The sequence below is a fragment of the Pinus tabuliformis genome, chromosome 1_1, assembly GCF_031772625.1.
Source record: "Pinus tabuliformis cultivar Carrire ecotype Pingquan chromosome 1_1, CPIR1, whole genome shotgun sequence".
In the NCBI taxonomy this organism is placed as follows: domain Eukaryota; kingdom Viridiplantae; phylum Streptophyta; class Pinopsida; order Pinales; family Pinaceae; genus Pinus; species Pinus tabuliformis.
The window spans coordinates 217,735,940-217,880,118 of NC_142297.1; the positions used below are offsets into that span (position 1 = coordinate 217,735,940).

General features: G+C 35.3%; 1 protein-coding gene across 1 annotated transcript; it reads right to left on the minus strand.

Annotated features, from left to right (window-relative positions):
* Positions 1-116,103: 116,103 nt before the first annotated feature.
* LOC149212318 (disease resistance protein Roq1-like) lies at positions 116,104-119,911 on the minus strand. Its single transcript, XM_089390591.1, has 4 exons — positions 119,136-119,911; positions 117,901-119,017; positions 117,512-117,787; positions 116,104-117,374 (listed from the first exon to the last, which is right to left on the minus strand). Exons 1-4 carry the CDS (start codon positions 119,744-119,746, stop codon positions 116,217-116,219), a joined length of 3,162 nt encoding a protein of 1,053 aa, XP_089246717.1. The 5' UTR covers positions 119,747-119,911; the 3' UTR covers positions 116,104-116,216.
* Positions 119,912-144,179: the final 24,268 nt, after the last annotated feature.

Consider the following 144,179-nt stretch of genomic DNA (forward strand, 5'->3'; position numbering starts at 1 on the left):
ATGACATAATTCCACCATCTTAGGACTTATGCAACTTAGACTGGCTCTAGGATCGATTAAAATAGACACAACTTGGTTAATATTTTACCTTCAAATTCCACCATAGTCGGTTGATACTCTGCTTAACGATATTCCAATGCAACATTGATCTTAGGAATACTCCTTGCTACCTCCCCTATTGTATATTCCTCCTAGATGGGTGTCACACGTTCTGTCCTTTTGCGGTAGGGGAATTTTTTAATGTAGTGGGGTTCCCCACATCCCCAATGTTGCAACGGGGGTCTTGAAGACTAATAAAAATCAAGTTTATTTGATTGTTCTGTTGTTTTCCATTCATTTTGCAGCTTAGGTTTTTGTTGAGTTCTACTGATATTTTTATTTTGCTAATGTTTATAGGAGTTTTTGGAACATACAAGTTTTCCACCCTTTAAATTTTGGGAGTGTTTATGTCCTTTCCTGTATGACCACCTTTTTGTATTATCTTTTTTTGCTTCATCTCTTGATAACAAATTTTTTTCTTGCGTACCACCTCATCCATTATCTTGATTATCATATTCCAGTCGCTTTTTCATATATGTAGGTAGCTTGCTTATAAACCATTGCACTTTTGCCTTTTCCTCTTATATGTAGGGAACATACCTTAACAAAGAAATAAACAAGTGGCCACATACTCATCCATAATTAACTATCCCAATCAGAGGTCATGAAACTCCCTTGCCTTTTCATCATAGAAGTGCAAAGTCAAATATTTGTTTTTGAAATACTACTGAAATATTTCCCAACTAATTCCTTGTTCATTCACTCCTTGAACCACTTTAACTTCCTCCCACCATAGCATTTATTTGCCTTGTAATTAGTAAATTTCCAAGCGAGATTTCAAATTATTGTTATATTCATAGGCTTGGAAATATTTATTAATATTAGCTAGCTAATATTTTGCAATCTCCTCTAACTCACCATCGAATATTAGGGGTTTGATTTTCTTAAACTCCCATTGCAATTCTAACTTGTGTCATTTTGTTCCTTTTTTCATTTTGTCTTGGGATGCATTTCTTGATTCTTCATTTTCAAATTTTAATCCTCTTTGAACCTACGATTCCTAAGTGTTTCTTCCCTTAGGAGGGTTGGTTTTCTTCATCGGTGGGATTTTGACTGATTACCATTATCAATAGTTGGGGCTGGATTTCTCTAGTTTTATCTATCTGTTAAGATTTTGATAATTCTTTCCTAACTCTCATCAGTTGTTCATTATCAGTTTTCATCCTTGTCATTTATGCTTTTAACTAGTGCACAATTTCCATTAACATGGTTGTGGTAGTCCAAGATTCTTCCCCTAGGAAGACCCACATTTCTGGGTTTGGTCCCTATAGTGATATTGAGTTGGCATGCATAGGATTCTAGTAGATGTTGTAGTCACTTTGCTAGCACTTCTCCTCATTTCTCTCTCTTTGTGAAACATAAACACAATTTTGTTATCATCATGGTTACCCAACTTAGGCCACAGTGTAGTTATTGTGGCTCTGATACCACTTGTAACATACCCTTACAAATTTTTTTTAAAACACTACATTACTATACTTACTATCTCACTTACTATTTTTTTTATTCGTGGTTGAGTATGCAACACCATGCATTAAGTTTTAATGACTTTAAAATTTAAATCCTCCAAGTCCACATCATAGTATATTGGGATGAGGCTCATATGTAACATCCTTATTGCAACTGTATAGAAATCATAATAACATATCGACCATGTTTATAAGTTTATCTAGCACATGAATAAAAGGGGTTGTTATTTCAATTCATTTGATAATGGTCAGAGTCTCTTGGTTAACCTATGATTCTACCCTGAGTTGTAAATGAGGAATTCTCTTGAAGCTTCTCAAGATTACAACAATCTGGTACTCATCTTGATACTAATGAGATACCTAATCAACGACACCCATGGATTAGGGTTAGATTGACAGTCCAAAATCAGGGGGACAGTTAGAGAGTAACCACCTCTCACCCGAGTGCCACAAGAGGTTCATTCCCTCAATCTTCTGCTGTGGGAGGCTCTACAACTTTTCCTCACGAGGGTTTTTTTCATCTCAAGGCCTTGAGTCCTCTTACGTCACCAACTCTTTGTAGGTTGGTTAATCCTTTACTCTATTATATAGATCTTACTTTAACCATGGTTTTTGCATCGTTTTGGGAATTACCTTCAATTACTGTATGATAGTTAGAGGGTTCTAAGGAACTATGGTTCAATATCAAGAATGTTGAGAGCTACCCATGTCTCGGCCTCAGCACTCTGTCACTCCTTGTCCTTGATAAAGGAGTCATCAACAATTTTTTTGTTTGCAAGTAATTCACATAGAAAACTCATATGTGAAAACCCACCAAGGAACTAAGGGTCTCTTTTAGGTAAATTTGTTTGCCATTATTCCAATTGCCTTCCTTAAGGCTCTATTGAATTATAATCCAATTACTTGAGTGTTGGGTTCTTTTCCTTGCAAGTAATTTTCAAGTGTGGTTAGGGGTTTCTATTTACTTGCTAATAAAATTATCGATGGTTATTGGTTCCTATTATACTCATAATTCATTTCCCTCTTTTCCAGGTGCAAATGACTTACACACAACTCTACTAGGATTTCTCCCTTTGAGGACCCTTGTTATTCAACTCATCTTAGCTTATGGTTTGAGTGTTTAAGAATGTCAGAAGCCCTAACCTATTATTTAATAATTTGAGACCATGGGTTGTCCTCTTTGGTGAAAGATTATGGGCTTGTAGTTTAAACAACTTTCTATATAATTTAAAGCATACTTGGTAAAATTGTGGTCTTATTCTTCCTGTAATTACACATTCTGTGCTACAATGATAATTTCTATTTTTTAATGTGAAAGGGAATCATGGTACTTTGGCTTGTCAGTCAAGTAAAATCTTAAATGTTTTTATTTATGTTATGTTGCAAGGTTCGTTACTTGTTGAGGTTAATACTTTCTCATCAATGCTGATGTTTTCTGCCACAAGTATTTTCATAGTTGATTAAAAAAATTTGAGTTTCCTTCTTGAATGTATTTGCATGTGTATATAGTCATGTTTAGACTATAGACACTTGGAATGATTTTGGTTCCTTCACATGTTCTCTGCAGAAATAAATTATGTAAAGTTCCTATGTTATTCCATATTTATTTTCTAGTTAGTGCTACTGGTTATTACTCATAGTTTAGTTCTCGTACAGTTTAGTGGACAGACCATTATGGGGCTGCTGGTTGACCTACTTGGCCTCTGAGACTAACCCAAACCTCTTACAAGGTAATAAAGGAATTTCCCCATGATCATGTCCAACAACATAATAGGTTTCTAGCCATCTATTTTAAACCATGTGCATATAATGGCATTGTAGATTATAGGTTAGTGGTTGTTTCTGTTTACATTCTAGGAAAATAGAGACTGCTCCAAGCCTGTCGAATTCATCGACTTGGCCCGGGAACTAACCCTAGCCCCTTGCTGGGTAAAATCAAATATTATCAACCCTTTTCCAAATATGATCTGTAAATTCAATCATCAATAGTTAAGATTTTCATTTACCAACACACAAACTTAGCCTTTCTGTAATCTAGTTCACAAAAGAAAACTCACACAATCCTTCCAAATATTTTCCACAAATAAATAACAAATGATCCCAGTCTTGTTACAATAATCAGTATATAAAGAAGGTTAAGCAATAATTATATGTTCCTTTTCTTGTTTACTGATTTAGTGAACCACAAAGTCACAGTGAAGGGAATGTTCCTCCCAACGTATAAGGAAAGTCACGTCACCGTGTCCCCCCCTGAGCTAGCTTCATGCCCAATTAGTTTTAGAACAATGGTCTCCACAAAATTTCTCCAAAGGTTATTTAATCCCAACTAGACTTAACCTAGGATTGGAATGGAAACTGAGCACACATGCTTCAGTTAGATTCCACTAGCCAAGCAACTCTAGAATCCTCACTTGATACGGTTCTGTCATATGCTTACAATCTTCTCTCCTCTAGGTTGCGTCATTTACTCTCCACCTTATTGGCGGAATTATATGTGTGTGTATGTGTGTGTGTCAAAAAAATACAAATATATATTTATGCAAGTTTCAATAAAACTTTATATAAGAATATATATATATATATATATATATATATATATATATATATATATATATATATATATATATATATGAAAAATGAATACATATAAAATATCATTAATAACTATAAATTAATTTTATAATATAAATTAAAATAATGATGATATTTAAAATTTCATCTTTAGAGCTAATAAATATATAAAACTCAATAGTTTTAATCAATTCTTTTTATAAACTATATACATATTAAAATTTATGCTACATATATCACATTAAAAAATTATAAAACATATCAAAAAAGAATATATGTGTGTGTTTTGATAAAATTAAAAATAAGAATATTTTTATTTATAGAGATGTGAAATTTATATAAATACAACTATATTTTTTTGTAAGCTTGGCAGAACCTTTCTATTACTTTTCAAAAAGAAAATAGAGTTTACATACACATCCAACAAAGTTAGATGGCCTCAACCCACCCACTGGGAAACCGAGTTTGTTGGCCATCTAACTACATTATAAGGCATCTAAAATTTAAAATTTCTCAAATTTTCTAGTAGTGCCAAGTAAGTCTGAATATCCTTGTTTCTCCTAATTTCTATATGACTAAAACATAAGCATAACACTGTAAACCCATCATATAAGCTGCACAAAATTATAAAAAAGAAAAGACAATATCATACTAGCCAAACTATTCCCCATCAGATGAATCAATAGGCGTTAGATATTTGGTGCTAGAACCTGGCAACTCTATCTGAGGGAGAGAAGGGATATGCTTCTCATTCTAGTTGAGGCAAGCATTTTGCATATGGATCTAATGCTAGATCAATTGGAATTATCTGTGGATTTCCTGCAATTTAGACTCTTGCTTAAGTGGCCCAGTAGAGCTTCATTCTATTGATTTTGCTATTATGTTCTTTATAAGCCAGAAAAGATAAACAATCTACTGATATTGAGTGTATCTGCCACGAGAATGGCTAGGATCTAGGACTATATGTTTCCATTCCTCTAGGTCTATATCATTATTCTCTGCATGATGTTGAAGCTTTGTTTCCCATCTTGAAATTAGTTGACAAACAGGTGGAGATGTTGTGCTAAAATATACCCGAGCAACTTCCTAGGACATCTCCACTAAGCCATGATGACCTCTTCTGCTAGTTGATTGAGGCTGAGGATGGCCTCCTTCATGCCCTCATCCATTATTGCAGCTTAGGGCCTCTGCTCCCCAATCGTTATTCCCTTTCTTAGAGGAGGGACGATCCATAAGAATGGCTTGCAGTCTACCCAACAAAACACAATTTTGAAACCAAGAGTACCTAGAACCACCCTTCCTATCACCCAACCAAGTTGACAGACAGACCACAAAGAGGTTGGAAGGCACAAGAGATTTTCCATGAAAAATATGATTAAACCCTGAAAAAATGTACGAACATTATATATAGCGATCGTGACTAACTGCGAGATAAAACCCATGATCCTCCACAATAGTGAGCCAATCGTAACCCATACGACCAAAGTTGAGGGTCTTACAAGCCCTGAAACTCTTAGGACACATATCTTTTCAATGAGCACATTAATTCTTTACACAATAAACCTATATCACCTAGAGCTACTGGGTTGGCTTTAGAGAAGAGAATTGCTCAAAAATCCATGAACCCAGAACACTTAACAAGACTCCCACAATAGTAACTAAGTACATAGCCATCAAAGAAAGCAGGATTCAAAGAATACAAAAATATTGGTGGGGGAATCTGGGAAGATAACGTATATACCTAGTCTTGCCTCTAAAACAACCCATGAACCCTCAATACATGCCACATTTATCAATTTAGAAACAACCATTATGATATTCATGCAATGACAGAGAACCATGCCAGAAGGGAGGAAATTAGAAGTGACTAGGAGACCATACCCACACCAGAAGATTACTAACTGAGAGGCAAAAAAGCATAGAAGCAACAAATCTATAACCACACCTAAAACCTGGAGGAACCTCTTACCTGAAATCAACGCTCTCACATGAAAATTGAAGCTAGACCTCAATTCCAAGTTTAGGGATTGAAACCCATAGCTATCACATCTCTTAACCTCACACCTCACCACCTTTTGCATGTAGGGTGATGAATGAGGGCCGTCACCCAGCCTCCTTACCTTTATCGTCATTAATACTTTGTTTGTGGCTTGGTTCCCACTGAAACCATTACACCTACTGGTACCTCAATTGAGACCTCTGATTCAGATCTTGTGTTTGGGAGTTGCTATCACTGGAATATTTTATTAAAATTTGTTTCAATTGAGTCCAATATTCTCCATTTTCCATTGTATGTGAGGGACAATCTAGCATCCCTCTGATATTTTGGCAGCCCCAATTTTCAAAGAAATTCACTACCCTATTACTATCTCTTCCAACATGGGATGGGATAATATAATCAACCCTGGTTATGAGATTACCGGTATTCTAGAGTAGTCTACAGGTTCTCCAGTTATGACTAATATTTTCACTATTAGAGCCTTGATCTAGTTTTCTAAGGGCCTCAATCACAAGGCAAGAGTCCCCTTCTATTATCAATTTCCTCTAACCTTCTCTCACAACAATGGCTAAGCCCTTTTCTAAAATAGTGAATTATGCTTCATTAGTGTTGGCATGGGCACAATCCACGGCATAAAGAATATTGATATTGTGTTGATGACATCAGAAGATACCTACATACCCAGCTTCCCAAGATTTCCTTTTGAGGCGCCATCAAAGTTCATTTTCACAAAACCCTCAAGAGGGGACGAGTACTGAGATGGGGAAAGTATAGGAGAAACCATAAGTTTCCAAGAAGAATGAGTAATAATTTGAGGAGAAATGTTTACTTGATGGATAATTTGGGCCACTTTGGGATAGACTTGCTAGTCGTCTAGATGCCATCTATTAGCTAGGATGTTTCTCTAATGTTTGAATAATCTCTTTCCATATCCTTTCAAAGGTTTAGATACTGATCTTTGAAGATACTTCTAATGCAGTCTTTCCATATGGACCATAGGAGGAATCCTAAGGCAAAACTCCAACCTATTCAGAATTGGACTAGACAATATCCCTTTTCCCATACTTCAATAATACCAGTAATGTTATACTAATCCTTATCTTGATGACCAAAGAGAAGACCTAACTTATTCCATAGTTGCTCTGATAAACGGAAAGTATTCAACAAGTGTTCTACTTTTTCCTCCTACTCATTTCAAAATATAAAGTAGGATGTTCCCTTAACTCCTCCTTTTTTAAGTTGATCCTAGGTTAGGATTATTTTACGGCATACCATCCATAAGAACATAGTCACTTTTGGCCATAAATGCTTTATTTCCTCCAAATGGGGCTATGGATAATTGTGTGATCTTCTGTAGCTATCTTGTATGCTTCCTTTATATTGAACATTCATTTAGTTGAATATCCCCATATTAGGATGTCATATCCATCTTGATTAGCTATTTTCCTAGACTACAACTCCTTCCTTAACACCTGTCATTGGTCAGATAGTGGGGGGTTTATCTAGTCATTTTGGTCTTTCCATTACCTCCAATTCAGATCATTCTATAAAGGCTTCCAATATTGGTATACTGCTATGCAATTTTGGTTGCTCGTGAAAAGGAAGATCTCACTCAGGTCCCGTCTACTAAACAATCTTGCCTATTGCTGCGAAGAATCTTACCATAAGGATGCACTTTTTCCATCTCGGATTTCCAAGAATGTGTGATGTCAAACAAGATCTTTATTGGTGGAAGCTAGGTTCCAAGTAGGTGAGCCATTGGGGATATTCATATCTCTTAGTTTTGCTACTGTAGAGGCCAACATACTGTATTTTCTTGTCCACATGCTCTTCCAAATATCAATACCTCCTTTTACCCATTGCCACAATAATTTGGCCCCAAGAAGTTTGTTGAGAGTCTCCGGATCTTGAAACCAAGACCCCCTACTAATTTAGTATTTATAACATTGGTGCAGGTGACCAAGGCCCATTTTTTAACTTGCTAGGCTCCTTGCCAAAGAATTTTTTTAAATATTTATGTCATAGCTTGGAAAGAAACCTTTGGAGCCACTAGTCCTAAAAGTTGATAAAGCAGGATAGATTGAAGAACAACTTTCAGAAAGAAGACTCTACCTGCTAGGTTCAAGGATCTTAATGCCCAACCATTAAGTTTGTATGGGATATTTTGAAGAATCTCTCTCTAGAAGGATGAACTTAGGGAATTGATGACCAAAGGTATGCCCATATATTTAAGGGGTAGGTGCCCTACTCCGAAGCCTAAGGTTATGGCAAGAAAGGTCTGAGTTTCCTTTAGGGTATTGAAAAATTATATATTAGATTTATCATTGTTTATCAATGTATCCGATGCTTGTATAAACTCATCTAAGATATGCTTTATATTCTTGACTTCCCTTAGGGATACACTACAAAAGATAATTGTGTCATCAAAAAATTGTTGGTGAAAGATGGGCAAGTCATTACCCCAAAGGTGAAGGCCTTTAATGAGAGAAGCTTGAGAGGCACAACGAATGTATCTACCTATACTTTCTACAGTTGGGATAAACAAGAAGGGAAACAGGGGATCACCTTGGTGTAAACCACGAGAGGGGTTGAAAGATCTCGAGGGAGAGCCATTAATCAGAATTGAGAAGACTGGGGTAGATATAAGTGATGAAACCCATTGAATCCATTTTGAATCAAAACCACAGGCTCGGAGAATACTCAAGAGATATGGCTAGATGAGGCGATTTTTAAACATTAGAGAGGTCAATTTTTATCATCATTCAAGGGGCTTTGAGTTGTATCAAAGAGTGGACCACTTCTTGGGAGGTGATAATTCCATCCAGGATTTGACAACCTTCCACAAAGCCAGATTGTTCCAGGAGATAAGTTTAGGCAGAAGGGGTTTGAGCCTTTTGACCATGATAATGGCTATGATTTTGTAAATAACATTACAGAGAGTGATGGGTATGAATCCAGATGGTTCCTCATAATGAAACACTTTAGGAATTAAAGAAATAAATGTAGAATTTAGACCAGGACTTACCTTTTGGGACTGCCTTGATTCCTCCACCACATTTAGAACGTCCTAACCAATGAAGTGCCACTCTGCTTGGAAACATTCTATAGTAAATCTGTATGGACCCAGAGCTTTGTTTTTTGCCATTCCTTTTACTACGTATTCAACCTCCTCTATAGTGACTACCCTCAATAGGACCATATTTTGATCACGTGTGACTAGCTACAAGATATGCCTAGTAATCTATTGAATGGCATATGTTCTATCTACAACCGACTAAGAGGGGAGGGTTTTAAAATGATATGTTAGAAGATTATCCATTTCCTCATGCAGAGTCAGGGGAGTGATGGGTCTAAATCAAGATGGTTCCTCATAATGAGCCACTTTAGGAATTAACGAAATAAATGTAGAATTCAAACCATGACTTAACTTTTGGGACCGCCTTAATTCCTCTGCCACGTTTAGAACGTCGTGACCAATAAAATGTCACACCACTTGATAAAATTATGTAGTAAATCTGTCTCGACCTAGAGCTTTGTTTTTGGCCATTCCTTTTACTATGTATTCAACCTCCTCTATAGTGACCGCCCTCAAAAGGGCCATATTTTGATCATGTGTGACTAGTCGCGGGATGTGCCTAGTAATCCGTTGAATGAAATTTATTCTATCTACAACTAACTCTGAGAGGAGGGTTTTAAAATGCTATGTTATAAGATTCTCCATTTCCTGATGTAGGGTGAGGAGGTTCCCTATTGAGTCCTTTAAGGAGAAAATGATGTTCTATTTTCGGTGTTGTATTTGATTAAGAACCTACCCTTCTTCAATTACCAACTCTTATGATCGACCTTCTATGATCATTTGTTGTTGTATCTCCTGCGTTTTATCTTGCGACTAACATTTCTTCGTCATAATATTTCCAAACTCATATTCGTTCCATCTTTTGATTTGCCTTCCACCAGTCTTCCATTTTACCCACAAAGGTCAGATCCCTCAGCCACAAAGATTCATATCTAAAAGGGCGGTTCCAAGGGGCTAACTTAAGATCTATTTCTAGCTTTACTAGCCAATGATCCAAACCTGAACAAGGAAGGATGGGGCCCTCAAAGAAGATATCTCTACTTACCAATTGTTCAGAAATGAGAAACTTGTGATGAGAAGCCACCTGATGGATTCCTCCCTACCGATTGTTCCAAGTATATATTCCATTAATTGTTGGGATATCCATGAGTTTCAAGTCATGTATCATATCTTGAAATGGTTCTAGCTCAGGATCTAGTATTCTTACTCCACCTTTTTTCTCGTCTGATGATGAAATAATATTGAAGTCTCCACCAAGAATCCATAGATCCTCTGAGCACACTCTGTGAAGCTTTCCTATATTTTGAAGGAAAGTGACTTTTTCACCTGGAATGTGGGGGCGAAAAACAAGTAAAATTAGGCCCTGATATCAGGTTTTGATATGTCATTAATCTCCTCATGATTATTCTGTGATTGGTTAACCAATCCTCAAAGGCGATCTCCATAGGGTTCCATAGAATTTCCAACCTGCATCTAATGCCATATTAATGTCATATTGGGGCTTTAGACCTTTAACAATGTTCTTCAGCCTTTCTTCGAACACCTTTGTTTCTTTTAAAATCATGATTCTCAGTTTCTAATGTTTAATCCTTTCCCTAAGGTACCTTGTTTTCCTCGACTATTCAGGCCTCTCACATTCCAGGATACAATTATCACTTGGAACGCTTATTGATTTGGTGGAAGACCACCAAGAGTGGTACCACCCTTCCTGAGTTGACTAGTAAATCTCCCACCATTTGGATAGATTCCTATAGATTCTTTCTTCCTCTTTTATTACCCCCTTTTCCTTGTATGATATGATCATGTTCTGTCAATATTTGGGATCCCAGGCTTTCTTGTTTATGCCTAGATTCTTGGCATTGCTTCACCTGATAATTTTGAAAAGTATCTCGTGAAAACCTCTCTTGGTCCTCTGGAATGAAGGATTCATCTATATTTTTCCATTCATATAACATTCGTTTGAGGACTATTTCTTCGGTGCTCAAATCTTCACCTACTCCATTGATTTCCATGATATTTTTGGCTTTTTCCTTTTTTTCTTCCTCCTTATTGGTCAAATCGTCTTGGGATTTTTGTTTAGGTTTCTGGTTTCCTCTGGACATGGATCGATCTCTTTAATTAAATGTTGATTTCATAGGGTCCATTGGCTCCTGATTTACCTCTGTCAATGCTTCAAACCTGTTGTTGTTTCCTTAATTTTTCTTTTTTATTTTCTGATTGTCCGTCAAATTAGATTTTTGACTTTTCTTTTTATTGGTAACCACTTGAAACCCCTCATTCTCATCTCGATTCTTAGGTTTTTCCTAAAGGACATATTGGGCCATGGAACCCATTTGGTTTTGAGGGAATTCTCAGAACAAATGTCCATATTCATGGCCTTTTCGGTAGCAAAAAGGAATATGCTCATAATCCAGGGGTTGTTGCTAGATTTCATCCTGATATTCTAGCTCAATATACTCTAGCAAGTGCTTGATGATATTCATATAAATGCATATCCTTGCATATGAGGTGTAGCGCCCTCTTCGCGTGGCATCCGCTTAACAAATCATCCTATGGAATGTACTATCCCCTCAAGGATCTCCAAATCCCAAAAATTGACTAGAAGGGAAAATAGTTGGACCCAAACTAGTTCTGCCATAAAATTTTCTTGATTCGGGTTGTAACATCCCTCCTAGAAGCGCATAAATAAGCCTGTATTGCAAAAGAATTAGGGCCCGTTTTCGAAAACCCTTTCCATTTCCTCCAGACTAGTGAAGATCACTATGAAAAAACCTTTGATACTGAGCTTCAGATCTATGTGGCCTTTTGGTTGCCATTTTAATTGGATCCATTTGATGAGGCCCTTCTTTGATGGCCAAATTCCTATAAATTTACAAATTAAATCATGGTCTTTCATGTATTTGCAGTATTCCTGAAATTTATTATTCAGAATCACAAATTTTGTTTTCTTTGTTTCTCTTGGCAAGCATCATCCCCTCATTCGAGCTCGAAATTGCGCACCTAACATGGGGTTTCCAGTATTACTACCTTCATCATTCTTACCTCTAGAAATTCCACCTTTGGCACTGATTTTGCCTACGACGACTTTGTTGTAGGAGGGGGTCTCCGCCCCCTACCCCTTCCCCCACCCCCCAACTGGCCCGCCCATCAATCTACCAGCAACCAATGATTGGAGAGGAATCTTGGGACACGAATGACAAACATGTCATATTTTCAGCAATTTCATAAAAGTAAACTCAAAACCCTAACTGCCTTAGACATATTGAAAAAACTGAAAATATATAAATATAAATTTTATTATAAAGAACTAACATAAATTTATTTTAATTTTTAAATTATAACGGTCTAAAAGAAATCACATTTTCCCTAAATATAAATATGTTTTAAAATTTTATTTAAATTTTACTTGAATAAAAAAAAATTGATCTCTTTCGTTTCCTACATCTAAAATTAAATTAAATTTATACTAATATTTCTTAATATATTTCTACTAATTCAAAATAAAGACATTCGACAAATTTTTCTACCCATTATGTGAAGTCAAATCAATATTAATACTATGTTACAATATAGTTGAGTTTTGGAAGATGTTTACATTCTATTTGACATGTTTAGAGATTTGGAAAATTCCCCTACACATATTGTGAAATCAATATTAGTGCTATGTCACAAAGTGAATGTCGTTGATTTTGGAGGATGTGCATATTCATTTATGTTGATGGATTTGGCATTTCCACGAGTTTTTTTTAGTGTGAATTTTTGGACTTTTCGGTTTCGGAATCCAATGGAAAATTTTGAGGTGAAACCTTGATTCGTGTTATTTAAACTGGTTTTTTTTATTATATATATAGATTCAACACCCCAATAAATCCTTACGGAACTTCTATTGTGTAGGGGTTACCCAAAAAGCTTGTGATTTCAATAAATTCCTGTCAGACTTTAGAAAAATTAGACCAGCTTCCAAAAAGTCTCACTAAAGAAAACTCGTTTCCACAATATTAGTGTTGTGTCACAAAGAAAATGTAGTTAATTGTGGAGGATGTGCATATCCATTTTGACATGAAGATGGATTTATCATAATGCAAGAAGGATTATGTTGTTAATTTTGAAGGATTTGGGTTTTCATTTTTGTTATAAATATATTTTATAAATTTATATTCTCATAGATTTAAGTAGCTAATTTTAGAGGATGTACATTATTTCCAATTTTTCTAAGAATGTGGTATATAGATAGATTTTTTTATAGATTTTAATGTGGTAAAGATAAGTAGTAGATTTTGGAGGATGCGGAAGATGTGTTTTTCTTTTCTTATTTTAAATGTGAAATTAGTTGAATTATTTATGTGTATATATTTTAATAAATTTTGTAAAAAAAAAAGTTTATTTAAATTGTAAATAATTATTAAGATTAAATTTAATTAAATAAATATATTTTAAGATGTTGAATTTATTTATTACAAATATATTTTAAGTAGTAATACTTGCTAAGGTTTTGAAAATGGGGCAACAAGCTAAGTGGGCTTGATTGTGGGGAAAACTCCACAGTTAAGCTCACTTGAGCCAGAGGCGATCTGGGATGGGTGAGCTCCCAAGAAGTCCTGGTTATCGGGTGTAAGCCCCAGAAGTGATGATTGATGATATGCGATTCATTTCACTAGTTTCAATATCACTTCTTCACCCCTGTGAGCATCCCTTGATGCAATGAGTGCTAAGTGGACTATTAAAAAATCATGAGAAATTAGTGACTTATACTTGCTAAGGTTTTGCAAATGGGGTAGCAACCTAAGTGGGCTTGATTGTGGGGAAAACTCCACACTTAAGTGCACTTGAGCGAGTGGCAACCTGGGATGGGTGAGCTCCTGAGAAGTTCTCGTTACCGAGTGCAAGTCCCATAAGTGATGATTGACCGGGATGGGTGAGCTCCCGAGAATTCCTCGTTATTGGGTGCAAACCCGAGAAGTGATAATTGACGCTATGTGATTCATTTCACTAGTTTCAATCTCACTTCTTAGTAATCATGAAAAATTAGTGAGTTACGACTACCTCTCATGAAAATAGCCATAAATGAATGACTTACTTTAACGCGGTTGAAACCCAAAAAATGATATCTAATATAATTTAAATAGTAGAATATTCTAAATTTATCAATAATCACATAATCGAATTTCAATAATATTCAATAAAATCTAAAAATTAAAATGTTTAAAAGTATTCTTTTAAATAACTTTCATTATACTTTTTATTTTGAAAAAATTATATATTCAAGTTGAAAGAGGAATAAATTTCACTTAAATAACATTGATTTTAGATAATTCAATAATATTCAAAAAAATCTAAAAAATAAAATGTTTAAACTTGTTCTTTCAAATAAATTTCATCATACTTTTTTATTTTGAAAAAAAATATGATGATGATGATGATGATGGTTAACGTCCAATGAGACCAAAATCGGAACTAAACAAATGAATTATTTAGTTTGATTTAATATTTCATTCCTATGTTCAAAGAGCTTGGAGGGAAGCCTTCTGAGCTCACTATAATTTTGACATCGTGAAAGGCTAGGAAGGTCAGTATTGCAACAAATATTATGAAACTGAGATCTAATGTGGTTGTACATAGGGCACTATAAGAGGAAGTGATTTTCATCCTCGATGTTCATATCCTCACAGAGATGGAAAATCCTTTCCATCCATGGTATTTTAGGAACTGCCAAACGACTGATTTCACTATGGAGCTCATGAGAGTTCGTACTAATCTTGGCTATATTAATTTTATTCTTTAATCTAGTTAAAATAGAGAGATACTTTTGATCTTCTAGGGTGGGGTTGATGACCTCTTAGAGTGCCGTGCATACAACCACATTAGATCTCAATTTCACAACCTTTGTTACAATACTGACCTTCCTAGCCTTTTACAATGCCAAAATTATAGTGAACTCGGGAGGCTTCTCTCCAAGCTTTTTGAGCATAGGAATAAAATCTTAAATCAAAATAAATAATTTGTCTTTTTAGGTCCGATAGATCATTATTTGGTCTCAGCAGACGTTAACCATCATCATCATCATCATCATCATCATCATCAATATCTTAATTTTCTTTTAGCTGCTAAATCTTTCTCACACCACATTTTTTCTTTGAACATAGAAGTAACAATATTTCTAATGTTATTAATGTTTTTCAATGCAACATTCTCGTCAATCTCCCAATGGTTTAACCAGGCCCTGACGTCTTTATACCAACCTCGCTTGAGCCTTAGGTGGTTTTAGCTGGAATTTAAAGCTAGCTTAGGAATTCTATGGTCTCCTATGTTATTGAGCTTGTGCTTGTGCAACAGAAGCCTAGTCATAGCTAGGCTCTCAATAGGGAAAAGACCTGTTTCCATAAGGATAATAGGATAGGGTGTATTTCTTTTAATTTTGAGGTTATACGTTATAAAACACTTACATATTTGCTCAATCTTTCTCCTGGATTCTCTAGAGATGTTGCAACCCTAAACCTCACATCCATATAAGATAACAGGAGTGACTAAGGTTCCAAAGATGAACTTCTTTCTATCCCACATTACGAGGTTTATCGTTTTAGAATTATTTTCAAGACCAAAATAAGCTTTCCACCCCACATTAATCCTTTTCTCAATGCTATAGTTCCAGTTGAGCTTGTGATGAATATCAATTCCTAGGTACTTGTAAGAAGACACTTCCTCCAAGTTACTATTTCCATACATAAAATTATAGTAAGTTTCCTTCTTGGATTTGATAATCATAAATTTTGTTTTTTCAGTGTTAACAGTCATACCCATGGTAGAGCAGAAATCCTTAAGAAGTCTAAGTTTCTTATCAAGATCAGATGGGCACCTTGCGAGAAGAACAATATCGTCAACATAGAGAAGAAGGATGATGACTATCCCAGCTAAGATCGTGCCAGCGTAGCCTGCTTCCTCTAAACAACCTTCCAGCTTGTCGATGTAAATGCCAAATACGGTAGGGGAGAGGGGGAAAACTTGTTTAACTCTGATATTACACTTAATATCTTTCGACCACCTCTCATTGCTCTTTAACTTTGCAATTACATTCTCGTATAATCTTATAGTAGAAACTCTCAACTTGAAAGGAACCTTTAGCTCTTCTAATCTATTCCATAGGTTGTTTCTAGGAACCGTATCGAAAGCCTTTCTAAAGTACACAAAGCAACAAAAGAGAATGGATTTATCATTGTGGAATTCCTCCACAATGATCCTAAGAATAATGAGGTGGTCTGTTGTTGAGTGTTGCCTTCTAAAACCCACTTGGCCTTTAGCCCACTTACCTTCACTTTCAAGCCATATGCTCAACTTATTTTCTAAAATAATACCATATAACTTGGCTAAGAGAGGGCTAATCATAACAGTTCGATAAATAGAGGGGTTATTTGTATCCCCACTTTTAAAAATAGGGATAATGAGGCTTTGAGTCCAAGGTTTAGGGAACCCTTGCTTGACCGCTTGATTGAAAAGCTTGTGGATGTGGGGGATGAGGACAAGACCTCCAATTTTTACGATTTCTGCCTAGTAACCTTCAATGTCCATAGCTTTCCTATTTGCCAAGCGTTTAACCCCAAAATCAATGTCTTATATTGAGAAAACTTCTTTCATTGTGAGCAGGGTTTCAAAGTTATCCATGGCATTTGGAGATTCATCAAGCTTTTTAAGATTGTAATTCCAGTCGTGTAAAGAAATTTTATTATTATCTTTAGTTTTCCTAGTTAGAATCTGCCTCCAAAATTTCTTAGGAGCTACCTTAGAGAGGTGTAAGAGATTCTCTTGTCTTTTACGAATATACTGCCTTTTTTTCCTTTTCGTTAGGGCTTTGTATATTTTTATCTTGTCAATTTTAAGAGATTCATCAATAGCTTCCTTAATTGCTCTCCTCGCACTTTTACAATCCTTTTCATACCATGGGTTGGTTTTGCTATTTCTTTTATTACTCGAAACTTCAAGTGAGAACTTGTTAATAGAATATGAGAGGGTTGTAGTAAAATTATGATAGAGGTCTTCTATGTTGTCTGTACTAGATAAAGGAAGAAAGTTAGTTTTTAGTTCATTTAGAAAGAGATCGTTTTTATTTCTATCAAATATTAAGTTCTTTTGGCTATAAGGATTATCTTCTATGGGATCTCTATGCATGAAAAAATTGAGAGTTATAAGTAAAGGCCTATGATCAGAGTCAGGCTCGTGGTCATTTAAGATGTCAAAATTTATTATTTCGTTGTATAAAGGGAGAAGAAATAACATAGTCTACCATGCTACTACCAAGTCCATGGATGCAAGTCATCTGGCTAGAATTGGACCACTTCTTTAGACCGATGCAAATAATGAGATCCTGAGCACTACAGAGCTTGACTAGATTTGACCCAAAAAAATTCTCCCCAACGTCTTCAGAGCTCCATTTTTACTGGCTAGCCAGAGTAAGGTCTTCATTTAACAAAAGAGGATTAGGGTTGGAATGATTTCTAAGAAGAATAGCTTGGTTGCTTGAAGTTCGAGCATTAAAGTCACCCATTAAAAGGATATTACCTTCATTCCTTAGGCTAGAAATATCATTCTCTAAACCATTGTAAGGACTAATTTTATCTAGATTCTTTTTCTTATAGAAGTTAGAATTGATTGGGGAAAAATAATGGATTGCGGTATATGTCTTTTTATCATTAATGTCAGTAATATCTATCCAACTATATTGGTTGTAAGGGTCGTTTTTATAAATCCTAGCATGGGGGGAGATGTTCTTCTTAATGTAACAAGCTATACCCCCAATGCCTCTATTGGAGGATCACTTGTTCCAGGCAGACCATAGTGCAAAGCCATCTATGTTAGGGACCTTAGATTCTTCATGCTCCCAAGTTTCAACAAACAATATAATATCAACATCATTCAAGATCCAACTTAGCTTGGGGCCTTTGTTCCATGGAAAGCCCCGACAATTCCAAGAAAGAATATGTAGCATGTTGAATTGCTATTTATTACTATATTTTTGGTTTCTATTTCGAATAACGGCTTTTCAGATTCTGATTATTGCCCATTTTCCTTCCTTCCTAGCTTCTTTTACCTTTTGAACCTCCTTTCTTAATTCTACTTGATCTTCTGGAATGAGATTTTCATTTATAAATATTCTCATTCCTTTTAGACTTGAGGTTTTAGTATGTATGTCATACTTACGGTCAATAGAACTCACCTTTATTCAAATCAGCCTTCCTTTATTCTCATTTAATTTCCCCAACCTTGTTGCTTCCATGAGACACATTGTTTCAATTTGTAATCTATTATGTAATTCTGTCTGGGCTATGGATATAGTATCCTCATCTACCACCCCTTTGAAACCGAAAATTATAATGCTCAAGGCCCTTTTGTTACGTTCATGGTCTAATTCTATCAATTTTTTCATTTCATCTTTAATTGGTTTGATATCTAATTTACTTGCCACACTATTTAGGGTAAGGCAGATGTTAACTTTTTCTTCTAGTTCTTTAATCATGTCCTTCATTTTAAGACTCTCTAAAGTATCAGCATCTCCTTGCTGGGATGTTTGGTTTGTATCTTTGTTTTGTTTTTCTATAACTTGCAACCTAGTCTCCATTGCCTCCATTTTATTCTCCAATAGTTCTATTTTATTTTCTATTTGTTTTTGGATATTGTCTTCAAGAGATGTGAATTTATTTTCTAGCATAGCTTCTAACTCTGTTTGTAGCTTGACTTCTCTTTCTTCTCTATGTTTCTCTAAAGACGTTATATACTCATAAAGGCTCTGTAGAGTAATTGTGCTAGGTCTACCTTTGGTAATCTTTGATAGTTGTGGTGAATTATTCATAATTGAAAATATATGAGTAGATATGTATTAGAAAGGGATAAGAAATGTGTGCACCTAATATCAGCAAACCAGACCACAGACCGCACGTTCCCAAACCGCAGCTCACAGACTGAATTGCATCTGGAAAGATGAATGGCGCAAATATCTACAAATACACCCATAAATTATAACCACCGAAACCGCAGAACCACTAATACTGCAGATTATGATCAAGATTGAAACTTTCAATTGAGGAACAGGTTCAAATATACACGTGGACGATCAATATTTTCCAATCGTCTTCTGGCCACTAAGTGTTAACAGGTCACACCAAAGCATGAAATCAAAACGTTAAAATTAGATGTCAGAACCAGCAGACTGACCAGATCTACAAATGTTTACACATTAGGGTTCATCGCGGAGATCTACGAATACACCCACAGTTTATTCAACAAACCACCGAGACACTTCGATTTAGATGTCATATAACTGGGTGACATTAATAATTCTTCACAAATGTCAGAACCAGCGGACCGACCAGATCTACAAATGTTTACACATTAAACACATATTTCATTAAATTTGGAAGTATTTTATTTCAAGGCCTTCAACAACATTCATTCTTTTGTAAATTGCCATATTAACTTGATTCGACATTAAAATAATTTTAGTAATCTCAAACCAATTAGAGATCGTGAATAGGAAAAACATGGGGTTGTTATGTACAATAGTACCAATACACAATAGGAGTGTGAAATCAAAAATAAATTACATTTATAAACTTATATGAATACATATAACTAAATGAAATTCAATAAATAACTTCCCATTCATGTCTACTATTAGCAGTGATTTTGTCTTCAAGTCATATTGGATTCTAATAATGAAATTATTTAAACCACAAATAAACTATTTAAGAATTGAAAATGACAAAATGCTAATATGGATTGGAAAATCAATTTCCTATGGTGCAAAAAGTTTAAATACAACCATTTTTTAACCATCTCTTTAATGAGTCTAGATGGTCCACTTAACACATAATTTGTTAATTAATTATTCCATGTTTTTTTAAGAAGAGAATTTTGTTTTGCATAAAGTTTTGTTTCAAAACAATACAATATGAGATTAATACACTCTTAATAAATTACGTGATAGACAAATAAAAGTCAATAAATGGATTCCTTATTAAATTAAATGAGATGAGATTATTGCATATACAAATAGTTGATTTAAGAATATATGAAAAAAAATTATGGGTTAAAAATTGAATGCCCTACAATTTAACGAGTAGTATTCACTTATGAGCCATCACCCATTAGCCTAAATAGCCCACTTAATACTTATTATCGAGAAATTAAAAGACTTATTTTTCGAAAAAATGCATCATAATACATGGATATTATAAATCACATTTATATACCCATATTAATGGACATAACTAAGTACAAATTAATAATATAATTCTAGCTCAAGTGATGATTTCAATTTATTTAAAATACAAATTTACAAAAAAATGACTTTAAATAATGAAATTAGATGCCTTACAATTCAAAAAGTTCAATGACATAATTCATCCATGATTGTGTCTAATCAAACCTTGATAATCCACTTATCAATTATTATTATCATATATATGTTTTTTAAGATATGCAAAATTATTTAGAATACATTTTTATCTCAAAAATTACATATCACATTTATGCACTCATATTAGTGCATTTTATATGTAAACAATGAATAACTCACTTTGTACCTTGTTGATTTTCAATATGATATGATTGCAGTTACAATCATTAATTGATTCAAGCATATAAATTTATGAAAACTATCTATTGAGAAATCACATATCTTATGCTTCAAAAATATCAAATCATTTACCTATGACACATTTCTCATTAGCCTTACTATTGAATTATGCATTGTGAATAATGAATAATGCACATAACATTTATCAAGTAAATTATTATAATTTCTTTAGTAAGAATAGCACCTTTGTTTGCAAGTATTTTATTACAAGGCCTTCAACAACATTCATTCTTTTGTAAATCGTCATATTAACTTGATTCAACACTAAAATAATTTTAGTAATTTCAAACCAATTAGAGATCATGAATAGGTCAAACATGGCGTTGTTATGTACAATAGTATCAATACACAAAGGGAGTGTGAAATCAAACTCTTAGAAGAAATTGATTTAAGCTAAATCATATTAGTATGGCAACTCTAACCCACTTTCCCCCAACCTACAGGGGATTTGTTGATTGAATGATGGTGATGTGAAGATCTTATTATAAATGACAACGATAAGTGTCCCTTGCATTTTATTGAAACTATTCTACTAAAACCTTAGTAAAATGTTCTTGTGCTCAATTTCCTATGGTCCCTATGTGCCTTTATGAAGCACTAATGAGGGGGTCATCATTCATCTTCATAGCATGCAAACATCCACTATAAAAGGTATACATTGTTGATCTAGGTATTTCAACAAGGTTAGGCACCTCTGATCTATCTCCACTCAAATACAAGTACATCAAATGAGAGTTCTTAAATGGGTGTTCAAGTCATTCCATTATGATGGACAATGTCACAAATTGAAGTAAACAAGAAACTTTCGTGGTGACTTCTTGTAAGTAGTGGATGAAAGGGTTTTCAAATATTAGCACAGTTGATGGTAGTGTGGATATTGATCTCCTCTTGTCAACATTGTCAAAACCAATAATAGTCTCGATGTAAATTTAGTGTCAACCGACTGTATGGAAAACCATGATTGATCATTACTTTCACTAAGAAGAGAAAATGATAAGCATTTTTAATGGGGAAGAAATAAATGTGAAACATAACTCATGTATTTTAGTTGAAATTTATATAAGTCCTCGTGTTCTTTAATTATTAAATACTTAATGTAAATACAAATAAATCATCATTAAGATATTGATTTTGAAGATTAAATATGTATTAAAAGGCAGTCATCCATGACACTTGATTTTTCATGTAGTCTGAATAAACCACTTAAAGTTTATTATCAATTTATTCTAATTAGTTTTGTATAAGATATATCTTTACTTACATTAATAGCTTTATTTCAAAAGTAAATTACAATTATAAACTTATATGAATACATATAACTAAATGAAAATCAATAAATAACTTTTGAGTCTTGTTGGATTCTATGAGATTATTTTAAGTACAAATAGTTTATTTAAGAATTGAAATCTACAAAATGTTAATATTGATGGGAAAAGCATGTCATATGGTGAAAAAAGTTTAAAGGCATCCATTTATGGCCCATCTCTTGAATGAGCTTAAATAGTCTACTTAATGCTCATGGTGAAGTCATTAATCCATGTTTTATTAGAAAATTCATTTTCTTTACATGGTTTTTTATTCTAGAAATAGCAATTTCACATTTATACATTCATATTAAACCACATGATAGTTAAATAAAAATCAATTAATGGTTTCTTGACTTATATGACATGATTGCATATAGGAATAATTGATTTAATAATGCATAGTTAGAAAAAAATGTCAATTCAAAATAGAATAAACCAGTTAGAACTCATAAATAATTGATTTTAAATTATTAATTTTCTAAAAATATATATTTTTACTTACATTGAGATCTTTACTTCAAAAATAGATTCCATTTATACATACATACATACTAAATATGATTTAATACATACTCGTCTTTTTGGTTTCTATGAGATTATTTCAATTACAAATAATTTATTTAAGAATTGAAATTTACGAAATTTTAATGAAGGTGGGAAAATCAAATGCCATATGTTGCAAAAAGCTTAAATACATTTATTTATGACTTGTACCTTGAAATAACTTTAACAATCTACTTAAGATTCATTACCAATTAATTATTCCATGTGTTGTTAGGAAAAATATTTCATATTACATGGAACTTTATTTAAAAAAAAAAAAAAGTGTCACATTTACACACTTAGATATATGGCTTTATATAGACCACTTAAAACTCATTATCAATTAATTATAATTTGTTTTGTAAAATATATATATTTACTTACATTAAGAGTTACATTTAGAAAATGCATCACATTTATGAACTTCTATCAATGCATATAGCCAAATAGAATTCTTCAACTCATATTGGATTCTATGAAATTATTTAAACCACAAATAAAATATTTAAGAAATGAAAATGAAAAATGCTAATATGGATTAGAAAATCAATGTCTTATGGTGCAAAAAGTTTAAATACAACCATTTTTTACCCATCTCTTTAATGAGTCTAGATGGTCCACTTAACACATTGTTAATTAATTATTCCATGTTTTATTAAGAAGAGAAATTTATTTTCATGGAGTTTTGTTTCAAAATAGTACAATATGAGATTAATACAGTCTTAACAAATTCCATGATAGACAAATAAAAGTCAATAAATGGATTCCTTATTAAATTAAATGAGATGATATGATTGCATATACAAATAGTTGATTTAAGAATATATGAAAAAAATATGGGTTAAAATTGAATGCCCTACAATTTAATGAGTAGTATTCACTTATGAGCCATCACCCATTAAGCCTAAATAGTTCACTTAATACTTATTATCAAGAAATTAAAAGACGTATTTTTCAAAAAAATGCATCATAATATACTCATATTGATGGACATAACTAAATACAAGTCAATAATATAATTCTAGCTCAAGTGATATGATTTCAATTTATTTAAAATACAAATTTACAAAAAAATGACTTTAAATAATGAAATTAGATGCCTTACAGTTCAAAAATTTCAATGACATAATTCATCCATGATAGTGTCTAATCAAACCTTGATAATCCACTTATCAATCATTATCATCAAGTATATGTTTTTTTAAGAAATTCAAAATTATTTAGAATATATTTTTTATCTCAAAAATTACATATCACATTTTATGCACTTATATTAGTGCATTTTATATGTAAACAATGGATAACTCACTTTGTGCCTTGTTGATTTTCAATATGATATGATTGCAATTACAACCATTAGTTGATTTAAGCATATAAATTTATGAAAACTATCGATTGAGAAGTCACATATCTTATGCTTCAAAAAAATCAAATCATTTAACTATGACACATTTATCATTAGCCTTAAAAGTGAATAATGCATTGTGAATAGTGAATAATGCACATAACATTTATCAAGTAAATTATTATAATTTCTTTAGTAAGAATAGCACCTTTGTTTGCAGGGAGTTCTATTTCAAAACTTATATTTCACATTTATATATGATTATTGATACATATAAGTAAACATAAATCATTAACAATAACTTGCCTTGATGGTTCATGTAAGATAGTTTGAATGACAAATAATTCATTTAAGAATACACATGCGTGTGCACACACATCTTAGAGAAAAAAATTGATACAACAAAGTCATGAAAAAACAATTATAAATAATAAAAAATATACATATTAATATAATTGGCATCCTCCCAAATGTGGGTGTATAGACGGGCATTAAATATGATGGGACAGGGGTGGGGCGAGGTGGGGTGACACTTGCCTACCCAGGACATGGCGGATAATTAGCTTCTGATCGATAGATCTCTGCATTTAAGAAGCACAGGGTTCAATGGCATTGTATTAAGTGGTTTCGGATCTCATATCCTGTCCTTTGCTCCAGTTCATGCCTCCACATGCTCCAGCATGCTTCAGACTTTGGCTCTCTTCAATGCAATAGCAATGGCGGGTGCTTCTCGATGCATGAAAGGGGAAGATAAATTGAAGCTAGGCCATGGGCTATCTGTGGAGTCGCTTCCGTCGAACCACTCACATTTCTATCTGGCCTCTAGCCTCAGTTCTGGATTATATCTGTATGGTGTTGGCTTCGTCATCCCTGTTGCTTCTCGTTGCTTGAATGGGGAGGCTAATTTGGAGCTTCGCTCTGGTCTTTTAGTGGAGCCGCCTCTGTTGAAACTCTGGCATTTCATTCGAGCCTCTGGCCTTTGTTTTGGCTTATGTCTAAATTGCTCTAGCCCTGTCATCACTGCTGCTCGGCTTCACTTTGCTCCCGCTGCTGTTGTCTCCCCTATGCCTCGTCTGCACCATAGAATGCGGTGCCGAAGGGGCAACGCCAGGGGCAGTCCTCTGCGCGTGCCTTCCAGCCCATATTTTGATTCGCCCTCCCTCTCCAGTGATTTCTTTGCCAGACATTACGCTCACACCCGCAGTGGGAGAGGGCATTTTCATGATTCCAACCACTGTTTGGGCTCCCCTACTCCCCGTCCTCCTGCCACCATGCCTTCTCCCACGACTAGCTCCGCGCTTTTCTCCTTCAACTGTTCCCTGAACCGCCCAAGGATAACCGGTCACATTACGGTGGTCTTCCATGAGGAAGCCCAGTTGGGGGAGCCAAGCTCTCATACGGCGGGCCTCGACTCTGACAATGCTCAGACTTCGAACCTCCAGATGGGGATTGGCAGTGCATCTATGTAGGCTCCAGATGCTCAAGCTCGCAACACGCATGATGTTGAGATGGCGCCGGTTGATCCTGGTCCTTCCGAACCCGAAGCTGCTCTTACTAGGGATCTACTTGCAATAGGTTGGTGTTGTATAGTTGGAGAGCCTCCAGATGATTAGTTTTCTCACTGTTGTCTTCTTATCTTGCCTTGCGGCCCATACAATTGGGAAAGTTTATGTTCAAACTATTATGTTGAATGTTTATTTATTTTTGGAGCTTTGTAAACTCTGCAACATCAAGAAGATCATAATTTTCTCCCCTACATGGGTTTTAGTAATCTATTCAAGACTGATTTCCCTGTCATTGGGCAGTCTCCATATATGTTTATCTTGACAATTCTGCCTTTCAGCAGGGCAGTGGTTTTGACTACGGTCATGATGCAATTCTACTCCCTTTTTTAATAGATTAATATTATTTAGAAAAAAAAGTATAATTGGCATCCCATATATTTCAAAAAATATAAAATCATACAAATTGATTCAACAAAAACTATGTCCAAAATGTATTGAAAAATTGGAATGTACTTTTCAACAAATTTATAAAGGAAATTATCTCCATCAACTACAATGAAGTACATGTTCTATTGAACATTCGAATGTACTCATGTTTTCGTTTGATATGATGAAGTGTCTTAAGAAAGGGGAATAAAACTTGCAAAAGCCATATATCTTGCTCTTTTCCTATATATGATTTTATCAAGATGTGGTTTGATCGATATACGATGAATTGAGAAGTATTCTTTTTTGTATCTATTAGCAATACATTTGATTCTTCATAATTATCTCCATATTGGGACCACACGTCAATCAACTTTTTCTCATAAAATTGTCTTGTTCTCCCTGCTTCCAATTTTGTTTTCAAATGACAATGAGACCTATCCCATGCAAATTTAAAGTCCTCTATATCAATATTTGATTTTTCAAGTACTTTTCGGATGTACTTGTCAGTGACATTTAATGTCCATATTGCGACACCATAATTTATTAAGCAATATTTTAATACTTTTGACTGAAAAGGCCTTAAAAAATAGAACCTATCACCAAACTGCCAATCTGGTTCTCTTTAAATATGAAAATTTTGTTCATATTTGGTGTATGATTGGAAGAATACTCCTTCCATTTCAAATATCAACAACATCTTCTGACTTGTAGTAATGCTCATCTGCATCTGCACTGTAACCGCATGTATGATATTAGCATACCTTCACTTCAACACTTCATTGCTTAAGGACATAAAAACGTATCATATTAAAAATGATGTTAATATTTATTATGAATTATTTCCATTTGTATGCTAATGTAATTTTACAATGAGTTCATAGTATCACAAAATACAAATACAATTTCCCCATTAAAATGAACAAACAAATAATATGTTTACTTTATACATACAACCTAATACCTTTATTTAATTTGTATGGAATAAAATTCTTATAAGAATGCATTGACCCACCATTTAAATCAATGATTTTAAGACTTATAATGATTTATTTAACTACAATTGAAAAAAATAATTAGAATGGTCTAGTGCAAGTAAACAAACTAATTATATATTATTTTTCACATGCAATATAATACAATTTTTAAATTTCAAACCTAATTAATTATATGTTAATTTATAGATTTTCTACCTTAGTTTCTTTTGGTGCTTCTTTTAGTACAAATTGTATGTTTATTGTGGGTGCTACATACAACTTAATATAGTTTTTCAACTTATATGGAATAAAAAAGGTTATAAGAATGCAATGGGTCATCCTTCACATTACTAATTTATAAGAGGTATAACAATAACTTAAACCACATTTAAAGCAAATAATTGTAATGATCTAATTAAAACAAATAGACCAGTTATCTATTAATTTTACATACAATGTAATCCATTGCAACAAAAAAAATATAGCATGGGAAATTTTGATATGAAAACATTAAATGACCATTCATCTCACCAAAAATAAAGAAAATAAAAATATTTTATTTTTGGTAATGACAAACCAAATCAACAATTCTTTTATTAGTGTTGTGAAATAAAAGTAATAATTCATGATGTCATACATATAATAGCATGAAATAGACATCGGTAACCTTAAGGTACTTCTAAATGTAATTGAACATCCTTCAAAATAGCTCGCACATCCGTAGCCTTGTTGAGTTTAAGCAATATTCTCCATAGCTCATTGATCAACCAATTATCCCCTTGATTTGCTCTAATGAATGGAAGGGAAACAATCACATTTTCTTTTGGATTCTCTTTCACTCTCTCAATTAAACAATCAACTATAATAGTATTGGTTGCGTCATATTGGGTATGCATTTCCCACACTTTTTTCAATGATTTAGTGTGTATAACTTTTGTTGGATTTTCAATGACCTTATGTCCCTTTTGTGGTTTACAGTCTGAAGCAGTCAACTTAAACAAAAGTTTATCTTGTAATGTTTCTGAAACCAACATTTTTAGAAATCGTGTTGTGCTTTTTTTCAAAGCTGACGTCCAAATTTCAATGTCAAGAGATTCATTTTTGAAACACATTTCAAAAAATGATTTTGCATGTGGATGAATCCCAAAAAGAATTTTCTCTATTTTGTAATCAGCATCAACTCCCATTTTCTCAATATGACCTTTGTTTGTTGCTTCATCATCGATGCTATGATAAAAAATGTCTTTTAGTTCAAAAATAACTAGTTTCTTTTCAGTTATTTTGGCTGCAACACAATGGAAAATAATCTAGTCAAACCATTTTATTCATGTTACAAATATTACTAAAAAATATTGTCGAAATGATACACTTACCTTGAGAGGTTTTCGCACTATTTATATGTGAAACAATAATTTCTTTTATCATCTTGATAGAACCTAGAGTAAACATATTAAACCTTCAATCAAATACCAATACCAAGAAAAACATTAGTAATGCAACCTTTAAAAAGAAACACACACACACACACACACACCTTTAACATTATTTTGATTGTTAATTTTATCTTTTTTATTTTTTCCTATAATAAAAATATACAACGTTATGGTAGTTACAAGAATTAGAGTTTGAAGAATAATAAGATAAACAATAAGACAAGTTATAAGTATCTTATATGACATTATCTTCATATTTGTAACATTGCACCTCATCATCATCTTTGTTACCTTTAGTTGTCTCCAAATTAAACATATAAAATATTTTGAATTGTGAAAATGAATAGAATCATTAAATAATAAGGAAAACAAGTGGACAAATTATAAGTACCTGATTTTAAATTTTGTTCTTGATTAAAGTTTTGTTTAACTTTCATTTGACCAATGTCTTGGTTCTCCTTGCTTGTCGCTATAATACACATTAAAAAATGTTATAAATTGTGACAATGAACAAAATTCATTAAACAACTAAACAAAAAAAGAATCATCTATAATTGTCCATAGTAATGTTTTGGTCTTGATTGTAGTTTTGTGGGACAATCCCCTGGTCATTATATTCATTCTCTTTATTTCCAACTACAATCAACATATGAATTGATATGAATCACGATAATAAAAATAATAATTTAGAATAATAATAAAATAAAATGAAAAAACATAGAGTTATGTTGATTAATACCCATTTCTATCTCCATTGTTCCATGGTCATTGTCTTGATTAATTCCATTCATCTCAAAATACCCTAAAATAGTCATCCAAAAATGTTATGAATATGAAAATTAAATAAATTGAGAAATTATCATGAGCAAAAACCAAAAAAATTATGTACCTGGTATAATAACTTCTTCCTCTCCTCCTTCTCCTCCTATTTCCATCTCTATACTTTTTTCAACAACATGAGCACTATGTTGATTATTTTTTTGCTTCCCACTTTCATCATTCTCTGTTTTAGAATCTCCATCATTAATTATTTTAGTAAACACTTTGACAATTAAGAAATATGAACAAAATATTATCCAAAGTATTATAAGAAAAAAAATGAATTGTAGTACCTAAATTTTCCAAGAAGTTAATGGATCCTAGATTTGATAGTTGAAAAGATTTGTAATTATTTAACATTATTGTCCTTTGTGTCTCTATTTGCACAACACATGAAATTCTTCTTCCATATGTACAACAGGCCTTGATTAAATTTGTCCCCGCATAAAGAGAAATAACCACTTTTGCATCACTACATTGTTGGTGTTTTTCCAATAAATCCATCCAAAAATCGGAATCTCTCTCATTTTCATCGAATGTGTCTTCAAATGTGTGAGAGTATTTGATAGCCTCCAAAATTTTAAATTTTGAAGTATATAAATGTATAGTAAGAACTATATCATAACTATAATTGTTTTGGGACTTACATTCATAAATGCCACTAGTCATTTTATAGTTGAACTTGGAGTTCTTTATGGAAATTTCCAAAGACTGGCGTACATCGTTACAAAACCAAAGTTATTCTAAGAGAATTTTAGTAAAGTCATTCAACTCATTTTTCTCGATAAGAAATCAAAAAAATTCAATATAATATCTCTTGTGGAATTGTTCTTTTTTCAAAGTTAGTGTATCCAAAACAACAAGGTCAGTATGTAAAACCGGTTGCAACTGATATGGAAAAGAGTGCAAAAGTGTTGACAAAAGATCAAGGCCCCCAAAATGACAACCAAATTCAAAATTGTTGTCAACCTATTGAACACTTGTTGTTCCATTTATTATTCTGTCAAGGACTCCACATGCTTGCTAAGAAAGGGACTCTATCTTTGTATTATGCGTTCCTTTGACATAATTAGACCCCTCCACCGTGTTGCAAAAATTGGTAAATATGATATCATTAATTTCATAATGCTCAAGAATTTTGAATGTGGTAAGAATCATCTCATTCAAGTTCTGATCATGACTTTGACAATATGTAACCATTGCATCCAATATTGTTCTGTTGGTTTTCAATTTAGAACAATAATCTTTTAATTTTGTGGCATTTGATGGATCATTAAGTGGAATAGAAAACCAAATGGTTCCATCCAATAGCTTATCTGCTACTGAAGCAATTTCCTCCATGGTTAATCCCTGAAGGGGCTGAAGAGTAGCTGTTGTCAAACTGTGTAGACTACTTCTCTTGTAGTTCTCAAAATCGTGTTAGCTTGGAGAACACTTTAATGTGTCTAGTTGGTAACAGTTAAAAACAGTGTCCCATTTATCCCAAATAGGTTCCTTAAGATATAAGAGAATTTTTTTATCAGAAAAAATTGTAATTGGATAGTCGAAGAATGAGCACAATATTTCATCATCAACTTGATAATATAATAAATATAAACTAATAAGAATTCAATGTAAAAATGAAACTAAATAAGGTGTTATAAACTAATGAGAATTCATTATAAATATGAGAAAATATGACTTATATTATCAACTTTAGTCATTTATCTGCAATAAAAATAGATACAATAATAAAATGTTAAATGTAAAAATAATTAAAATTACATACCTTGTCTTCTACTAAATTACAAGTACTAAATTAAAATTACAACCACTTTTCTACTAAAGGAGTTTGAAAATATATAGCAATGCTTGAAGGCTTCATGAATCTCATCACATTGATTTGCAAGGTTTGTTGTCTCATATTCAAATTTCCTAGTTTTTTTAAATTCTGTAGTAGGCTTGAAATCACTTTCTGTTATGTTCTCCTCCAAATCAGATAAATATACCCTTCTCAAAGAAAGTAATTGAGAATCAAGTTTATCATCTGGTATTTTATCAAGAAATTTACCTTTTTGTTGTAAATGAAGAAGTACAGATGATGTTTTTTACTTCTTAAATAGCAATATCTCATAACAGTGGCAATGTATTTTAAAATATTTGCCCAACTATTTAGTCCAGATTTAGATAAGCTTTCATAGTTATCCAACTTGAACATTGAATTCTTTATCGTATTTGTTGAAGTAGTACTTGAAGCTTCAATCAAATCTGGTATAAAATCTGTATACTCCACTTGACATGAAATTAATTTTACCTCATTTTCTTTAATCATTTCCACTTGAAAGTCAATGTCATTTTTTTTTAATATCTAGCTAAATCGGCAATGATGGTGGTATCGTACTCGCGTTACACGGAATCCCACTGGCTGCCACTATAACAACTAGGAGGAACCGCCTAGCTCGCAAGGAACGACCCCTCAGGGTAATACGAGACTTGAACCTGTGACCTGCACAGTGGCACGAACGACTTAGCATACCATTAGCTGACCACGAGACCAAACCCCTGCAGGCAAAAGTCAATGCCATTTTGATTGAAAGCATAGCAATTAATTATTATTCCTAATATCTCTGGTTCTTTTTCATCTATTGATCCAAATAGATACATATCAGGAAACATATTCAGGGGAGCTTCTATTTGGATGTACCAATCTTGCACAAACTCATATTTATTAGATGTATTGTATTTTTTAATCATTTCAAAAGTAGAAGTAGAAGGTGTTATTGATACTACCATTTGAGTTGAATAACTTTTCTTTTCCTTAAGTGATAGTTGTAACATTTCATTTGCTTTAGGGCCAACCAATTCTGCAAATAACAACAAAAAAATATTTGCATGAATCAAAATGAAAATATAATTTCAAATATTGTCACATAATGTTCTTTTAAATATTGAAAAATCACCTAATCTAACCATTTCTAAGAGAGTGTACATAAAATATAAAACCACCATACTAGTTGAAGGAGGCATCGTTTGTATATCACTTATTTTTTGTTTCTTCTTCACTACTTTACTTCGAATTTCAGGCACACCAGATTCCACAGTTTCTAGAAAAACAAAATTATGGAATACATAAAATACCAAATATTATTAAACAACCTTATAATACACGATTTCCATTTACATGCACAATAATAAATGAGTACATATTTTAATGCAAGTTTACTATATGACACCAAAAGTTATCCCCTGGGTAAAATTGTTAGGAAAAGAAACCACCTAATCCAACCATTTCTAAAAAAGTACAAAAATATAAAACCACCATGCCAGTTGAAGGAGGCATCATTTGTATATCACTTGTTTTTTTTTCTCTTCACTACTTTACTTCGAATTTCACGCACACCGGTTTCCACAATTTCTAGAAAAAAAATTATGGAAGACATGAAATACCAAATATTATTAAACAACCTTATAATACACAATTTCCATTTACACGCACAATAATAAATAAGTACATATGTTATGAAAGTTTACTATATGACACCAAAAGTTATCACCTAGCTAAAATTTCTTAGAAAAAAAATACCCATGTTAGTATGGGTTGTCCTCATTAAAACACCACTCCTAAGCCTATTTCCATGGTTTCTATTAATCAACAACCATTTATTAACATAGTGTCTAACGATTGTAACAAAGTATAAACTAATTTTAAAATTTTCATACCATTTAAAGAATTTGGTGTCGTGTTTCTTGAACTTCCTTTTTCCTTGGATGCTTCCTTTGAATTCTCACTAGCTTCATAGTCCATGGTTTCTAAAAATAAAGTAAAAAATTATTATCACAGTTTCGAATTATTGAAGAAAATATGAATTTATAAATACTATAACTACTCACATCATTATATGTGTAACAAAATGAACAAGAACAATAACAAGTGTAGAACTCACAATAATAGCTAATCAAGTGTAGAACATGTGTTAGATTTCCTCTAGCAAGTGTTATATTTATGTCTACCGTAAATACAAGCACGTTTCCAACAACAACATTGTAGAGTATAAGAATTCTAGATTGTGTTAAATTTTCTTCCAACACAAACACAAGCACATTTTAATTTGAAAGAAATCTAACACATGTTATATTTCCTACGAGCATAAACACAAGAACATAACAACATTTTAGGACTAAATAAGTCTAATGTGTGCTAGATTAACGACATTGCAATGTAAAATAAAATATAACATGTGTTAGATTTCCTTTTAGCGCAAACTCAAGCACATAGAAACATTGTAGAGTGAGAAATCTAGTAAGTGCTAGATTTATGTCTACCACAAATACAAGCACATTGCCAACAACAACATTGTAGAGTATAAAAAATCTAGGTTGTGTTAAATTTTCTTCCAACACAAACACAAGCACATTTAAATTTTAAAGAAATCTAACACATGTTATATTTCCTTCTAGCACAAACACAAGAACATAACAACATTGTAGGACTAAATAAGTCTAATTTGTGCTAGATTAACAACATTGCAATTTAAAATAAAATCTATCATGTGTTAGATTTCCTTTTAGCACAAAATCAGGCACATAGAAACATTGTAGAGTAAGAAATCTATCAAGTTCTATATTTATGTTTACCACAAATATAACCACATTTCCAACAACAACATTGTAGAGTATAAGAATTCTAGAATTTGTTAAATTCTCTTCCAACACAAAGACAAGCACATTTGAATTTGAAAGAAATCTAACACATGTTATATTTCCTTCGAGCACAAACACAAGAACATAACAACATTGTAGGACTAAATAAGTCTAATGTGTGCTAGATTAAAAAAATTGCAATGTAAAATAAAATCTAACATGTGTTAGATTTCCTTTTAGCGCAAACATGAGCACATAGAAACATTTAAGAGTGAGAAATCTAGCAAGTGCTAGATTTATGTCTACCACAAATACAAGCATGTTGCCAACAACAACATTGTAGAGTATAAGAAATATAGCTTGTGTTAAATTTTCTTCCAACACAAACACAAGCACATTTAAATTTGAAAGAAATCTAACATATGCTATATTTCCTTCTAGCACAAACACAAGAACATAACATTTTAGGACTAAATAAGTCTAATGTGTGCTAGATTAACAACATTGAAACATTGTAGATTGAGAAATCTAGCAAGTGCTAGATTTATGTCTACCACAAATACAAACACATTGCCAACACCAACATTGTAAAGTATAAGAAATCCAGCTTGTGTAAAATTTTATTCCAACACAAACACAAGCACATTTAAATTGAAAATAAATCTAACACTTGCTATATTTCCTTCTAGCACAAACACAAGAACATAACAACATTGTAGGACTAAATAAGTCTAACGTGTGCTAGATTAACAACATTGCAATATAAAAGAAAATATAACATGTGTTAGATTTACTTTTAGTGCAAATTCAAGCACATAGAAACATTGTAGAGTGAGAAATCTAGCAAGTGCTAAATTTATGTCTACCACAAATATAAGCACATTGCCAACAACAACATTGTAGAGTATAAGAAAAGTGGCTTGTGTTAAATTTTATTCAAAAAAAACATAAGAAAATTTAAATTTGAAACAAATCTAACACATGTTATATTTCCTTCGAGCACAAACCCAAGAACATAACAACATTGTAGGACTAAATAAGTCTAATGTGTGCTAGATTAACAACATTGCAATGTAAAAGAAAATCTAACATGTGTTAGATTTCCTTTTAGCGCAAACTCAAGCACATAGAAACATTGTAGATTGAGAAATATAGCAAGTGCTAGATTTATGTCTACCACAAATACAAGCATGTTTCCAACAACAACATTGTAGAGTATAAGAAATCTGGCTTGTGTTAAATTTTCCTCCAACACAAACACAAGCACATTTTAATTTGAAAGAAATCTAACACATGTTATATTACCTTTGAGCACAAACACAAGAACATAACAACATTTTAGGACTAGATAGGTCTAATTTGTGCTAGATTAACAACATTGCAATGTAAAATAAAATCTAACATGTGTTAGATTTCCTTTGGTGCAAACTCAAGCACATCGAAACATTTTTGATTGATAAATCTAGCAAGTGCCAGATTTATGTCTACCAGAAATACAAGCATGTTGCCAACAACAACATTGTAGAGTATAAGAAATCTATCTTGTGTTAAATTTTCTTCCAACACAAACACAAGCACATTTAAATTTGAAATAAATCTAACACATGCTATATTTCCTTCTAGCCCAAACACAAATACATAACAACATTGTAGGACTAAATAAGTCTAATGTGTGCTAGATTAACAATATTGCAATGTAAAAGAAAATCTAACATGTGTTAGATTCCTTTTAGCGCAAACTCAAGCACATAGAAACATTGTAGAGTGAGAAATCTAGCAAGTGCTAGATTTATGTCTACCACAAATACAAGCACGTTGCCAACAACAACATTGTAGAGTATAAGAAATCTAGCTTGTGTTAAATTTTCTTCCAACACAAACACAAGCACATTTAAATTTGAAAGAAATCTAACACGTGATATAATTCCTTCTATCACAGACACAAGTACATAACAACATTGTAGGACTAAATAAGTCTAATGTGTGCTATATTAACAACATTGCAGTATAAAAGAAAATCTAACATGAGCTAGAATTCATTTTAGCACAAACTCAAGCACATAGAAACATTGTAGAATGAGAAATATAGCAAGTGTTAAATTTATGTCTACCACAAATACAAGCATGTTACCAACAACAACATTGTAGAGTATAAGAACTATAAACTGTGTTAAATTTTCTACCAACACAAACAAGCACATTTTAATTTGAAAGAAATCTAACACATGTTATATTACCTTTGAGCACAAACACAAGAACATAACAACATTGTAGGACTAAATAAGTCTAATGTGTGCTAAATTAACAACATTGCAATGTAAAATAAAATCTAACATGTGTTAGATTTCCTTTTAGCGCAAACTTGAGCACATAGAAACATTGTAGATTGAGAAATCTAGCAAGTGCGAGATTTATGTCTACCACAAATACAAGCACGTTGCCAACAACAACATTGTAGAGTATAAGAAATCTAGCTTGTGTTAAATTTTCTTCCAACACAAACACAAGCACATCTAAATTTGAAAGCAATCTAACGCATGCTATATTTCCTTCTAGCACAAACACAAGAACATAACAAAATTTTAGGACTAAATAATTCTAATGTATGCTAGATTATCAACATTGCAATGTAAAAGAAAACCTAACATGTGTTATATTTCCTTTTAGCGCAAACTCAAGCACATAGAAACATTGTAGAGTCAAAAATCTAGAAAGTTATGATGGATTTCTCACACAAAACAAACTCATACTCATCTCCATATCCCTCCACTTACTACTCCGCATCTAGGAGATGCATATACATGTTTATAAACCACATCAAGTAAATTGTCTCTCTCACTCGTGTGAAATCTTGGGTCTTTCTAAGATTTCCCAAACTCTACAAATAGAACAAACTCTAACATTACCATCAAGAAATTAAATCCCGCTCTATGCTCACTAAATCTAGAGTTAAGATGGATCTAAAGGAAAAGCATGCACCTTAGAAATTTTATCCCTTTGTAGGCTCAAAATAGTTGAGAAGATTTTAATTTGAGGGCTTAGATGATTCTTATCACTAATTTAGATAAAAAGTCTTACTTTTTAGTTAACAAATTTTTTTTCCCAGAAATTTGAATCATGGTTAGACAAAAATTGTAGTATAAGAAATTTAATTCACGTTCAAGACTTTTTTTACTCCATGTAAACATAAGCAAATTGTCAATCATGATTCTAATTATCATTCAAGAGATTATTTGACTCTAAGCAAATATAGTAAAAATTACATAGTTACACCAAATTTCATTTTAAAATATGTTGTCTATCTTATTTTTTCACCCATTTAAAATAAAAAATAAAAAATAAAATAAATAAAATAAAATAAAAAACTCTTATATCTTAATAAAACATGCTTGTGGGGACAATTCAATTAGCAGTTGTCATGTTATGAAGTGTTATGTAAACTATGAGATTCAAGATTCAAAACCCCTTTGGGTCAAACCATAAACCATAAAAAACCAACCATTTTAAGGGTTGGTATGGCTGAGATCAGGTGCAATACCTTAGTGATTTTTACAGTTTAAAGAACCATGGGTTGCAATTTTTTTGACCATACTCTAATCCCTTAAGTAATGGACATGTTAACACACACACACAATATTATATGTGTGTGTGGGGATCCTAGCATGTCTATTACTTAAGGGATTAGTTTGTGGTCTAAGAAATTGTGACCCATGGGTATATAAACCATCAAAAGCACTTAAGTACTGCCCCTGATCTAGATCATATCAACCCTTAACAAGGTTGATATTTTTTATGGTTTCTCCTCTCAACTACCACAAATTTCAAACCTTGAACACCTTACAAAACCAAACCCTCAAAATCTAAAACATTAAAAAAATTACTTTAAAAAAAACTAACTTTAACCCACTTTTATACACAACCCATAAATAATAAAATATAACAAATATTTATTTATAATAATTTTTCATTTTAAAACTATTTTTTTAATAAAACATTACTTTTCTTATACCTTTTATTAATAAATATTATATCTTTAAAATATTTTTTCTCAAGTATAACAATATTCAATTCCCCTTCATTACAACTCTAAACTTTTTCTAATTTTAACCATTTATCTTTATTAATCTTATGGTAAAGAATTGGCCATAAAAAAAATGTAGTTAGGCATTAAAAATATATATATAATTAGGCTATTTTCAAATTTTTATTTTGGATTATTTCTCTATACTATGAGTGGGAATCTTATTAGAATTTTATGAAATGATCAACCATTGAAATAGTCCTAGAAAAGTGGAAATTACTCTAGGCATAGAGCTCGGAAGGCTTGGAGTAAGAAGATAGCCACATATGTTGGTCAAACAACCCTCAAAATGTGAGTAGTGGCCGTAGTAGAAAATGATGTATGACTAGAGATACACAAGGTTGCATACGCAAGAGGTACTATGTACAGTTGCAATATTAGGAATTACTTTTAGGCATGGATGATCCTCGAAGCATGGGACCATGCAACTCATCATCTGATGTTACATGATGGACCTATACACCTAAAAATTATGGGTTGAACCTTAATAATAGTGTACTTCACATGAAATTTAACATGGTTAGTTATATGTGTGCATTTTGATCTCTCCGTGTATATGTTACGTAGAATCAGAATTTTCTATTTTACAAATATAATAAAATAAATATTATAATTTTTTAATAAAATTTGTAATTTATTTTGGTATCTAGAGAAATTAGAGAAATTGGTAACGGGTTAATCTCATACTTACGTGATACAGATAGGATCTCATATTCATGTGACATAGATAGGATTGATTAAAATCATTATCATTATAAATTCTAGAGGCGTATGCATGTTTTTTTAGCACATAAAAGTAAATTAGAGAGATTTGAACACTAGACCTCATACTCGTGTGACCTAGATAGGATCGATTCCAATCGCTATCATTATAAACTCTAGTTATGTATGCATGTCTTTTTAGCACATAAATGTAAATTAGAGAGATTTGAACACTAGACTTCCTCACACATAATACATCATTCACATAACCATTTCCTCTTGAATGTCTAGAGGCTTATAAGAATGGAAGTTTGAAGCTAGAGATTCTACTCGCAGTCATGCTTGAGAGCCCCCTAAAGTGCCATGACCACCATTTCCATGTTGGCAAAGAGCTCGGTAATGAGTCATGGTTGTTGGAGGTAGCAAGATGTCACAAAGTCTAACACAGGGATGGGAGGGAAGCTACATGAGATAGTTATGAAAAGGATAGGTCGTGATAACTTTCTAAGAAAGTTGCACCAAGGACGAGCTCGGGGCTAAGCCTTTTCCATCAGAAAAAGTCGCTAAGGGAGGGGGGGAACCAATGAAGTAGACAAAAGGAAACCCACCCAAGAAACCAAATAGGAATGTGAGTGCATGGTGGGCAAGGGAAGCAATAGGAGTAGGTGTCAAAGTGTTAACTAAATCTTGAGCTAGTGGCCAAGGATGAATTGCATATTGGAGTGAACTCAATTCATGTATATGAGCAGAAAAATAAATAAATAAATAAATAAAAAATCATGCCAAAGGGTTTCTTCTACACTCCTTCAGAGGTGAGGACCCATAAATTCACTATGATGTGGTGGCATGCATAGGAGGGAGGCGGTGAGAGGGCACATCAAATCCAATAGGATCCATTTAATTCCCATTATAACACCCCCATCAGGTTTGAAAATTCCTACGTGGTGATTTCTTGGCATTCTTTAAGGGAGTGCATTTTGATGAATAATATTTAATATATAGTGGGAGGTATAAATTTGGAAAGGGTCATCCATATTATAAATATTAAATGAATTTAATGTAATTTGAACCATTTAAATTTAAAATTCTGAAATTCCGCCAGCAATTCAAGTGGTTTCTTTCTAAGACGAGAATGAAAACGGAGCACTACAGCTCTAGTTTTGTAGGTCCCATCGAAATCAAGGTATCAGATGAATCTTGTTTGGACAGGGGATTGTTTATTACACAAGATTGCATGGCAGGAGATCTAGTTCTGGTCTATAATCCTATTGTGGACACCATGAAAGAAGGAGAGGCTCTAGACCATATCAGTTTAGGGATGCATCGATTTGATGGCCTTTTCAACATTGAAGTGCAAGAATTACATCATAAGCTCTTCATTGAGGTTGAACGATCCCAAATTTTACAAATATGAATATGGGATCTTTATATCATTCCAGGTCGGTCCCTGATATAATTTGTATTGGCCTGAGCAATACCAAGAAAGGAAATCACAACAAGGTGCCACTCAATTACAGGAGGAATGGCCTAATTGGGATCTCCAGTTAGCTGATTTTGTGAGATTATATGCTACAGGTGTGCAGTATCCAAACCAAAACGAACCTTCAGATGCCAAGATTTTCTATGGAGTATACCTACTTCCAGGGTTTATCAATCATTCCTGCATTCCATCTATATCAAGATTCTACATTGGGAAATCCATGTTCGTGATTGCAGTGAGGGATATGAAAGTTGGTGATGAGATCACTTTTCCTTACATCTCTGCAATCCACCCCTTTTCAGAAAGGAAGTAGATGTTGAAATAATGGGGCATTCATGATTGCTACTATAGCAGATGTAAATTTGAAAACAACAATGCTACCCAGGATACCATATTCTTTGTTAATAGCTCTAAGAGATTTTGAAATATTGAAGCCTATGAAAAGGGAGTGGTATATCACCTCACACCAACACAAGCTTTTGAGTGTTTCACATCCAAATGAGTACGAATCCATTCTCCAAGAACATGTGTCAATTTTTGATGTGCCAAATTACAATTTTACGAATCCATTCTCCAAGAACATGGGTCAATTTTTGATGTGCCAAATTACTATGTGGACAATTGTAGAAGACTAGAGGTGTTGAAGGCAATACAAGCTACAATGCCCAGACATCCATACTTTATTCAAATGTTGGTGAAGGAAGCAGAACTAATTTTTGTTAGTAACGAGTCATTGGAGAGCTTAGGGTTCATTGAAAGAATTTTGAATATGTCAAGGAACGCATTCTATTCAGTTTATGGAAATCAGCTAGAAGCTAGACTAATTTCTGGTTTTGAGCAATTTTCTATTTGTAGACATGTCTACACGTAGATGTGCTATTTTTAGTAGTTTTACAAGTTTCCTCCTATTTTTAGGTGCAGATTCTGTTGTTAGATGCTGCTCTATTTGGATACATGAGAGTGCACAAAAATGTCCTTGCCCCTGCCTCTTATTAATAGTACAAGATTGTTATCAATTTCAACCTTGCCACATATTTCTATTTATCACTGAGTGAATACCACAACTATTAAAAATATACTTCCATTGTTCAATGAATTTGAAATGTGCAAGAATAAGAATATCAATCACTGATACAGCCAAAGCTTGATGGCCAAACTATGTCATCAAACTAGCAAAATGAGAAATAGATGCTAAAAAGTATACAAAAACACACAAATGATCAATCATACTCTTAAGCACTAACATTATCACAAACATAATTTGAATTCAGAATGCAACTTAACAACTTTTCATTGCAGTGTCCCTCTAGAGAAGAAAAACACTACATAAAACAACTCTTACAAATACAAAATGACTGGTTCACATGAAACTTGGATACAAACCAGGGAAAGGAGTACAATGACAAGAATAATCATAATAATGTGAAAGAATGTTAAGAATGAACACTTATCACTCTTAACACCCCTTAATTCCCACCTCATTGACTATAACTCCAAGTTTCCTAACCTGAGACTATCATATTTATCCCACAAAGTCTTTGTAAGGATATCTGCAATATGCAGAAAAACAGGACAATATGGCAGCCTGACTTCCTTATTTGTCACCTGCTCCTTGATGTAGTGAAAATGTACCTCAATGTGTATTGTGTGTGGTTAATGGTACAAGCATAGGACAATGAGGTGCTCAGTGAGATATCAAAATCTAACAGACAATATAGCAAAGAACGTATGGATATACATGCACATCATGTTGCTTCTCCTTCTGGCCAAAATCCTGAACACCAACAACCTTGTTTTCATTTCCTGAGTGACATGGGAAAGAAATTCACCGAAGGCAGTGATGGCCCAGGTTCTAATTTCTCTAATATTGCTCAAATGTTAAGGTTCTTGCTTCCTCGTGTTCAACAATCATGTGCTCACTGGCTTGAACGATGCATTTGAAACAAACATGGATTTGGCCTACTAATCTGTGACTCCACTCACAAAACACATTATTCTTACTATTTAGTGCTCACTAGCTTGAACGATGCATTTGAAACAAACATGGATTTGGCCTACTAATCTGTGACTCCACTCACATAATAGAAACTTCATCACTCTTAAATTCAATGAATGCATAGAATTTGAAGGCGAAATTAACTTTTCAATGCATCTATACACATGCAGATCCATTGGCATGCATGATATTTTGTGCTCTTCAAGACAATATATTTATTTCACACAACTTTCTATTTTTAGAAATCACATGCATGCAAATTTGTGGGAAATATCGGTTTTATCTTTGAAGACACTACTTTTCTAAATTTAGAAGTTCATATTTTTAGCAGGTGCAGTGTGCATCCAAGTTTACAAATTCCATTTCAGGAGGATGAAGTTGTTTTTCTGGTTCTGAGTAATTTTCTATTTGTAGACATGTCTATACATAGATGTGCTATTTTTAGTAGTTGTGCAAGTTTCCTCCTATTTTTAGGTGCAAATTCTGTTGTTAGATACTGCTCTATTTGGATACATGAGAGTGCACAGAAACGTCCTTGCCCCTGCCTCTTATTAATAGTACAAGACTGTTATCAATTTCATTTGCCACATATTTATATTTATCACTGAGTAGATACCACAACTATTAAACATATACTTCCGTTGTTCAATGAATTCGAAATGTGCAAGATTAAGAATATCAATCACTGATACAGCCAAAGCTTGATGGCCAAACCATGTCATCAAACTAGAAAAATGAGAAATAGATGCTAAAAAGTAATCAAAAACACACAAATGATCAATCATACTCTTAAGCACTAACATTATCACAAACACAATTTGAATTCAGAATACAACTTAACAACTTTTCATTATAGTGTCCCTCTAGAGAAGAAAAACACTACATAAAACAACTCTTAAAACTACAAAATGACTGGTTCACATGAGACTTGGATACAAACCAGGGAAAGGAGTACAATTACAAGAATAATCATAATAATGTGAAAGAATGTGAAGAATGAACACTTATCACTCTTAACACCCCTTAATTCCCACCTCATTGACTATAACTCCAACTTTCCTAACCTGAGACTATCGTATTTATCCCACAAAATCTTTGTAAGGATATATGCAATCTGCAGAAAAACAGGACAATATGGTAGCCCAGCTTCCTTATTTGTCACCTACTCCTTGATGTAGTGAAAATGTACCTTAATGTGTACTGTGTGTGGTTAATGGTACAAGCATAGGACAATGAGGTGCTCAGTGAGACATCAAAATCTAACAGATAATATAGCAAAGAACATATGGATATACATGCACATCAGGTTGCTTCTCCTTCTGGCCAGAATATTGATCACCAACAACCTTGTTTTCATTTCCTGAGTGACATGGGCAAGGAATTCACCAAAGGCAGTGATGGCCTAGGTTCTAATTTTGCTAATATTGTTCAAATGTTAAGATTCTTGCTTCCTCATGTTCAACAATCATGTGCTCACTGGCTTGAACGATGCATTTGAAACAAACATGGATTTGGCCTACTAATCTATGACTCCACTCACAAAACACATTATTCTTACTATTTACTGCTCACTGGATTGAATGATCCATTTGAAAAAAACATGGATTTGGCCTACTAATCTGTGACTCCACTCACATAACAGAACCATCATCACTCTTAAATTCAATGAATGCATAGAATTTGAAGGTGAAATTAACTTTTCAATGCATCTATACACATACAGATTCATTGGCATGCATGATATTTTGTGCTCTTCAAGACAATATATTTATTTCACACAACTTTCTATTTTTAGAAATCACATGCATGCAAATTTGTGGGAAATATCAGTTTTATATTCGAAGACACTGTTTTTCTAAATTTAGAAGTCCATATTTTTAGCAGGTGCAGTGTGCATGCAAGTGTACAAATTCCATTTCAGGAGGATGAAGTTGTTTTTCTGGTTCTGAGAAATTTTCTATTTGTAGACATGTCTATAGGTAGATATCCTATTTTTAGTAGTTGTGCAAGTTTCCTCCTATTTTTAGGTGGAGATTCTGTTGTTAGATACCGCTCTATTTGGATGCATGAGAGTGTACAGAAAAGTGCTTGCCCCTGCCTCTGATTAATAGTACAGGACCGTTATCAATTTCAACCTTGCCACATATTTTTATTTATCACTGAGCAGATACCACAACTATTAAACATATACTTCCATTGTTCAATGAATTCAAAATGTGCAAGAATAAGAATATCAATCACTGATACAGCTAAAGCTTAATGGCCAAACCATGTCACCAATCTAGCAAAACGAGAAATAGATTGCTAAAAAGTAATCAAAAACACACAAATGATCAATCATACTCTTAAGCACTAAAATTAGCACAAACATTTGATGTAGTATAATATTGTCTGTATAAATAAAAAAATTACAGATTGTTTTTCTTTGGAAATTAAGATTAATTTAAAAGAAGAAGGATATGCTTGATGTTTGCATGCAACATGTCTATTTGAGCATAGGGTTTCATTCATGATTTAATCAATTTCCTTTTCCAAACCCCATGCTCACATGTATAAAAGCCAGTATTTTAACTTTAAATTGTTTTGTTAGTAATAAAAATAAGTTGGCAGGTATTTAACTGTAAATTGGAGGACATTGCTATTATTTCTTTCAATATGGAGAGAGTTCCCATATCTAATCAATGAGGGTGTTGTTAACACCCAGGTTGTTCCCTATGACTCCCAAGGGAATACGGCCGGGGTAACCACTAACCAATCCTTGGATTACAGTTTCTAGCCAAACTGTAATCAGAGAGGGCTCTCTCTTTATTATTTGTCTTTGTTATGATAGTATTTTAGGCTAGCTATTATGCTCAGGTTTTGTTTATGTTTTGGTTGAAGGATGTCTTTCAATGCCTAAGATGTAATGTTTAAACAGTTGTATTTCATTGGGCAATGGAGTCTAGAGCTGTGAAATGTTTGAAATGCTTCAGTGGGAATGTTCAGAATGCAGGGCCTATTGGGTATCTCAACAAACAAAATTTAAACATAAGTGGTGATGTATGGTCAGCCAACGGAAAGCAATTAAGAATTCTCCATTAAACTGGTGATGTGAAAGTGAAACATGTTGCTCAGGAGCAAACTTGAATTCCTGAAACAAAGGTCACTGTGAAAGATATATTCTGATAGTGTAGCAATTAAGAATTACACTTATCAAGATTATAGCTGAAGACAACATTCATTAACAACATAGATTGAGCTCAGGGTATTGCATGAATAAATCTTGAAGGCTATTCTTTTTCTTTGTTGCTAAATACTTAGAAATTGGAAACATATATGGATTGTAAAAGATTGAAACACATAACAAAGAGAGTTACAGAAAACTTATTGTATTGTGAGGTACACAGGAATCCTGCAGTTTCAACAAACACCAGAACGCATTCAACACTTCAGAACTTTGAGAAATTCCATCACCTTCTTTATTAAACTCTGAAAAGATTACAGCATAAGAACTTCTTCAAGAGAAATCAACAACCCTCCGCAAGCTTATGCGAGGGGCAAATATATACAAGCGGTAATACAAAATATCTATGGCGTTGAGTCATCTAAGAAATAAATATTTCACCAACTTTGTACAGAACAGCAGATAAGAAGTTATTGCTGCCTTTAATACAACATAAATGCATCTTTCTATCTGTCAGAAGATATTTTGGCTCTTGGAAGCCAACGAGTCGGTTGGAGTGATCTGCATTAATGATGGAAAATACGCTTTTGGAGCTGCTCTGCTGTAGCTTCTCGGCCTGGACACCTGTAGCTTCTCACCTTGCTTTGTTGGTCGTAAGTTCTGCTGAGTTGGCTCAGCTTTCATCTTTAATGCATGCTGGTTCTTTTAAACTGTCCTGTGCATGACAATTTGTATTTTCTATGAACAAATTTTATTAAATGGTTTCTTGTTTATAAAATCATCTGTATTGCCTTAGTCCACCATTCTTGTGTAGGTAGTTGATGCCTGAGAATTGCATCCATAGTCTCCTCTGCCTCTGTATATTTATAAAAATTGGGAGGCACTTCAAACAGGTGTTTAATCTCATTCATTATAAAAAATAAACTTTCTACTCTGTTGTAGAGAGTCTGTCCTGTGGCTGGCCCTGTTTCCTCTGAGGTGCTGGGCTTCTCATTGATCTGACTTGTGGCAAATGCATTGACCCTCTTGGCATATTGCTCATGTGTGAACAGTCTCCCTGCGCTGTTCAGTAAGCTAGGGAGCCCTCTGTTTTGTAATACCTGAAATTTGTCCATAAACCTGTTTACCTCAGTCTGCATGTCTTGGGTTCTTCTCTCTAATGTCTGCACCAAGTTTCTCAGTGTAAGAACCCTCTTGATTAACTGAATGGTCTCAGTTCTGTTTGAAATTCCCATGTTAGCCAACTGAGTACTTGTTCTATTGTTAAGCACATTAATCATCTTGGTGGCAACTTCAGGCATATTGCTTAGAGCAGCCCTTGATCTCTGAATTTCAGTCTGTGCTTTTGGAATGAGCTCTAACTGCTCATGGATTGTCTCAATATACTGCCATTGGTCAGTAATAGACTGGCCAATATTAGCCCACAGCACTGTTTTAAGCTCAGCCACAACCTTATCTAATTTGAGCTCATTCTCTAGCTCTTTGATCCTGTCTTTGAGGGCTTTTATCTCCCTGCCCTTTTCTGCCACAGCCTGCTTGGATTTTTCATATCTATCATTTACTTTGGCCAATTTCTCCCTGGTCTCATTCAGTTCTGTCATTTGAGCTTCCAGGGCCTGAATCTCATTTCTTAGCTTTTGCATATCCAAGCTAGGGGCCTGCTCTGTTGTTGGTGGTGCTGAAGTAGATGGTGCTGCTTGTTCAGTTTGTTGAGGAGGAGGAATAGTAGTTGGAGCAGCTTCCTCAAGGTTAATGATTTGAGGAGGAGGCTGGGAGGTCTGACCTTCTTCTCTTTGTTTCAGAGTTGCTTGTAATGCTGCCTGTGCAGCCTCTGATTCTCCCAGCTTTTCTTGAGTCTGGATTAGCTGCTTATATAGAGACACCAGCAAAGTTGTGGCATCTTCATCATGCCTCTGCTGGGCAACTTCATCTGTTTGAGGGTGAATGGTGGCTGGAATTTTGATCTTTCTCCTCAAAGCTTCCATGTCTGCATCCCTCAACTTCAATATCTCTTGTATGCCCTTGATATCCTTGGGATAATGCCCAATTTCTATAATTATATCTTCTAAGGACCTTATTCTGTTGTCTTTAGCTTGAGAGGATGCTCTCTCCAACTCAAGTTGAGCAGCTGTATTATTTATGCTATTTACTAGCCTGTAATTATCCAAGGTCTTGTCTGCCAAGGATGCATACACCATCTCACCCGTTTGCTTATGCAATTCTATTTTGTCCATTGGGTGGATGTCCTTGGCAAGGACTTCCAGATTGGTCCTCAAGTAATCTGATGGGGACTGTGGTTGTAGTGTAGTGGGCATGAAGTGACTCATGATCATCTTGCCCTCATTTACATCATAGGCAGACATAAGTCTTTGCTGGTTAGTAGGAGCCATCTTCAACAAATGATTGTATAGTTGTATCTTTATTGGCTCACTTCTCCTCTTTATGTCGATGAACTGTTGTTTAATGCCCAGTTCACCTTCTCTCTGCTGGCTTGAGGAGCTGACTTCTCCTCCCACTGTTCTGTCCTGTTCCTGTTGAAAGGAACTTGCGGATGCTTCCCTGCTAGGTGGGCCCATGCCCAAAGTCTGCCCCATTGGCATTTCCTCCTCAGAGAGAGGATTCATTCTCTGTCTTTTCTCTCCCTGATTTATAGATGATGTAAGGGGAGTCTCTCTGTCTCTTTTTCTGCTTATATCCTCCTTTTGTGGAGTTTGGAGGATGGATGCTTCAGCTGATGTTTCTTGCCTTGGAGGCACAGTTTGTTGTGGCTGCTGCTCAGTGGATTTTGGGGCTTCCATTGTCTGCTCTTGCTATACAGGTTGCTCCTGTCTTTGTTCTTCTTCTTGTTGTTGTTGTTGTTGATGTACTTGCTGCTGCTGCACTCCTTCTTGCTGTTCCACCTCTTTTTCTGTTTGCTCTTCAGTCATGGGAGGTGGTTGCTCCTGTTCCACATGTTTTTCTTTGCCTTTGTTGGATGTATGTTGAGTGTCCATGGCAGTTTGCTGATGTGTGGTTGAAGATGAGGCGGTTTCTCCAAGTTACCTTTGATGTGAGAAAGAAACCTGTCCACAAGTTTCCAAGTCAGCTTCTTTTCGAGCATTCCTAGCCTCTCTTTCTAGCATCTGTTCTCTAGTAATTGGCTCTTCTAGAGTGCCCTATTTCCAGCTCAAAGAATTGGCATACTTTTCAATATGAGGCAGCCTTACATGTGCATAGTTACCCAATTTGTATTTTATCCTTCTGAGGGAAATAAAATGATTACGGTCATAAGGTGTCCATTTGAAACTGGTTTGCAATTTAAGGCCCTCTAGGATCATATCTGCCTCCTTCCATCCCTCCTCTCTTTTTTTGTATAGAAAAGGGCCTAGCTGGTTCCTTACCTTCAGCTGCACCTTCTTATTCCTACTTTGGAAATGGAAGCAGTCTGCATTTCCAAACTGCCTGAAGTATTCTAGGGCAAAAAGTCTCATTGGGACATACCTTGGCAGCCTATAAGGGTCCAGCTCACAGCCATATATTCTGATTACTGTGTGGTGTTGGTAAAAGTACCAATCACCAACACTGTAGGCCTTGGAGAGATGGAGAATTCTTTGCATGTCATCAGTCAACCTTGGTGGAGGCACACCATACAACAATGTCATAGCTGGGTGAATGAACAGGTCTATGAATTCACAGTATGTGTATGGTGATTCAGAAACATAGTGAAACACCGAAGACCAAAACACAACTGACCTTGGATTCCCCTGTACATTAAGTTTCCTGAGGGGAACGGAGAAGCTGTCTGGTTGATAGAACAAGAACAGATGGTAAATGTAGGATGTGTATCTGAACAGCCTTTCCCTTTGCAGATTCATTAGCTGTTCATGAATCTTTTCTGCAATATATGTGGCATAGTCATAGTGTATAGCTGGAGCCTTCGCAAGATAAAATATGGACAGCATTGCCATGATAGTGTTATCAACATCTTCAACTCCCCTGTACCCCAGGACATAGCTGATCAAATCCACTAGCATTCTGCCCAAGTCATTCAGATAAGGATATCCAATAGGAGGAGTTCTTATAGTTTCAGATCTTGGCTGTATGAATAACTGATTGATTTTGGTGATCTGGGCAATTGACAAGTTACTCCCCTTCTTGACCAAGTCTATCATGGAGAGAGGGGCCAATGGTCTTGCAGTTTGAAAACACAGCATCTCATTTATGGTTTCTGGGGTGATATGGAACAACACTGAGCCTGTAGGACTGAGAACAGCTCTTTGGCATGGATCGTAGCACTCTTGGCACCTATGGACCAAGTCTGGAAAGGCATTGACTTGAGGGAGGTTACAAATGGGCAAATTTGAGTCCCAAATCCCTAATATATCAGCTCCACTAAGGTGTTTGGCTTTCAACTCATTTAACATGTGAATGTTGAATTTAGATTTCATTGGGAAGGAGTCCATCATCTGATAATCTAAATCTCCCAAGGCTTTCCATTCTAACTCCCTTTGAGGGGCATTCAGAGGCTGAACATTCAGGGCTATTGGTGCTTCCATGGCTAATGAGGCTTCTGAATTGTATGTGAACTGGTTCGAGTGAGCAGAATAACACAGAGGAGTTTCTATGAAATGGAAGTGCGAATTTTAAGGACCAGAGGGTGAATTGAGCAAACAGCAATTGAAATATTGTTTAAAGAACTGATTAAAACAGTAGCAGGACTGATAGGAGTGTTTCTATGGTGAATTTAGTCAGTTAAGGTTTCTAGTTCACGACTGCGCGAATTAGCTATGAGTTCAGGTCAATTTGTCAAATGCGGGCTCTGCAGAAGGTTTATTGTTCCACCAGTTTGAAATAGGTGCAGGTCACTGGGTAATTGATGGTGAAATCAATGTTTTTAGGCCTTCTTAAACAGTTTGTTTGCTGAAATATGATAAAACTAGGTACAGGGAATTATCTTGAGAAATACCTTGCGAATGGCCGATAACAGGTTGCAACTGCAGGTACAATGGAGGCGCCGACGGTTACAGAATCAAATTTGGCAGGTTGGCGCTGGTTTGAACGTAAATAGCATGCAGAAATAACAACAGTTTCTTTTGGCAAAAGTGGAAAAAACATGATATTTTGGCCAATATATGGATTTTTGGCATATTGGCGCGTTTTTGGGATGACGTCAGCATGACGTCATCAGGTGGGGTCGAAGTCGGATGACGTCAGCATGACGTCACTGGGTAAGGTGGCAGGCTGTGATTGGTCCACGGATATGATGAAGTGGCAGACATATCAGCGCGGGGGCGGACGAAGGAGCTGATGCGGCGGCGGGGTGGCAGTGGCGTGGCTCTGACGTGGGGACGACGCAGGCCCGGCAAAACTGGTGGTAAACAAAAAGGCGGTAATGGTTTTCTCGGACCGCCTACGATACGGCCGCGGTTTTGTCAGAGGGCAACCCGAGAAATTGTGAGGGCGACGCGTGGCAGAGGCCTGACGTCACCCTCTGACAGTTTCTCGGGTGCTAAATGTCGGACGTCGGGCCCAACCCGATATGTATAATGGCCGCCCGATCAAAAGCGCTCGATCGGACGGTTGACGGGTTGATGAGTTGTGCGGTTGATATGACAGCGGAGAAGGATTAAAATAATATATATTTTGGGGTCTGCGCCCGGCGGAAAACCTTTGGGATATGGTGGTTTGCAATGTTTTCCAATGTATTTTTGGAATAAAAATAATGCGGGCGGATACTTTGGATAAGCGAATAAAAGTGGGTTTTGATGTTATTTTGCAATTTAAAGCGGGTATGGGTAAAAAAAGGTCTTTTATAAGGTTTTCTTAGCAAATGAAGGTTTAATGGGTCAAATGGATTCAGAAGGGGGAAGAGGAGTAAGGCTTAGGTTTATCAAAGTGACCAGCTGTCATTTTGATCCCTGACAGAGAACATATGGCTATAATGCCAAGGGGAGGGATATTTATACAATGTTTGGGGTTTATACACCATGGTGTTATAATAATAGGGAAAGGGTAACATAGGGGAATTATACAATAGATGTTAGGGGTTAATATAGATGAAAAGGGTGGATGAGGGGTGAAATTACTAAGTTTATTTGAAAAACACTTAGCTTAGGGAGTAAATCAAAATGAAAAGATTTTTACACAGGAAATGTGGCTTTTAAAAGCATAAGAACCAGCATAAGACCACCAATTCTTCCATGAATCTCAACTAATGAGGGGATGTTAGCAATGAATGAAAAAGGGGAAAATTTGGGAAGTTAGACATGCTTCTTTGCTTTGCTGCAACCTGATAGAGAAGAAGGACTTCTCAATCCATTGACTTTGCTTTGTGAAATAGGTTAGCACACCTTCAATTGTAAGGAATGACACTTCTGCAACCACATCTGCCTACCCATCTACTTGCCTAGCATTTTTTATTTCTTCTTGGAGGGTGCACTTAGGCTTGCAGACCCTTATTTGCCTTTTCTTTTCTTTGGCTTTTTCCTTTTGATTTTCTATCTACTGCTACCCTTATTGCTTCCAAGGTCCCAGATTAAGCAGTTGGGAGCCTTACTTCTCTACCTAAGCTACTTGTCTGCCAAGATTACACAGTTTGGACAGACTTCTTTCTCTATTCTACAACTGGAAATTTAAAACATGGCATGATCCAGATTAGGCTGTTGAACCATCCATCAAAATTGAAACAACATCAAGCTATCTAAACACTTTGTCTTCCCCTGGAAATATGTGATCTTTGCATCATCAAAGCAGCGCATATTTGGAACTTTTCATTGCCAATCATGAAATAAGAAACCTATTGGTATAGGTAGCTAACAGGTGTATCTCTTTGACCTATTTTCCAATGATTTTATTTTAACCAATCCACAAAGTAAAGTGGATCCAGATATACGCTCCAAGAGGATCCAACTTCCAACTTTTAATCTAACTATTTTTAAATTAAGCTTAAACTTAAACTAGTTCCAAAAAAAATTAGCAAAATCAAAAGAATCATTGAGCACCTTGTTAACATTCATTTAGTATTATTCTATTCCTACCCACAACTCTGTCAAGTTTAAATTATTTAATCAATTTACTTTTCCAAACCCCATGCTCACATATATAAAAGCAAGTATTTTAACTTTAAATTGTTTTGGTAGTAATAAAAATAAGTTGGGAGGTATTTAACTATAAATTGAAGGACATTGCCATTATTTCTTTCAATATCGAGAGAGTTCCCATATCTAATCAATGAGGGTGTATCTCTTTGACCTATTTGCCAATGATTTTCTTTTAACCAATCCACAAAGTAAAGTGGATCCAGATATATGCTCCAAGAGGATCCAACTTCCAACTTTTAATCTGACTATTTGTTAAATTAAGCTGAAACTTAAACTAGTTCCAAAAAAATTTAGCAAAATCAAAACAATCATTGAGCACCTTGTTAACATTCATTTAGTATGATTCTATTCCTACCCACAACTCTGTCAAGTTTAAATTTTATCAATCAGTAAAATTATAAAAAATAAGCTGTCAAAATTGGGCAGTTCTACAAACCATCCAAATACTAACAAAAAGCCACTGGCTAAACAGAGAGTCAAACAAAAAAACCACAAGTCAAACCTTAACCTCTAAGGGTCTTAGTATGCATTTTTCAGATGAAGGGTCTCAGTGGCCTTACTCTATATGATGTTTTGTGTAGATTCATCCCTGTCTATATCATAGGCCATCTTTCTGAATACTTGAAATATGTAGGTAGATAGGCAATGGATTACACACCTCAAACAAATATGGAGATCAATTAGGAGTGTCTGAGAAGCAATGTGATCTTCAAGTAAGCATCTAATAGCCACTTGGTGGACCTTTCTTTCACTCCTATATTTTATTTCATTGCTCTCATTTATTGATCCCACAACTCAATAGATCAATTGGTAAATATCATGCTTGTAACAGTAGCAGTAGCTATTCAGGGTTTGTAAGTGAGGATGAGGATGGAAACTTGGATGACTGGGAGGTTGTAGCTGATGCCCTAAATCTTTTTTAGGACTCTTTGAACTTGTCACGAGAAAAATTGAGGGAGGAAATACCCACTGTTGATGAGTTTCAAACCAAAATTTGTTATTCAATGAAAGAAACAAACAAGGAAATTCTAAAACCACAGTACAAAATCAAGCCCGTAATGATTCCAAATCCTGTCTCATTGCCCAGTCTCTCTAAACTACACAACTTTCCAGCACAATACGGGAGGTTATCTGCATGGGTATCAACTAATAGGACTTAACAAAGCAATCAAACCAACCTATATCAACTAAGAAAATTGCAAATACTTACAGCCCAGGATGGACAAATTCTGTGTAAAAGTGTTTTTCATTAACAGAAAAAGAGAGTATATTAAAAAGACATGGTAGAAACTGTTTAAAAAAAGTGCACAAAGGTATCAAAATTATAATTAGAAGTAGGAAAAAACCTATATTTTGCATGAACTCTCACTTCCAAAAGGGAAAAATCTGAACCAGTAAAAATTTGAACCAAAAACTTATGTTGCTTGTAAATTTGAAGATTTGATCTTCTGAAAATTAGACAGAATCCTGCATGTAAATATCGTGCTTGTGAATTTGTAAACTTCCGTACCTTATTGCTTTTAAGGATTAGCTGGGTGCATTAATGAACATTAATGGAAGTAAATTTACCAGCTCAAAACTACCATATTTATAAATTCATTAGAGCCCGAACTGACTGATGAGATCAGATCAGATATCAGACGGTAGAGTGGGAATCAACACTTAGTTTACTAACTACTTTCACCTACTTCAATAGCCTATATTTACTGACAAAATCGTGCATGTAGATAGATATTGTGATTGTGAATTGGTCCCATGATATGAATGAAAAATCTAAAATTTTAAAAAAATCATGTATATTTTTTATTTATGGAAAAAATGGTATTTGGAATGGAATTGTAAGTAAAAGTTCAATACGCATGTAATGAAAAATCTAATTTTTAATTTTTTTTTATTCATGTTAAATAATAAATTTAGCAATTATTAAAAGAAAAAAAAATAATCTTTTCCTTATTTCAAATAAGGAATTTGTTCAAATACAAAATTTAGTAATTATTAAGAAAAATAAAAGTAGAGATTTTTTTTATTCAAATAAGGAATTTAGGAATTTGTTAATTATTTTTTATCTCTATTTTTCTAGCAATATATACTTGTCTCAGATAAAACCTCAAGCAATAAGTTTGGTAACACCCTTGAAATAATATTTACTCTCATTTATTAAATATTTTGTATTTCCACTTTTCAACTTCAGTGACAAAGAAATAATAAACCTAGTTAACAATGAGCAAAATCCATCAAAAGTGTTGCCTAAAGTCATAGTTATTTGATCTATTACAGATGATGAAACTATTTGTGAAATTAAAGATTTCAATATGTGACATAGTAATCAAGATCATTTATAGGAATTCTTACCTATAACTATTCATGTGATACATAACTTTGGTTCCATTACAAGAGATATTGAATAATTAGGCCATGTTCATTTTAGCAATGATATAAACAATAAGATGGGATCCTAGAATTGTAAGTAAAAGTTCAATATGCATGTACTGAAAAATCTAATTTTTAAGTTTTTCAATTTATGTTAAATAATAAATTTAGACATTATTAAAAGAAAAAAAGAAGAGATTTTTCCTTATTTCAAATAAGGAATTATTAAATTTAGTAATTATTAAAAAAAATTAAAAAAGAGATTTTTTTTTATTCAAATAAGGAATTTAGGAATTTGTTAACTATTTTTTATTTCTATTTTGCTAGCAATATATACTTGTCTCATATAAAACCTCAAGCAATAAGTTTGGTAACACCCTTGAAATAATATTTACTCTCATTTATTAAATATTTTGTATTTCCACTTTTCAACTTCAGTGACAAAGAAATAATAAATCTAGTTAACAATGAGTAAAATCCATCAAAAGTGTTGCCTAAAGTCATAGTTATTTGATCTATTACAGATGATGAAACTATTTGTGAAATTAAAGATTTCAATATGTGACATACTAATCAAGATCATTTATAGGAATTCTTACCTATAACTATTCATGTGATACATAACTTTGGTTCCATTACAAGAGATATTAAATAATCAGGCCATGTTCATTTTAGCAATGATATAAAAAATAAGATGGGATCCTATTTTCTTCTTTACCAATTCTCATTTTGTATAGTCTAAGAAAAGGTGTTTTATTTGACATCTCGTATTATTTAAGTTTATATTGTAACTTCTCTCTTATACATATTTATTTGCTTCTTGTCAAGCACATGGTAGTCCTTTGCCCACATGTCACCATTATAAAATGGCCTATCAACTTCCACAATAGCTTACCTAGTCAATTAATTTGGCTGTTATATCCACTATCAACCACTTGGGAAATATCACATTATTTAAAACTTGCTTACTCGGTCTTCACATAACCAAACAATGGGTCATCAATTAACACAGTTACCTTTCCATCATCTACCTTATCCATCTGTCAAATCACTAAGCCTCTATCCCCCCAAGACACTTAATGCTCTATACATACTTATTGTCTCGATACTTGACACCTAACATACAGACGAGCTTGTAGATTGAAGCCCTAATGTCTCAATACTCGATATCTTGAAAGGCCAATGGTCGGGCTATCAAGCGATCGGGCCCTCGGAAGAGGCTAAAGAGTGTCATTGATACTAATTAGCTGATATATTAACATCCAAAAGCCCAACATCCACGTCATCGCTATATGATTACCACCTAGGCATCACCTCGGTGCCTAGTCAACCTTCCATTGCCATGTCAACATGCCACATCACTTGCCACATTGGTATGTCATGTCATCTAGACCCACATTGGTGCCACATCATAATGAGACGTTAGCATGTCAAATCAACTGCCACACAATTGACATGTGGTATCCCCGGATCCACGTCCACTCACCACATCATTACTCTATCGATACCAAGGTTTCTTGTTGGTGACCAGTGTACTACTTACTGATGTCTACTACCCAATATCGTGACATTTTGATAGGTTGATGTACCAACAACTAATACATTGCATTAGTGTTGGTTGACCTTGAGGTGTCCTTAATACAGTTAGCCCAACATTCGACCTCTTGATGGACTATAGTCCCCAACCATCAAGTGAGAGTCCTTGAACCCTCTATCTCCATGAGTGATGATGAGCCCCAAAAATGGATAATTATATGGGCTCATTCAACCTCCTAATTCGACTTAATCCACCATTCTCATTAGTTTATTACATGTTTTTGATTATATTTATGCTAATAGAGTGAATTCGGTTAGTCATTATGCCAACAAGTCTAATGTGTGCTTTGTGTAGTCTTTTTGGTCAATTTGGAGACAAAATCAAAGGTTTAAATGAGCACTTGGCAGCCAAATTCGTGGAGAGGATTTTAAGGAAGGTGTTCCCTTCATTTATGGGCCCTTACCTTGAATTCTCCACCATCAACTCGGAGTTCAAGGGCCACCAAATCGATTATCACAAGGGCAGCCAAGCAAGTCAAGTAGGACTGCTATTAACTACAAGTTTTGGGAAGTCGAGTCCCTAAAGTTTAGGAGGACTGTTGGGGTCCTCAATTTGTATAAATAAGAAGGCTTAGGGCCTCATTTTGGTTAGCCAGTAGTTAGTCACTTTATAGTCATTTTGTAGTTCGATTTTTAGGCAATAGATTAGCTTTGCTTTCAGCACATTTTCAAGTTCTCCTTGTGGGCAGTTTTTGGAATGTAACATTTCTTGCAATAAAGATGAATCCAGATTTGCACCAGCTCTAAATCTCTCTTAGGAGACTGTAGCTCTTGGGGTTGGGCCCATCTCAAGTGCCTAGTACCTCCTTTGTTTACTTTCATGTGTCTTTGTTGCATTCTTAGAATAAAATTTGCTATTTAGATCTTAATCTTGTTTTGTTATTTAGGTTGTTTTTGATGAGTAAAATAGATTTTCATGCTCAGATTTAGTTGATAGGTTGTTAACAGAAAAAGATTCAAGAAAAGGGCCAACAAACATCTGTGGTTTCACCTCTCCCTCAGTGAGATCAGGAGCTGTGACTAGGATGACTTTGCTGCCCACAAAAACACTAATTTTGCTTTGCCATGCAAACACTAGTGTTTGATTTTCATGTGTAGAAGTTGGTTACAAGTTTAGAATTTTGTTTGCTTAGTTGCATGAGTTAAAATACATGGTTTCATTGCAGGTCACACTTCTGTTCATTCTCTTTACTAACAGCTAGCAAATTAGGTCAACGTAACTAGGTCTTTGAATTTACAAGTCTTTTTTGGTTCAGATTGGAAAAACGACTTGCAGAGCACCTGTACCACTCCTTCATCTACTTATTCTCCATCAGCACCATCCACTCCATCCTCTACTTAGAATCCTTGCCTCACATTTTCCATTTGCTCCCAAAACCCTAGTTTTTGTGCAATCATTGTTTCAGCATTCTTTGAGCCAATTTAGCCATTTACACCTTCTCACCACTCCATCCACCAGTCCTTGGGCCACTTCAGACCCCTATCCTACCTCCCTATCCATTCATGCATCTTCCCTCACTCACCCATCCTCTAGAATCCACTTTTTAAAACATCCTGTAGAAATTTCTGAACATCCTCTAGAAATTCCTGAACATCCTGTAGAACCCCTGCAGACTTCCTGTAGAAGCTCACGAATGAGGTTTCTTGATAGCCAAACTCTGTGAATCTCTCTAGAAGGGTGCTAGGGACCCCTTTGGCCCTCTCTGAACCTTCCCGGCCTCCTCCAAGCGTTTCCTCTTGCCAATCCACCTCTGCACAGTCAAAAACAGTTAAAAGCACATGCATGATAATTCTAACAACTTATTGAAAAATACAAAAAGATGTTTTATTCATATACTGATAACTTAGACACATGCATTTAACCTTCCTAGAAGTCAATGGAATTCCTTTCAGTAGCTTGCGTCCTCTTCCTTGCATCAATAGGACTAGCTGGTAGAATTAGGGTTTGCTAGGGTTTGCGTTTCTTTTTGGCTTTCAGTTTCTTTCCGCAAATAGATTAGCTTCCTTTGAGTTAGCTTTCATCCATCAGTTAAAAAGCTTCTTCTAAGAGCTCATAGAAGTTGGCTTAAGCCCCTAGCGGACTTGTGCCAGCTGACCAAGTGACAGCTGCGGCAAGAGCTAGTACTTGTGCATACAGCACCGTCGCTTCCAAGTTTGTTACGAACTACCGGGTTGATAAAATTAAAGAAGGGAGTTCCAGGAGTTGCAACATTATTGCTGCAATACTAGGGCCCACCATATTTTTGGCGCCGTTGCTGGGGAAGCGTTAGAGTATTGGTGATTGCTGCTATTCTTCTATTTTCTAATACAACCTTCTGCTAAGTAGTTTATTTCATTTCCATTATGAAATTTTGTTTATGAAAAAGTAGATTAGCATTTCACTATTTCATAGATTAGCATCTCAATTCTGCAAGCGTAGACTAGCATTTCATTCCTGCAATTTCATTTGAGAAAAATAGATTAGTCCTTTCATGCTTTCATTTCAATTCCGCATTTTCCTTTCAGCAAGATAGTTAGTTGCAGTTCAATATATTTTAGTTTTGTAGGTACAAGAAGAAAAATACAAAAATCAACCAAAAATATTTCCCTTCATGCCTTGTAGGAGTAGAGATAAGTTAGAAAAATGATTGCACAACGCCCCCACTACTTCACACAACCAACCTTCTCTCTTATTCGATGGGTGTGATTAAAGAACCCTTAGGTGGACAGCAAGACATATTTGAAGAACCTCAAGGGAAGAAGAAGAAGAAAACATTCCTCTGGAGCAAATGGCTGCAACCAGAAATGTTGGGAGCAATACCTTGTCCAAGAACGAATTTGCAAATCAGATGGAAGATTTCAAGAGTGATATAAGGCAGTTTCTTGTCGTGCAACTGGATACCTTACAGATCCGAAGGAAGCAAGAGGAAGCCAAGAGGGCTTTGGTCATCTTTTGTCCTAGGTGCACTAGAAAGCATCCTAGGAACGAATGCCCATTGCACTCCATAGAAGGGTGTTTTGTATGTGAAAGAAACCATCCTACGAATCAATGCCCTTCCTTGCCTAGACTTAAAGCTGCATATCAAAGAACCAAAGGAGCCACTGAACCACTCTATTATATGAACCAAAGGAGGCCAGATGGACCTAAATCTTACCAGCAGGAACTGCAAGGGACATCCGAGACCTATTATGACCCCTATCAAGCCACTTTCATGCCTTCTTGGGGTCCCCTTGCTCATCCTTCCTGGTTCACACCTCCTCCTTGTTCCTTCATAGATCCATATTATGCCCAACCAGTTGCTCATTCGTTTCACTCTTATGCTCAGCCACAGCCTCAGTGGAATGCACCTCATTAGAGATTATATTGAAAAAATTGAAGGACCAACGGCAAAAGAAGATTCAAAAGAAAAGATCAAAGAACCATGGGCTGCACTTGATGAAGAGAAGAGATTAGAATCAGAGATCGAGAGTGTTCCCTCATGGTTACCATCAAATCTTCCATTTATTCAAGAGAAGGATCAGCCAAAAGAGGAAGATGAGAAGGTCATGATAGAAGGTGACATGAAGAATGATCCAGATCAACAAAAGGACCAAGGATATCAGAGCTATATTGAGGTATGGTTTCAGAAGGTCACTAAGTTGCAGCAGTACTCTCTTCCTCAGTTATGTTTGATCCCTTCAAAGTCAAATCATTTGGTCTCTAAAATCCGGATATCTGTCAAAGCATGCATTTCGAGCCCTCACATCATCTTGTCTGTAATCTTGATGTGCACATGGCTCCATTGGAAGTATTCTTATACTTGAAAATGATTGTGTTTTTCAAGTAGGGTAGGGTAGGAAAAAAGAAAAAAAGGATAAAAAAAAATGAAAATAAGAGGAAAATAGAAATCTAAGGTGAAAACCTCCTCGAAGGCGCCTTAGATTGGCTCATTGATTGAAAACCTCCATGAGGCGGTCAATGGGTTGGAAAAAAGAGAAAAGAGAATAAGATCTCTAGGTGAAAACCTCCATTGGAGGCACCCAGGGCAAGAAATTAGGGTGAAAACCTCCATGAGGCGCCCTAGTTGTTTTTCAAAAAAAAAGAGAAAAAGAAAAAGAAAAATAAACCTAATTTGCATTGAATAATTGCAGGTTGCAGCAAGGACGTTTCAGGTCAGGAGGATCACTCAAAACAAAGACAAAGGAATTTTTGTGCCTTCTACAGGAAGTTCTGTATTTCTACAGGAAACATCCTGTAGAACCTTAAGGCGAACCAAATTCGATTTTGGAAGGGAATCTAAAGCTTGGAATCTATTGTTTATGCCTGCAAGCATCCATGTTTCCATTCCTCACCCTTTTCCAACATTTTTTCCACCTCATTGTGCTTCTTTTATGAAAATTGTGTTTTTTACAGGAAGTTCCTGTAGAAATTACGAGAAGCTAAAAATCGATTGCAAAAAGGTGGTGTGGCAAACACGATAGCTTCCGCAAGGGTTCAAAAGTCCTCCTGCAATCTTAAAACTCCTCGTCCATCATCTTCATGCCTGCATCACAGCCCAAGTTCATTTTTCTTACAATGCAACAAAACTGCAGAATGCCTTGAAGCAAAAATACCTAGAAAAGAATTTGTTTTTGCCCTAACTTAAAAACCATGCTTCCATTGGAAAAACCGTTTTATGGGGAATTGTACAAGGGTGATGGCAACATGCCTGAGCAGTTTCAGCCAATTCTGGTGTAAGGTTTCTAAGAAATCAGCCTCCATATCCTTCAGCCATTTTTGTATTTTCTCCATATCCGTGCATCCGTTTCAAAACCTATTTCATGGGGAGATGCACTTGGATGATAGTAGCCTACCCAAGCAGTTTCAACCGATTCTGATGCACGGTTTCCGAGAAATTGATCTCTGAAATGTTCAGCCATTTTTCATTTCTCTTGAAATCGGTGCATCCATTGATCACAATTTTGCTATGGGAGGTGCATCATCATGATAGGAACATGCTAAGCAAGTTTCAGATCGATCCGATCTATCGTTCGGGAGCAATGGCGAAAACAAGTTTTGGTCCTGTGAAAATTCAGCAGCAGCAGCTTGAGGGTGCAGATCTGAACGTGGAAATGAACTCCTGCAGCTTAGATCCAGCTAGAGGATACCTGCACAAGCAAAATAATCACACATCAGAAAACAAAGAGCTTATAGCACAAAGGAACCATCATGCAACCACCAAAACAGATGCATGCAGCAGCAAAAAGCACCTCACGGCAACCATTTGACTTCAGGTACGTGACTAAAACTTGTTCCTCTATTGCATGAATATAATCTAAGCACTGCATGAACGAATGATATGGGGGGATTCAGCCAGGAAGATAGCCATATTCGATTGCACTCATCCAGGCAAAAATCACGCAGCATGCGTGTATAGTCATTCACGTGGAAGTTGAAAAACACAGGCAGTGGTAAACGTGTTGAACTCCAGCGCACAGGACATCAAATGATTAACAGATAGAAGAAGACATGCAGTTCATAACATCACTGTAGTTTGAAAAAATCCAGCACACATGTTCTTGCCACCTCACCACAAATCACGCAACAACTAAAGAAGGCTCGGCTGAAACTCACGAACTGTTGTTCATCTACAATTTCCACATCCTCAACTGAAGTGTGCACAATCGGTTAACCTATAGTCCTCCACTGAGTTTTTTTCCCTGTCTTCGAGATTCTGCTGCGTATCAGGCTTGCTCAGAGGCACAGGGGCACTCTACAGGCGTTTCTATAGGAAGTTGCGCTACAGGAAACCCAGCATATGAAGAAGCTTGGATTGTTCACGTCGAGGGTGGCAATTCTCAGAGAGGTAGGCCTGAACATAACTTTCCCATGCAAATAATTCAAAAGGTGGTGAATTCGACGTGTTGAGGGGGTAGGGAAAATGTGAATGCAAGTCTATCTATGAATTCAAAAGCCAATTTCTTATCACTGCCTGGAATTGTCTTCGTGGTCTGCGTGCGAGATTTTCTCCAGGGTCCTGAATTAAAATCCCCCCTATAGAAAAATTGAGACACTGTCAAGGCTCACCGGTGAAAATTTGTGAATTTTATATGACTATGTGCATAACGGAGACGTAGCTCTGCGCTCTGTGTAGAGAAATCCCGAATTCCTCCTTCTGTACACAGGCAGGCAAGTTCAGAACAACAAAAACAGAGTTTTTTTACCATGCCAGGAGGGTTCATTAGAAAAGAACCTTCGGACTCCAAGAAATTACGGGAAACCCCTGAGGTGGTGGACTTGTTTTCCCGTGCACACTAGATGTCATTCTGTGACAAGCTTCAAGGTCACGATGACGAAATTATAGAAGAATTCCTAACGTCCTTGAAGCCGAAATCAATGGCATTGGCCGTTGGCAAATTCAGAGGATTGACCCTAAGACTCACCCCACAACTCATTAGCAGAGTAACTGATCTACTGATGGGGGTACCCTGGGATAAGGAGGAGAGAAAATTGGGTCAGAAAACTAAAAAGAAAAAGAGTTCTTCTTGCCAGAGGAACAATTTTCAGAGGACAAGAATGGAGTTCGAAGAACTAGCCTACAACCGTTCTGGAGTGAATTCAGCCTCCAAATTATGAAGTATATTACGTGTGAGGGGCGATTTAGCATCGTGTATGCCTATCATTTCCGGTTGCTCACAGAACTCAGGCACCAAATGGACCTACCCTCAGAAAAAAAATTGAGCATTCCTTACTTCCTCCTGCAATCCATGATTGAGTGTGCCACCAAACTAAGAGAGGGGACACCAGAACAGCTAGCCCATCATGGGCTTATCAAGCTCCTCGTGGAGATGCACTCCACACTTACACTGTCCCTCTCTCCTGGGGAATTTTTCGGAATATGTCTAAGGATGATGACATCTGAATTTTGGCTGAGGAGCTCACTTCCTCCATCAACGAGGAGAAGGAGCACACTCAGGCAGAGAAGAAATCTAAAGGACAAGAAACCAAGGGAAAAACACCAAAGAAAGAACAGAAAGGAACACAAGAAAAAGGCCAAGCTGCCAAAACAGGAGGTGGTAAAATTACACCAACACCCAAGGAGAAAAGACTACAGAGCAGGGTAGAAAGGACTGAGAAAGTCTAAGCCAATGAGGGCACCCCTAAGGAAGCCTCAGCCAAGCTAAATGAAAAAGCACCCTCAGCCAAGCAGGCTAAAACAGTGCCATCTACTTCTACAGGAAACCAGAAGGCTATTTCTACAGGAATTTTAAAAACGGCTTCTACAGGAAGCCAGAAACCAGCCAGTACAGGACTTTCTACAGGAAGTCCAGAAAAAGGACAGCATAAGGAGGAATCGGCCAAAATTCTAGCTAGGGAGGTAGCAGTTGTGCTGGCCACCCTAGGTACCTCTCCCAAGCCGAAGGAGAAGTGAAAGAGGGAGCTTCCACTATATTTTAAGGCAAGAAAGGGCATGCAGATAAGAACTGGCAGACTCCAAACCATAGTCAAAGAAGCAAATTGTCATTGAGGACACAAAAGCTAAACAAAAGGAGGAGCCTCCTTCAAGTATGTCCATCACCTATGAATGAGGAAGCCAAAAACCTTCACTGGGAGAGAGAGAATTCAGATAATGGACTCAAAGACATTTCTACAGGATGTTGAGACAATTCCACAGGAAGTTGAGAATTCTCTAGGAAAAGAAGCACAGGTAGTGGGAAGGAGCAGAGAGAAAATCATGGTTTCATGACCGAGAAGAGGACATCACTTTAGGAGCTTGGCATGATAGGGAGGCCACCAAGGCCATCAAAGATGAGGAGATGATTGGTTGCTCAGAGGATGAGCAACACTTTCAGTAGGGGGTGGTGATGAGCCCCAAAAATGGATAATTATATGGGCTCATTCAACCTCCTAATTCGACTTAATCCACCATTCTCATTAGTTTATTGCATGTTTTTTATTATATTTATGCTAATAGAGTGAATTGGGTTAGTCATTATGCCAACAAGTCTAATGTGTGCTTTGTGTAGTCTTTTTGGTCAATTTGGAGACAAAATCAAAGGTTTAAATGAGCACTTGGCAGCCAAATTCGTGGAGAGGATTTTTCAGAAGGTGTTCCCTTCATTTATGGGCCCTTACCTTGAATTCTCCACCATCAGCTCGGAGTTCAAGGGCCACCAAATCGATTATCACAAGGGAAGCCAAGCAAGTCAAGTAGGACTGTTGTTAACTACAAGTTTTGGGCAGCCGAGTCCCTAAAATTTAGGAGGACTGTTGGGGTCCTCAATTTGTATAAATAAGAAGGCTTAGGGCCTCATTTTGGTTAGCCAATAGTTAGTCACTTTATAGTCATTTTGTAGTTCGATTTGTAGGCAATAGATTAGCTTTGCTTTCAGCACATTTTCAAGTTCTCCTTGTGGGCAGTTTTTGGAATGTAACATTTCTTGCAATAAATATGAATCCAGCTTTGCACCAGCTCTAAATCTCTCTTAGGAGGTTGCAGCTCTTGGGGTTGGGCCCATCTTAAGTGCCTAGTACCTCCTTTGTTTACTTTCATGTGTATTTGTTGCATTCTTAGAATAAAATCTGCTATTTAGATCTAAATCTTGTTTTGTTATTTAGGTTGTTTTTGATGAGTAAAATAGCTTTTCATGCTCAGATTTAGTTGATAGGTTGTTAATAGAAAAAGCTTCAAGAAAAGGGCCAACAAACATCTGTGGTTTCACCTCTCACTCATTGGGATCAGGAGCTGTGACTAGGATGACTTTGTTGCCCACAAAAACACTGATTTTGCTTTGCCATGCAAACACTAGTGTTTGATTTTCATGTGTAGAAGTTGGTTACAAGTTTAGACTTTCATTTGGTTAGTTGCGTGAGTTAAAATACATGGTTTCATTGCAAGTCACACTTCTATTCATTCTCTTTACTAACAGCTAGCAAATTAGGTCAACGTAACTAGGTCTTTGAATTTACAAGTCTTTTTTGGTTCAAATTGGAAAAACGACTTGCAGAGCACCTGTACCGCTCCTTCATCTGCTTATTCTCCATCAGCACCATCCACTCCACCCTCTACTTAGAATCCTTGCCTCACGTTTTCCATTTGCTCCCAAAACCCTAGTTTTTGTGCAATCATTGTTTCAGCCTTCTTTGAGCCAATTTAGCCATCTACACCTTCTCACCACTCCATCCACCAATCCTTGGGCCACTTCTGACCCCTATCCTACCTCCCTATCCATTCATGCATCTTCCCTCACTCACCCATCCGCTAAAATCCACTTTTTAAAACATCCTGTAGAAATTTCTGAACATCCTGTAGAAATTCCTGAACATCCTGTAGAACCCCTGCAAACTTCCTGTAGAAGCTCACGAATGAGGTTTCTTGATAGCCAAACTATATGAAACTCTCTGGAAGGGTGCTAGGGATCCCTTTGGCCCTCTCTGAACCTTCTCAACCTCCTCCAAGCATTTCCTTTTGCCAATCCACCTCTGCACAGTCAAAAACAGTTAAAAGCACATGCATGATAATTCTAACAACTTATTCAAAAATACAAAAAGATGTTTTATTCAGATACTGATAACTTAGACACATGCATTTTACCTCCCTAGAAGTCAATGGAATTCATTTCAGTAGCTTGCGTCCTCTTCCTTGCATCAGTAGGACTAGTTGGTAGAATTAGGGTTTGCTAGGGTTTGCGTTTCTTTTTGGCTTTCAGTTTCTTTCTGCAAATAGATTAGCTTCCTTTGAGTTAGCTTTCATCCATCAGTTAAAAGGCTTCTTCTAAGATCTCATAGAAGTTGGCTTAAGCCCCTAGCAGACTTGTGCCAACTGACCAAGTGACAGCTGCGGCAAGAGCTAGTACTTGTGCATACAGCGCCATCGCTTCCAAGTTCGTTACGAACTACCGGGTTGATAAAATTAAAGAAGGGAGTTCCAGGAGTTGCAACATTATTGTTGCAATACTGGGGCCCACCATCTTTTTGGCGTCGTTGTCGAGGAAGCATCAGAGTATTGGTGATTGCTGTTATTCTTCTATTTTCTACTACAACCTTCTGCTAAGTAGTTTATTTCATTTCCATTATGCAATTTTGTTTATGCAAAAGTAGATTAGCATTTCTCGCTTTCATAGATTACCATTTCAATTCTGCAATTCAATTCTGCAAGTGTAGACTAGCATTTCATTCCTGCAATTTCATTTGAGCAAAATAGATTAGTCCTTTCATGCTTTCATTTCAATTCCGCATTTTCCTTTCAGCAAGATAGTTAGTTGCAGTTCAATCTATTTTAGTTTTGTAGGTACAAGAAGAAAAATACAAAAATCAACCAAAAAGATTTCCCTTCATGCCTTGTAGGAATAGAGATAAGTTAGAAAAATGATTTCACAACATCCCACTGCTTCACACAACCAACCTTTTCTCTTCTTCGATGGCTATGATTAAAGAACCCTTAGGTTGATAGCAATACATATTTGAAGAACCTCAAGGGAAGAAGAAGAAGAAAACATTCCTCTGGAGCAAATGGCTGCAACCAGAAATGTTGGGAGCAATACCTTGTCCAAGAACGAATTTGCAAATCAGATGGAAGATTTCAAGAGTGATATAAGGTAGTTTCTTGCCATGCAACTGGATACCTTACAGATCTTAAGGAAGCAAGAGGAAGCCAAGAGGGCTTTGGTCATCTTTTGTCCTAGGTGCACTAGAAAGCATCCTAGGAACGAATGCCCATTGCACTCCATAGAAGTGTGTTTTGTATGTGAAAGTAACCATCCTACGAATCAGTGCCCTTCCTTGCCTGGGCTTAAAGTTGCATATCAAAGAACCAAAGGAGCCACTGAACCACTCTATTATATGAACCAAAGGAGGCCACATTGACCTAAATCTTACCAGCAGGAATTGCAAGGGACATCTGAGACCTATTATGACCCCTATCAAGCCACTTTCATGCCTTCTTGGGTCCCCTTGCTCATCCTTTCTAGTTCACACCTCCTCCTTGTTCCTTCACAGATCCATATTATGCCCAACCAGTTGCTCATTCGTTTCACTCTTATGCTCAGCCAGAGCCCCAGTGGAATGCACCTCATCAGGGGTGGAGGCCCCAATACAACTCTCCTCCCGCTCATTTGCCTCCACCACCTGCGCAACCACAACCCCATCTGCATCCATCTCAAATATACACCCCCACTCAACTACCCGTACCACCATTCCCAAACCTACCCATTGGAGCAGCTCAACACAATTGCAATGCTAAGGCACAACATGTCCAAATGACTCCTCTTGAGCTCAATGATCTTCACCATAGCTCAGGAAGAGTGTTACAAAGCAGAGATTATATTGACAACATTGAAGGACCAAAGGAAAAAGAAGATTCAAAAGAAAATATCAAAGAACCATGGGCTGCACTTGATGAAGAGAAGAGATTAGAATCAGAGATCGAGAGTGTTCCCTCATGGTTACCATCAAATCTTCCATGTATTCAAGAGAAGGATCAGCCAAAAGAGGAAGACGAGAAGGTCATGATAGAAGGTGACATGAAGAATGATCCAGATTAGCAAAAGGACCAAGGATATCAGAGCTATATTGAGATATGGTTTCAGAAGGTCACTAAGTTGCAGCAGTACTCTCTTCCTCAGCTATGTTTGATCCCTTCAAAGTCAAATCATTTGGTCTTTGAAATCCGGATATCTGTCAAAGCATGAATTTCGAGCCTTCACATCATCTTGTCTCTAATATTGATGTGCACATGGCTCCATTGGAAGTATTCTTATATTTGAAAATGATCGTGTTTTTCAAGTAGGGTAGGGTAGGAAAAAAGAAAAAAAGGATAAAAAAAATGAAAATAAGAGGAAAATAGAAATCTAAGGTGAAAACCTCCTCGAAGGCACCTTAGATTGGCTCATTGATTGAAAACCTCCATGAGGCGGTCAATGGGTTGGAAAAAAGAGAAAAGAGAATAAGATCTCTAGGTGAAAACCTCCATTGGAGGTGCCCAGGGCAAGCAATTAGGGTGAAAACCTCCAAGAGGCTCCCTAGTTGTTTTTCAAAAAAAAAAGAGAAAAATAAAAACAAAAATAAACCTAATTTGCATTGAATAATTGCAGGTTGTAGCAAGGATGTTTCAGGTCAGGAGGATCACTCAAAACAAAGACAAAGGAATTTTTGTGCCTTCTACAGGAAGTTCTGTATTTCTACAGGAAACATCCTGTAGAACCTTAAGGCGAGCCAAATTCGATTTTGGAAGGGAATCTAAAGCTTGGAATCTATTGGTTATGCATGCAAGCATCCATGTTTCCATTCCTCACCCTTTTCCAACATTTTTTCCACCTCATTGTGCTTCTTTTATGAAAATTGTGTTTTCTACAGGAAGTTCCTGTAGAAATTACAAGAAGCTAAAAATCGATTGCTAAAAGGTGGTGTGGTGAAGACGATAGCTTCCGTAAGGGTTCAGAAGTCCTCTTGCAATCTTAAAACTCCTCCTCCATCATCTTCATGCCTGCATCACAACCCAAGTTCATTTTTCTTACCATGCAACAAAACTGCAGAATGCCTTGAAGCAAAAATACCTAGAACAGAATTTGTTTTTGCCCTATCTTGAAAACCATGCATCCAATTGAAAAACCGTTTTATGGGGAATTGTACAGGGGTGATGGCAACATGCTTGAGCAGTTTCAGCCAATTCCGGTGCACGGTTTTTGAGAAATCAGCCTCCATCGCCTTCAGCCATTTTTGCATTTTCTCCATATCCCTGCATCTGTTTCAAAACCTGTTTCATGGACAGATGCACATGTGTGATAGTAGCCTACCCAAGCAGTTTCAACCGATTCTGATGCACGGTTTCCGAGAAATTGATCTCTGAAATCTTCAGCCATTTTCCATTTTTCTCAAAATCAGTGCATCCATTGATCGCAATTTTGCTATGGGAGGTGCATCATGATGATAGGAACATGCTTAGAATGTTTCAGATTGATCTGATCTATCGTTCAGGAGCAATGGTGAAAGCAAGTTTCGGTCCTGTGGAAATTCAACAGCAGCAGCTTGAGGGTGCAGATCTGAACATGGAAATGAACTCCTGCAGCTTAGATCCGGCTAGAGGATACCTGCACAAGCAAAATAATCACACATCAGACAGCAAAGAGCTTATAGCACAAAGGAGCCATCATGCAACCACCAAAACAGATGCATGCAGCAGCAAAAAGCACCTCACGGCAACCATTTGACTTCAGGTACGTGACTAAAACTTGTTCCTCTATTGCATGAATCTAATCTAAGCACTGCATGAACAAATGAGATGGGAGGATTCAGCCAGGAAGCTAGCCATATTCGATTGCACTCATCCAGGCAAAAGTCACGCAGCATGTGTGTATAGTCATTCACGTGGAAGTTGAAAAACATAGGCAGTGGTAGACGTGTTGAACTCCAACACATAGGACATCAAATGATTAACAGATAGAAGAAGACATGTAGTTCATAACATCACTACAGTTCGAAAAAGCCAGCGCACATGTTTTTGCCACCTCACCACAAATCACGCAGCAACTAAAGAAGGCTCAGCTGAAACTCACGAACTGTTGTTCATCTGCACTTTCCACATCCTTAACTAAAGTGTGCACAATCGGTTAACCTATAGTCCTCCACTGAGTTTTTTTACCTGTCTTCGAGATTCTTGTGTGTATCAGGTTTGCTCAGAGGCACAGGGGCACTCTACAGGTGTTTCTATAGGAAGCTGCGCTACAGGAAACCCAGCATACGAAGAAGCTTGGACTGTTCACGTCGAGGGTGGCAATTCTCAGAGAGGTAGGCCTGAACATAACTTTCCTATGCAAATAATTCAAAAGGTGGTGAATTTGACGTGTTGAGGGGGTAGGGAAAATGTGAATGCAAGTCTGTCTATGAATTCAAAAGTCATTTTCTTATCACTGCTTGGAATTGTCTTCGTGTTCTGCATGCGAGATTTTCTCGAGGGTCCTGAATTAAAATCCCTCCTATAGAAAAATTGAGACACTGTCAAGGCTCACCGGTGAAAAATTATGAATTTTATATGACAGTGTGCATAACGGGGACGTAGCTCTGCGCTTTGTGTATAGAAATCCCGAAATCCTTCTGTATATGAGCAGGCAAGTTCATAACAACAAAAACAGAGTTTTTTTACCATGCCAGGAGGGTTCATTAGAAAAGAACCTTCGGACTCCAAGAAATTACGAGAAACCCCTGAGGTGGTGGACTTGTTTTCCCGTGCACACTAGATGTCATTCTGTGACAAGCTTCAAGGTCACGATGACGAAATTACAGAAGAATTCCTAAGGTCCTTGAAGCCGAAATCAAAGACATTGGCCATTAGCAACTTCAGAGGATTGACCCTCAGACTCACCCCACAACTCATTAGCAAAGTAATTGATCTACCGATGGGGGTACCTTGGGATAAGGAGGAGAGAAAATTGGGTCAGAAAGCTAAAAAAAAAAAGAGTTCTTCTTGCCAGAGGAACAATTTTCAGAGGACAAGAATGGAGTTCGAAGAACTAGCCTACAACCGTTATGGAGTGAAGTCAGCCTCCAAATTATGAAGTATATTATGTGTGAGGGGCGATTTAGCATCGTGTATGGCTATCATTTCCTGTTGCTCACAGAACTCAGGTACCAAATGGACCCACCCTCAGAAAAAAAAATAAAAAAATTGAGCATTCCTTACTTCCTCTTGCAATCCATGATTGAGTGTGCCACCAAACTGAGAGAGGGGACACCAGACCAGCTAGCCCATCATGGGCTTATCAAGCTCCTCGTGGAAGATGCACTCCACACTTACACTGTCCCTCTCTCCTAGGGAATTTTTCGGAATATGTCTAAGGATGATGACATCCGAATTTTAGCTGAGGAGCTCACTTCCTCCATCAACGAGGAGAAGGAGCACACTCAGGCAGAGAAGAAAGCTAAAGGACAAGAAACCCCGGGAAAAACACCAAAGAAAGAACAGAAAGAAACACAAGAAAAAGGCCAAGCTGTCAAAACAGAGGGTGGTAAAATTACACCAACACCCAGGGAGAAAAGACTACAAAGCAGGGTAGAAAGGACTGAGAAAGTCCAAGCCAATGAGGGCACCCCTAAGGCAGCCTCAGCCAAGATAAATGAAAAAGCACCCTCAGCCAAGCACGCTAAAACAGTGCCATCTACTTCTACAGGAAACTAGAAGGCTATTTCTACAGGAAGTTTAAAAACGGCTTCTACAGGAAGCCAGAAACCAGCCACTACAGGACTTTCTACAGGAAGTCCAGAAAAAGGACAGCAGAAAGAGGAATCAGCCAAAATTCTAGCTAGGGAGGTAGCAGCTATGCTGACCACCCTAGGTACCTCTCCCAAGCCAAAGGAGAAGTGAAAGAGGGAGCTTCCACTATATTTTAAGGAAATAAAGGGCATGCAGATAAGAACTGGCAGACCCCAAACCACAATCAAAGAAGAAAATTGTCATTGAAGACACAAAAGCTAAACAAAAGGAGGAGCCTCCTTCAAGGATGTCCATCACCTATGAATGAGGAAGCCAAAAACCTTCACTAGGAGAGAGAGAATTCAGATAATGGACTCAAAGACAGTTCTACAGGATGCTGAGACAGTTCTACAGGAAGTTGAGAATTCTCTAAGAAAAGAAGCACAGGCAGTGGGAAGGAGCAGAGAGAAAAGCATGGTTTCATGACCGTGAAGAGGACATCACTTTAGGAGCTTGGCATGACAGAAAGGCCACCAAGGCCATCAAAGATGAGGAGATAGATTGGTTGCTCAGAGGATGAGCAACACTTTCAGTACGGGGGTGATGATGAGCCCCAAAAATGGATAATTATATGGGCTCATTCAACCTCCTAATTCGACTTAATCCACCATTCTCATTATTTTATTGCATGTTTTTTATTATATTTATGCTAATAGAGTGAATTGGGTTAGTCATTATGCCAACAAGTCTAATGTGTGCTTTGTGTAGTCTTTTTGGTCAAATTGGAGACAAAATGAAAGGTTTAAATGAGCACTTGGCAACCAAATTCGTGGAGAGGATTTTTAGGAAGGTGTTCCCTTCATTTATGGGCCCTTACCTTGAATTCTCCACCATCAGCTCGGAGTTCAAGGGCCACCAAATCAATTATCACAAGGGCAGCCAAGCAAGTCAAGTAGGACTGTTGTTAACTACAAGTTTTGGGCAGCCGAGTCCCTAAAATTTAGGAGGAATGTTGGGGTCTTCAATTTGTATAAATAAGAAGGCTTAGGGCCTCATTTTGGTTAGCCAGTAGTTAGTCACTTTATAGTCATTTTGTAGTCACTTTGTAGTTCGATTTTTAGGCAATAGATTAGCTTTGCTTTCAGCACATTTTCAAGTTCTCCTTGTGGGCAGTTTTTGGAATGTAACATTTCTTGCAATAAAGATGAATCTAGCTTTGCACCAGCTCTAAATCTCTCTTAAGAGACTGTAGCTCTTGGGTTTGGGCCCATCTCAAGTGCCTAGTACCTCCTTTGTTTACTTTCATGTGTCTTTGTTGCATTCTTAGAATAAAATCTACTATTGAGATCTAAATCTTGTTTTTTTATTTAGGTTGTTTTTGATGAGTTAAATAGCTTTTCATGCTCAGATTTAGTTGATAGGTTGTTAACAGAAAAAGCTTCAAGAAAAGGGCCAACAAACATCTATGGTTTCACCTCTCCCTCAGTGGGATCAGGAGCTGTGACTAGGATGACTTTTCTACCCACAAAAACACTGATTTTGCTTTGCCATGCAAACACTAGTGTTTGATTTTCATGTGTAGAAGTTGGTTACAAGTTCAGAATTTCGTTTTCTTAGCTGCATGAGTTAAAATACATTGTTTCATTGCAGGTCACACTTCTGTTCATTCTCTTTACTAACAGTTAGCAAATTAGGTCAACGTAACTAGGTCTTTGAATTTACAAGTCTTTTTTGGTTCATATTGGAAAAACGACTTGAAGAGCACCTGTACCACTCCTTCATCTACTTATTCTCCATCAGAACCATCCACTCCACCCTCTACTTAGAATCCTTGCCTCACGTTTTCCATTTGCTCCCAAAACCATAGTTTTTGTGCAATCATTGTTTCAGCCTTCTTTGAGCCAATTTAGCCATCTACACCTTCTCACCACTCCATCCACCAGTCCTTGGGCCATTTCAGACCCCTATCCTACCTCCCTATCCATTCATGCATCTTCCCTCACTCACCCATCCTCTACAATCCACTTTTTAAAACATCCTGTAGAAATTTCTGAACATCCTGTAGAAATTCCTGAACATCTTGTAGAACCCCTGCATACTTCCTGTAGAAGCTCACGAATGAGGTTTCTTGATAGCAAAACTCTGTGAAACTCTCTGGAAGGGTGCTAGGGACCCCTTAGGCCCTCTATGAACCTTCCTGACCTCCTCCAAGCATTTCCTTTTGCCAATCCACCTCTGCACAGTCAAAAACAGTTAAAAGCACATGCATGATAATTCTAACAACTTATTGAAAAATACAAAAAGATGTTTTATTCAGATATTGATAACTTAGACACATGCATTTTACCTTCCTAGAAGTCAATGGAATTCCTTTCAGTAGCTTGCGTCCTCTTCCTTGCATCAGTAGGACTAGCTGGTAGAATTATGGTTTGCTAGGGTTTGTGTTTCTTTTTGGATTTCAGTTTCTTTCCGCAAATAGATTAGCTTCCTTTGAGTTAGCTGTCATCCATCAGTTAAAAAGCTTCTTCTAAGAGCTCATAGAAGTTGGCTTAAGCCCCTAGCAGACTTGTGCTAGCTGACCAAGTGAAAGCTGCGGCAAGAGCTAGTACTTGTGCATAGAACATCGTCGCTTCCAAGTTTGTTACGAACTACCGGGTTGATAAAATTAAAGAAGGGAGTTCCAGGAGTTACAACATTATTGCTGCAATACTAGGGCCCACCAAGCTAATGGATAATGTAAAGTGATATGCTAATATCAAGGACATGTTTGACATGGCATCTAGGTTAGTTGGGGATTTTTACACAATTAGGTGATGGGGAGCACTATTTTCCATCATTATAAACCATAGGTATATAGATGGTGTATGGGTGTTAATGTGAGAATAATTTTGACCCACAAGGATGGCTTTGTTTGGGGCCTTGGACATCATCTAAGGAGAAACACCATTATCATCCTAAGGCCTAGTACGAGTGGTTTTTAAGGCTTAGTAATAATACAGACTACATGGTACAAAACCACCTCCCAATGCCTCTAAGGTGAATAGTTGACCTAGTGGTGCTCATGGAGACCATCTAAGGGATGGTTCTTAGGCCCTTGAACATTTTTCAAGGATGAAAACTAGTCCCTGAGGGCCCAAAAGAGGTGTAAGATAATGTTCATGGTCCATGTATAAGCTCCCAAGCCACATCAATACAACACCTACAAAGCAAATATTTTCCCCACGTATGTTGTATGGACAATGTTTATTTCCCTTTAGTGGTTAATTCCTATTGAAAAGTGTTTGAAAATTTTCATGTTATATGTTGATGCCTATTGCTACACTTTTATCTTTCAATCTCTATTCTTCCAGCAATATATGCTTGTCTCATATACAACCTCAAGCAATATGCTTGGTAACACCCTTGAAATAATATTTACTCATTTATTAATATTTTGTATATCCACTTTTCAACTTTAGTCACAAAGAAATAATAAATCTAGTTAACAATGAGTAAAATCCATAAAAATTGTTGCCATAACAACAAATGGTTGTACAAGATTCTCCACATCCTCCTAGGGGTAATGCAGGGAAATGGTAATATGGTCCTAATAACAATGTGTAGGTCCTCATGTTAATTCTCACATTTATTTTACCACGAGAGAAAAATCATATGACCCTCTTGAGTCAAGTTCTACTTCTAAGGACTTGACCAACCCTTTCGCTTCCACTAGATCTCTCACATCAGATAAGCCTATGGAATTGCTATATCACCCACCTAACGGTGTAGTCCAAAAGTTAACAAACAATCCCAATGCACGGGCTTCCAACACTATAGTATTATTAAAGAGTTAGTCGAAGCATCATGTGTCATGTCTTCCTTAAAGGATTTTCAGTCCTGCATCATGTAGCGCAAATCCTTATTGACTACTATTGGAGGGGTAGATCCCTTGGAATATGACTAGGATCATTTTATCACATGGGTTGTCACTCTGCCTATTGAACATGACTCCTTAATGATGAATCTCCTTCTGAAAAATTCATCATGGAGGTCATGGATTCACCTATTGACAATCCTAGGGATATTATGCATCTTGATACCTCTAGTCTCCCCAAATGGGAAAAAGTAGAGATTGGTAAACTAAATCTCGAATTAACCTAGAGGATATTTTCTCAGCCATCCTTGGAAGTGTCACCCTTGAACCAGGTAACATTTTCAGTTTCTAATGTTGAACTTTCCAGTGAATTGTCCAACACACATCCATCATTCAATGAGTTTCTTGTCACCCCTTTATGTCTTCATAGTCCTTGTCATGGAGCCACAGTAGCTCACAAGACCACTCACTTTTTATGTCCTCTGGTTATTCCTAATAACACTATGATTCTAGGTTTTCCTTGTTATCATCAATATTTAGGAGTCTCATAGTTAAAATTTGTATGGCATGGCCCCATCATGGCACACCATATGGTACCTCAACTCCTCCATGAGTTCATGTACGGGAATCCTTTTCTTGTGTCCAAAATAGGCACACATTGACATGATTGTTTTGATTGAGTTGTGATTTTACCTTGTACATAGAAGTGTGTGTGTTGTTTTGTATCCTTTTGGTTTGATGTGTGATGCGAGAACTTTTCTACTATATAATTTTTGAGAAAAAATACCAAAAAATTCTAGGGAATGAAATATTCTAGAAAAAATATATGGATGTTGGTTAGAAATGACTAATCTGATGCTTTCAACGCCAAAAAATACACTAAGTATGGATTATGGTTAGAAAATACTAATCTGATGCTCTCAACGCCAAACAATACACTAAGAACGAATGGAGGAGGCATATTCCTAGTGTTGAACCAATGTTCGTGCTCCAACAAGCTCAAAATGAAGGGCCCAATATATGCAAAAGGGTAAAAAACATAATGATGACTACAAATAAATATAAGGAGGGAAATTGGTTGATAACACTTCATATTATTTTCTTATGCCATACATAATACACTAGGATTATATTTAAATTTTAAATTAATATTAATTATAAAATTTATTAAATTGCATAATAATTGATAAATTTAAAATTTGTCTTATCAATTAATATATGTGATGAGTCTCCCATAAGGTTTTTCTGACCATTCCTAGGCACATAAAGGCTATATTGAACCTAATTTTGTTCACTTAATAATACTTTCTTAATGAGTTCTTAGGAGAGTCCAAGATATTTTTCATACTTTATGTGCCTAACATGACTATTGTGTAATACGTGAATGGATTCTACACAAATTTGAAGGAGAATCATCTAGAGATATTTGTGGAGCCTACTACTTTCTACAAAATAAACCCAACATGACTTCCTAAGGATAGTAAATCCTCCTTACTATTGCTACGTGGTGATCCAGGAAACAAGATCTAGGTTTTTATTGATTTTTGGAGGGAAAGCAGTCCTCCCCTCAAGGAGTTTTCCTCCTATCCACTTGTACAAAAAATAGGCTTGAGTAGCATAATAGGATTAGAAGAAAATCATAGGAAAGCATGTGAATAATACGAGAGGTTTAGATTCTAAGCATTTTTTGTAACTTTGTCATGTACAAACAACATTTTTGCTAATCGAAGTGATATTTGATTTCAGCTCTTAGTTTAGCTTTCTTCTAAGGTTTTTAAGTTTCCTTGTGTTAAGGCCCAACCTAGGTGGTCGATATCCCTCTTGTATCATTTCTGTTCACAAATTTGTTTATGTCTACAAAATATTTATGAACATTACTTTCATGCATGTTTATTTAGATAGTTTATGAGCAATTTTTTCTTGCAGATTATCTTAACATTTGTTGATGATAGTTGTAGCACTGTTACATTAGTTATATATAATTTTTACTTTGAATTTAGTTCATTTCCATTACTGTTTTTAATTTTTTTGTTCATTATGTATTATTCATTGTTTCTTACACTCTACTCTATTTTGCCACTGCAAGAAACACTACAACCTTGCATTTTGTTAGATTAACCCTACCACAAGTTGTTTTGATGCATTGGATAGGGGCACTTTTCAATTTTCCAACTTCTCCTTAGCATCATTGCCATCCAATATCACATTTAGCATATTCACCTTCACATTACAATATTTCTTGTAGAAAAATAAGGACACTTGTAGAAGTTTGCAACCCGACTTCTAAGCTTGCCCAAATTCACATGAAACACATGATTTTCCTTAATGCTCTATACATACTTACTATCTCGATACTCGACACCTAACATACAGACGAGCTTGTAGATTGAAGCCCTAATTTCTCAATACCCGATATCTTGAAAGGCCAATGGTCAAGCTATCAAGCCACTGGGCCCTCGGGAAGAGGCTAAAGAGTGACATTGATACTAATTAGTTGATATCTTAACATCCAAAAGCCAAAAATCCACGTCGTCGCTATATGGTTACCACCTATACATCACCTCGGTGCCAAGTCAACCTTCCATTTCTATGTCAACATGCCACATCACTTGCCACATTAGTAATCCATGTCATCTAGACCCACATTGGTGCCACATCATAATGAGACATTAGCATGTCAAATCAACTGCCACACAATTGACATGCGGCATCCCCGGGTCCACATCCACTCACCACATCATTGCTATATCATTATCAAGGTTTCTTGTTGGTGACTAGTGTCCTACTTACTAATGTTTACTACCCAATATTGTGACGTTTTGATAGGTTGATGTATGAAAAACTAATACATTGCATTAGTGTTGATTGACCTTGAGGTGTCCTTAATACAGTTAGACTGACATTTGACCTCTGATGGACTATAGTCCCCAACCATCAAGTGAGAGTCATTGAACCCTCTATCTCATGAGTTAATGGATAATGTAGGATAATATGTTAATATCGAGGACATCTAACCTAGACTAGGTTAGTTGGGGATTTTTGCACAATTAGGTGATGAGGAGCACTATTTGCCATCATTATAAACCATAGGTATATAAATGTTGTATGGGAGTTAATGTGAGGATTTTCCCAACAAGGATGATTTTGTTGGGGCCTTAGACATCATCTAAGAAGAAACACCATTATCATCCTAGGGCCTACGAATGGTTTTTAAGGTTTAGCAATAATATAAACTATGCACATTGTACAAAACCACCTCCCGGTGCCTCTAAGGTGAATAGTTTATAGGATGAAAATGTGTGTTTATATAATTTATAGGATGAACATGTTAGTTAATAGTATATGGTTTGTATTAATAAAATAAAAGCACCAATTAATAGAACTGCTAGCAAATGAACATTTAAAAAATTATTATGATGAAGACTTTTCAAACATTTTTGTGAGAAAATTTAAAATTTTATGGGAAAATTTAAAATTTTGTGGGAAAATTCAATTAATAGAACTGTTGGCAAATGAACCTTTAAAAAAATATTATGAAGAAGACTTTTCAAACATTTTTGTGAGAAAATTTAAAATTTTGTGGGAAAATTTAAAATTTCACTCATCTCCTTGGCTAGGCTTGGCTCGAATCGGCTGTTCTTATCTCCTTGGCTTGAAGTCCCACCGCCTGAACATTCTCTTCCAACGATTGATTAAGGTGTCCCTGTCAGGGTTCACACCCAGGAGGAAAGCTTATTTCTGAACCAACTGGCTTATATTATTATATGATATTTGGCAAGTTGGGCTCTAAATATTTGGTATTCAACGATTTGAGAAACTTTTGAGCAGACAGATCAGTGTGCTTTGAGGAGCAATAGCCAAGATAGGTTTACCAGCTTTTCATTTACTGCCATTTTTTTTGTGAGGCCGATCTTCCATAGTTTTTGCCTAAAACAAGTATGTGCTTTAGATTTCTGTTTGTTTTCTTAAAAGATAGCTCTTTGAAGATAGGGTGTAGAAACTACAGGTAAAATTTTCATGTATGTTTTAGCTTCTGGATCCTCTCCAGTGCCATTCCTGCCTCCTCTGTAGCCTCCTCTATATCCACGTCATGCACCTCCTTAGTTGTTCCTGGGGTCACCTCCTCAACTCAAAAACAATTTCTTTTAAATCATTTTTTGATTGTATGGAGGGCGCAACAGTTGTTCCTAGGGTTTTCGATTGTATGGAGGGCACAAACGTTGTTCCTAGGGTCACCTCCTCAACTTGAAAATAATTTATTTTGAATCATTTTTCCATTGTATGGAGGGCACAACATTTTTCATTAGTATTAGTATTTGGAGGGCATTTCTCTGTTGAGGCATACCATCCTACTTTCTTTGGTTATCAAAGAGCTTTACCTGATCAGTTCCTGCCCTGCAATCATCTTTGACATTGCTTGCAAGCCCATCATAACTGAAAATGGGCGGATGAATTCAAAGGAACCTCCACTTCCCCTAAATTGATTTTGTTGTTTGCACATCAAATCGAAGGTTTCAAGGGATGATTGATTAAGAGGGGGACACATGTATGCCTAGTGCCGATTTTGGTGGAGATTAAGGAGGGGACCCTCCACTCTGAGTTTTTTGTAAAGTTATGATTATCCTTAGGGAATATCATTAGGGGAGATGGATCCTTTGGGTAAAAAACCTTGACAAATTAGATATATTTTTTGGAAAGTAGAGTGAAGGTTAGCCATTTCGTCTGCGGATGGGGAAGATTTGCGATCTCACACACAAACATTTGAATTGCAAAGACAGAAGTAGAAGAGATAGGGACCATAGCAGAACGAGGAAAGTAGAAAAGATGCACAACAAGCGATATCATATCAGAACAAGGAAAGTAGAAGAGATAGGGACCACAGCAACTTCCTCCCACTCTAGCAAGAATCATTACATCCCATCATATACCCTACCGGATTCCCAGTCGTTGCAGATTTCGTCATAACCTATCATCTCAGGGTTAAAATTATATTGAAACACCCGCGACTATCGACCTTCCAAAAAATCATATAAATTTTGTTCTTGCCACTTCTGCACTTGCTAAGACAACGATGAAGGAAAAAATATTGGTTGTGGCTGAGCAGTGTACGGATATCTACACCGCAACCCAAAACTGGGTGAATCTAGTCGATCTTGCACTACAAGACCTTGATAGGGGTATACCGATTTTATCAATAGGATACATATGTTTGTATAGTTTTTTATTGTCTTAATCATATGACGAAAACCAAAGTACAAGAATATGGGTTTCAATGCTTCGCAACTGTTAAGTTCTTGAGGCTCAGTTGCGACTTGGAGAACTAGGAATATTTTGAGTGGGCCTAATGGTTGAGAGCATGTGTTTCCTCCTAAGAGGTCATAGGTTCAAAACCAGAGGGGGGTAGAGTATGTATGCCTTCGTAGATTTAGCAGTCAAATCATTGCGTGGAGGTGGGTCCCTTGTCCCACAAACAAGGGGGTCTCATACACCAATTTGGTGCTTGGCTTGGTTGTGACCTTAAAAATGGATATTATTATTATTATTATTATATTCTTTTCAATCCATGTCCTTGCCTTGCAGGACCTTGAGAGGGGTATATAGATTCTTCTCAGTGGAAAACAGTTGCCGTTTGTGTGGTTGTTTATGATCTTGCCATTTATTCACGTATTTTTGTAATATGTGAAAAGTTGCAACCTCATTAAATGACACTTACATAGCTAGAATACACCAGTGCTGCCTCTAGAGAGATAAAATCAGTTGTGTTCATCTGAATCCTCAGTGCTCAAGATACTAGCCCATTGTATACACATAATCGAAGGGAATATCCTTCACTTTGACAAGTGAAATAGCCAATAAACTCAAGGCAGCAATATCAAGATGAGTCCATATGTGCTACATTATTATATTGACTTGGTAAACCGATATCCTATTGCTTGTTCAGATTGTTGGGGCTACCATTAGATTCTTTCCTTTTGATTGTACATACTTTAGACACATACCCAATCCATTTTCTTGTAAGCATTACTAAGCATAGGATGATAATATGGGGCATTTTATTGGATTGGATTCTAGCTTAGTTATTCCTTTGCTTTTGGGCATATGTAAAGTTAAGTGCATTTTAATGGAATGTGATTGCTTGTTTCTTTGTGTTAAGATATCTGCAAATTTCCTTGCTGACACTTTCACATCAATGTAAGAGAATTCCTTATAATCAAATGGGTATTTATCCCAGGAGTTTATTCTTGCACATTCTCACACTTTCAAGGCTTGCATATGTGCCATAAATCATAGACAAGTACCCAAACTTGGAAGAAAACGCAAAGTTTCTATTTAGCTACCTAACCCAATTTCAATTCAAGAGGTACACTCAATCAATAATAGCACTCAAAGGGTTATTGTTAATTTTAGGAATGTTCTATGCTTAGAGAAAATTTACTTCAATTTTCTATATTAACACAATATCAATTCCAGATTAGCAGTCACATTTAACATGATAGTAAAATGTAGATATAACATAAACATAAATTGCAGAAAACAAGCCAAGACAAGAGGACACTAGATGTGGTGCTAGCCAGGGACAAACCCCATTATGGGGAAACCCTTGATCAAATCTTCTTATGATCTTCAATGGTTCAACAGAGAGATAGTAGAAATATACTAAACTGATATTTATGACAGCAATAGAAAACCCTTGACCAGAGAAGTCAATGTTGGTCAAACTAAACAGAACCTTCTTCTAAAGTTCATCCATATGGCACCAATAATATTCTCATCAAACTGAGCCGAACATGGTCAACCCTTGACCCAATATAGCTCCCAAAAACACTGATAACTGCTTGCTGCACTAGCTGTAACTGCTTTATGATATATGGCGTCAACATTCAATCCTCTTCCTTCACACAGTTACCAATGCATGACTTCGAGGTGCAGCTCCACCATTATCACTCTTTCAATTCAATACCTTTGATGCTGGCTATGGCTTGTGGCCTAGCCCAGTAGCAAGTCTGGCCTTTGATCTTCAATCAGCAAATAATATCAATGCAATAGTATAAGTCCTACAAGGACTTGACTCAATCTTAATGTGTTGATCTAAACTTTGGTCTAGGACAAATTTCATTAGTATAATATGATTGTAGGTTACCAACCTTATAAATAGTCCTTAGGAATAGTTTCAATCACAATGTTGTCATCATCATGTTGCCACTGAAATACTATGTTGATCCTTCAAGTCTCAATATGTTGTTAGGGCTTCTTCCCATCAACGGATTGGGGTCTCTCATTGTTGTAGCTTAGGACCTCATCATAACTGTGAAGCCTTCCTTTATAGTGGTTTATAGTTCCTCTGGATAGCGTATTAGAGCCCCCTTAACTACTGGTTAGAGCCTCTTTTGACAACATATAGGTCCTCCTCATAATACAGTTGTAGAGACTTCTCCCTTCAACGCAGTTGGGCTTCAAGACTATGGCTAAGACGTGCTAAGTCTCCTTACTTGAACAACACCTAAAACACATCCTTTAGGACTGTGTATTGAGTCTCTTTCTTATTTTGGATTAGGGGTTCATTTAGGCTCCCATTGATTGCATCTTAGCTGTGAATAGAAGACTGCAGCTAGGGCTATTTTGGAGCTTCCTTTGACAACGTATGGAAGCCTCATTGCTATGATGAAGAGCCTTCTTTTGGGACAGCGAAGGAGCCTCTTTTCACTGTGATTTAATCCATTTAGGACAGCAAATAAGGCTTGCGGCTAGGGCATGTTTTACAGCAACTAGGGCTCCTCCAAGGCTGTGGTTATGACTCTTCCTTTAAGATTGTGTTTAGGGCAACATTAGCCCTCCCTTGATAGCGGATTAGTGCACAACTGAACAAGAACTTCAACTCCTATTTTGGACTTCGGTTAGGGCATCATATCTCTATTAGGACAACATATATAATACTTCTTGACTACGGCCAAACTATCTCATTTCCTCTTGTGTCTATGGCTTCATCATCTAGATCTCTCTTGCAAGCAAAACCCAAAACAAGTGGAGAGAGATCACGAGTTAAGTGTTTGTACAAAATGACTTGAAAACCTCTTCTATTTATAATAAAACGTTGAGGATAGATGGGGGTAATTTGGTTGCTGGAATTCCTTGACGAATTGTTACATAACACAAATAAATTCATATCTCCATGAATACACATTGGAATCGAATGATCTTTAGATCAATCCTACACCTCTTGACAAGACTGTCCTGTTGTGCCATTGCTGCACTATGTCATGGCTGTCCCATTGTGCCACTGCTACACTATGTCATGGTTGTCCCATTGTGCCATTGCTGCACAATGTCATGGCTGTCCCATTGTGCTTTGCCATACCATAACAACACCATGAATTTGCTGCACTAAATACTAGTTGTCCCATGTTGTACCATTGTACCATTGCTGTCCCATTGTGCACTATATGCCATTGACCATTGTTGTCTCATTGTTGTACCATATGTTGCACCATACTGCACCAAGTTGCCTTTGTTGTCCCATTGTTGTATCATTACAACACCATGTAGCATTGTTGTCCCACTGCTGCACCATACATCTTGTTGTCCATACTACTACACCATTGTTGCACCATACATCTTGTTTTCCATTTTGTTGCATCATTGTCGCACCATACATCTTGTTTTACATACTGCTACACCCTTGTTGCACCATACATCTTGCTATCATCAATAGTACTACTATGGTCCCTCGATAGTAATACTATGGTCCCTAACCCCATTTCCCTGCTCATTAATCAGATGAGAGGTACTTCCAATGAGTCTCAGACTACATGGGTAGGATGCCTCAATAAGGGAACTGATCATCTGTCCCACAGGAGAACTAATCATCTTGGCTCACAGGAGAATGAATCATCCTATCCCAAAGTCACCTCAGGGTATCACAAGGGAAGGCTAAGCTATTCACCCTATACACAGTGCACCATTAAGGGAGGGTGAGTCATCCTATCGTCGCGTGTTGCTCCAGTAAGTACTCCAAGCCCCCAAATCTCCCAGAGGTCAATGCAGGCAACATGCAGGACCCTTATACGAAGGTCTCTCAATGACTCCAAGTTGTTTGGGAAAGTCACAGATTTGACCTTTCCTATTAGGCCCCTATACTACTAGTGTAATCCCTTATTGTTATTAGTACAACCCCCTTATTATATTGTTGTACCCATGTAGTCCCCATATTGTTACTATTGTGCCCCATAGAAGCCCGCTATTGTTATTATTATGCCCTTACATTATTATTGTTTATGTCGGCTCTGATTAATATATTATGACCCCTTAGACTCCTATATATAGAAAGGAGGTATTTTCATTTATATCATCCAAGAATTGCTCATTTGTGTAATGTAAAGGAGGTTGCCCCCTTGAAGAGGCTGAATTATAAGGTGTTGTTCTATCTTTTCTATCTTTTTGTGAGTTGGTTTCATAACATTTGGTATTAGAGCTGTGGATTCTAGGGTTTCGCTGCTCCAAACAGGACACCATGGGATTTTTCCTATAACTATTTCGCTACGAAGTTTCAGAAGCTAAGAAAACAACCCATTTGAGACACAATCGGTCTGAATCTTGGCTCCAAATTTCAGATCCTGGCTCACTATATTTTCAGATATATAGTCTGAAGAAGTTACGGTTTTTGCAGACTCCCGAATTACATTCCAAACCGGTGACCTGAGGAAAATCGTCATAACTTTCTCTCTGAGCATCGAATTTAAATTTCGTAAGAAGATGAAGAAATAGGATGGATGGTATCTTCTTATGCACATTTTTTAGATCCAAAGGTTGAAACAGTGATACGTGACACATCGCACAAGTTCACTCTATGGAACTAGTCTATAATCAGGTCACCGTGGGAGATTTGGCATAACTCTTCCTTGGAGAATCCAATTTGGATTAGACTAGTGGAATTGGAAAGAGGATGCAAAGGGCTATTGTAGGTCATTTCAGAACTAGAAGGTCTAAAATTACAGAGTTACAGTCGTTTCAAGATCGAGCTCATAAAATCGAGAAAAAGCGAGATGAGGAAGTTTGATGGCAAGGATCCGGTAAATTGAATACTACATATGGAGAAATATTTTGATCTACATGGTGTACCACTGTTACAAAAGGTATGTATTGCATCTAATTATTTAGAACCGAATCAATTTTTATGGTATAAAGGGCTTTGTTCTCGTAAACCACTTGTCATGTGGTCAATTTTCACGAAGGAAATGATAGCACATTATGAGGATACAAAGAGAAACTCCTTCTTTAGCCAATTGATAAATCTCAAACAAAAGGGTTCAATGGAAGAGCACATTGAATACTTTCAAAAATTGAATAGAAGGGTAAATTATATTCCAAAGAAGCAAAGGATTGATGTCTTCATAGGGACTTTAAAGGATGACGTTCAACATGAGGTTCGTTTTTGGGAACCTGATTCATTGGAGAAGGCATTCGAGTTGGCAAGAAAAATTGAAAGCAAAATTATGAAAACAAGGAATCCCACCACTCATGACTATAATTATGGAAGTGTTTCTTCTCCTATCCTTCCACAACCTACAAGGATTACACCACAACAACTGGAAGAAAAAAGAGAAAAAGGCCTTTGTTACAATTGTGATAGAAAATGCACTAAAGGTCATAAGTGTGCTGAGAAGAAATTATTTTACATAGAGTATGAAGGGGAGGAATAAAAGGATCAAGAAACATCAAAAGAATAAGATATACGCCAGGACCCAACCCCAGAGAAAGAAGAAGTGAATCCGACCATATCTTGTAAAGAATTAGCAAGAATTACCACTCAGAATCTCATGATAGAAGGACATATGAAGAAGAAAAATGTTCAAGAAGTGAAAGATCACATTGAGAAAGAAGAAATGAATCCAACCATATCTTGTAATGCATTGGCCGGAATTACTACTCCTCAAACTATCAAGATAGAAGAACATATCAAGAAGAAAAAAGTTCAAGAAGTGAAAGATCACATCGAGCATCAAGAAATGAATCCGACCATATCTTGTAAAGCATTGGAAGAAATTACCACTCCTCAAACTCTCAAAATAGAAGGAAATATCAAGAAGAAAAATGTTCAAGCAGTGAAAGATCACATCGAGCATCAACAACAAGTTCTCCAACTTTTAAATGATAACGCCACTTTGGTGCATAATCAAATGAAAAAACAGGTAGATCAACATCGCAGTGAAAAATGTTTTGATGTAGGTGATTGGGTATTTTTAAGGTTACATCTTAAGCAAGCTATTTATGAGAAGGAAATGTTGGCAATACTACATGCACATAAGAAATGGCGACCTTACCCAATGGGAAGACACTTCAAGGTAAAAATGGATCATGATAGTCTTAAATACATTTTAGAACAAATATTATCATTAGAAGAACATAAAAAATGGGTCACAAATATGTTGGGTTATGACTTTGACATCACCTACAGAAAAGGGAAGAAATTTTTTGTTGCAGATGCACTCTCAAGAAAGGATGAGGATGTGGAAGCATTGTTTTGTGCTATTTCTATTATCCAACCAAATTGGATAAACGAAGCAAGGGATGAATGGAAGAAGGAAAAACAAGTGTGGCCACTCATTCAAAAGTTACAGAATATCCCAATTCAAACAATATTGCCAGAACTTGAAGAGGAAGGAAAAATCATATTGGAACTTGGAGCAGTCATAGAAACAAGAACCAGACAGTGAGGAAATCGATCAATTTCAGAGCATCTCATCAAGTGGAAGAACTTACCCGCTGAAGATTCCACATGGGAGGACAAAAAGTTTATACAGAAGCATCAAAAACTACTCAAGCATTGAGGACAACACTTTTTGAAGGAGAGGGTCATGTTAGGCCCCTATACTACTAGTGTAACCCCTTATTGTTATTAGTACAACCCCCTTATTATATTTTTGTACCCATGTAGTCCCCATATTGTTACTATTGTGCCCCATAGAAGCCCACTATTGTTATTATTATGCCCTTACATTATTATTATTGTGTCGGCTCTGATTATATTATAACCGCTTAGACTCCGATATATAGAAAGGAGGTATTTTCATTTGTATCATCCAAGAATTGTTCATTTGTATAATGTAAAGGAGGTTTCCCCCTTGAAGAGGCTGAATTATAAGGCGTTGATCTATCTTTTCTATCTTTTTGTGAGCTGGTTTCATAACATTTCCCCTGGGCTTTGACAAAATTTCTGCGACCTGTACATCAGTCTCAATGCGATGGAGGCTCCTCGCTCATCGACTTACCATATCCTAGATAAGGTAGTATTTGATGTCTATCTACTGGACCAATCATTGAATACAGGATTCCTTAACAATCGAATCCCCCCTAGTTGTCACAGAGGATCACAGTGGTATTCATCATGTGTACAAACATCGCACTGAAGAGCTTCCACAACCAGGCAGCTTCACACGAGATCATACTCGTAGCTATGTATTCGGTCTTGGCGGTGCTTATAGCAACTGACTTCTACTTCTTTCTCATCCATGATATCGAAGCAGAATGCAAAGAGGACTAGCACTGAGAAGTTCTCTAGTGATCCTCCCCATTCCCTGCCCAATCAACATTTGAATAATCATGCAGCTTCATATTTCAGGTAGTGTATCTCAATTCATGAGAGATTGTGCCCCAAAGATATCTCAATAGATTCTTGGCACTAATCCAGTGAGTCTCAACCAAATATGAGCTCACCATGCTAACTGCAAAACATATATATGAACGAAAGTTCACTAAGAACATCAATGCAATTGAGTTTATGAAACTTAGAGGCATTTCCCAAATCTGGTCTGGCATTATCACAATATAACTTCTGAAAGTAATATCCTCGAGGTAGTCACGGTCTTACAGTTTACCATTCCACATCTGAAATCCAACTCCCTCTTAGTTTTGCAAGTGAGAGGGTCTGCACCTATCAGAAATAGGTCGTTCTTAGAAGGTGCCAGTATGAGAGGTCTATCATCCACAATCTTCAAACAATGGTCTAGATTGGCTTCACTCTTAGTGAATCTCAGCTTCATCTGACAATTATCAATCCTCTCATATCAAACCCAGGGTGATTTGCTTCAAGCCATAGAGGGCTTTCTTCCACCTGCATACATGAGATTCCCGATGAATCTCAAACCCCTCAGGTTGTTCCAAGTTGTTGATTTGTGGTAGCACCGGATGTGCTCGAGCCACGAAATTTAGTGGAGAGTTCGAACACATGAGATTTCCAATACCCAAAAAGGGTTTGGGAAGATTCTAAACAGTTCAGGAGATATTAAAATAATTAATATTTTTAATATGGACCCTAAGTCTAAACTTATGGAAATCAAAATATTAATGTGGATTAATATGAAACTGTGTTAGAATGGTCCAAAAGACAAGGATCAAGCAAAATCTAATCTTAGTCATTTATTAGGGACTTAATCTCGGCCATTGATATGTCAATGAGAAAAGTATAAGAGGAGGCTTGAGGGTCACTTGGAGAACACACTAGATGATCAATCATTTTATTCCCTAGAGTGAGGTTTGCTAAGAGAGATAGAATCAGTTATCAGGAGAGCAGCTAAGGGGAATTTTAGTACAGAGAGGCAGAGATAGTGATGGGAAAGTAGCAGAGCAGCTAGAGGAAGTGACGCAGGAGCAGCCAATGCTCATGCAGGGCCACACAGAAGCAGCCAAGTGTTGCGTAGAGTAGCAGAGAGGCTAGCGTATCTAACTCAGAGGCACAGAGAGCTGATGCAGGGCCTCCTGGGGCTGAAACAGGCCTAGATAGGCTAACACAGGGCCAATGCTGGCAAAGGAGAGGCTGACGCAGTCCAGATTGGGCAGATGTCGGGGTTTCAATGAAGTTTTGTCTGAGGAGCTGCCTGAATGATTATCCGGGGTTTTGGCTAGGAGATCTGTCAGAACATGTGAGGTATTACTGCTAAGGAAATTCTCTGTTCGGTAGGCTAGTTTTGACACCCAAATTGTACTCTGATATTTCTTAATAAAGAAACCCTCAGATAGTTGCACCGGTTTTCCAGCATTGGGTTTTTCCGGGGACATTGGTCCAAAAATAAGGGTGTCATATGGTGTGTTTGTTTCTGTTTCTTTTAGTTGCTGATATGTAATATGTTAATCATGCACTAGTGTTTATTTTCAGTATTTACATTGTAAATAACTTGTTAAGGAAAAGAACAAGTAGGTAGGAATAAATCAGATAAAGCGCATAGAGGGTTTCTAACTAGGTAAACTTAGAAACTTCAACACAAGCCTATGAACCTGCTACATGAGGGGAATGGTCCCTTTGTAAGATTTTCCTTCGGTACATCTTAGACATGTATCTTCATGCTCCTTTGGAATTCAGGCATCCCAGTCACCATCTGACTCACATCGAGTAGGGCCCCACAATAAGTAGACCTCTAGTGCTATAGATGAGATGTGTCAACTAACATGGTCCCCAATGGACCATCCTGCAACTTCGTACAAATTACCAACACTGAACCCATGAGTAAAAGCATCTTTGAAAATTCTATTTTCAAACACGTACCTTTCCATCGATGAATGCCACCCTGAAACCTTTGACTTCCATTTCCGAAATGGACACCAGGTTCTTCTTGCGATTAGGTACATAAAAGAGATTTTGTAAATGAATCGAGTTACCATCATTCAATTGAGGGGTAACATTTCCTACACCCTTTCTGGGATAGGTGGCATCGACTCCAAGTATAATCTCACGATTGTTTCTTACCAAATTTGAGAGAGCACCCTTCTATCTGATGAAGTGCCTTGAAGCACTATAATCAATAAGCCAGCTTCCCACAGAATCTAAAGGAGAGGGCCAATACAAGATAGCGCTTCTTTATCTTATCAGAAACAACATTTGATTCTTCATACCTGGGGTTCCTTTATTTCCTTGAAGAGTCGACCTTTTCCTTGATGACCTGCATTATTTTTCATTCCTTCAATCATTGAAGATGTCCCTAGAATGATTGTTATCTTCATCAATAGATGTGTCCCTGCCATTCGTACACTCCTTCGCATAATGGCCGAACTTATTGTAAGCAAGGCATCTGCCTTTCCTTTCACCCTAAGATCCGGACTTCCCATTGAAGTGATATGTAGGCAGGCCATCAGAAGCTTCCGTTGTGCCATTCTAATGATACACTCTGCTTCGACTTTACCCTTGGTGAATTTTAAGAGGGATGAGGAACCCATGGATCCTTTTGTCCTTTCCCAACTATCTTCAGTGATTTCTCTTTCACTCATGACTGTGTATAGGATAAGGGATTTTCCTTTCATGACAACAAGGACATTCCATGTGTAGAGCACTTCGTCTAGGACAATGTTTAGGTGCCATCTCCATTAGGCAGCGTAGCAACTAGGTTAAGGGCATCTCTTCTCCTTAGACCTGCGGCTAGGGTTTTTGCCTTCATTTCCATGGCTACGTATTACTGCTTCTTCATAGGGCATCATTTAGGGCTTTTGCATAGGGCAACATTAGGGCTTCCTTCACTGTGCTAGATCTCCCTTTCCTCCCACATCTAGGGCTTCTTCATGAGTGCGGTGTAGAGCCTAGGGCACTCCCTCTAGACTAGTGTTATAGCTGGTCACTTTTGATGATGGTGATCCTCTTGAGCGTTCATCCTCCACACTAGAAAATGCATATATTGGATTACGTATAGAGTAGGAGGATGATGGATGAGACAACAATGGTAACACACAAATTCTAATGATTATGGCATCAAGGAGGACTACTGATAGTCATCGGCTATGAGAATCTTCCATCTATGCTTCTAGTGTCCATGCTATTTTTTATTTTCCATCGGCATTCCAATCTATAGTAGTATTGAATCAATATCTATGTAGTATGTTTTCTACATTCTGATTTTTATGACTTAATGAGAAGACCACAGTTTGTGGTTCTATCTTCTTGTGTTTTCCATTTGATCATCATTGATGTAGTACTAGTAAGTACTAGTTGTATGATTGAATTTGTATCATGTAAATGTTCTAGTTTCTAAATTCTAAAATAATTGAAATCCTTATTTTCATGTTTTTAGAGTCGATGTGTCTTGTCTCACATATGAGAGATGAAACACTTGGTATTACCTTAGATTGGCTATTTATTTGGTATTTTCCACTGTAAATGGGTTGTTGTTATTTGGTTGCTTCATGCTATTCATGTGGTGTAGTTGTAGAATTTCTCTGCTAACAAAATTCAGAGTTGATTTGCCTCCCAAACAAATTATTGTTTTTTTGTGGTTTTTTTTATTTGTTGATCTTATATGTCTTGCCATAATATTACAAGTGTCCACAATGAATTAAACTCTGTCATTTCTTGTTGTGGTTGCACATTCTCTAAGCATGCTCCTATTTGGATCACAGGAAAATCAAGGTTATGGTCTTGAATACCAACATGATTGAGACAATAATAAGATGTCATCTCATTTTCAGCTTTAAAGGTTTTAGTTAAGTTGTTGATTTCTCCATTTATCTTGGCTTACATTTTTTTGGACCAAGAACCAATAATGTATGTCTAACAATAGACCTTAGGCATCACAAAGGACACACATCCATTCATATGATGGTTTGATAATTGATGTCACAGAATTTTTAAACTCCAGTATCAGTTGTAGTTGCTTTAGTTTCTTAAATAGTTTCTTCTCCTGTGATTGGGTGCATAGTTATACTTATCTATTGATCTAATTTTGTCAAAGTTTGGGTTCAAAAACTATCTTGAATTCATGTCTGGAGGGATTTAAAGATAGTGGTCATTGTAAAAGGTAAGTTATTAATGGTAGATGTTGCCCATATTTCAAAAATTTTGATACAAATCTTGAGAGAAGCTTTGTATCCTAAATTCAGTGGGTCTTTAGGATTGAGAGGCTTGGGGATCCTAAACAAAGCATTGGGTGAGAAATTATGTTGGGATTTACTTTGGGTTAGAGATGAACTCTAGAAACAAATATTGGATATGAAATATGGCCACTCTTCTCAATCGAAAAAGTTGCAAGAAACCAAGCATCCTCTAAGATCTTCCATATGAAATTTGCCACAGGCCAACTAGACCTTAATTCAAAGTCATGTTTTTTGAGAGACCTGGAATGGTCACACTAGTGACTACATTATTCTCAAAAGATTCTTGGCAATAGATTCCACAATTGAGGGATTGTTAATCTTATAGATTTAATAACATTTACTTCAAAGCATCAAGGTCTTACTGTAGAAGAATTTTGGAAACTGATTCAATCCCCTAGGCTATGGAAGGAATGGAAAACAATTGAATATTGGCCATCACATCCATCTTTCTCTCCCTTGCCTATTTTAATTTTTAGCTCATGAGCTTCAAAAATGAAAAATATCCAATGCTCGGGATGAATACAAACTATGGTGAGGATCTCAAACCAAAGGGATGTTTACTCTCAAGGAATCATACTCTCTTATAATTGGTCATCAAGACATCCACTAGGATCCCATTTGGAAGAAAATCTAGATGAATGGTGTTTTCTCATGGTCCTCAATTCCTTTGGCTAGTTGGATGACATAAGATCCTCACATGGGATCAAATCAGGAAAAATGGATATTAGGGCCCTTGACTTTGTACTTTATGTTGGAATTATGAATATTCTATGGAGCATCTATTGAATGTATGTCCTTCCATTGAACATATTTGGATGCATATTTGACTGCCTTTTGGATCCTTGTACGGTAACTTCAACGGTTTTTTATACTTGTACTCCCTCATAGATCTAGTATATTCAATAGTCCAGTTAATAATAGAGAGTGGATTATTTCCCTTAGTTTTTCCATGTCAATGCTTTGGAAAGAAAGGAAAAGCCAAATATTTAAGCAAAAGAAAGAAAGAATGAAGTCACAGTCTACATCAAAGTGCAACATGGGGGTTACATTACTCCTACTCAAACTCACAATGAAATGTTGAGGTGCCAAGTGTATTACCATGAAAGTTTACAGCTCCCTTACTTTCAGTGTCTGTGAAAATAGGATTAGTTTATTGAACTGTATTTCTATGACCTCAAAAGTGTTTTCAGGATTTAAATTATCAGCAAGGAAAGCATGATCTTCATCATACTTTTGATATGGTTGATCTTCTTCCCATACCTTTGCATATTGTATATATACTTATATGTTTCTTTGGTAGAGATTTCTCCTCCATGAGAAAGACCACCACAAGAATGCCTATCTGCCCTCTTAGACAGAGAAATATCTGCGTGATAGAGATGAGATCTGTAATTTTCCATTTGACATTGAGCTCCATCAGAAGAGCCAAATTTTCAGCATGTGACCAATTGGAGGAGGAGGAAATGACAGATTTTTGGCAACCAATATCATCAAGAGTGAACAGCTCATGCCCGTGAAGAAATTGGATGATTGGGGGAGGAAGAATGTGATTCCCAGCCAATCCAATGATTGCATCAAGGCCAATGCGAATTATTTCACCACTTCTAACCATCCATATTATATATCCTTGTATCCAAGGCTTATATTTCATCAAGCTATTCCAAATTAAAGACACATTATTCTTAACCGAAGCCCCAACTAGGATCCAGTTTTCCAAGGTAGCATGATTGAGATATTTCTTAATGATGGTTTTTTGTTAAATACCAAGGCACTTGAAGGCCCTCCATAGATTTTTTATGAGAAGTACCATATTGAAAGTCTGAGTGTGTTTTATGCCCCAACCTCCATCAATGGGCTTGCAAATTGAGTCTAGTTTAGATAGGTGAAGCTTATTTTTGTAACCAGACCCAACCCATAAGGAATCTGCGATAGTGGAGTCGATTTTGTGAATAATTGTCATTAGAAAATGAAGCAAATGCATCCAGTAGACAATGATACCTTGTAGGACTACCTTTATCAAGACCATCCTATCTGTTTTCCCATAACCACAGTTTATTTTCAAAATTTTGAATGAGCCAATGCAAAAACCTCTTCTCATAGTTATTGGGCTTCAGCAAAAGGCCTGACTCTAATCCCAAATAGTTCTAAAATTTTTTTAGTCTCCCCATCCTCCACATAGTGGAGAAATGACAGATTGTTGGCAGCCAATATCAGCAAGAGTCAACAGCTCATGCCCATGAAGAAACTAGATGATTATGGGAGCAAGAGTGAACAACTCATGCTTTATTGCTTCATAGTATTCATTGGAGGTGCCCAGATAAATGGATGGATAACATGTTGCTCAATGGTTTCATAAAATCATGTATTGAGCTTGGGCCCCACACCAACGCAAGAGGATATATTTTATACTTGATGCCCTTGTTTTTCCTAGTCAATCCAATTCCGGGGTGATCTAGATTAATAAAAGTCTTTTTTCCTGAAAGAAGGCCCTTTTGACTATTAGCACCTCAAGACCCAATGATTCATCATTATTTAGGTTTTCCACATCTATATCTATTGAGATAGGGGAAGTATCCACTTATGTATTTTTATATAAGGGAGGAGATGAAGCCGAAGACCTCAGGTCTAGATATAGATTGGAATATTTTCCTTTGGAAATGTGTGAGTTTTGACTTGCCATATGAATGATAATATAATCTACACTGTTCTCCATTATTCTATGTCTATGTGGCACTGATTAGGAGCCCATTCCAAGGATTATCTTTCCAAGAGCCATTTGACTAGTGTCCTTTATTCTGCAATTAGGAGGGGAGCTTACTGGGCTTCAGCAAAAGGACTGACTCTAATCCCAAATAGTTCTACAATTTTTTTAGTCTCCCCATCCTCCACACAGTGGAGAAATGGCATATTGTTGGCAGTCAATATTAGCAAGAGTGAACATCTCATGCCCGTGAAGAAACTAGATGATTGGGAGAGCAAGAGTGAACAACTCATGCTCTATTGCTTCATAGTATTCATTGGAGGTGCTTGGATCAATGGATGGATAATGAATTGCTTCAATGGTTTCATAAAATCACAGATAAACCAACCATAGATACTGAGGGCAGTAGGTTGGTGAGACAGTGCACCCTCTCCTGTTCTACTGTGCCTTGGCCCACTGCCATGATATCACTGTGACATACCTGCTCTAGTCAGTTCTAGTGTGGGACTGTCTGTCAGTCTGATCAAACAGTCAGTGACCCTTTAGATGATTATCAGGCATGTTACAGTCATGTTTGACGATTCCCTAGAGAACAATTCTCAAATATTGGCATCTTCATGGTAATTGGAAATTTGGATTTAATGGTAATAGCTTCTTTTCTACTAAAGATGCAGAGTAGTGCCTGTTATCTTACATATTGATATACCTATTTTTTCCCCTTTCTAGGGTCCACTTGTTGTGCTTTCCCCTTTGTACATCTTTCTTCCCAGCAGTTTCCTTTGTCACCTATTCTAAATGACAATAGACAAGTGATGCTATTCTAAATGACAACAGACAAGTGATGTTTTTCATTGACAATGATCTACCTGATTATTGTGCACTGTTCAATTGTTCGATTATCTTTGATGCTTGCACCTGTAAAATTTACTGAGATGACAACTAAATTGATTATATAGTTGTTTGTCTTAGTGCCTGTATTTCTGAACTTTACTCTGCTGGTAATTGTAGTAATGCTAGAGTTGTTGCCTTCTTGCCCGTGCTTTTCAGATTTGTTTGGACAATAACATTACTACATTAATAGCTAGTTTGTAAACTGAGTCCATCTCAAAGGAATTCATAATAGATCAAATCATGGTGTTGGTGCTAAAAATGCTTTGTTTGAGCATTTCTCTAATTTGTCAGCACAGGATGAGTGAAATGATGGCTGGAGAGCACGTGTGGATATTAGCCTTGGTCTAAGACTGCAAATTTTGCTTTGATTTTTCATTTACACTCTATGTAGTACTAGAGGCAGTTTGGTTGGGGTCATGTATTGAGCTTGGACCCCACACCAACACAAGAGGATATATTTTTATACTTGATACCCTTCTTTTTACTAGTCAATCCAATTCCGAGGTGATCCAGATTAATAAAAGTCTTTTTTTTCCTGAAAGATGGCCCTTTTGATTGTTAGCATCTCAAGACACAACAATTCATCATTATTTAAGTTTTCCATATATGTATCTATTGAGATAGGGGAAGTATCCATTTCTGTATTTTTATATAAGGGAGGAGATGAAGCTGAAGACCTCAAGTCTGGATATAGATTGGAATATTTGCCTTTGGAAATGTGTCAGTGTTGACCTACCATATGAATGATTATATAATCTGAATTATTCTCCATTATGCTATGTCTATATGGCACCGATTGGGGGTCCATTCCAATGATTATCTTTCCAAGAGCCATTTGACTAGTGTCCTTTATTCTGCAATTATGGATGGGAGCTTACTGGGCTTCAGCAAAAGGCCTGACTCTAATCCCAAATAGTTCTACAATTTTTTAGTCTCCCCATCCTCCACACAGTGGAGAAATGAAAAATTGTTGGCAGCCAATATCAGCAAGAGTGAACAGCTCAAGCCCATGAAGAAACTGGATGATTGGGGGAGCAAGAGTGAACAGCTCATGCTCTATTGCTTCATAGTATTCATTAGAGGTGCCTAGATCAATGGATGGATAACGAGTTGCTTCAATGGTTTCATAAAATCATGTATTGAGCTTGGACCCCACACCAACACAAGAGGATATATTTTTATACTTGATTCCCCTATTTTTCCTAATCAATCCAATTCTGGGGTGATCCAGATTAATAAAAGTGTTTTTTTCCTTAAAGAAGGCCCTTTTGACTGTTAGCAACTCAAGACCCAACGATTCATCATTATTTAGGTTTTCCACATATGTATCTATTGAGATAGGGGAAGTATCCATTTCTGTATTTTTTTATAAGGGAGGAGATGAAGCTAAAGACCTCAGGTCTGAATATAGATTGGAATATTTGCGTTTGGAAATGTGTCAGTGTTGACCTTCCATATGAATGATAAGATAATATACATTATTCTCCATTATTGTATGTCTATGTGGCACCGATTGGGAGTCCATTCCAAGGATTATCTTTCCAAGAGCCATTTGACTAGTGTCCTTTATTCTGCAATTATGGATGGGAGCCTCCTTAAGCACAAACATATGCAGTTCATTTGAGGGCTCCCGAGGGGTGTGTTCCATATTATATAAAGTAGGAACCTGATTGAAACTAGGATCCATTCCATTCCTTTTGATACGATCCCCAAAAAATCTGAGTGAACGTTCTAGTATTAGATGCCTGGTATTATGGCATCCCAAACATCTAATTTGGATTACCTAGTAATCCACTTGTTGTGTGATTGAGTGAGGACCGTAGAAGATTTCAAGAGTTTTTAGCATACCTCCTTTGTAATCGAATTCAATAAAAAACCAGGCAACCCGTTTGTCCAATTCTCAAGATACTGGCCCATTGTAACAAATACCTCAACGAGTTAAAAATCAATCCATGGACCATTAAAGAGTTAGATCCAGCATTCAGTATTTTAATGAGAATATATGAAATATGCCAATCTTATCAATGCATTCATAAGCAACATCTGATAAGCACCTTTGGAAAATAGCCTTTAATTTTTACTAGAGATGCATGAGAATATATGAAATACACCAACCTTATCTTATGCATTCATAAGAAACATCTAACAAACACATTTGGCATCTAGCCTTTAGTTTTTACTAGAGATACATGAAGCATTATATAAACACAATGCAATCTTTTGGGAAGTCCATTCGAATGTGGAACATTACTATGGAAGCCAAGTCAAGCATTGATTTTAGACTTTGCATGCACATTCCATGGATTGTTGTAGTAGTGGTATAAAAATGGACTAGGTCAGTTATATCATATATGTCAAAGATAGTTTAACTCGAAGTATGAAACTGCCATTTAAGCTATAAACCTAACTAAATGGTCCAAACCTAAAACCGTGACCCTTCCTTAAAAATTGCATGTGCTACCAATTAATCATAGTTAAATGGTTTTAGATTCAATATGAGAGTAATCTTATGGAGGATCTATTGGGTTTGGAAAGTCACCATAGAACAAAGGCTAATGGGTTAATCTACTAAAACAAGGTGATAACATAGTCTGCCAAGAGGTACATTTTGCATCAAGATAACCCCTAGAATGCTATCTTTTTATGAGGAAGCAAAAACATGGAAAATGTTTGGTTAGGTAGGAATACAAGTTGTCAATTTGGTCTAGCTTGAGTGATTAAAAGAGAAGGTTGTTAGGCTCTCCACCATTTCATGGATTGGTATAGTGATGAGACAAAAGATGCTCTCTCTTGAGACTTGACTAGGTGATTCATAATAGTTGTGGTGTTGGTGCCTTAAGTTAGCCAGAAAATGCCAAAACTCTATTGATGCACAAAATTTATTACTTATTCTACCTCAGAGTATGCCATAGTCACTGAATATAACATGCACGGTTTTACCGAGGCGGCCCTAAACTTTTGAACAATGAGACTTTACATTGGTATCCTGGCAATAACTGCATTGGTCTTATTAGCATTACACCACTTTTAATATGGGTCTTCACAACAGAGAATCACCATTACACTTTGTTGATTTGTGTTAAAAAGAAACATAACACGCAATAGATTTCTTTTGGCATGCAATGTTGTTGTTGTTAGTTTTCTTGTATTTGTGCCACATGTAAAGCTAAGATGCGTTAAATTTCTTTCACCTTGCAATATTTTTATTGGAAACGTGCTTGTGTTTGGGCTAGAAACTATGTTAGATTTCTTTTTCTTTGCAATATTGTTGTTGTCAATTTGGTTGTTTATGATAAAAGGAAATCTAGCAAGTGTTAGATTTCCTTCACCTTCGCAATGTTATTGGAAATGTTGTGCTTTTGTTTGGGCTAGAAGTTGTGCTAGATTTATTTTGCTATGCAATATTGTTGTTTTCAATTTGGTTGTTTATTATAGAAGGAAATCTAACATGTTTTAGGTTTCCTTCACCTTGGTAATGTGCTTTTGTTTGCGTTAGAAGTAAATATAGCATGCACTAGATTTCTTCTGGCATGAAATGTTGTTTTTGATAGTATGCTTGTATTTATGCTACATTTAAAGGTAGCATGCTTTAAATTTATTTTACCTTGCGACGTTGTTATGGGAAATGTGATTATGTTTCTGATAGAAGTTGTTGGATTTTTTTTCCCTACAATGTTATTGTTGGAAATGTGCTTTTGTTTGTGCTAGAAGTAAATCAAGCGTATGCTAGATATCTTTCACACTAAAATGTTGTTTTTGGCAATGTTATTGTGTTTGTGCTAGAATAAACTCTAGAATGTGTAAGATTTCTTTTACTTTGAAATGTTTTTGTGAGTAATATGCTTCTATTACGTTAGAAGGAAATTTAGCATGTGGTGGATTTCCTTCCCCTTAGAATATTCTTATTGACAATGTGCTTGTTTGTCCTAGAAGGAAATCTAGCATGTGCTAGATTTATTTGACCATGTAATGTTGCTTCTAGCAATATGCTTATGTTTGTAGTAGAAGAAATGATATTGATTATTGCCTTTCATTTGAGGAAACAATGTTTCATTACATACAATATTACTACCATACTATTTTAATTTTTGCATCTATATTACTTTTTCGTAAGTTGTGTGTTTTTGCGAAAATATAAAGTCACACTTTACACTGTTCAACCTTTTAATTACAAGTTACGATTTAATTGTTGTTACAGAATTGATACAAGCTACAATGGAAAATATAATTTTGGAAAAAGGGGACTATGTTGATCTCCTTATTAATGATCAAGTCATTGGGCTAGGAAGGGTCGAATCTGTAAAGGATGGAACTTATTATGTTGGAGAAAGGGTTAATGCTAGTTATGTTACAATTTTGATCATTGTTGTAACTCAACCACATTTGATTGATGAGGATGTTAATGAAGGGGACATACATCCATGGAAGATCATGGATTTGAGACACAACATAGGTAAATCAAAATATTGAAGCATGTGTTATATAGTATTGAAAGCATAATAAATGTTTTTTGAGTAAATACTAACCTTATTTACATTCGTTTATACGTGCAAATGTTTCCTCCACTTTTTCTACTGGAGCCAAGGTAGATCTTCTGCAACATGGAATGAAGGTGGGCGAGGGCTCCATATTCAATACAGAGCTTAGGCATAAAGTGCATGGAAAGATGGTAAAGAAATGATGCATAGTGGTTAAAATTGAGAAGGTGTTAAAACATAATGCTCCTCTACCACATCCAACAGGATTTGAGCATACACTTGGAGGTACATTAGAATCTTATGAAATCTGGCCAGAATCAAATTTGGAGCCTCACTGTCATGATCATGCCACAAATATTCCCCAAGATAGGGTTAGATTCATATGTACAAAGGTGAAATGGATTTTGGTGTTTTTCTAGAAGAGATAGATGGAAATTGTGAGATATGCAGAATTGGGGATAAGTCTATACACTTTTTGGTTAGATGGCCAATAAATAAGTTGGTGGACAACAAAGGTGTGATATTAAGGGCCAATGAAAAGTTCAAGGAGCCACCCAAGGAAATGGTGATATGGGATGTTATAGAGGACACAAATCCCTTAAACAATTGGGATGGGTACTTTTGTAATGAAAAAGATAGAAACTCAATTGATATGAATGTAACAAGGCCATATAAAAGGATTAAACAAGTTATCACTACAAAAAAATTTGAAAAATGTCAAACAAAAATAGATGAAGAGAAAGAAATTAGAGTTTTGGCAGCAGATGTATGTTGTAGAAAAGATTGTCTTCAACATGTGGATAGGAAGGCCATTGCAGGTGCTAGAAGGGATATGAGACAAATAAATAAAAATGGTATTAGAGAATTAGTCTTGAATTCACTCATGTCAAACACAGTCATGTCAAAGGGCCATGGCCATGGCCATGGCCTACCACATATTGCTAGAAATATAAAGGACATGAGATTTAATGGGAATATTATTTGTAAGAAAGCATGGTATAAGATACATAAAATTCCTCAAAGCACATTCTATTACTACCAGCATTATTTCCAACATGGACAGATCAAAGCTATTCATGGTAACACCAACACATGCAAAGCACGAGCTCACACAGTGGCAGCCATATAAATATTGCACAAAATTGTAATGGATAATTTAGATTTTTCACCAAACCAAACACGTCAAGTTCAAGAAGATGGAACATCTGCTCCTTTAAGATTGATTCCTTCGACTTACACACAAAATTATTTGTTAAAAGATATCAATGAGGCTCTTCAAAAGCTCAATTACCCATCAATATCACAGTCAATAATGAGCAATATCTGGAATACTAAGTTTCGATATGTGGCATTTTCAAAGAACACCAACTTCAGTAAATGCAGTGAATGTATTGTGTTGAAAGCACAAATGAAGTCAGCAACTACAAAAGAGTTGGAAGAAAAGGAACGAGGTAGGTTGAAGAAACATAACAAGATTGTTATGTGTGGAAGATATTTCTACTATGCCCATAGAATTATGTCAGAGCAGTTTTCCAAAGGAGTATTTGAGAATTATCCATGATAAAATGGACAAAACAAAGACTTCAATCCCACGGCTACTTCTCAAATCAAAATCTATTGTAGGAACAAATTTAGGTTTGTCATTGATAGGTATGCTTACACATGGTTATAAGGTAGGAGGTTTTGGTCATTTCTCCTTACCATTTATCCATATGGGATCACAATTTACTATTACATCCCTTGCAAAGTGCTTAAGGGACCTTGAAGACCCACAAATGGATATGTATGGTGATCTACTTTATGAAAGTGGAATTTCAAGAAACCCACTTACAAATGCATTACTTGACACCTCTATTTACTCAAAATGTCAAGGGTACAAGGATGATTTTATATCTCATGGAAGTTCAAAAAGTCAAAATGTTGACTTTAAACCTCTTCCTCCACATTTTTTGTTACAGTTGGACAATGCAGCAAGTGATAATAAGAATCGCTATATTTTCATGTTTCTATCACTTTTAACTACACTTGGTGTCTTCATCACTATTGAGGTTGGGTTCTTGCCTATGGGGCACACCCATGAAGACATAGATGGAACCTACAGAAGAATGTCTTCCAACCTAAAAAGTAAATATATTTATTCTTTACCTAAAATGATGGATACATATTGCACAATTGAAGAAAATTGAGTGTTTCGACCTACACTTATTGACAAGGTCTATAACTTCAAAAGTTTCCTTAATAGTTACATCAAGGAGGAAAAAAATGCACTAGTTGGACATCTTAATGTCCAATACTTCCAATTTCTTGTACTCAATGATGTTCCAGTACTACGGTACAAAGAATCAATTAGAGATATTGAGTGGTCAGAACCAGTTGAGTTATGGAATATAGATGATGAAGGCCGACCTATAATTCCCATAGGGAAGCCATCTTTCTTAGCTTCCAAACATAATGATGTCTATTTAAAAGGAATAAAGGAAGGGATAACATCATACATAAAAATGTAGAATGACGCTATTAGGAATGAGGATTCACCAATTGTTACAAAGGAATGGAAACATAAAGTAGTGTATTGGGAAAAAGTTCTTGATACATTAGATGGAATCTATAATGATCATAGAATAATAGATGGAAGTGATTCATCTTCTGAGGATTTCTGGCCCAAGACACAACACATTGTTGATGTTGATCGTAATGCACTCCAAGTAATCTCAAGTATTATGGATGGAGATTTTGATAATGTGATAGATGAACCAATATATGTTGGACCCAAATGCAATGAGCCAAAACCAACTTTCAATCCGATGATTGATGTTGAGAAAGGAAATATGTTGCTAGTTAGATCAAGAAATGAGGATGCAGGAGAGATGATTTGGATGGCAAAATCCATCTCCCATATCTTTAGGGATAATGAAAGTGAGAATCTTCATGTAAAGGTTGACTGGTGGAAGCCTATGTTAGGGAAATACAATGGAAAATTTTTAGAGCAATATTGGGTACCAAATCTTGATGACACAGAACTTGGCTCTATTCCAATTAATACCATAGTGTGAGCATGGATGCCAAAGAAAGAACATTGCAAGAAGACCAAGATAAATAAATATGGTGTAGAAGCCATTCTTGATTTACTTGAGTGAATATCTTAAGGGTAGGTTTATATGATTCATGAATGTAATTTTTTTTTAAGGATCTATTAATATCCATTCAGACACACTTTTCCATATTTGTTGTATATCAAATATTCTCTTCATATTCTTTTTGAAGGAGTTTTATATTATTTAATATGTCATTGTAATCATGTGTTATACAAAGTACATGACAATGCCATAAAATATTTAAGTTTTCAAAGCTTTATTTGACCAACATGACTCCTCACCATATCAAATATGCATAATCAAATTCAATAATGCACTTAAAAACATCTTCTAAACTTGGTCTATTAAAAAAACAATGGAGTACCTAATTAGTATTCTATTATAAACCATTTTAACACTTAATGAATAAATGCTAGACACTTGGTATAATGTTTGAGGTGAGTTTTCCATAATTTTCCTTATTATAATTGATATAAATCAAATTCACTATTTTGTTGCACTCTAATTTATAAAAAAATTATTTTGATCATTGAACAACACAACTAGAATTATAAAATATTTCCTCCTATAGATTTTGAAGTGGTGCCAACATTGTACTAGTATAATTAATTTGTACTCAACTTAGGAAAAGTAGTTAGTGTCAATTTAAAATGGTCAATAATAGTAAGAAAAACAATATTAGTATATTGTTAAATAACTTTATAGGTAAGTTTTCTTTTTTCAAAATCTATTATTCACGAGTCAAATTTAATACATAAATATAAATGTTAATGATAATAGAAATAATGTAAGGAATCTAAGTTTTAGATGAATGTTAATATGTTCTTTTCAATATAACATCCTTAAACACTACAGGAATAAAAACTAAACATTTGTAATAAACATCTTAGTCAATTTTCTCTTTTTCCTATTGTATTTGAAATAATCAAATTGTACTACTTTGTTACTATTCTAATTCATGATTGATTTCGATCATTAAAATGATTATTAATTGAGATGAGAGGCTCATTTTACAACCCAATAAAGGGGGGAAATAAAAATTATGTTCTAAATAGAAAAATTTAAAAATGAATATTTAGTAAAGTAATTAGAAGTATATAAAATGTGTGAATTAGATGTTTAAATCTTATACTTTTAAAAAATATTTCAGCTAGAGATACAGAGAAACTATTTGAAGATTTATGTTAACTAATTTATGTCAATATCAACTTCATATATATCTATATATAAGAAAAAGAAAAAAATTATGGTTAAAATTTTTATTTTGTCGTATATACTCTATTTAGCGTTCAAAAATACAGTTTCAACAATGAAAAATAGAACATTGTATCTTTCACTCAAAATATTAGCACTCAAAAATACAGTTTCAACAATGAAAAATAACACATTGTATCTTTCACTCAAAACGTTTGCATGTGAAGAAATTTGATACCTACATCTGCACTTAAAATGGATCTATGATGGTATATATTGGACACATTACTATGATCATTTGTCATTAAATAACTTTATACTTAATATATAGCTTGCATATTAATCTATTATTCATTAAGTAAGCCTCAAGTTTTTTGTAGGTTTTAACCCCGTACTATGAATTCTTAAACACAAAAAATAAACAATGTGAGAGCATAACACATAAAACACATATACACAGAGATTTTCCTCTGGATCCCAAAACTTGGACTACCAGCTTGATTTTTCATTATGTTCCTTTCAATGTTATAATACATATTCATACATGCCGAAGCATCCAATACCATGGACCGAAAACCATTGCGTCTAATACCATGGACTGAAAACCATCACATCCAAAAAACATGTGCGAAAATCATGCCAAAACCCCCTGTGACCCCCTCCCCACTACACAATCAGTGCAACGAAGGGGGGCTCGGCCCCCCCTCTAACCCCCCAGTTAACTACGTGGGCTAGTCGTGGAAAGAATATAACACAACCCAACATTCTCCCACTTGTTGTTTTCTCTCCACATGGGGCCACAAGAGAGCTTAGTCATATTTCCAACCCTCAAACACCCATTTTCTCTCGACACCAAGAGAAATTCTCAGTGCTCACAGATTTTGTCAATGCATCTACAGTATTCTTCAAAGGTCCACCTTTACTAGCAACACCTTTTTGTCTTCTATCATATCCCTCACAAAGTGATATTGAACATCAATGTGCTTTGTCTTTGAATGATATGTAGGGTTCTTTGGCAAAAAAATTGCACTTTGGCTATCACAGTCTATCCTTATAACTTCCTTTACTAACCCCATACTTGAACACAATCTCTACAACCAAACTGCTTCCTTGCTTGCATGAATGGTTGCCATGTATTCTGCCTCTGTAGTTGATAGTGCCACTACAGATTGTTTCTTACTCATCCAACTGACTGCACCTCCAAATAGGTTAAACACATACCCACTTGTAGATCTTCATTGATCCAGATCTCTAGCCCAGTCTGCATCAACAAAGCCATGAATATCCAACACTCTGTCCAATCCTGGTCTTCCTCGGTAGCACAAACTATAATCACTAGTGCCATGCAAATACTTGAAAACCCGCTTCACTGCTGTCTAGTGCTCCTTCACTGGTTTTGACATAAACCTGCTCAATACTCCCACTGCATGTGCAACGTCTAATCTAGTACAGACCATTGCATACATCAAGCTACCGACTACACTTTCATATAGAACACAGGACATATCCTCTTCCTCTTCTTGTGTTTTGGGACACTGTTCAGCAAATAGCCTTACACCTACAGGAATAGGAACCTTCACCAGTTTACTATCTTGCATAATAAACCTCTGCAGTATTGTCTCGACATACTTCCTCTAGTTTAACCAAAGCTTCCTATTTTCCCAATCTCTTTTGATTTCCATGCCCAAAATATAGTTTGCAGCACCAAGATCTTTCATGTCGAATTCGAAGGACAATTGGGTCTTCAAATCCTAGATAATTTCTTTGTCATTTCCAACCAGCAACATATCATCCACATACAAGACCAGATAAATAACACGGTCACCAATTAATTTAAAATACACACAGTGATCTGCTTTGCTTCTGGTGGAGCCAATTCCCCGTATAAATGTATCAAATTTCTAATACCACATCCTTGGTGATTGTTTTAGCCCATACAGAGACTTCTTTAACTTGCATACCAGTTCTTTCTTACCCTTCACCGCAAAGCCTTCAGGTTGCTTCATGTATATTTCCTCTTCCAGATCCCCATGAAGAAATGTTGTCTTCACATCCATCTGCTCTACCTCAAAATCAAAAGCAGCAGCAACATATAAAATTAATCTAATAGAAGTTACCTTGGCAACAAGAGAAAAAATATCACCAAAATCAATTCTCGACACCTAGGAATAACCTTTTGCTACCAACTGAGCTTTGTATTTCTCCACCTTTCCTTCTGCATTTGTCTTATTGTTGACCACTAGATCCCAAGCCTCATTTTTGTTCAAAGATGCCATTTCATCAACCATGGCCTCTTTCCAAAGTTTTCCATCCTCTGAATCTACTGCTTCCTTCACAGTTCTGGGATCATCGTCAGTAATAGATAAAGAAAAATTTGAACAAAGAGCAAATGGACTATACCTTTCTAGCTACCTTCTTTCTCAAACTGATCTTCTCAGACCCGGAGTTTGTGGCTCTTCATCTTCTGATTCATCCTCTGCTATAGAGTCTGATTCTTCCTCTTTTAGCTCAAACTCTATCTTCTCAGGTTCCTTTGGTTGGACTTCATGTTTAATAACATCTTTCACCTCTCTAAACACCACATGTCAGATGTACACAACCTTCCTTGCTACTCGGTTCCAAAGCTTATAACCCTTTAAATCATCCTTATACCCAATAAAGATGCACTTTTCAAATTTACTATCCAACATGGTTCGTTTCTCCTTTGGAACATGTACATATGCATCACATCCAAATATTCTCAGATGTGAAAGAGAGGGTTTCTTACCAGTCCATACCTCTTGTGGAGTTTTATCCTCCAATGCTAATGAAGGTGATCTGTTGACCAGGTAATATGCAGTATCCACCGCCTCTGCCCAAAATTCCTATCCTAACCCGACACCACTGAGCATGTTTCTTGCCCTTTCCATCAACGTCTTATTCATTCTTTCTGCAACTTCATTTTGCTGAGGTGTATATGGAGTAGTCTTCTGCAGTGCTATACCATACTTCTTACAGAATTCTTCAAATTCCTTGCTGCAAAACTCTCCACCATTATCTGTCGTCAACACCTTTATCTTCTTCTCCGTCTAATTTTCCACGAGAGCCTTAAATTCTTTAAACCTGTTAGAGGCTTCAAATTTCTTCTTAAGGAAATATATCCATGTATTCCTTGAGAAGTCATTTATAAATGATACATAGTACACAAACTTACCCAGTGATGGAACCTTCACAGGTCCAAACACATCACTGTGCACAAGCTTTAATATATGTTTTGACTTCTTACCACCAGAGGGGAAACTCACCCGATTCTGCTTCCCATATACATAATTTTCACAGAAATCAAAATCCAAAGAGCTATTACTCATACCTTCTACCATACCTTTACCATGAAGTATTTTAAGGCCCTTCTCTCCAATATGTCCAAGCCTTTGATGCCACAACATGGTATTCTCTCCAAAGACCACTAGATTTTCTGCTCCACTTTCAGGAACCACAGAACTATTTCACCCATTAATAACAATGCTACCTTGCAGCTTGTACAGAGTTCCAATCTAAACTCCTCACATCAATACCAGTGCTCCCTGAACCATCTTGCAGGTATCCTTCTCAAACACTATTTTTATACCTGCATCATCCAACTTCTTACAGAAATATGATTTCTGGCCAATGCAAGAATATACAGAACACCCGGAAGTGTTTTAACCCTTCCACCTTGCAACTTCAACTTTACTTTTCCATGACCAACAATTCTAGCCTTCCTATCATCTCCTAAGAAGACATCACCACCATCATATTTCTCATACTCGCAGAACCACTCTTTATGGGGAGTGAAGTGAAAGGATGCACCTGAGTCAATTAACCATGCCTCATGATCTACATGTGTACTTGAAAAAGCCAAGTACACATCCCCACCTTCATTTGAGGTGGTTTTCGCCTCTACAGAAGAAGCATCATCATATCCATTTCCTTTACCAGGAGCTTTAGATTTACAGTCCCTTTTGTAGTGCCCTTCCTTTCTACATTTCTAGCACACCACCTTTATAGGTTTTCCTGGAGATTTAGATCTCCTACTCAATGACTTATTTTTGTTTCTATTTTGGGACCGTCCTCATATAGACAAGGCATCACCATTCTGGGTCTCCATATTTTTCCATCTCATCTCCTCCGTCAGCAAGGCTGAGACTATTTCATCAAATTGCAAGGCAGTTGCATTACTACCTATTGCAATAACCAAACTATCCCACGAATCTGGTAGAAAACACAACAAACTAATGCACTTATCTTCATCTGAAATTTTAATATCATCAGATGCTAACTGACTTACCACAGTATTAAATGCGTTCAGATGCTTTGTCACCGAGTCTCCATCTTTCATCCTCAGGTTATACAACTTTTTCCGGAGGAACAATTTATTCACCAGAGACTTAGATTGGTACAAAGTCCCTAACTTGTCCCACAAAGCCTTCATTATAGCCTCCCCTGATACATTCAGCAATACTGAATATGAGACACACAATCGTATTATGCTCTTTGCCTTTCGATCCAACTTCTTCCATTCTTCATCAGACACTCTCCTTGGTTTAGTACCCGGTTCTATTGCGATCAACTGATTTTTATCCACCAACAAATCCTCCATCTTGAGTTTCCACAACTCAAAACTCTGACCATTAAATTTCTTGATCTCTATCTTTCCACTGCTTGTCATCTTTTTTCACCACCAGAATCAATCTCGTAGATCTCCCACTGAACAGGGTCTACCACAGGCCCGAGCGAAACCCGTTAGCAACAAAGGCATCCCCTTGAAGCCAAAAATGATCTGATACCAAATGTAGGTTTTAACCCCGTACAGAAATTACCTGCATACAAATTCTTAAACATAGAAAATAAACAATGCTAGAGCATAACACATAAAACACATATACACAGAGATTTTCCCTTGGATCCCAAAACCAGGACTACCAGCTTGATTTTTCATTATGTTCCTTTCAATGTTATAATACATATTTATACATGCCAAAGCATCTAATCCCATGGACCGAAAACCATCGCGTCCAATACCATGGACCAAAAACCATCGCGTCCAATACCATGGACCGAAAACCATCGCGTCCAAAAAATATGTGCGAAAATCATGCACAAAACTATAGGTGGGTCCACCCAACCTGACATAGGGTCCAAAACCAAAATTTTCCGAGGCGCTGCCCTGGACCCCATAAAGTAGAGTTACGGGTACACCTCAAACCCCCTGTGACCCCCTCCCCACTACACAATCGGTGCAACGAAGGGGGGCTTTTCCCCCCCTCTAACCCCCCGGTTAACTACGTGGGCTAGTCGTGGAAAGAATATAACATAACCCAACATTTTTAACATAAAACTACAAATAATAAATAAAAATAAAGTATGCTACTACTCGCATTCAACGTTTAATTTGATCCTAAAAAAATATTTTCTCAACTCTAAAATGGTGCAAACTTCCTACAATAGTATGTAATGTTGATGGTGATAATGATGATTATCATCCACTAAGATCAAACATGGTATATAAGAAGGTAAAAAGATATTACTAAATGTTATTTTGAATTTTATTGTTATGCTAAAAAAGCATTAAAAGAAGTGTTTCAAGATCATCATAATTTTGTTTAGTTAAACGATCCAAAAAGTTGGTAGCGTAACAAATATTTTGAAATTTAATTCCAATATGAGTATAAACTGGATGATCTATGACAGTTTTTTAATCTTCAACCATATTACTAGTGTTGCAAAGGTGATAGCCTTTTTATTGTGCTAACACTCTTTTAGTAATAATCATAACTTAACACATACATGACATTTACTATATATCGGATTATAATTAAATGGGTTAATAATAGTAACATACACATCATTATTTTCATAAAATAACCTTAACAAACTTATCTTTTAATATAAACCATAAAAAAATTAAGATAGATAATGTAAGGGATCCACATTAAGATGTGAAAGATTTGCTTTTGCAAGTTTATATAAATTTGTTTTATAAATTTTATCATGATAATTTTTTCACAAAAAATGGTGAATATCTACATTAAAATTAGTGAACTAAGTGACTTTCTAATTCCTCATTTTGAAAAGATTTAATCTAGTTAGAGTTTTAAATAATGGTATATATTGGGCACATTACTAAGATCATTTGTCATTAAATAACTTTATACTTAATATATATCTTGCATATTAATCTATTATTCATTCAGAAAGCCTCAATCTGCTACTCACAATCAACATTTAATTTGATCCTAATTTTTCTTTTCTCCTCAACTCTAAAATAGTGCAAACTTCCTACAATAGTATGTAATTATGATGATGATAATGATGATTATCATCCACTAAGACCAAATATGGTATATAAGAAGGTAAAAAGATATTACTAAAATTTATTTCAAATTTTATTGTTATGCTCAAAATGCATTAAAAGAAGTATTTCAAGATCATCATAATTTTGTTTAGTTAAACAATCAAGAAGGTTGGTAGCCTCACAAATATTTTGAAATTTAATTCCATATGAGTATAAACTGGATGATCTATGAGAGTTTTTTAATCTTCAACCATATTACTAGTGTTGCAAAGGTGATAGACTTTTAAATTGTGGTAACACTCTTTTAGTAATAATCATAACTTAAGGCATACATGTTATGTACTATATCGGATTATAATTAAATGGGATAATAATAGTAACATACACCATTATTTTCATAAAATAACCTTAACAAACTTATCTTTTAATATAAACCATAAAAATATTAAAATAGATAATGTAAGGAATTCAAATTAAGATGTGAAAGATTTGCTTTTGCAAGTTTATATAAATTTGTTTTATAAATTTTATCATGATAATTTTACACAAAAAATGGTGAATATCTACATTAAAATTAGTGAACTAAGTGACTTTCTAATTCCTCATTTTGAAAAAACTTAATCTAGTTAAAGTTCTAAATAATGGTATATATTGGACACATCACTAAGATCATTTGTCATTAAATAACTTTATGCTTAATATGTATCTTTCATATTAATCTATTATTCATTAAGCAGACCTCAATCAACTTTTTTTATAACATAAAAGTACGAATAATAAATAAAAATAAATTATGCTACTACTCACATTCAACATTTATTTTGATACTACTTTTTTTTTTCTTCTCAACTCTAAAATGGTGCAAACTTCCTACAATAGTATGTAATTATGATGGTGATAATGATGATTATCATCCACTAAGACCAAAAATTATATCTAAGAAGGTAAAAAGATATTACTAAAAGTTTTTCGAATTTTATTGTTAATATGCTCAAAAAGCATTAAAAGAAGTGTTTGAAGATCATCATAATTTTGTTTAGTTAAACAATAAAGAAGGTTGGTAGTGTCACAAATATTTTGAAATTTAATTCCAATATGAGTATAAACTGGATGATCTATGAGAATTTTTTAATCTTCAACCATATTACTAGTGTTGCAAAGGCGATAGACTTTTAAATTGTGCCAACAGTTTCTTAGTAATAATCATAACTTAACACATACATGATATTTACTATATTAGACTATAATTAAATGGGTTAATTATAGTAACATACACATCATTATTTTCATAAAATAACCTTAACAAACTTATCTTTTAATATAGACCATAAAAACTATTAAAATAGATAATGTAAGGAATCCAAGATTAAGATGTGAAAGATTTGCTTTAGCAAGTTTATATAATTTTTTTTATAAAGCTTATCATGATCATTTTTACACAAAAAAATGGTGAATATCTACATTAAAATTAGTGAACTAAGTGACTTTCTAATTCATCACTTTGAAAAAACTTAATCTAGTTAAAGTTCTAAATTCTAGATCCAATGAATACTTCCAAATTTAATGAAATATATGTTATTAGGGTTCACCCCAAAGATCTACAAATACACCCGAAGATTATAACCACCAAGACCGCAGATAATGATCAAGAGGAATAAATTTCACTTAAATTGTATTGATTTTAGATGATGTGTACTTTGACATGAGAATAGATTCGCATAAATTTCATGGCAGCACCGATGAGTAAGACCGCAGATAATGATCAAGAGGAATAAATTTCACTTAAATTGTATTGATTTTAGATGATGTGTACTTTGACATGAGCATAGATTCGCATAAATTTCATTGCAGCCCCGATGAGTAAAGATAGTTAGCGGATTAAAATATTTTATTTGAAAGAGAAAAGCATTTTATTATTATTTTTAATAAAATTTTATCATAAATTTTAACTTTAAATCAATTATTATAATAATATTTTAAAATAATAAAGTAAACAAATCATAAACATGTAATTTTATCATTATATTCAATTTTTTTAACCCTCTTAAATTCAAAATTGTGAAATGTTCATCAATAAACATATTTACTTACCTTTTTTTAATGGTTGAAGCTATTCGAAAACATACAGCATTCTATATATTCTAGCAACACCAATGTTGTTGTTTTCCAATGAAATTGTGATGCACAAGCCTTTCTATGTGCAGTCATGGAAATCGAAGGATAAGGGATAGATGGGAAATGACCACGTGTCAATGTAATGATAATAATAATATCCATTTTTAAGGTCACACCCAAGCGAGATACCAAATTGGTGTATAAGAACCCGTTGTTTGTGGGACAACACCAATGTTGTTTTCCAATGAAATTGTGATGCACAAGCCTTTCTACCCATAGTCATGGAAATCGAAGGTTAAGGGATAGATGGGAAATCACTACGTGCAGTCATGGAAATCGAAGGATAAGGGATAGATGGGAAATGACCACGTGTAAATGTAATAATAATAATAATAAACTCCATTTTGGATAAGGGATAGACAGGAAATGACCACGTGTCAATGTAATAATAATAATAATAATATCCATTTTTAAGGTCACAGCCAAGCGAGACACCAAATTGGTGTATGAGACCCCGTTGTTTGTGGGACAACACCAATGTTGTTTTCTAATGAAATTGTGGTGCAGAAGCCTTTCTACCCACAGTCATGGAAATCGAAGGATAAGGGATAGATGGGAAATCACCAAATTGGTGTATGAGACCCCGTTGTTTGTGGGACAACACCAATGTTGTTTTCCAATGAAATTGTGATGCACAAGCCTTTCTACCCACAGTCATGAAAATCGAAGGATAAGGGATAGATGGGAAATCACCAAATTGGTGTATGAGACCCCGTTGTTTGTGGGACAACACCAATGTTGTTTTCCAATGAAATTGTGATCCACAAGCCTCTACCCACACCAATGTTGTTTTCCAATGAAATTGTGATGCACAAGCCTCTACCCACAGTCATGGAAATCGAAGGATTAAGGGATAGATGGGGCCTTTCTACCCACACCAATGTTGTTTTCCAATGAAATTGTGATGCACAAGCCGCCTTTCTACCCACAGTCATGGAAAATCGAAGGATTAAGGGATAGATACCTTTCTACCCACAGTCATGGAAATCGAAGGATTAAGGGATAGATGCACAAACCTCTACCCACACCAATGTTGTTTTCCAATGAAATTGTGATGCAGAATCCTCTACCCATAGTCATGGAAATTGAAGGATTAAGGGATAGATGGGGCCTTTCTACCCACACCAATGTTGTTTTCCAATGAAATTGTGATGCACAAGATAGATGGGGCCTTTCTACCCACACCAATGTTGTTTTCCAATGAAATTGTGATGCACAAGCCGGATTAAGGGATAGATGGGGCCTTTCTACCCACACCAATGTTGTTTTCCAATGAAATTGTGATGCACAAGCCGCCTTTCTACCCTAAGGGATAGATGGGGCCTTTCTACCCACACCAATGTTGTTTTCCAATGAAATTGTGATGCACAAGATAGATGGGGCCTTTCTACCCACACCAATGTTGTTTTCCAATGAAATTGTGATGCACAAGCCGCCTTTCTACCCTAAGTCTAGGAAGGCATACATACTCATGTACGAAGGCATACATACTCTACCTCCTGTGGTTTTGAACCTATGACCTCTTAGGAGGAAATACATGCTCTTAACCATTAGGCCCATTCAAGCGGTTTTGAACCTATGACCTCTTAGGAGGAAATACATGCTCTTAACCATTAGGCCCACTCAAGCTGTATATTTGAGAATTCACAGGAGTCAATACAAATTTGATGATATTAGGTTATAACTGTGGTTTTTAAACATGATTTTTAGGAAAAAAAAAATTCCTATTTAATTTGTGTGGAATCTGATAGGGATTCATTGAAATTACAAATTTGAAATGTGAATTTTCACAATCAAAGTGTTTTAGGAATTTTTAAGGATGTTGAATCCCTATATATAGTTAAAAAACTAGTTTAAATTAAAATTTGGCAACAATTTATTTTGCTAAATCCAACTAAAAATCCCCAAAAATTCCATAAAATCACATTTAAAAACTACTCTTTATATTTGAGACTTCAACCTAAAATAGAAATTCTCAATACCACCAATTTGTTAAACAAAACAGACTTCATTGATTGTGAAAACTGGGGGGCAAATTTGGTGTTTGCAACACTCTTGGGCTATTTATATCAAAACAGACTTCATTGATTGTGAAAACAGGGGGGCAAATTTGGTGTTTGCAACACTCTTGGGCTATTTATATCGTTTGTTGTGCAAAACAACATCTGTTTCAATCTTTCCAACAAAATTAATCTAGATAATTATTTAAAAATAAAAGAATTAAAAGGACCTTCAAAACAATCTTCATTGTAAATTTGTTGTAAATTTGTTTTTACTGATATGAATTTTTTTTTCACATTTATTTCTTTAACATAATAACTATTTAAAATAATAAATATCTTTTTATTTTAAATGAATTATTTCAAAGAAAAAAATTAAAAGTTATTTTTACTTTATTATTGATATGTCAAAATTTAACTATATATGATTCACTATTAATCTGTGAGATTTTAACTTTATTTCATTGTTATTTAACATTACTTCAACAAAATAAAAATTCAATTCAACCATTAAAATATTAAATATAAAAGTTATATTTCAAATTTATAATTTAAAGAATACTTATAATTTCAATATACATTAAATTGTAAATTATAAGTTATATTCTAAATTTATAATTTAAAGAATACTTAAAATATTTTCAATATACATTAAATTCTAAATTATTTTTTGAAAATTTCAGATTACATTTATAAATAATACTTCTTTATTCATGGAAAAATATATCCTATACATCACTCAAATTCAGTACTATCATTGGAAAGTTCAAATACATAAATTCGGTTTTTTCTGTATTGGAAAGTTCAAATACATAAATTCAGTTTTTTTATTTGTTTTTCTATATTTGAGTTATAATTTTTTGGTCTCTGATTTTTTAAAATAATAAATTTAAATTTTTATAATGATGTACATTTTTCAAAATGTTGAATTTACTTATGTATTATAAAACACATAACATATTTTAAATTAAAAAAAAAAAAAATTATCACAACTTAGAAAAAACAATATTCACTTAAAATCATATTTCAACTTTGTAAGAAAAGAGATATCACATACATAAAAAAATCAATCTTTCGATACACCGGAGACTCTACATTATATTTGTAAAATAAGAAAAATCTCACTTGAAAATCTTATTTCAACCTACATAAAAATCAATCTTTCGATACACAGGAGATTCTACATTATATTTGTGAAGAATTTTTATACACAGGATGTCGGAAACCTGACCTTCAAAATCAGTATTATTGAATTCTATTTCTATTATGGAAATAGATGTCTTGGCACACTGCGAAACCCCGGCGTTGAAGAAGTTAAACCATCATTATTGAATCCTGCAGGGACACTAAACCCTGACCACACAGTTGAATTACCGGTTTCATTATCGGATTCCATGTTGTGACCGGAAACCAGCGGCACTGCACTGAAATTATCATTGCTCAGGATAGGGGAGTCTGTGGAGACAGTGGAAACCCGAGCTTTAACTTCATCGCTCAGTATGGCGGGGTCTGCGGACACAGTGGAAACCACAGACGACAATTTAACTTCAACGTCCCGGGTTTCCACGGATTCCCCCATACTGAGCAATGATGTTAATGATGATAGTTTAACTTCAACGTTCCGGGTTTCCATAGACTCCCCCATACTGAACAATGAAGTTAAATTATCCCCGTTAATTTCATTGCTCAGTATGGGAGAGGCTATGGAGATCACAGTGGAAAGCTGGGATGTTGAAGTTAAATTATCATCATTATTATTGCTCTCAGCTATGGGAGAGTCTATTTTGAAAGGCAATTTTTTCAAACGGCTGCAATTGTCCAGGTGAAGGTTTCTTATCTTCCCAAAAGATAATGGGATCCTTTCCAGACGGCTACAATGGGACAGGTCAACATATTGGAGGTTCGTTAAATTGTCAAAACAAGATGGCACCATTTCCAAATGTCTGCAATAGGACAAGTCAATATGTTGAAGGCTGGTTAACTTACCAAAGGACTCTGGAATGATCTGGAATTTGGTGAACTTTAAGTCAATATGTTCAAGCTTTCTCAAGTTCCCAAAGGATTCTGGGAACGTCTGTAACTGGGAACGGGTCAAGCGAAAATGTCGAAGGTCAGTCAATTGCCCAAAGTCACCTGGAAGCTCCTGCAGATCCCGGCACTCGTACAAATTAATATGTTGGAGTTTGCCCAATCTACAAAGGCAATCTGGAAGCGACTTCAACTTTGAACAGCTCCTTAACTCCAAGTGTTTCAAGGACTTCAGATGACCGAACTCCGGTGGCAAAGTTTCCAGACGCAATCTTCCAAGAATTTTGTCAGGTTCCAGGACAATCTTTTCCATTTGATTCAGCTGCCCTATGGACGTTGGAATCTTTAACACACTATCAGTAGCGATATGCAACTCCCTCAAATGCAGAGGTACCTGCAATTCTTCCTTGGTGTCAAAAGTTTTGTGCATTGCGGGATTCGAAGACGGAATATTGAAAACCAAAGCAACATTTGCAATAAATTAAGGAAAATAAATACAACCTTATGTCAATAAATGGCCTGACTAGTTACCTGAGATTGATGTTGCCATAGTGTTTTGAACTTGCTTCCCTTTATGAATAAAACTCTTAATTCCTTCATTGGAATGCTCAAAGGTATAGAGTAGTGCGGACAGTTAGACCAGCACAACCATATTGGTTCTGGTGATCTGAGTTTATGTACATTGTAGCTTCGAAATACGTTATCCAGACAACCTTCAGCCCTAAGCAGCTTCAAGCTACTTAGCTGATGCTGCCCAATATAATGTATCCGAGGACTGCACTGCGCAAAGTTTGTGATTCCACGCACCTAAATTCTTCTCTGAAAACTGTTAGAAGCAGTATTGAGACCTTACAAAGTTTTAAAATTCAAAATTCGACAGTTGACATTTTGAAAGTCTGTCCAAAGTTTCAAATGCTTACCGCTAAAAATGACCACCAGTGGAAATCTGGGCCCCAAATACGACGCCGAGGTTCTGTCTCCGCCACAGACCTTCCCAGGTCTCTAAGATGGTCATGCATCTTTATACATTGTTTCCCGTCCACCTCCAAGACTGGGTCGATAATGGTGCATTTTTTCCGATGCAACTCCACGAGACATTTAGCATCTAGCTTCTGAAGAGCCAGCCTTCCTGACCACCCGCATCCGTTCCAAATCCTGATGGCTGTGTCCTTGTCTTCTCCTATGAAGAAACAGGCAACATCTAAGAAAATCTGCTTCTCGTCTTCTTCGAGACTGTCGTAACAATTTTTCAGAGTGTTTCGTATATCCATTGGAAGTATTTTGGAGAATCTGAGAAATTGCGCTTCCCAGTTCTCAAGATCCTTTTCTCCATAGAGAAGCGCCCCGATGACTTTAAGAGATAATGGCAGCCCATCGCAGGCTTTCACAAACTTATCAACCACTTCACTAAATATTGCATCAGGATAGGGTTGGTGGAAGGCGTGCCAGCAAAATAGCGTTCTGGAGTATTGTTGATCAAGGCCTTGTAGCCTGTAAATAGATGATCTTTCAATACCCCAGCTTGTAAGTACGTCCTTATGGCGAGACGTAACTGTAATCAAATTCTTGGAGTCAAGGGCATCCCAAACGGGTAAAAGTGCATTTAGCTGTTCAATATTATCTACATCATCTAAAATGATTAGAGCCCGAGAAGAAGAAAGATGCTTTCTAAGCTCCCCTATACCTTCAGCAGTGTTGTCTATTTCCTTAGAAAATGGGTTTAAACAACCCAGAAGTGTGTTCTGCAACGACTTTAAAGAGCTTCCTCTCACATCAAACAAAAAACAAGAACGACTGTAATGTGATCTCTTCCGGTTGAAGAAATGTTTTGCGAGGGTGGTTTTTCCAATCCCGCCAAATCCCACAATTCCTACAACCCTACCCTTCACATTTTCGTGCTCCTGCAATAACACTCCGTTTTCAAAATCTTTGACCTTGTCCTCCAATCCAGTTGGATATTTGGAGACATCCAGTGGCGCTTTTGGAACTATTTCCAGCACTCGTTCCACCACATCAATCAGCAGCCGCCCCTCGTCACTGAACAATTATCAAAATAAAATCACTAGTAAGAAAAGCCTAAGGACATAGTTATAGCTTTGAATCAAACAAATGAATAAAACAATGATTAATGACCAGGGATAGCTAGAGGTCTCACCCGCCATTATACGCCTCCAACTCGAAACCGCTTATACCTGCAACAACATAAAGAGCATCCCTCCATTTTCGTATTGTGTCCGAGTCGTATCGCAGCTTTTGTTGTCGAATTTCTGTGTCAAATGTTTTCTTCTCCTCTAGAACACGCAGGGCTCGAGCATACACTCCAATATTACCCTCCGTCCCCCGGCTGGGATTGCACATACTGAGGCTATTGTCTACCTGCGTCCGCCGAAGTTCTGAAGGCTTCACATTATAGAAGATGGGAATAATGGTTGACCCCGACTCCTGTTTCGACTTCAGCATGAGCAGCAGCTCATCCAAACACCAGGGTGACTCGCAATAATTGGGAGATAAAATAGCTATATGGACGGAGGCAGCTCTAATAGCACTTTCTATCTGAGGGGTTAAATTATCTCCTTTCTGCAATTCTTCCTGGTCCAGAAAAACTTGCAGTCGGTGTGCTCTGAGGCGATGGTAAAGATGGCTGGCAAAGGTTTTTTTAACATCAGGCCCTCTGTGATTGATGAACACTTCGTATAGGTCGCATTTGATGCCATCCTCGATGGAGGTGGGGGTGGAGGCGGAGGCGTGTTTGGCTGAAGATGCCATGGGATGCAGAATAGAAAAGAAGTAATGCGAGAGATTGGGAATGCGCACTCAATCACCTCAATATTTTCGTCTTCGTTTGGTTGCACTCACTAGTGCAAAGTGGGTACTACTTGCTTCCAAGTTATCACGTGGCCTTTGGCACGCTGTGTCGCTAACTCTATCTCTCAAAACTGGGCAATCACAGATATCAGAACTGCAATGCCATGATCTCATATTTATAGGATGAAACATGATTAGCTTCTGTTATTGTTTAACTATTTGGTAAAATGAATGACCACTGGTAGAGTTTTAATGGGTAACGAAATCGATGTGCAGGTGCTTTGACAATTTCCTCAATTTCTTCGTGCCACCGACTCCATATTTAAAAAAATCCCATCCCTGATCTGGTAGATTACCATGCCTTGATGTAATATTTTTTAAAAATATTTTAAAAATATAGAATCTTAGTGCATATAAGAAACCCCTTGCCATGGAACTTCGTTTGATCAAGTTGGATGCGTCATGCTTATGTGTAATGCAATTTGCAACTTCTAAAAGAAGCTAACCACTATGGATAATACATTGCAATGCAACTTATCCGGTCATTATCTCTCTATCCAATGGTAGGTATGATGACCGTGCCTCATATCTATATCCAAGGTAGTAGGTGTGAGGTGGTTTGGGCTTCCATGGTTGGCAAAGTTTGGGATAAAAAAATCCATTATTTTCAATAGCCATCCAAAACCAAAATCAAATAGGTTCGAGAATATTCGTAAAACGGGGTTGTTGAGAGCCTTGGCCTTCATGTGAGGATAATATTTCAATATTTGAAAAGTGGGATATTGATATGAAGTGATAATTTTGTTTAGTTTTTATTTTATTTTTAATTTTATTTTTAAAAATTTAAAAATTATATTAAATTAAGTATTATGAAAAACCCCTTAACACTACAAATTTTAAAATTTAACCAATCTAATTTAAATTTCCCAAAATTTATACCAATATTTTCCAAACAAAAACGTGCCCCCTCACCCTACCTTTACTTTTATTTTTCCACGCAAAAACGTACCCCTTACCCTACTCAGGGCATTCCCGTCTCAACTACCATTCAGGATTCGTACTCTTCTCCGGATATTGCGGGGTCATTGTCAAATACGCAAAAGCCTGGTAAGCCTTATTTTTCCAAACGTGTTAGACATTTTCGTCTATTCCATTTTATTCGCTAAATGGCATTATTAAACAACAACTATTCCTTTCAGCCTTGGACAAAAAATTGTCCTCCCCCATCGTCTGCGGAGTTTAATAATAATTTAATGGATTAAATAATAAGCCATTATTGGGCACCGTGTCCGCATAACCCGGAGAGATAAGAAATCTCAAGTTAAAATTATTTAAGGCAAGGTTCCTATGACACATTTAGAAGCTTTTATTTTATCAAGAAATAATTTAATAATATTAAACTGAGAATCACGGCCTTTTCTTGTCACTTCTCTTGCGAAGATTCTTAACGATATAATTTCAAATAATTTATTGGTATTTAAAGAATTAAATAAAATATTTCTTAACATACTTTTAAATTTTGATTGTTAATTTATTCTTTTAATTTTGAAGAAGACAAACTCTAACTTATTTATATATAGATAATCTAAAATACTTAAATTTAAATAATTATAAAATTTATATAAAAATATTATTAAAAGAGTAGTTTTTTTATACTATAAGTTTTATTATTTATTTTGGAAAAATTTACTTAAAATTTTGGAAATCCAAGTTAGTCTTGAAAGACTTGAACCAACACAATTCGAAATATGCAACATGTCCCATACCACTTGAGCTAAACTCCTTCCTATATATATATATATATGATCACTTTACTTCAAGATAAGTATTGAATTTTGGTAAATTAATTTAAAATGATAATTTTATATTTCTCATCAACACTAAAGTTTAAAAAATGGTGCAGCTAATATATATTTTTTATTAGAAGGATGCACTAAACTTAAAAAGATGGTAACTAGTGTAATTGATAGTTTTATATTTCTCATGAGAAGGATGCTCCATAGTTAAAAAAATTGGAAAGTAAATAAAAATAATAAAGAAATTTTTATGGAGAATCTAAGAGAAAGTGATTTTCATCTTCAACCTTCTTAGGATCCCATAGGTGACAAAGTGTTTTTCATCTTCATCCCATGGTGTTTTCAGAATTAGCTCTAATTTTGACTTTCTTCTTAATACTAATCAAGACAAACAAATAACTTTGGTTTTGGTTGATCACCTTGTTATAATATAGTGATTTCCTTTTTCCTTCGAATTCCCCACAATTTATTATTAAATTTGGAAATAATAATATTTTAAATAGTGTTTATATTCTCCAAGATGATCTCTCTCTATTTCTCAATGGTCCAACCAAGACTAGAGATTTTCACTAAAGCTAGAAGCAATTTTAAGAAACCTCTTGATATCCATGTTGCCATAACTTCTTATACATAAGATACCTAGTCATAGCCATGTTTCCAATGGAAGGAAGATATGGCAAGGGGCACTTCCTTTAACCTTGAGGGTTATAAATTGTGTTTGAATCCATTCAATCTTCTTCCATGATTCTTTAGATAAACTACAACCCAAAACCACACATCCATATAAAATAAAATGAGTAACGATAGTCTTTAAGCTTTTTTATTCCCATATCCAAATATGTGTTTGAATCCCTTTAATCTTCTTCTTCCATGATTATTTAGATAAACTACAACCCAAAACCACACATCCATATAAAATAAAATGAGTGACTAAAGTCTTAAAAATATATTTGTCAACTTGCCATTGTTTTAAGCTCATAATAAACTTTCCAATCTCCATTATTCTTTTTTCAATACAATTATATTTTTATGAAAAAAATAATTATTATATAAATTAAAATATCATAAATAATATTTTTTTAATTTAATTATCATAACTTTATTCCGGTAAATATTTACAAAAATATATAATAACCTTATACCTATTTTAAAAAGATAACTTTCCTTTCTAAAAAAATAAAATGGCAAATTTTTTAATTCTTTTAATTAAATGCTAACTATTTATCATAATATAACTTATTCTTTTCGCATTATATGATCATTAGTTTTTTTCTCACTTGATTTATAAGTATTTGTACTTCAATCTACGTATATGTTTACTTTAATTTCAATATATATTTCTTGGTTATGAAATATTTGATCATGAAAAATCGAATATGAATGGGTACAATAGTGTATGCTTCATCATTGTCAATTCATAAAGAAAATTTTGTTTTATTAGTGAGCACAAGGATGATGTCTAAAAACATATTGATACGCTAATGAAAGTTAAATAAAAGTAATACTAATAAGTAGTTGACAGAGGATTATAACGGCTATGGTAATAAATTAACTTGATTTCAGTTATAATGAGAATAAGTTAATAAACATGTAATAAGAGTTGATATTGAAAATAAATATAAAGAAATTGAATTATAAAGTTAGAAATTAAGGAAATTGTTTTTTTATAATATTAACTTTAATACTAATTTTTTTTTCTTTAAAAATCCTCTTATAAATAGTTCAAATAGTTTGAATTGAAAAACTAAATATCAAAATACAAATTCCTTACTTTATGAATTAGAAAAACTATATATGTTAGTAAAATAATATGTTACTCTATAAAATATAGGACTACAATATTAAAATAAATTATATATATATATATATAAAATTAAAAACAAATTAACAAAAACACAAATTAATTTTTTTTATCTATTTCTTTGTTATTTTTATTTTATAAAATTAATAATAATAAAATATGCCCAATAGCTTAAAGTAGATGGTGACACTCTTATGTTAATGCACTTCTTGGTATAAAGGTCATAAATCCAACGTGTTAAGGATTGATGTGGTTCAGGGTGACTGTGATTCTCTGGTGATTTTAATAGATTAAATGCCCTAGAGTCACAACTACTCAAGCCAAGATTAAGTATGCTGGTCATCTTAGAACTCACATTACTTAAAATATATAAATAAAATATTAAAACATAACTTTTAAATTTATTTTTTAAAACTTTACAATTATTAAAAATATTAAAAACTAAATATAAATTCAAAAATTGTATACTATATGTTAAGATATTCTTAAACATAGGAAATAGTTAAGTATAACCTGGTTAGTGTAGAGTTACGTAAAGTGTGTTTCTTTACTTTGTACGTTACGTAAAGTGTGTTTCTTTACTTTGTACTTTTGTAACTTACAATCTGACGGTCACGATATGTTCTGGACATGAAGTGATCTGACACTCCTCAGTATTACTGACACTTGATCCATGGCTTAACACCTGGTTGACCCATGATTTCTATTTAAAGAGCATGGAGGTTCATTTGTAAGGTGACCGTTCATGAGAGAAGCTTATGTAAATTTTCTTTATTTTACAATAATAAATTGTCTGAAGTGGTAGCGTTGGCTTAGGTCGTTGATTGTTTCCCTCTTTGAGGGTTTTAACTCGTCAAGAATAATGGTGTACTGATCAGCGGTGTTCCTTGGAGTTCTATCTAAGGAACTTACCCTGTAAATTACTACATGGTATCAAAGTTATTTGAGGGCCACATCTGTCAGTGATCCAAATCCGAAGCTGGTACAACTGCATCCGACTGTTGTTTCCTAGATCTACTGTTTCTAACTGATTTCGGGCTGAGAGGACTACTATATTTTGTTAGGAGCATCTGTTATAGTGAGGAACCCCTTTGGTTTCACGTGAAAATGTTTTCAGTAGCCCTAGCTACATCATTTTTCTAGAGGTTTACAGTCTTTATTTGCAGTTTTAGTTATTTATCTCTTTTTTTAGTTCAGTTTATTTATCTCTCTGTGTTTTTATTACCGGATGTATACCTTTCATTTTTGTGTATGCTCTTTGCCCCGCGACTTTGTGCGATATGGGAAAATCAGAAACAGAAATGAATGATTTTTCTCATGTGTACACTCTTTTCGGCGCCTTAGGGTGATCTCGGAAAATCATAAACATTGGAAAATATTTAGTTTTGGGCGAAATCTAATTTTAAGTCGTAAGGTTTATTTTTTTTGCATGTCCGTTTTGTATGCAAAAAGGGGTTTTTCAACTAAGCATGCACCCCAAAGCTTCAATGAGTAAAAAAAAAAAAAACCTCATCTTTTCAAAAAATTACTAACCTTTTAAACTAGTTAACTTGGTCCAAAGTTACTTTATGAGAATAGAGGTTTTGCATTCTTTTTGTTGAGTTACTTTTTCAAAAAACACATGTAGCTTATGTTTTAAAGTTACTTTATGTAAAAGTGTTCTCACCCATTATGAAAAGTGAGTCACTTATAATTTTAAAGTCACTTTATGTTTTATTTAAGTTACAATTTAGTGGGTAGCTCATAAAATACCATTGTAAAAGTGACTTTCACTTACTTATAAAAGTGGGTCACATAGAGTAATCTTTTTTTAAAGTGAGCTAATTAGATTAAGTTTGGAAAGAGGAAGATTTTTTTTAAAATATAACATTATCATTCACTTCTAAATATTCACGTACGTCATCAGCATTTTCAACAACTTTTCTTCAAAAAATCATAACTTTTTCATCTCGAAGCCGTTTTTAGAGCCGTTTTTTTTTAATCAGCCTAATTTTTTGAAATATTTCCATTTCAACACTTAGTTTCAACACATATAGCTTCAGTTTTTGTTAAAATGGAAATTTCATGCATTCTTGACAACACCAACTACTTCCAATGGTTGTCCTACATTATGGATTTACTTAGAAGTAAAGGTCTTTATAGAATAGCCTCAGGCTAAGAGTCTAAACCTAAAGATGAAGATAAGCAAGCCAAATGGGAAAATAAGCAAGATCAAGCACGTGGGTTGATAGGGATGTCTATTTCTCCAGACCTTAGATTCCATATCGCAGGAATTGATACTTCTGATGAAGCAATAAAACATCTCAATAACATTTTTGGAATTAAAAAATAAATTAGAGCCCGTCAACTCGAAAATGAGTTTCTTACATTGGACCCTAATAATTTTTCTTCCTTTGAAGATTTTTTGTCCAAGTTCAAGACCCTTAGACTTCTTTTGGAAGGTGTTGAGGTTAAGAAAGAAGATGGTAGCCTTATCTATTCAATTCTTACGAAGTTAGGCCCAACCTACTATGTGTTTGTTTCCACCTTCCATTCTACTAGAGAAGCTTTTATTTCTCAAGGACAAGCATACAAGTCCCCCTCTTTTGATGTCTTTTGTGATTATTTAATAAGAGAACAAGAAAAAATTCTTACATCTTGGTTTTCTTAATACTGGAAACTCTTCTAAGAAAGCCTTAGCAGCCCAGCAACAACCAAATTCAAAGAATCCTAAGAAGCAATATCTTAAAAAGAATGGTCCTAAGAAATTTCAGTCTCAAAATGAAAAATCAATTCAACAAAATGATAAGACAAATAAAAACAAAAGGAAAAAGACCGATAGACATTGCAACTTGTGTAATCGAGATGGCCACTTAGAATCCAAATGCTTTAAGAAGATGGAAGCCTTGGACGTAGCAATGAAGAAGCATAACATCCATTTGGAGCACTCTTCAACTTTAACTTCAAGAATAACACTTTTTGCATGTGGTTGTCAAGCATCTCGGTCTGGTTATGCACTAAATGTATCTACTTCTTCTCATTCTCATGAGTGGCTCATTGATTCTGGAGCTTCTTATCACATGGCCAAAAGAAAAGCCATGTTTTCTTCTTTAAATGATTGTAACACCAAAAATATATATGTTGGTGATGATAGATCTCTTAGTTTTGTAGGGACTGGAACTATTCATCTAGACAATGGTCAATTTAATGATGTATTATGTGTTCCTACCTTATCCTACAACCTTCTATTTATAGATCAGATAAGTCATTCAAGTGAAGGTAAAATTGTTGAATTTTCATCTCATGATGTTGTGATTAAGGACCTAAGAGATCTCCTAGATACATTTTAGCTACTGGCATCGCTGATGATTCTACAAGGTTGTATACATTTAACAGCTTTAGGTCATTAAATATTCCCTCGGTGTTTGTTGCTCATAATGATGAAGTGAGCAAACTTTGGCATGAGCAATTTGGTCACTTAAACTATCTCTCCCTTCAAAATCTATGTGAAGAAAATATGGTGACAGGTCTTAAACTATCGCACACATTCTCAGTTTGATAGAGCCTCTTCTTTACTGGCGCAAGCTTCAACAAATTATGATCCTGACACCTTTGCAGAAGATTCAGGCCATCTAGATTGGGACGCAGCTATGAATGAAGAATATCATTCAATATTGGCAAATGATATATGTGACCTTGTTCCTCTTCCAAAGAGATGAAAATTTGTTAGATGCAAATGTGTTTACAGAACCAAGTTTGGACCAGATGGAAAATTTGATAAACATAAAGCTCGTCTTGTTGCTAAGGGTTTTTTCACAAGTTGAAGGCATTCACTATACTAAAACATTCTCCTATGTTGCCAAAATGAACTCTATCTGCTTTATTCTTTCCCTTGTTGCCTCTTTCAAATGGGAAGTCCATCAGATGAATGTTAAATCTGCCTTCATGCATGGGGACTTGCATGAAGAAATCTATATGGAACAACCTCCTCGCTTTATACAAACAGACTCCAACCTTGTATGTTGGCTTAAGAAATCCCTTTATGGTCTCAAGCAAGCCCTTCAGGGTTGGTATGCCAAAATGGATAGCTTAGATACTGGCTTTTCTAGGTGTCATTCTGACATTACTGTCTACACCAAGAAAGTGGGTAAGTCTCTTATCTTTCTTGTTCTTTATGTTGATGATCTTATCCTTATTGGTAGTGATCCCAACCTTATAAACCATGTGAAGTCCGACCTTAAAAAGAAGTTTGAAATGATGGACTTAGGACACTTGCATTATTTTCTTGGTCTTCAAGTCTTGCAATCCAAAGAAGGTATTTCCCTTTCCCAGTCCAAGTATGCCTATGATCTTCTATGCCACTTTCAAATGGAAGACTGTAAGCCAACCCCTTCTCTCTTTCAGTATGGAGCCAAACTTTCAATCACTTGTACTTCCCCTAAAGTTGATGCTACCTTATACTGTCAAGTTGTAGGAAAAATTTTGTATCTGACCCATACCCGTCTTGACCTTTCCTTTGTTGTTAGCCTTATTGCTTGATTTATGCAAAACCCACATGAAATTCATTAGAAAGTAGCTAAAAGAATACTTCGTTATGTTCGAGGTACAATTCAGTTTGGGATTCATTGCAGTGGAGAAGCATCTCCTCTGTTGGTTGGTTTCACTGATTTCGATTGGGCTGGTGACTCTGATGATCGGAAGTCTACTGCAGGTTATGTATTCACTCTTAGTTTTGGACCATTACATGGGCTTGCAAGAAACAAAGTTCCATTTCTCTTTCTTTAGCAGAAGCAGAGTATCGTGGTGTTGTAGAAGCTAGTAAGGAAGCCATGTGGCTTCGTCGGATCTTGTCAGAGTTTGGCTTTCAACAGCAACATCCGACTACACTTTGGTGTGATAATCAAAGTACCATTTAACTCTGAAAAGATCTAATCCAACATCAGCGCAACAAACACATTGAACTACACATGCACTTCATCAGAAAGCTCATTCATGACCATGTTCTTGAAGTGCAATGTTGAAAAGTGGCAACAAGAAATTGCTAAAAATAGCAGTTTGGGTATCAGTGTTGGATTGGGCAACAGGGAATGAAAAATGGAAGTGCTAAAAATAGAAGTTCTATTTTTAGCAGTTCAGTGTGGATTCCTATTTTAGTTAGTCCCCGGACTAGAAATAGGAAGTAAAATTCGAATTTGGTATTAACAGTGGTTTGAAATTAATTAATTAATTCTCCATGAGTTAATTAGTTAAGGAAAATCAAACTTGAAGTCTTTGTGAGAACATGCAATAGTTTCTCCACTAATTGGGGAATGTGTCCTTGATTTTCTCCATTGATTGAGGAATTATCCTTGATTAAAGGAGATAAGGATGAGTTCTATATTGAGTGTGATCAATTGACTTAGTTTAACTTAGTCAAGTCCAGTTAGATTAATTTAATAGTTTGTTAAATTAATGAGAGTTCAGTTAGTTAATGCTTGCATGCATATAACTGTTGTGTTTTAGATAACTGAGTATTCACTCATGGATAACTCATGCATGTTAGTTTAGACAAAGACCCAGTTGAGATCAGACGGAGGGACAATGTACTATGAGTTGCAAGGATATCCCTTGTGAATATTCCTTGCATGCAGAAGGAATATTATTCCTTATGGATTGCGTAGTTGGACCTGAGATTACAACAGGTATGATGTGGCCAATTCACACATGTTATGACATTGGACCCCAATCAAAACTGTGCAAGGAAATAGGATATTGGAGGACTTGTGCAGCCTATATATACAAGCCTAGGAGGTCCATGAGCTTTATCATTTGATTACAGAGAGTAGGATAACTTTTGAGTTGATTCTTTTTGTATGTTGTTGAGGATTTCCACTTGATTGGTAATACAAAGATGGGGTTTTAGGCTGGTGCTTTCCCCAGGTTATATCTTCTGCGTTATGGTTGATTACTTCTCATTCTCAGTTATATCTATTCATGCTTGATGTTGCTTATGTGTGATTAAGCTTCCACAAAGTTTATGGTAGATGTAGATCTAGTATTATGCTTTAGTACATTGCATATATCAGTTTGATCTGCAAGTGAAATTTCTACATGATATCAGTGAGCTAGCTGGTTTGTAGAGAAAATTCTACATGGTATCAGAGCACAGGTGATCAAGGAAGAACAGTATACAAGAAGGGAGAAGTTGAAGTTTGTGGTTTCTGAAGTTTGGAGCTTCAATAAGGAGTAGCAGAACTGACTGATTAGGTAGAGATAGATGCAGATGGAGCAGCAGAGAGAGCTACAGTGCAGGAATCCCAAGATAGCGCAGAACTAGTAGGCTACCGCAGTGCGAGAGGCACAAATGTGTTGCACCAGTGCAGGATGGCATAGAGAGGTGTGCAACGATGCGAGAGGCATAAGTGTCTTGCACCAGTGCAGGATGGCATAGAGAGGTGTGCAACGGTGCAAGATGCATGGAGAAGTTGCAGCAGCGCAGAGGTCAGAGAGGGAGCACTTGTCAGCAGCAAGTAGAGCTTCAACATCAGAGTATGTTTCTAGCCCAACAGAGAGGTCAGTTGGGAGCTTTTTTTTGTTCTGAGAGTTGCTGGAGCAACCACACTTGGTAGATGTGTTGCATGTAAACATTCCAGAGGTACAGGATTGGGTTCGAGAGGAAGCCTTTCTTGTTGAGAGGGAGTGTTGAAAAGTGGAAACAAGAAATTGCTAAAAATAGCATTGCTAAAAATAACAGTTTGGGTACTAGTGCTAGATTGGGCAATAGGGAATGAAAAATGGAAGTGCTAAAAATAGAAGTTCTATTTTTAGCAGCTCAGTGTGGATTCCTATTTTAGTCAGTCCCTGGACTTGAAATAGGAAGTAAAATTCGAATTTGGTCTTAACAGTAGTTTGAAATTAATTAATTAATTCTCCATGAGTTAATTACTTAAGGAAAATCACACTTGAAGTCTTTGTGAAAACATGCAATAGTTTCTCCACTGATTGGGGGATGTGTCCTTGATTTTCTCCACTGATTGAGGAATTATCCTTGATTAAAGGAGATAAGGATGAGTTCTATATTGAGTGTGATTAGTTGACTTAGTTTAACTTAGTCAAGTCGAGTTAGATTAATTTAACAATTTGTTAAATTAATGAGAGTTCAGTTAGTTAATGCTTGCATGCATATAACTACTGTATTTCAGATAACTGAGTATTCGCTCATGGATAACTCATGCATGTCAATTCAGACAGAGACCCAGTTGAGATCAGACAGAGGGGCAATGTACTATCAGTTGCTAGGATATTCCTTGTGAATATTCCTTGCATGCAGAAGGAATATTATTCCTTATGGATTCCGTAGTTGGACCTGAGGTTATAGCAGGTATGATGTGGCCAATTCACACATGTTATGACATTGGACCCCAATAAAAATTGCGCAAGGAAATAGGAGCTTGGAGGACTTGTGCAGCTTATATATACAGGCCTAGGTAGTCCATGACCTTTATGATTTGATTACAGAGAGAGCAGGACAGCTTTTGAGCTGATTCTTTTTGTATGTTGAAGAGTATTTCCACTTGATTGATAATACAGAGATGGGGTTTTAGGCTGGTTCTTTCCCCGGGTAAATTCTTCTGTGTTATGTGTGATTGATTCCTTCTTATCAGTTATATGTGTTCTTATTGATGTTGCTCATGCTCGATTAAGCTTCTGCTAAATTGTTTGTAGAAGTAGATCAAGTGTTTTTCATTAGTACATTGCATTACCAGGTTGATCTATAGGTGGGAAATTTCTACATAGTATCAGAGCTTGCTGATTTATAGAAAAATTCTACATTCAATCGATGATCAAGTTGTAGACATCTTTACAAAGGCTCTCATAGAGGCGAAGTTTACTAAACTTTGATTTATGGTTGGATTTCAGGAAGTTGCCGCTAAGGCGGATAGGCTCTAATGCCTCCTTCCTTCTCCTATTGTGTCATATTTGTACATCCTTTAATCCTCTCCCAACTTGTTCTTAAGGGGAGATGTTAGGATATTCCAACACATAGGAAATAGTTAAGTATAACCTATCTAGTGTAGAGTTAGGTAAAATGTGTTTCTTTACTTTGTACTTTTGTAACTTACAATTCGACGGTCACGATATGTTTTAGACATGAAGTGATCCGATGGTTCATTCTCTCCTCGGTATTACAGATACTTGATCCGTGGATTAACACCCAATTGGTCCATGATCTCTATTTAAAGAGCATGGCGGATCATTTGTAAGGTGATCGTTCATAAGAGAAGCTTATGTAAATTTTATTTCTTTTACATTAATAAATTTCTTGAAGTGACCGCGTCGGCTCAGGCCATGGACTGTTTCCCTCTTTAAGGGTTTTAACCATGCCAAGAATACTTGTGTACTGATATGTGATTTTTTGTGAGCAGTGTCCCTTGTGTTCTATGTAAGGAACTTACCTTGTAAATTCCTACACTATAAATATCTAACCATAGTTATAATTTATTTCCATGGAAAAGTAAGATAAAGTAGTACCATAATTATAATTTTATTTCCATTGAAAAATAGGATAAAATAGTGTGTACGACTTTTAATACTTATAATATCAAAATCAATCATTCTAACATTAAAATTATTATTATTATTATTATTTTATATAATTTTTTGAACATTTTAGTTAAAATTTTTGAGAGATTCATTGAATGAAAAATGAAAAAAAATTATGTTAAAATCTAAATTAAATTTAGAAAAAACATTTAAAATATTCTTAGATCTATTTTTGAAAATTATTATAATAAGAAAAAAATAAAAACAGTTTACATTATTATAGATTTTATAAACAAGTCATTGCCAACATTTAAGAAAAAAAAAATGGTGATTTGAGCGATTTCCTTTTATTTCTTACCTTTTTAGAATTTATATTGACTAATAAAATATATATTTAAAAGAGGGTGATACAAAAGAACCAACATTTATTACCACATCATTATTCTACTCTTACATTTTCTTATTGTCCTCTTGTCTAGGCATCTTGTGGACATTAAAAAACAACTAAATGTGGTCGAAGAATCATGAATCATGCAATAGGTGTGATTTAGTAGTAAATGTTGATAAAACCAAAATCAATAGGTGTGATTTAACAGTAAATTTTGATAAAACCAAAATCTTAATTGTAAGAGTCCATAGGGTTTACAAACGTTGGAATTTTCTTCAATAATCAACTACTATAGATAATATAATATATTGACTTTCAACACAGCCTAAATTGTTTTGTAGATTTTGAGTATTGCCTTGTGTCTTGAGTTTCCTATTCTCGTTATTCATACAAATCATTTATTACTAGCAAGTTTTGATATATTTTTTATAAAAGTAAATTATTTGGACGAAAAACCCAAAATTTTCCAAGTGGGACAGTCTCTTTCACCTAGTTTTTCAATGTCCACTGGTTAATTTTTTTATTTTTTTTTAATTGGACAACAAAGTTTAGTTTCGCCCCATGAAAAGTTTTAAAGTTCCTATTCAATTTTCGCTATCTGAGTTCTCTTCGCACTTTGTTTGCTGAAAGTGGTTAACTCTGCTAATGACAACGTAGCACAAATGTTTAAATGAGCACGGACCACTTTTCAACCTTGCATTTGAATAACTATGCACCTATGTAACTCTAATTTTTTTTTTTTAAATATAGAATCTTATTAAATATAAGAAGCCCCTCGCTATGAAACTTCGTTTGAGTGGATGCATAATGCATATCCGTAATGCACGTTGCAACTTTTAAAAGACGTAGCTCCTACGGATAATGCATTGCAACTTGCAACTTTTAAAAGAAGCAGCTCCTATGGATAATACATTGCATTGCAATTGATCGGAACATTATCTCTCTCAAGCCATTAAAAAACCTTTAAAATATTATATGTTTAAGATATTGTTAACTAATATTTATGCCGTTATAGATGTCACTCTTTAGATTTTGTAATTGGATAATTCTGATTAAAAATATATACTGACCTCATTTATTATAATATCTAATATATTATTGTCTTATATTAATGAAGCTATAACTCCAAAAATATTAATCTCCCAAAATCATAACCATGTTTCATATTCACATACATGTAAGGTATGATGTCCTTGTCCTGGACATCATACCTTAGATGCTTTTCTTGGTGGGCTATCCAATGCCCCACCGGGAATGCTCTCTTTCATTTTACAGGTTGGAACATCTGGATCTGGCGGAATGGACGTATCTCCAGGATTGCCGCTCCAGCGCCCACAGAACTTTCCGCTGCCTCTTCTGATTACACCTGGCTACATGCCTCCATGTATTCCTAAACATGATATGCGGCTATTTGGGTTTTCGGTTTGCGGCTATACGCCTCTAAGTATTTCTGAACATGTCACATTTTGCCTCTTTGTATTTCCTGATATAATGGCCCTAACCATTCTGTTTCACTCTTGACCATTCAAATTCATCCCATAAATCACACACGTTGGATGCTCAAAATATGTCGTCGATCCGAAGACAACCTTTTTGGGATGCTCAAATGTTTCAAGTATTCCAAATAATCGAGTTCTAACAGCATCCTCACGTGGGATAAAAAATTTATAGGTTAGGATGGCCTGACCGCATTCTCGCCTCAACTACCATTCAGGATTCTCACTATTCTCGGGAGATTGTGGGGTCGCTGTCGATTACGGAAAAGCCCCATATTTTTAATGGCGTTTGACATTTTCGCCTATTTCATTTTATTTGCTAAACGCCATTATTAAGTAACAACAATTATTCCTTTCATGACTCAGTCACGCACGACAAACTGGCATCCCCATCTTGTTCAGGGTTTAATGATAATTAATGGACTAAATAATAAACCATTATGTGTTGGCATAACCGGAGAGAGAGAAATCTTAAGCTTTAAATATTTATGGGAATACTCTTATGACACATTTAAAGGCTTTTATTTTATCACTAAATAATTGAATAATATTAAGTTGAGAATCCTGACCTTTTCTTCTCACTTCACTCCTGTTAAGCAGGAAGATTCTCATTCTCATTATATTATTTGAAATAATTTATTGATATTTAAAGAATTATTTCTGGCATATGGTTTATGGTTTTGAATTTTGATTATTAAGTATTTTTTTAAATTTTGAAGGATATTGTTTAATTATTATATATTTTAGAGTTTTTGGTTTGAATTCAGCTAAACAAATTTGGATCAAATTTGTATTTTTTTTGTTTAAAATGTATTTTTGACTGCATTTATGTATTCAATACTCTGAAAAATATGTCCAAAAACACCTCTAAAACTTATAACATATATATTGTATCATTTTGAAGAAAAATATTACTTAACTTATCATATTTTGTATATAAATAATATAAAACATACACACACATATAACAAGCTTAGTGTAACTAATTGAGGAAATGACTCTCTTTCAAGATATTTTTTCAAATCAAATTTTCCCAAAATACTATAGTGATTTTTAGGAAATATAAGTTTAAATCGTTTAATTTGCAAAGTTAAAGTACCTTAGGGTTTTCTAGGGCCCTAAATCCATTTATGCATTCAAAAGTTCATTTAAAAGAAGAAGAAATTACTCTCTTTCTATATATATATGACAATTCTTTATTAAATATAGTAAAACACTTATTATATAAAAAAAAAAAAAAACCACTTTGATAAATAATTTTATATATATATATATATTACTCAGACAATTCCTTATTAAATATAGTAAAACACTTATTATATAAAAAAAACCCCTTTACTTTGATTAAATAATGAGAAATTGATTTGCAACTGATAATCTAATATATAATCTTATATTTCTCATCAGAAAGATGCACTAATGTTTAAAAATGGTGCAACTTATAATTTTTTTAATGTTTTGAAGAAAATAAACTCTTAACTTATCATATTTATATATAAATAATCTAAAACATGCGCACACACACACATGTATATAAGGGCTTAGTATAACTAATTGACAAAATGACCTTGCTTTTCTTCTAGCATTTTTTCTAATTAAATTTTAGCAAAATAAGGCAAAGACTTTTAAGAATCAAAAATTTATGTTGTTTAATTTGCAAAATTGAAGTGTTTCAGGTTTTTAAATCCATTTATACAATCAAAAGTACATCTTAAACAACAAAAATTTACATTCTCTATAAAAATTATATTGACTAACTCCAGCCAAAAAAACCATTTCCTATATTACTTAAACTATGCCTTATTTTGTAACTGATAATTTTATATTTCTCATTTGAAAGATGCACTAAAATATAGAAATGGTGCAACTAATAGAATTGTCAGCATTTTGAAGAAAAAAAAAACTCTTAATTTATCATATTTAATAATAAATAATATAAAACACTTAAATTATAATTATAATTATAATTATATATATATAGAGAGAGAGAGACTAAACAAGTTTACTGTAATTAATTGATGAATTGGTTCTTTTCCGGGCATTTTTTCTACTCAAAATTTCTAGAAAATTTCCCAAAATACAATATACATTTTTAAGAATCATAAGTTTAAGTTGTTTAATTTGCAAAATTGAAGTGTCTTAGAGGTGTTAATCCATTTAGGCCTTCAAAAATGCATTTTAAACAAAAAGAAATCACAATCTCCAAAAAAACCATTTTATTTACATAGATTATGACTTATTAAATATAGTAAAACACTTATTATAAAATAAATTAAATCATTTACTTTGATAAATAATGAATAATGGGAAATTAATTTGCAACCGATAATTTAATATTTAATTTTATATTTCTCATTGGGCTCATGCACACTCTTAACCATTAAGCCCATGCATACTCTACACCATTATATTTCTAGTTAAGAATGCACTAAAGTTAAAAAAAAATGGTGCAACTCACAAATTGCTTTTGATCTTCATCCCATAACATTTTGGGAACTAACCAACCCCGAATTTCACTATGAAGCTCATAAGAATTAGTCATAAGTTTTCTTTTTCTTAACTTTAATCAATACAAAGATATCATTTTGGTTTTCAAAGTTTGGAGTTGATCACCTCATTACAATATAGTAGTTTACTTTTGGAGTTGTCTTTAGTGCGACTTTTTGGACTTTCCGATGCTTGAATCCAATGGAAAAACTTGAGGTGAATTATTTAAACTGGTTTTTTCATTGTATATATGGATTCAGCACCATGAAAATCCCCTACAACACTTCAATTGTGCAGGGGTTACCCACCAAGATTGTGATTTCAATAAATTCCTGCCTGATTTTAGAGAAATTAGAGCAAAAAAACCCACCAAAAAATCTTCCAAAAAGTCTCACTAAAGACAACTTGTTTCCTTTTTCCCTCCAACTCTGCTTCTCCCCACAATTTATCTTTAAATATGAAAGTAATAATTTTTTCAATATTTTATGGATTCTCTAAGATGACCTCCTTCTTTATTCCTTAATGGTCCAACACAAATTAGGCATCCTTATTCCACCCTTGCTTGAGTAGAAGGTGGGGAGTTTGAATATATTTAGAAGCAGTTGTAGGAAATCTATTGGAATCCATATGAGCTTTTTTCAAATGCATATCCAAATATCTTCCAACTTACAATTGTTTTGAAGCCTATAATAAACTTTCCAACCTCCATTTATCCTTTTTTTCAATGTTATAATTCCAATTGAGCTTATGATGGATGTCAATTCCCAAATCTTCTTACAAAATAACTTCCAATAAAATATTCTATTTTCATAAATAAAAATATTATAAATAATCTTTTTTGAATTTAATTATCACAATTTTACTTTTGTATACCTATTTTAAAAATATAACTTCTCTTTCAAAATTAAAAATTAACAATTTTTTCTCTTAAAAGCATCATATAACTTATTCAAATTACATGATTATATATTTTTTCTCACTTTCTTTATAAGAATTTTTTCTTCAAGTTACATATATGTATGCTAATTTTAATACATTTGGCCTAGTTATGAAATATTTTGTACAAGCCCAAATAAACTCCACAATGAAAGAGTGTCATATTCATGATAAAATTATTTTTTTGTACAAGTGAAATATAGGTATGAGATAATTGTGTCTCGGTAACTTATTAATCGTAAAAACAGAATGTAAAACTAATTACATACTATACAATATGCAATAACAATCCCAAAGGATTAGTTAACATTCCTCCCTTAATCCGAAGGGACATCTAACATGCCGAGTAACATTTTGAACTTTTCAAACTTTTCACGTCCGAGTGGCTTTGTAAATATGTATGTGATCTGCTCTAAAGTAGGAAAATGCGCAGATGAATAACTTTGGCCTCTGCATAATGTTGAATCAAGTGATATTTGGTGTTAATTTGCTTGCTTCGATCATGAAACTTGGGATTCTTGGCGAACTGAATTGTAGAAGAGTTGTCGGAGAGTAGTGGAGTTGAAGCCTTTTGTTTCTCATGCAAGTCTTCAATTATTTTGCGAAGCCAAATGATTTCTTTTGTAGCTTGAGCTTCCACAACATATTCGTCTTCGGTGGTAGAATTAGCAAGAATAGATTGCTTGTATGATCTCCAACTGATGGCTACTAATCCAAGACTCATCAAATAATGAGAAGTGGAGACTCCATTCTCCTTATCTCCATCAAAATCAGAATCTGAATAGCCGATGAGATGGAAATCTACAACTTTTGAATATTTTATGTCATATGTTCGAGTGCCTTTCAAATACTTGAGCACTCGCTTTGCTGCATTTCGATGACCTTCATATGGCTTATGCATGAACCTGGAAAGTATCCCTACAACAAAAGATATGTCAAATCGAGTAGTAGTTAGAAAATTTAAACTTCCAACAAGTTGTCTGTACTTTGTTAGATCTTCAAACATACTTCCTTCAGTGGAAGTAAGCTTCAAATTCTGCTCCATAGGAGTAGCGATAGGATTACAACCCTGCATCCAAAATATGTCCAATCGCTATCCAATATACTATTTCTGAGAAATGAAAATATATTTGGGTTTTTGATCAACTTTAATCCCTAAATTAATAATGTAATAAACCCAAATCTGTCATGTCAAAAACTTTCAATAATTCTCTATTAACGAATGCTATATAGTCGTCATTGTTTCCTATAATCGTCAAAGCATCTACATACACAACCAAATAAACAACTGAATTTCCAATTTTCTTAACAAAAAGAGTTGCATCATCCAGATCAAATAACTTATCATTCAACTTGAGAAGGTGTTCAGTTAACTTTTCACACCATGCACAAGATGTTTTTTTCATTCCATACAAATTCTTAACCAATTTGCATAACTTTTTCTCTTTTCCTTTAACAACAAAACCTTCAGGTTGAAACATATAAACATCCTCCTTCAAATCACCATTCAAAAAAGTTGTTTTAAAGTCCATATGGTGTATCTTCCAGCTATTCTAAGCTGCAAGAGAAAACAAAGTTCTAATTGTGCCACATTATGCTGTAGGAGAAAATGTCTATATGTAATCAAAGCCTTCCTTCTGAGCGTAGCCTTTTGCTACAAGTCTTGCCTTGTATTTATCAAGCAAACCATATGCTTTTTATTTGATCTTATACACCCATTTGCAACCAATGGGTTTGACACCCGCAGGAGGATCCACTAATATCCAAGTTCCATTCTTTATAAGTGCATCATATTCCTTTGGCATTGCATCCTTCCATTCATCACAATTACCAGCTTCTTCAAAACAATTAGGTTCACTAATTTTACAATGATTGAATTCATAGTCATGAGAAACATTACCTAAATCACCTTTAGAAGACATTCCTGTTTCAAAATCATCATACTTTCTCGAAACTTTTTCGAGCATGTGTAGATCTTCGTAAAGGTTGTGGTTGTGATGGTTGCTCATCTTGAAAAACAAGCTCAAGAACAAGCTCTTTAAGAGCAATTTTTGGTCTTGGAGAAACATTACTATCATCCAACTTTTCTTCATGAATAACATTCTCCTGATTCAAAGATGGAAGAACCACATATTGATCCATAATGGGAACCCCACCTTCAATGTGTGGAACAACATTATCAGATTCAAAATAGAACTTGCAAATTTCTCCAAATGAGCCAGTTGCTTATCAACAATGGAATTACTTTTATCTGATTCAAGGAAAATAACATCTCTGGAAAGAATGAATTTCTTGTTCTCCTCATCATACAATCTATAAGCTTTGGAAGTAGCGGAATATCCCAAGAAAATTCATTTGCGACTCCTAGCACTCAACTTGTTGCGCTGATGTTTACGAATTAATGCATAGCATAGAGAACCAAAGACTCTAGAATGTTGAACAGCAGGAAGACGATTATACCACATTTCATAAGGAGATTTATTATTGATGAGAGAAGAAGGACAATGATTGTGAATACAAGCTACAGAAAGCATTGCTTCTCCCCAAAACATCAACTTAACATTCTTAAAGAACATCATAAATCTAACCATATTAAGCAAATTTCTATTAATTCGTATTACGACGCCATTCTGTTGTGGATTATAAGTTATGGTAGTCTAACGTTTGATTCCACAATGAAAGAACACAATGGAAGAGCATCATATTAATGATAAAATTACTTATTTACACATGTGAAATCTAGGTACAAGACAATTGTATCTTAGTAACTTATTAACCATAGAAACGAAATGTAAAACTAATTACATATTATAAAATATACAATAACAATTCCGAAGGATTAGTTAACATATTTGATCATGAAGGATTGGAGAAGATGAATGGATATAATAGTTTATCTGTTATTATTGTTAATTTACAAAAAATATATTCTTTTATTAGTAAGCACAAGAATATGTCTAAAACCATTTTGAAACTATAATAAAATTTTCAATTACTTTAAAATAAAAGTTAAACTAGTCAAGATCCATATTAACTCTGAATCTACCAAGCACAAAGAGGGATAAAGTCCAATCCATTTTCACTTTAAAATAGGTTTGCATCTCAAAAGATTTGATCCCTATCCTTGCTTAGTATATCCAAAGTTAAGATGGATCTAAGCTCATTCAATTTTCTCCTTTAAATAGGCTATATTTCACATGAATACCATGGATCAATACCACGGGTGATTACCATAAAGTTATTTTTTTTTAATATTATTATTATTTTTTTTTATGTGTTTGAGTTGTAATCATCTACCTACTCCAATAACCCCTTGTAATCGTGTCAAACAAGATGGCACTACCATACATGTATATCGATATTTGTTAAGCTTATCATATCTACAATGCATAAATGCATGTGAAGTTCTAAGCCAGGCTTGAACAGAGTAACCCATTTTTTTTTATTTTTGTAAATCTATCACTTTTGCTGGGCTCGAACAACCTACCTGGCCCTAATCAATACCTCCTCATCTATTTTACAACACTATCATTTTATAACTGTTCCAGTATTATTTCTATGTGTCTTTTGCTTTCCTCCCTCAGAATACCATTTCCATTATCACTCTTGATTTAATAAGCTCGAAATGTTTTCATTCCTCTCAAGCTTCCAATAGATTATTATAATACATTTATGATTCACCAGCGTTCTACAATTTTTATTATTAAGACTCCTTCTAGGGATTGGGAATGCGCACTCAATCACCTCAATATTTTCGTCTTCGTTTGGTTGAGCAGTTGTCTATAACGCGACTTTTTGAAAGCCTTTCCGGTGGGTTTTTCCAGTCGAAATCCGACAAGAATTTATTGGAACCGCAAGTTTGATAGCTAGTTTCTGCACAATGAAAGCGTCCCGGGGGTTTTCGAGGGTGCTGAATCCAAATATGCAGTTAAAAAACCATTTTAACTGCAAGAAATCAAGATTTAACCTCAATTTCTTCCGCCGGATTCCATCACCGGAATTTCCAAAAAATCGCATTATAGACAACTCCTTTGGTTGAGCTCACTAGTGCAAAGTGGGTACCACTTGCTTCCAAGTTATCACGTGGCCTTTGGCACGCTGCGTCGCTAACTCTATCTCTGAAAACTGGGCAATCACAGATATCAAAACTGTAATGCCATGATTCGCTTATTTATAGGATGAAACATGATTCGCTTCTGTTATTGTTTAACTATTTGGTAAAATGAATGACCACTGGTAGAGTTTTAATGGGTAACGAAATCGATGTGCAGGTGCTTTGACAATTTCCTCAATTTCTTCGTGCTATCTTCTCCACATTTAAAAAAAATCGAATCTCTACGCTGTACTACTATGCCACCGATTCCACATTTAAAAAAATCCCATCTAGATAATATTTTAAAAATATAGAATCTTAGTGCCCCTTGCTATGGAACTTCGTTTGATCAAGTTGGATGCGTCATGCTTATGTGTAATGCAATTTGCAACTTCTAAAAGAAGCAGCCATTATGGATAACACATTGCAATGCAACTTATCCGGTCATTATCTCTCTATTCAATGATAGGTATGATGACGGTGCCTCATATCTATATCCAAGGTAGCTAGGTGTGAGGTGGTCTTACATGGTTGGCTAAATTTGGGATAAAAAAATCCATTATTTTCAATTATTTTTTCAAAATCCATCCGAAACCAAAATCAAATAGGTTCGAGAATATTCGTAGAATGGGGTTGTTGAGAGCCTTGGCCTTCATGTGAGGGATAGTATTTCAAAGTGGGATATTGATATGAAGCGATAATTTTGTTTAGTTTTTTATTTTATTTAAAAAATATATATTTTAGAAATGTTTAAATTATTTTTTTTATAAAAATAAATTAAATATTATGAAAAACCACTTAACACCATAAATTTTAAAATTTAACCAATCTAATCTAGTTTTCCCACAATTTCTACCAATATTTTCCAAAAAATCGGTTCCCCCTCACCCTACTTTTACTTTTATTTTTCCACGCAAAAACGTACCCCTTACCCTACTCAGCCCATTCCCGTCTCAACTACCATTCAGGATTCGTACTCTTCTCCGGATATTGCGGGGTCAGCCTGGTAAGCCTTATTTTTCCAAAGGTGTTAGACATTTTCGTCTATTCCATTTTATTAGCTAAACGGCATTATTAAACGACAACTATTCCTTTCATGAGTCAGCCTTGGACAAAAAATTGTCCTCCCCCATCGTCTGCGGAGTTTAATAATAATTAATGGATTAAATAATAAGCCATTATTGGGCACCGTGTCCGCATAACCCGGAGAGATAAGAAATCTCAAGTTAAAATTATTGAAGGCAAGGTTCCTATGACACATTTAGAAGCTTTTAATTTATCAAGAAATAATTTAATAATATTAAATTGAGAATCACGGCCTTTTCTTGTCACTTCTCTTACGAAGATTCTTAACGATATAATTTCAAATAATTTATTGGTATTTAAAGAATTAAATAAAATATTTTTTAATATACGTTTAAATTTTTTTGTAGGCTTCGGCAGGACCCTCTTATTTTCCACAATACAACATTTTACACCCTCTGCAGGGATTCGAACTTGGGTGGGGGATGTGAAAACCATTCTCCCCAGCCATTACATCATGCACATCATGTGCCATATATGTTTAAATTTTGATTATTAATTTATTTTCTTAATTTTGAAGAAGACACACTCTAACTTATTTATATAGATAATCTAAAATACTTAAATTTAAATAATTATAAAATTTATGATGATGATGATGATGTTGTTTAACGTCCGCTGAGACCAAGCAATGGTCTATCAGACCTAAAGAAACAAATTATTTATTTTGATTTAAGATTTTATCCCTATGCTCAAAAAGCTTGGAGAGAAGCCTCCCGAGCTCACTATAATTTTGACATTGTAAAAGGCTAGGAAGGTCAGTATTGTAACAAAGATTGTGAAACTGAGATCTAATGTGATTGTACGCGGCGCACTCTAAGAGGAAGTGGTTTTCATCCTCGATGTTCCTATTCTCACATATATCGCAAATCCTTTCCATCCATGGTGTTTTAGGAACTGCCCAACGACCTGTTTCACTATGGAGATCATGAGAATTCATTCTAATCTTTGCTATATTAATTTTCTTCTTTGAGCTAGTTAAAATAGAGAGATACTTTTGATCTTCTAGGGTGGGGTTGATGACCTTCTTATAATAACTTAATTTTCTTTTAGCCGCTAAATCTTTCTCACACCACATTTTTTCTTTGAACTTAGAAGTAACAATATTTTTAATGTTATTTATGTTTTGCAATGCATCATTTTCGTTGATCTCCCAATAGTTTAACTAGGCCCTTGTGTCTTTATGCCACCCTCGATTGAGCCTTAGGTGGTTTTGGTTGGAATTTAAAGCTAGCTTAGGAAGTCTAAGATCATCTATGCTATTGAGTTTGTGCTTGTACAACAGAAACCTAAGCATAGCTAGGCTCTCAATAGGGGAAAGACCTGCTTATATAAAAATATTATTAAAAGAATAGTTTTTTTATAATATAAGTTTTTACTATTTATTTTGGAAAAATCTACTTAAAATTTTGGAAATCTACTTAAAATTTTGGAAATCCTTTGCTGTCCCATTGTTGTATCATTACAACACCATGTAGCATTGTTGCCCACTGCTGCACCATACATCTTGTTGTCCATACTACTGCACCATTGTTGCACCATACATCTTGTTTTCCATTTTGCTGCATCATTGTTGCACCATACATCTTGTTTTACATACTACTACACCCTTGTTGCACCATACATCTTGCTATCATCAATAGTACTATTATGGTCCCTCGATAGTAATACTATGGTCCCTAACCCCATTTCCCTGCTCATTAATCAGATGAGAGGTACTTCCAATGAGTCTCAGACTACATGGGTAGGATGTCTCGATAAGGGAACTGATCATCTGTCCCACAGGAGAACTAATCATCTTGGCTCACAGGA

Excerpts from the sequence above, each read along its gene's own strand:
- LOC149212318 (XM_089390591.1), bottom strand. The coding sequence starts at position 119,746 with ATGGCATCTTCAGCCAAACACGCCTCCGCCTCCACCCCCACCTCCATC. Across the intron at positions 119,018-119,135 it reads TTGGAGGCGTATAATGGCGG|TGACGAGGGGCGGCTGCTGA; the intron begins GTGAGACCTCTA and ends ATAATTGTTCAG. Across the intron at positions 117,375-117,511 it reads TATGGCAACATCAATCTCAG|GTACCTCTGCATTTGAGGGA; the intron begins GTAACTAGTCAG and ends GAAGAATTGCAG.